At 39.7% G+C, this 144,179-nt stretch overlaps 4 protein-coding genes across 16 annotated transcripts in view; 2 read left to right on the top strand and 2 right to left on the bottom strand.

Annotated features, from left to right (window-relative positions):
- ADGRV1 (adhesion G protein-coupled receptor V1) overlaps positions 1–29,986 on the bottom strand; it is a 542,962-nt gene extending 512,976 nt beyond the window's left edge. For 3 of the 5 annotated variants that reach the window (XR_015168196.1, XR_015168195.1, XM_086413045.1), the window contains exons 1-2: positions 29,777–29,986; positions 1–31 (exon numbers count right to left, since the gene is read on the bottom strand). The exon at positions 1–31 is cut by the window's left edge and continues 154 nt beyond it. Coding sequence is in view for 2 of the 5 variants with exons in the window: in XM_086413045.1 (XP_086269171.1) it covers positions 1–31; positions 29,777–29,798 (53 nt within the window). In the remaining 3 variants the exon portion in view is untranslated. The remainder of the gene's footprint in view (positions 32–29,776) is intronic. The other 2 variants (XR_015168194.1, XM_086413040.1) reach the window with 2 other exon arrangements.
- Positions 29,987–59,201: 29,215 nt separating this feature from the next.
- On the top strand, positions 59,202–73,094 carry LYSMD3 (LysM domain containing 3). Its single transcript, XM_086413028.1, has 3 exons — positions 59,202–59,375; positions 64,546–64,808; positions 69,167–73,094. Exons 2-3 carry the CDS (start codon positions 64,554–64,556, stop codon positions 69,830–69,832), a joined length of 921 nt encoding a protein of 306 aa, XP_086269154.1. The 5' UTR covers positions 59,202–59,375; positions 64,546–64,553; the 3' UTR covers positions 69,833–73,094.
- A 759-nt stretch (positions 73,095–73,853) lies between these two features.
- POLR3G (RNA polymerase III subunit G) lies at positions 73,854–120,561 on the bottom strand. Of its 8 annotated transcripts, none has more exons than XM_086413031.1 (9): positions 119,368–119,649; positions 109,589–109,820; positions 106,377–106,498; positions 103,949–104,078; positions 97,372–97,428; positions 94,193–94,243; positions 85,806–85,888; positions 79,923–80,069; positions 73,854–76,241 (listed from the first exon to the last, which is right to left on the bottom strand). In XM_086413031.1, the coding sequence occupies exons 2-9, from the start codon at positions 109,647–109,649 to the stop codon at positions 76,155–76,157; spliced, it is 738 nt and encodes a 245-aa protein (XP_086269157.1). In that variant the 5' UTR covers positions 109,650–109,820; positions 119,368–119,649; the 3' UTR covers positions 73,854–76,154. The 8 variants fall into 8 exon arrangements, with proteins under 8 accessions (XP_086269157.1, XP_086269158.1, XP_086269163.1 ...); XM_086413032.1 differs by having other exon boundaries at positions 85,806–85,885; XM_086413037.1 differs by lacking the exons at positions 109,589–109,820; positions 119,368–119,649 and adding an exon at positions 120,166–120,561 and having other exon boundaries at positions 85,806–85,885.
- MBLAC2 (metallo-beta-lactamase domain containing 2) lies at positions 120,176–143,821 on the top strand. 2 transcript variants are annotated; one of them, XM_086413029.1, is made up of 2 exons: positions 120,176–120,629; positions 140,480–143,821. In XM_086413029.1, exons 1-2 carry the CDS (start codon positions 120,176–120,178, stop codon positions 140,863–140,865), a joined length of 840 nt encoding a protein of 279 aa, XP_086269155.1. In that variant the 3' UTR covers positions 140,866–143,821. The 2 variants fall into 2 exon arrangements, with proteins under 2 accessions (XP_086269155.1, XP_086269156.1); XM_086413030.1 differs by lacking the exon at positions 140,480–143,821 and adding an exon at positions 126,450–127,540.
- The last annotated feature ends 358 nt before the right edge of the window (positions 143,822–144,179 follow it).

Raw genomic sequence — 144,179 nt, 5'->3', positions numbered from 1 at the left:
AGATTTACTAATAAAGATGCAGAGGGCATCCCTATAGAGAAAAAAAAGAAAAAGATTTTGTTTACAAAATATATCCAATATATTTTCATTAGGGTGCATTGTCTACAGATATAAACACAGAGTGAAGAGCTACTAAGCAATAAGACATAAAGATGTATCAAATATTAAGCTACCCAATTCAAATGTGTGGCCACAGAAATAAGTCAAAAATGACAATACTCTTCTGTGGTACTGTCTACTATTCATAAGTACTTTTTTTTTCTTTAACTTGCATATTAACATAATAGTAATAACTTGCCTTACACTTATTTATCGAATTTAGTTTATTAAATGTCCCTCCAATTTATTCTAAGAAAAACCTAAGCAGCAACATGTGAACTGAATTAAAGCCCATCTTCCCCCAAATCAAACTGTAAAAGACAAGCAAAAACTAAAATTATCAAAAGGACTGATAATCTTAATGTGACATTCTCTATTTGACAATTATACAAGTATCAATATGAGCAAAACTCTTGGAACGGTCACACAAGGCAGTGAGTGAGAGCCAAAGTTTATTTCTTGGTCATATCTACTTTTCCCATAGTTTTGTCTTGAGAATGCTTTTTAAAATTTTTCAGTTATTGCAAGGAAATGCTAATCCTTTGAAAGAACACCTAAGTTTCTAATGGGACTTAAATTTCTCCCATTGTACTAGCTAAAATACTAGTATCACTTCTTAGAAAATGCCCATGCTTCTTTAAAACTAAGCAAGTTTGGCAAAGCATTTACTTTCTTTCCCATAACCTTTATTGTTTTCTTCTTCGTACAATGTGTGTGTTTATGAGACGCCAATATTGTTCCTACTTTCAGCTCTGTGTGATTCAAGTGTTTTCAAAAGCACAACAGCACAGGGGCCTCTTGAAAGAGCTGATGTTTTGTGATGCAGATGTATCTCTAAAAATGTAAGCAATTTATCTCACGGATCATTAAGATTCCAAAGGATTATGTGAGCAGCCACCCGAACATAACAAGTTCATGGCTTTTAAAAAAGTTGCATTACGTACTCTATGAACCAAAATGCTTCCTATTAATCTTTACCTTGGTCAAGAAGTAATAAAATTTTCATGTAGCTGCCTTTGCCACATGGCTACACAAGGCTTCATATTTAGGAACCACCAGATACACATGTTCTTAATGTACTTTAGGGTTAAAAGGCAAACTACTCAGTGGAATATATGCAAACAAGGCAGTCTGGGATTGTCTCACATGTGTGAGGCTGCAAAATCTGTAGACAGGGATGCAGAGTTCAGATAAGAGTCCAGGAAAGAGATGTAGACCTTAGGGGAAGCACACTGATTGAAACCGCCCACCCTGGCCAGGCCCTTTAATAACCATTCACATGAGTTGTTTTATGACAGGAGATCCTGGTAAGGAATACGCAACTAATAAGCTACCACCAACCGGAAGAATTTGGGAAAGGTCAAAAGGAGACACCGTGTGTCCGTCCATTTTCCAGAATCCCTCTCGCTAGCATTCATCTTGGCTGGGCGATGCGTGTGCCACCAGGAAAGACTCTGAATTAGAATGATGGGCCAAAGACAACCCGGAAACCAATCCCATCACCATAAAACCCGAGACTGCGAGCCACACGGCAGAGCAGTTCTCCTGGGTTCCCTTACCCTGCTGCTCTCCACCCGGGTGCCCTTTCCCAATAAAATCTCTTGCTTTGTCAGCACATGTGTCTCCTCGGACAATTAATTTCCAAGTGTTAGACAAGAGCCCAGTTTCGGGCCCTGGAAGGGATCCCCCTTCCTCCAACAGACCAACGGGCACAGATATTCCGGACATTTTTAACACCTGTGCCTTCTCTCTTAGAAAGCCTGCCATGGGGCTAAGGGACTTGGGAGAAGAAATAAGATAGTAGATAGTTCTTTCTCATCAACTGCAATCTCTTCCCTGACTTCTAAGCCAGGAGTGTGCACTGGGAAAGCCTAGGTGAGGCGGGAAACTGGGCGTGCTGGGCTAAACCAGAGACAAATGAAGATCTTTTGTGGAATTCTAAAGCCAGAATAATTTTACATCTCACTTATGACAAACAGGGGGAAAGAAAGAAACTAGGGACAAGAAAGAGAATGCTGAGTGAAGGGGGTATGGAGGTAGCAACCCAGGCCCTGGATGTGGAAGAAAAAGACAACTTTGGTCTGTTGTGATTTTGAAAGAAAACGCAATTGCTTGAACCTGAGATGTGACAGAACCTTAAGCTGAAATAAGACGACACCTGCAGTTCTAAGTGAGAAAGAGTGAGACTGAGTCATAGCGTGAAAAGGATGAATAACTTGTGATCTGTCATGCGCAACAATCAATGCCTACCTGGGAAGTGTGAGGGATGTGTCTTAGAGGAGACAAAATAAACCACATTTGTAGCTTTAAGTTAATTACTAAATTTTTCAATGCAATCCACTTGAACTTACTGCAGACTTTCCATATTTTTTTTAACATTATTAAACAGAGTTTTTAAGATTTTTTTTTATGTGGACCATTTTTAAAGTCTTTATTGAATTTGTTACAACATGACTTCTGTTTTATGCTTTGGTTTTTTTTTTTTTTTTTTTTTTGGCTGCGAGGCACGTGGGATCTGAGCTCCACAACCAGGGATTGAACCTGCACTCCCTTCACTGGAAGACAAAGTCTTAACCACTAGACCATGAGGGAAGCCTGTGGTAAGATTCCATATATCCTGAAGAAAAAGTTTAAGACCTATAGAAAGTAATCACAACAGCAAATGCTTAGTGTTGTTCTAGGTACTTTACACACAGTAACACATTTAAATCTTTACAACATCTCTGTGAAGGCGTCAGTATTATTAACCCCATTTCATAGCTCAGGGAACTAAGGCACAGATATTAGTTAACACACGCAGTATCCCTTGGCTAAGTAAGTGGCTGGCAAGATTTGAACCCAGTTCACCTCCAGACCCCCTACCCATAACCACATGAGACTGTCTACTACCTGTTATTCCTACAAACCACACATCTCTGTCTTCAATAATATGGAGGTCATTTATGCTATACATTTCCAAGCATGCTACTATTTTAAACTTACACACAATAATCAAAACCACCATCAGTTCAATTCAGTCACTCAGTCATGTCCAACTGCAACCCCATGGACTGCAGCACGCCAGGCTTCCCTGTCCAACACCAACTCCCGGAGTTTGCTCAAACTCATGTCCATCGAGTCGGTGATGCCATCCAACCATCTCATCCTCTGTCATCCCCTTCTCCTCCTGCCTTCAATCTTCCCCAGCATCAGGGTCTTTTCTGATGAGTCGGCTCTTCGAATCAGGTGGCCAAAATATTGGAGCTTCAGCTTCAGCATCAGTCCTTCCAATGAATATTCAGGACTGATTTTCATAAAACTGTATAATTATGAGTCTCCTAAAAGTTTGCACCTTATTATTCTGATAAACAGTACATTTGTTTAACTGAAACTATGATTCTCTTGACTATTTGAAATATTTAACAACATCTTTTAATGCCAGGGCCAATGAGCTCAAATGATGCATTCTTTCAATCTCCCACGCAATTAGATGCTGTGGTTAAGTCACTAAATTCATTTTGGATTGGCGCACATCAGTGAGTTTTGAGATTATGCAAAATGAACAAACAAAGCATGATTGGAAATGCCTCAAATTCTGTGACATCACTGATAACTGAATCACTTTTGCTTTCATCTTTTCAACTTGTAAGAAAAGTTTTTGAAGCAAAGCTGGCATTCAATGGAAGTTAAGATGATGCAGAAAAAGCTTTGAAAGTGAAGTTCCCATCAGAAGACAGGCATAATTACACAAGTGCTGAATAGCTTCTTTTTAGGGTAACTAGGTACATTTTCCTCTATCATACTAAAAGTCCTGTCTTTGGAATTCCCTTTATTAAACTCAGAAGATTAGGCATTAGCAACTGACACTACACAAAAGTCTTACATCTATTTCAGGTCACTTTTTCTCTTATTAGGTTTAAAGAATATTTTACACAACCCACCAGACCACCTATTTTAAACGTCACTATAAAATGAATTTCAAACATACATTTAAAGATCACTATGTGCTTATTTCATATTCTGTCACAATCGTGAAAGAGTAATTTTAGTTTTACTGACTCATTCCTCTAAATTGTAATGTCATGATATTCCAAAATTCAAATCCTCTCATTTCCAACTATCATCTACATTACCCTCATGACTCCCACTCCTCAGTAGCATGATTCAAAAAAAAAAATTTTTTTTTCCTGTCAGTAGGGGATCTCTTATCTCTTAAACTCTTATTGTGTTTAAACAATACTCATATTTAGGTTACTTTCTTATGTCTATCCCAAATTATACTATGAAGTTTGGACAGAGTCCAGATAATATGCAGATATAAAATCTCATGTTCTTGGATTTTAGTAATTATATTCAGCTTATCCATGTGGCTTCCCTGATAGCTCAGTTGGTAAAGAGTCCACCTGCAATTCGGGAGACCTGGGTTCGATCCCTGGGTTGGGAAGATCCCCTGGTGAAGGGAAAGGCTACCCATGCCAGTATTCTGGCCTGGAGAATTCCCTGGACTGTATAGTCCATGAGGTTGCAAAGAGTCAGACATGACTGAGCGATTTTCACTTTTCATTCAGCCTATCCAACAAGTCACCTAATTCTACCAAAAATCCTTCAAAATTAAAATCAGGAATATATTAGAACGGCTCTAACAATGCAAACTGGTTGCTTTCAGAAGAACAGGTTACAGTTGCACCTAACACCTGCACACTGAGCACCTACTATGCGTTGTGTAACACCTGTGCTAATCACTAAGGACACAAAGACGCTGAAGAGAAGGGCCCTGCTCCTGATTCTACTCACAGGGGTGGCCACAGACTTAGACCAGGCCAGTGAAAGTCAACAAGACAATTCTGATGAAATAATGCCGTTTGCAGCAACATGGACGGACCTAGAGATTATCACACTACATGGAGTAAGTCAGACAAAGACAAATATGATATCGCTTATATGTGGAAGTTTTAAACAATGATACAATGCACTTGGTAACAAATCAGAAACAGACTCACAGACTTAGAAAACAACCTTACGATTATCCAAGAGAAAAGATGGGGGATTAACATATACACACTACTACATATACAATAGATAACCAATATGGACCTATTTCATAGCATAGTGAACTCTGCTTTATATCCTGTAATAACTTAAATGAGAAAAGAACTTGAAAAACAATAGATACATGTATAACTGAATCACTATGCTGTATTTCTGAAACAAACACAGCATTGTAAATCAACTATAGTTCCAATATAAAATTTTAAAAAACAATTTTTTTAAGACACAATTCTGAGACTTTTGCTTAAGCATAAAGATGCAGATTCCCTCTACTGTTGGATTCAGGATCATGTTGATTGGGACCAGCTTTCTCTGAAGTCTGAAAGTAAAGCAACACAGCCAAACACAGATCTAAGAGGTGGAGAAGTGCCAAGTCTTGATACTCAAGTTCAAGTTCCTGAAGCCAGTTTTACCCTTGCCTTTTCAGTGGCTGCTGCTGCTGCTAAGTCGTTTCAGTCATGTCCAACTCTGTGGGACCCCACAGACGGCAGCCCGTCAGGCTCCTCCGTCCCTGGGATTCTCCAGGCAAGAACACTGGAGTGGGTTGCCATTTCCTCCTCCAATGCATGAAAGTGAAAAGTGAAAGTGAAGCTGCTCAGTCATGTCCAACTCTTAGCAACCCCATGGACTGCAGCCTACCAGGCTCCTCCATCCATGGGATTTTCCAGGCAAGAGTGCTGGACTGGGGTGCCATTGCCTTCTCCGTTTCAGTGGCTAAGGCAATAAAATACATTTTCTACTACAGCCAGTTTGGTTTAGATACTCCGTCACTTTCAGCATAAACATTCATCCATTAAATTCAAACCTAAGACACCATAAACTCATGTTTGGATATACCAAGTGGAAGATCCCTCCTCGTCCACTCTCATACTCAACAGCCATAGAATTCATAAACATCTGTGAAAGGACACCACACCAGCAGTCTTTCCTGTTTTCATGTAATTGTTGCTGTTGTTTAGTTGGTAAGTCGTGTCCAAGTCTTGGTGACCCCATGGACTGAAGCCCACCAGGCTCCTCTGTCCAGGGGATTCCCTAAGCAAGAATACTGGAGTGGGTTTCCATTTCCTTCTCCAGGGGATTTTCCTGACCCAGGGATTGAACTCGTGTCTTCTGTACTGGCAGGCAAATTCTCCCAGGCTGAACCATCAGGCAGGCCCCCATGCAATTATTACCACCATCTATAATATTTCCCCCTCCACTCTGAAATGGACAATTACGAGTGAGGAAATTTACAACAGACAAACGAAAAATGTCTTCATAACAGAACAAAGCAAGATAGGCATACACCAAACTGATTCAATGTACTGAAAAAGATAATGCACTTCTAACTGTCCTAAGGAATCCCAAGATCATGATTCCTCAAATTCAGTTCAGTCACTCAGTCATGTCGGACTATTTGTGACCCCATGAACCACAGTATGCCAGGCCTCCCTGTCCATTACCAACTCCTGGAGTCCACCCAAACCCATGTCCATCAAGTCGGTGATGCCATCCAACCATCTCATCCTCTGTTGTCCCCTTCTCCTCCTGCCCTCAATCTTTCCCAGCATCAGGGTCTTTTCAAATGAGTCAGCTCTTCACATCAGGTGGCCAAAGTATTGGATTTTCAGCTTCAACATCAGTCCTTCCAATGAACACCCAGGACTGATGTCCTTTAGGATGGACTGGTTGGATCTCCTTGCAGTCCAAGGGACTCTCAAGAGTCTTCTCCAACACCACAGTTCAAAAGCATCAAGTCTTTGGTGCTCAGCTTTCTTTATAGTCCAACTCTCCCATCCATACATGACTACTAGACGGACCTTTGTTGACAAAGTAATCTCTCTGCTTTTTAATATGCTGTCTAGGTTGGTCATAACTTTCCTTCATTAGTCAGGCATTAATTCCTTTCTCTTCCTTTTATCCTGGATGTCTAGCTCTTTCTTCCCTTCTGAAAATCTGGTATTTGCTAATTTCATTCTTCATTTGCATTGTGCTGTGCTCAGTCACTTAAGTTATGCCCGACTCTCTGCAACCCCATGGACTGTAGCCCATGAGGATCCTCTGTCTACAGGGTATTCCAGGCAAGATTACCAAGTAGGTTGCCATTTCCTCCTCCAGGGGATCCTCCTGAACCTGGGATTGAACCGGCACTCTCTGCTTTTCCTGCACTGGCAGGCAGATTCTTTATCACTGAGCTGTCCAGGAAGCCTTTTCACTCACATTACTTAGCACATAAACAAACTAAGTTTCATTTATAAAACAATACCTGCCAACACGATATGCTCTAATAATCATGGAATTCTGAATTCTGTTATCTAGGATATTACCTTGCTCTCATCTTGCCTCTTATTAATGGGTACCATAGAAAAGGTACCAAGTATACTATATTCTAAATAAATGGGAATGGTCTACTTTAAGTTTCAATAAGTCTGTGGAAACAAATCAGAAAAAAAATACATAAACAAAAATCAGGACCCAACAGATAACAATGTAAAGAAAAACAGGAGAATTCAACTGATTTGCCGATTTTGAAGCAATCAACTCTCATACATAACCTTTCATCAATCTGAATGTTAACTTGGTCTCTTTAAGTTTCACAATAAAAACTGGACAATCTCTGTGAGTGACAGGATGAGGGAAAAAGATTACTAGTGCAGAACTGAAGGGTTACATTGATTTTTCAGCTTCAGCTGTTGTCTTGTCCACGCCATAGCAAGCATCCTTCCCACAGTGGGACCCCCCAGGTAATTCATACTGAAAATATGATCCTAATGGAGCAAGGTTTTCAAGTTTAGAATTACTTGAATTCTATTACATTTACTAAAGGGCATTCTCAAACTATAGAATTACTCCTGTGGAACAACAGAGGTTTCATCATTCACATCATCAATTATTCAGCCTCTAAGAATTCTTAATCTGTGTTATTGGTATTTGGCAACTACTACAAAAAATTGGCTGTTTCCTTCTTCCATACTAAAACAGAATTTAAATGTGCATCTTTCAAAATCAAACAATCTAATGTTATAAATTGAGGAAAGGCTAAATACTTTTAAATGATAAAAGGAATAGTCCCATAGTTTTTCAGACTATAAATGTTTCTTATCTTTATACATACATATAACTTACAACTTTAAGGAAAATGATTTTATTCACCTGTAAATGACATATATGTGATACCATATTAAAAAGGAACAAAAAAGTAAGCAATAAAACATTTACCTCACACCAACCCCCACCAGCCATATGCTTCTTCTACACATAGTCCATTATGGTTATCGACCTTATCTGTCTCTCATGAGAGAATCTGTACATATATTAATATGTATGTCTACAGGAGAAAATTTTCTGTTTTCTTCTACATAGAGACTACAGGAATCAACACATTTTTTTCAAGACATAAATAGGTAAAGACTAGGCTTTGAGGTAGACATCCATCGTGGGAAAATATTTACTGTCTCAACAACACACTGTCAGCTTTATAGATCTCACCTGTAAAATGATGGTTCCCACTGCCTTTTACTGTATCTACCAATTCAGCCTCTAGGGAAGGGTAGACACAACTATGGAAACTTGAAATTTACTAGATCTCACATTATCAAACCTACATTCCTGAAGATCTACCTTAAGCATGACCTCTATACCTGGAACACAAGAGTCATCATGAGATCCCCTTTTACTTCATCCTGGGATTGTTTTTTATTGTTCCCCATTTGATCTCCTGTTTACTGATTCCCACATTTTCCTTTTATGGTTTACTTGGTTTATCCCTTTTTTTGATGGAGAACATCCTCCAGTAACTTCCCCAAAAAGTGTATGTGAATATAAATGTTTTAGGTCTTGCATATCAGAAATTACTCTAATATTAATTTTCCATTTAACTAATATTTTCATTGGGTATAGAATTTTTGGTAAAAATAGTTTTCTTTATTTTGAAAGCTTTGTTCCACTGTTTTCAGACTTCCAATGTTGCTGTTAAGAAATTCAAAATCATTTTGATTCCAAAGTATTATATATGTTCGCTTATTTGTGTTAACCCCACACCCCACCCCCCTGACGCCCCAGAATGTTCTCTCCGTCCAAAGCATAAAATTGCACAAGATTTTTCTTGGAATGTGATTATTTTTGTCTATTTGGCTAAACATTCAGTCAGTCCTTTTCACTCATATATTCATCTTTAGAGTATCAGAAATTTTTCTTATATTATTTCACAATGATTTCTTCACCTTCCATTTTCACTGTTCTTGCATCCTGAAACTCTTTAACACTGGTTTTCTCAGACTAGCCCTCTAATTTTCTAATTTTTATCTCTAATTTCTAACCTTTGATTTTTCCCCTATTTCAGAGAATTTAATTCACAATAAAATTTCAGTTCTTCTAATTTTTTTTGTTTATCCCATTGTGTTTTCAATTTCTAGGAAATAGTTGTAGCCTGTTCTTTTCCCCTTAATCCATTAAACCATCTTTTACTTCTCAGAAAATACTTATTTTTTAAATTTTCTGTTCTCTTTATGGGGACTTCCCCAGTGGCTCAGCGGTAAAAGAATCCGCCGGCAATGCAGGAGACATGAGTTCGATCCTGTGTCAGGAAGATCCCCTGGAAGAGGAAATGACAACCTACTCCAGTATCCTCACCTGGAGAATTTCATGGTGAGAGGAGCCTGGCAGGCTACAGTCCATGAAGTCACAGAAGAGTTGGACATGATTAAGTGTCTAAATACCAACAACAACAATATTCTCTTTATAGCCTTTGTTACCTCCAAGTTGCTTTGTTATTTATTCTGGAATCTATCTTCTATGTAATGTTTCTTCATTTTCCATGAGCTCATGTACTCTCATTTTTGTAAGTCACCAAATAAGTGTATCATAAAAACTGATCAAGCTGCTCATATCTGGCTTACAAATGCCCACCGAGGAAAAAGGATGAACAGTATATAGAGCTATGTGGAGTGCTACAAGATTATGGATTTCATCTGTTGTCTTTCAACTCCACTTTGGCAAAACACAAAAGGAAAGATTCACTACACTAAAGCCTCTGAGGCAAATTCAAAAGCAGTGAATTAAGTCAAGGTATGTTCCTGCAGCCACCAAATCTGAAAGGTCTTCTGTCAAGAGATAAGACACACTTGTCTTTTCGCTCCTTTGAAATACAAGGCTCCTGTATCTAAAGGTTTCTTGAACCACCATTAGATGGCACCCCTCCATCTTCCAAAATAATCAATAACAATTTCTCAAATTATGAAAAAAGGTTGTAAGAATTTTTGCCACCCATAACATTGTACAATTTTTAATTCTTCATAGAACTCAAAGGCAAAAGTCAAAAATAATCTTCTTGAAATTAAAGTCTCACTGAAACAGCTCTAATTAGTTCTAGTCTTTCCACTGAGATTCAGTATTAACCTAAAAAAAAGGTGGGGAGAGGTACTTTGTGTGATTTCTTTATATTCTGTACCTACTTAGGGAATACCATCTGTTTTTACTAAGTATCTAGGTGCTTGTATTTTCTAAATGAATTATTTGCCCTCACGGAAGGTAAGGGAGAGAGCTTCATAAACAAACTCAGAGGTTTCAATCCAGAGACATGTGTTTTTTAGTCTAAACTGTATTTACAAAATAACACGAGAATGTGTGCCAAGATCATATGTGAAGATTCTGCATTTTTAAAAAGTGGATTTCTGGACTATTTTGAAAAATCACAGAATTGGTAAATCTGAGTCCACATTTTTACACAATACTGATTGGCTGGATCTGAGTGGCAGCTGTTATTTGGACAGAGAATTTGCTCTCCAGAAACCTGCCCATGTCTCCTCAGTCTTGGGTAAAAGAGGAAAGTAAAATATTTCATATATTTATGCCATTCAAAGAGGGAAAAAGAGGCACAAATGTGCATCTGCATAGATGCACACACACACACATTCACTCATTACACGTCTTACGGACTGCCTCCCTGCAGAGTTGCAGGCATTTGATTTTATAAGACACTGGGAGGCATTTCTGGCATGTGAAGATTCTGTGATAGGTGCTATGAAGCCTCTAGCGGGATGCTGCCAGGACGTCTGGGGGTCAAGCAGGAGGTAAATACTAGAGCTGGAGTCAGACATGGGCTCCACGCTAGTCTCAACCATCTTCCCACCTGTGTGACTTTGAACAAACCAATTCACTTCTCTGGGACTCAAGTTCCCTCAAGCGTTAAAGGAAGGAAAAAAGAACAGCTGCAGCATCAGGGTAGATTCCAGGCTCTAGGCCTTCCATGTCCACGCGGTCAAGAGAAACGGATCGGGCAATCTAGACTGCCTTGTGTACAGACCATCCTCTCATCCACCCACCCGTAAAGCAGCAACATCAGAATAAAAGGAGGCTGTCTGGGGTAGATGGAAGCATTGAGAATTTAGCAAAGGAATCGTGGGATTCCTGATATTCCTGGATGACCTGCAAAACTTGAACCAGAGTATTAACTAATTCCACACCTTGTTAGGGACACAGGAAGCAAGCATCAGGGTCTTTTCCAGTGAGTCAGTTCTTCGCATCAGGTGGCCAAAGTATTGGAGTTTCAGCTTCAGCATCAATCCTTCCAATGAACACTCAGGACGGATTTCCTTTAGGATAGACTGGTTGGATCTCCTTGCAGTCCAAGGGACTCTCAAGAGTCTTCTCCAACACCACAGTTCAAAAGCATCAATTCTTCGGTGTTCAGCTTTCTTTATAGTCCAACTCTCACATCCATTCATGACTGTGGAAAAACCATAGCTTTGACTATATGGATCTTTGTTGGCAAAGTGGTATCTCTGCTTTTTAATATACTGTTTAGGTTTGTCATAGCTTTCTTCCAAGGAGCAAGTGTCTTTTAATTTCATGGCTGTAGTCCCCATCCACAGTGATTTTGGAGCCCAAGAAAATAAAATCTGTCACTGTTTCCACTTTTTCTATTTGCCATGAAGTGATGGCAACAGATGCCACGATCTTAGTTTTGTGAATGCTGAGTTTTAAGCTAGCTTTTTCACTCTCCTCTTTCACCCTTATCAACAGACTCTAGTTCCTCTTTGCTTTCATTTTGTCCGTATTAATTGGGTAAATTAATAACAATAATGCACAATTATTGAGCAGTTACTCTAGGTTAGGCAATGTGCTAAGAATAGCTAGATGGAACTGTCTAGGTAGTTGGCAAAGCTGTGACTGATGGAACATGTCAAAAGTGGTTTGTAAAGTTTTGTGTTGCAGATTTCTCTGGATGGTGCTCCATGGTCTGGCAGACCAGTTGAAGTTGACAGTGATCAAGTTGAGACATTAATGGAAAACGGTCAGCATTATACCATGCAGGAGATAGCCCGATATGCTCAAAATACCTAAATCAAGCATTGGAAATCACTTGCACCAGCTTGGTTATGTTTATTGCTTTGATGTTTGATTTCCACATAAGTTAAGCAAAAAGAATCTTGACTGTATTTCCACATCCATTTCTCTACTGAAACGTAAAAAAATGTTCCATTTTTAAAAACAAGTTGTGATGGGTGATGAAAATGGATACTGTACAGTAATGTGGAATAGAAAAGATCCTGTTCAGTTGCTCAGTCCTGTCTGACTTTTTGTGAACCCATGGACTGAAGCTCTCCAGGCTTTCCTGTCCACTATCTCCCGGAGTTTGCTCAAACTCATGTCCATTGAGTTGATGATGCTATCTAACCATCTCATCTTCTGCCACTCCCTTCTCCTCCTACCCTTAATCTTTCCTAGCATCAGGGTCATTTCCAACGAGTCAGCCCTTTACATCAGAGAGTCAAAGTATGGGAGCTTCAGCTTCAGCATCAGTCCTTCCAATGAATATTCAGGGTTGATTTCTTTTAGGATTGACTGATTTGATCCCCTTGCAGTCCAAGGGTGTCTTCTCCAACACCACAGTTTGAAAGCATCAATTCTTCAGTGCTCATTCTTCTTTCTAGTCCAACTCTCACATCAGTACATGACTTGCACATGATTGCTGGAAAAATCTGCTAATGCAGGAGACGTAAGAGATGTGAGTTCGATTCCTGGGTTGATAAGATCCCCTGGAGGAGGGCACGGCAACCCATTTCAGTATTCTCACCCGGAGAATTCCATGGACAAAGGAGCCTGGTGGGCTACAGTCCATGGGGTCACAAACAGTCAGACATGACTGAGCATGCATATCCAATCTTATTACATAATTATTTAAAAGAATGAAGAATATCATATTATAAAATATTATAGTCTATCTTAAATGAATTTTATGATGCAGTATGTTAATTTAAAATAAAATATTTTACATAAAATATAAATACTAAATATACATACATGTTTATATATACAAGTGAATATCCACCTGGAAAAGTACTGAAAAAACCATGGTCAACTTTAGGCAAAAGAAATTTGAAGTGATTTTGCTGTTTCTTTGTGTTTTTCTATTTTTTTCATAGTTACTGCATTTGAAAATGTTCTACTTTGGTCATTTCTAATCCTATTTTGAAAAGCAAAATACCAAAATATAGAACTCTGAAACTGAAGATCATTTTCTAAATGAGATCTAAATCTAAAGATCATTTAACATCGCCATCCTAACACTTGAATTGTGGCTGTAAATTTCTAGGGCTTCATGTAATCCAAGAACTACAACTTTAGAATTATATGAATGTGTTATCAACACATTATAAAATAGGTAACTTCTAGATATGTTTAGTGCCCAAGTGTTTTTCTAAAACAAAAAAGGCAGAAATATCAATCAAAATAAGAATGTAGACAAATCTCTCATCATCTTTTTGTACCTTTCCTGTTTTCTTCCTTATCCTCCATCCTCCATTTTCTTCTTTCAGCTGTAATATACAACTTCAGAAAAGAATACAGTTCCCCCTACACAGGTCTATTTCACATGCTTCTATGAAATCCTTTCTACGCAAAACTTACCTTACAAGAATATTCACCAGTGAAAAAGACTTTAATAGAATTCATTGTGTGTATCAACTACACTATATTTCATCTCTTGACTTGGCCATAGGAGACCTGATATCATGAATTGCAATACAAGGAATCTTCTTCTGATAATGCAATGACTCCCTCAGACTGTTGCTCCTTTTTTATTTTGCCTTTGATCAATGTGTCCAGGGTACAAATTATCTTGAAGTTATGCCACCCACTCTGCCCTCACCTTCTAGCATGGTAATTGTCCCTTCTTTCAATCATAAAGTTTAACTGGCTTTTAAAAAAAGATGTATCATTTTTCTATCTGTATTTTTTTTCACAATTCATGAAAGACAATACTTTTTGTTACTTCTTTCAACATTAAATTTTAATTTCACCCTATTTTGAATCCAGAGTTTCATTTAAACTTACAAAATTAAATGTGAGAGTTGAGGCTCTGCGAATGTAGACTAGAAGTGAAAGTTTCACAAGAAGTGACTTACCTGAATTTCTCTTGTAGCTTGGACTTAACTTTCCCATTATCAGACCACATCTTTCCCACTCTAAATATCTCCCATTTCTCTAAGTTCAGCCACCTCCTATAACGCTTTTAAATATGCTCTTGTGGTTTAGGATGTGCTGGAAAAATCATAATACAAAATGTGACTGAGGGGCTTTCCTGGTCCAGTGGTTAAGTAAGCCAGAAGGAAAAACACCAATACAGTATAATAACGCATATATATGGAATTTAGAAAGATGATAACAATAACCGTGTGTACGAGACAGCAAAATTGACGCTGATGTATAGAACAGTCTTATGGACTCTGTGGGAGAGGGAGAGGGTGGGAAGATTTGGGAGAATGGCATTGAAACATGTAAAATATCATGTATGAAACGAGATGCCAGTCCAGGTTCAATGCACGATACTGGATGCTTGGGGCTAGTGCACTGGGACGACCCAGAGGGATGGTATGGGGAGGGAGGAGGGAGGAGGGTTCAGGATGGGGAGCACATGTATACCTGTGATGGATTCATTTTGATATTTGGTAAAACTAATACAATTATGTAAAGTTTAAAAATAAAAAAAAAAAAAAGAATCCACACTTCCAGGGATTTTTCTGATGGTCCAGTGGTTAAGACTCCATGCTTTCACTGCAGGAGTCATGGGTTCAATCCCTGGTCAGGGAGCTAAGATCCCACATGCCAAAAAAATAAAAAGAATCCACACTCCCAAAGCAGGGAATGTGGGTTCCATCCCTGGTTGGGAACTATATGCCCACAGCCAAAAAGTAAATTTAAAAAAAAAAAAAGTGACTGAAAGAGCAGGTGGTTGGTCACTTCCTGCTTCTTGAGTCACTTTCTCATGTGGCTTCCTGATGCCACATTCATCTGCTTTCCCTTCTCACTCACTAGGTACCCTTCAGTCTCTTTTGCTGGATCCCTATCTTCTGATGTCTTTGTGATAAAACAGGCATCAGTCTGGGTACAAAATACCTTGAAGTTATACCACCCTGGTCGCAGTCCAGGTACCAAGCCCAGACCTCTTCTGCATCTACACTCACTCTCACTGGGATCTCATTGACCTCACTGTTTTAAACACAGTCTTCCAAATGTACATCTCCAGCCAAACTTCACCTCTAAACTTGGAATTTATTCAGCAGACTATTTGACATCTCTCAGTTCAGTTCAATTCAGTCACTCAGTCGTGTCCGACTCTTTGTGACCCCATGAATTGCAGCACACCAGGCCTCCCTGTCCATCATCAACTCCCGGAGTCTACCCAAACTCATGTGCATTGAGTCGGTGATGCCATCCAGCCATCTCATCCTCTGTCGTCCCCTTCTCCTCCTGCCCCCAATCCCTCCCAGTATCAGGGTCTTTTCCAATGAGTCAACTCTTCGCATGAGGTGGCCAAAGTACTGGAGTTTCAGCCTCAGCATCCATCAGTCCTTTCAATGAACACCCAGGACTGGTCTCCTTTAGGATGGACTGGTTGGATCTCCTTGCAGTCGAAGGGACTCTCAAGAGTTTTCTCCAGCATCACAGTTCAAAAGCATCAATTCTTCGGTGCTCAGCTTTCTTCACAGTCCAACTCTCACATCCATACGTGACCACTGGAAAAACCATAGCCTTGACTAGATGGACCTTTGTTGGCAAAGTAATGTCTCGTGCTTTTTAATATGCTGTCCAAGTTGGTCATAACTTTCCTTCCAATGAGTAAGTGTCTTTTAATTTCATGGCTGCAATCATTATCTGCAGTGATTTTGGAGCCCCCAAAAATAGTCTGCCACTGTTTCCACTGTTTTCCCATCCATTTCCCATGAACTGATGGGACCAGATGCCATGATCTTAGTTTTCTGAATGTTGAATTTTAAGCCAACTTTTTCACTCTCCTCTTTCACTTGACATCTCTAGGTATAGGTAATTTTTTAATCTGATTTTTATTTTCAAAATATATAATGCATTTCCATGAATACAAGCTCAAACCTATAGTTTAACAAGGTATATTCAGAGAATTCTCACTTCTATCCATCTATTCCTTTCTCCCTCCACCCACAGGTAACCACTTTTACTAGCCCTGGAATTATGTTGCCAATGTTTCTTTTGCAGACAGAACTACATATGGACAAACAAACTGAAACAAGTAAGATTAACTGTATATCAAGTGGTGATATAATCACTGACAAAATAATTCTTTCTAGTGGCTTTAGAACATGGTATTTTGACCATCTGACCTAAGTAGAATAAACTCTAAGGACAAACACCCTGCTTCAACGGAAGTTTATACTTCAATCGGTATTCTTACTGTCAGTGGTAATATCAGTATTATTATATTTAAATTAAATTTGTATATTGTAGAATACACATTTCAGGACCACATTTTACACACTGTAGAATATATATATTGAAACTGTATATGTTGTAGGATAGAACAAATAATAAATAACTACATAAGAAAGAAATGAACATTAAAAAGGCTTAAAAGTAATGACAAATCCATAACAGTAAGCATTACTAGTGCCCACATTTTTGTTTCTAAACATCACTCCCCACAAAAAGGAACCAAGGGTCATTAGAGGAATAACTGATTACTTGGGGAGGAAAATATACAAAATGAACCTGAACATCTCATAACAGCAAGGAAGCTACTGAAGATTAATGAGGTCATGTCAATGGGGCACAAGAGGAACATAAGAGGGTTTCCATCGACCAAAGATTAAAATTTTGTCTATCTAAGAGGGTAAAGACTGCAACTGTTTGAAACACACAGAATATATAAACCCTTAAGTTTAAAAGGATACAAAAATCAATCACTCCGTCTGTCTGTCTCATTCAGTTCAGATCAGTTCAGTCGCTCAGTCATGTCCGACTCTTTGTGACCCCATGAATCGCAGCACGCCAGGCCTCCCTGTCCATCACCAACTCCCGGAATTTACATAAACTCATGTCCATCGAGTCGGTGATACCATCCAGCCATCTCATCCTCTGTCGTCCCCTTCTCCTCCTGCCCCCAATCCCTCCCAGCATCAGGGTCTTTTCCAATGAGTCAACTCTTCGCATGAGGTGGCCAAAGTACTGGAGTTTCAGCCTCAGCATCAGTCCTTCCAATGAACACCCAGGACTGATCTCCTTCAGTTCAGTCACTCAGTCGTGTCCGACTCTTTGCGACCCCATGAATCACAGCACGCCAGGCCTCCCTGTCCATAACCAACTCCCGGAGTTCACCCAGACTCATATCCATCGAGTCAGTGATGCCATCCAGCCATCTCATCCTCTGTCGTCCCCTTCTCCTCTTGCCCCCAATCCCTCCCAGCATCAGAGTCTTTTCCAATGAGTCAATTCTTCACATGAGGTGGCCAAAGTACTGGAGTTTCAGCTTTAACATCATTCCTTCCAAAGAAATCCCAGGGCTGATCTCCTTCAGAATGGATTGGTTGGATCTCCTTGCAGTCCAAGGGACTCCCAAGAGTCTTCTCCAACACCACAGTTCAAAACCATCAATTCTCCGGCACTCAGCTTTCTTCACAGTCCAACTCTCACATCCATACATGACCACAGGAAAAACCATAGCCTTGACTAGACGGACCTTTGTTGGCAAAGTAATGTCTCTGCTATTGAATATGCCATCTAGGTTGGACATAACTTTCCTTCCAAGGAGTAAGCGTCTTTTAATTTCGTGGCTGCAGTCACCATCTGCAGTGATTTTGGAGCCCAAAAAAATAAAGTCTGACACTGTTTCCACTGTTTCCCATGAAGTGATGGGACCGGATGACATGATCTTCGTTTTCTGAATGTTGAGCTTCAAGCCAACTTTTTCACTCTCCACTTTCACTTTCATCAAGAGGCTTTTGAGTTCCTCTTCACTTTCTGCCATAAGGGTGGTATCATCTGCATATCTGAGGTTACTGATATTTCTCCTGGCAATCTTGATTCCAGCTTGTGTTTCTTCCAGTCCAGCGTTTCTCATGATGTACTCTGCATATGAGCTAAATAAGCAGGGTGATAATATACAGCCTTGATGTAGTCCTTTTCCTATTTGGAACCAGTCTGTTGTTTCATGTCTCTTGGTCACCACTAAATGCAACCAGGGTATCAACTCCTTACTCTGAAATTAACATTTAAAGGGAAAGAATTAAATATTTATCCTATCTATCCTAGGTAAATTCCTTTTCAGAGTAACCAAATAGCCTAGTTAAGGAAAAAGTTTTCCTTAAAAAAATTCCAGTTAAGGTGGCAAGAGGGACAGAGTTAGAAAACCACCTGTTTGCTACTTCCAAAAAAATAACTAAAGAAATGACCATTCATAGGTGAAACAATTAGATAAAAATTTAAAAAAAAATAGATTAAAGATTCTAATGCAAGACCTGAAACCATAAAACTCCTAGAAGAAAACCAAGGGGGTAAGCTCCCTGACATTGGTTCTGGCAATGATTTTTAATATTTCACATAAAAAGGAAATTCAACAAAAGCAAAACTAAGCAAGTAGGACCACACTAAACTAAAAAGCTTCCACTCAGCAAAAGAAGCCATCAACAAAATGAAAAGGAAACCTGCAGAACGGAGGAAAATATTTGCAAATCATGTATCTAATAAGAAGTTACTATCCAAAAGATATAAAGAACTCATAAACTAAATACCAAAAATATCTGATTAAAATATAGGCAGACGAACTAAATAGACATTTCCCAAAGAAGACATAAAAATGAGCAACAGGTACATGAAAAGACAGTCAACATCATTAACCATCAGGGAAATGAAATCAAAACCACAATAAAATATCACCTCACACTGTTAGAATGGCTGTAATAAAAAAGACAAGAGATGTGTTGATAAGGATGTGGAGAAAAGAAGTTGGGCTCTATTGGAGGGAATGTAAATTGGTGCAGCCACTGTAGAAAACATTATAAAGGTTGCTCAAAGAAACTAAAAATACAACCACCAGAGGATCCAGCAATTCCCATTCAAGGTACATATCTGAAGGAAACAAAATCACTAACTCAAAGACATATCTGTATCACCGTGTTCACTGTAGCATTATTTACAACAGCCAAAACATAGCAACGACCTAAGTGCCCGTCAATGAATGAATGGATTGAATGGATACTGTGATAAACATGTGTACACACACACACACACACACACACACAGGAATAGTATTCAGCCATAAAAAAGGAAATCTTGCCATTTTTACAACATGGATAGACCATGAGGATTTTATGCTAAGTGAAATAAGTCATACAAAGAAAGATAAATATCGTATGATCTTACTTATATGTGGCATTTTAAAAAACAAACTCAGAAACAGATTACATTGGGGCTGCCAGAGGGAGATAGAGGTGAAAATGGGTAAAGGCGTTCAAAAACTATAAACTCCCAGTTATACGTTCTTCCCAGGATGTAATACACAGCATGACGATTACAGCTAACAAGATGGTATTATATATTCAAAAGCTGCTAAGAGAGAAAACCTTAAAAGTTCTCATTACAAGAAAAAATATTTATAGCTATGTGAGGAGAGGGATGTTATCTAAACTACTGTGGTAATCATTTTGCAATATACACATATATCAAATCATTTTGCTGTACACCTTAAAATACTACAGTGCTACATGTCAATCACATCTCAGTAAAACTGGGGGTGGGCTGGTAATGGGAAACTTCTGAATGTAGAGACTGGGCTTTCTGACTGTTGATTTAAATTCAAATCCACTGCTGACGCCTAGTGTCACTAAAGACAGAGAACCACACATGTCCAGATAAATAGCATATAAACTTTACAGCACCACCTATATTGTCCAAAAGACAGAACCTGAATCCAATGGACGTTTGACAGCTAACTCCCAGTTTCAGTTCAGTCGCTCAGTCGTGTCCGACTCTTCGAGACCCCATGAATCGCAGCACGCCAGGCCTCCCTGTCCATCACCAACTCAAAACAGGGGATAAAGAAACTCATTAAGTATTCCAAAAAGAAAGAAACAATCAAATGCAGAACACAGATACACCAGGTGATAAATTACCAAATTTATTCAACACATCAAAGGTATGGGGGGAAAGGGAGATTCAAAACAACTTTGAGATTCTGTCAGAAGGAATAGCTAAGAATTATTTACATCCTAATTAGAAGAATCAAACTCTAAAAAGACATATTTGAGACAATCAAGGAAATTTGAAAATGAACTCACTAGTGAACGAGACTATGGGATTATTGTTAATTTTGTTAGGTAAGATAACAGAATTGTGATTATGTAAGAAAATAACCATATTTTTACAGCTTCCTTCTGTGATATGTTGATACATGAAACACACACAGAAAATCTTGAAAACTGTCAATTCTGAGCAGTAGGTGTAAAGGGGTTCATTTTACTTTTCTATTTATGTACATGTTTGAAAGCTTTCATAATAATACCTATTTACTGGCAAACTCACATTAACAATCAAAGCTCTAATTAATTTAACACTGCTGCTACTGCTAAGTCACTTCAGTCGTGTCCGACTCTGTGTGACCCCATAGAGGGCAGCCACCAGGCTCCCCCATCCCTGGGAGTCTCCAGGCAAGAACACTAGAGTGGGTTGCCATTTCCCTCTCCAATGCATGAAAGTGAAAAGTGAAAGTGAAGTCGCTCAGTCATGTCCGACTCTTAGCGACCCAATGGACTGCAGCCTACCAGGCTCTTCTGTCCATGGGATTTTCCAGGCAAAGTACTGGAGTGGGGTGCCATTGCCTTCTCCTAATTTAACACTAACTTTTCTTTTACCCCAACCAGGGCCTGCCACAAGCTGTCCTCTTAGGCAAGATTCTTTGAAAATGACTTCAGGTAACATCCCTATTGTGAGTGCCATAGCTGGCTCTTGGGGCTCACTTCCCTTTGCACAGCATCACCAGGCACATCCCTCCACCCTGCTGAGTTCTCTTGGTAACATTTTTGCTTCTGTCCTCAACCACAAATCAGACTCTCCAAGCAGAGCTGAAGCCCTTCCCACCACATTCAAGAAGAGCCACAAACTCAGATGGTAAAGAATCTGCCTGCAACGTAGGAGACCCAGGTTTGATCCCTAAATTGGGAAAATCCCCTGGGGAAGGGAATGGCAACCCACTCCAGTATTCTTGCCCAGAGAATCCCATGGACAGAGAAGCCTGGCAGGCTACAGCCCATGGGTTGCAAAGAGTCAGACACAACTGATCGATTAACACACATACACACAGATACACACAAGATGGGATAGTCACAGCACTTCCACGGATTTCCAATATAAATTCTCTCCAGAAAATCCTCTCTCGGACTTAACTCTTTTACTTTATATGAAGAAATTTTAAAATTATCCAATTAGTTTCTGTTATCTTCTTTGAAATTCTGAGTCCTGATAATTTCTCGCAACTCACTTTGACATTTGATATACAACTTCTTTGGTGCCTCAGTTGAAAATTCCTACTTGTGAAAAATGCAGGGTACAACAGAAACGACCACAACACTGTAAATCAACTATACGCTAATAAAATTAATTTTAAATAAATAATTAAAATGTAAAAATGCATGAATATATTGCCATCAGGAGGTCAAATTGGCTCTAACAATGAAGTGGTTATTAAGATTACATGAATAAATTTATGTGAACATATGTTCCAAATCATAAAGTGAATGTCGCTCAGTTGTGTCCAACTCTTTGCGACCCCATAGACTATACAGTCCATGGGATTCTCCAGGCTGGAATACTGGAGGGGGTAGCCTTCCCCAGGGGATCTTCCCAACCCATGGATGGGACCCAGGTCTCCCGTATTGCAGGTGGATTCTTTACCAGCTGAGCCACAAGGGAAGCCCAAATCATGAGGCCCTAAGCAAATACATCGAGTTTTTTCAAAAGAGCTTAAAATATTTTGCCTCATCCAAAATTAGACAAATTCGTTCAAATGTCAATTTATTTCATAAAGTACATCAGACCCTTTCAGAAAATTACTTAAGGTTTCAGATAAATACACAAGTGTACACATACACAACAGAATTAGTGATATCTGACAAACTACACATTAGTGAACTGAACACGTCTTTTACTTAAAGCCCAACTTTCAATCAAATAATCTATGAACTGCCCTCCTTAACAAAATAACATTTTAAAGCTCTGTAGTTTACCTTAGAAGAATAAATAAATTTATCTCATTTTGTCAATTCAACCATATCATTTAGATGAATGCCTACCGAAAGGACAGAAGTCATCAGAAAATTGAATTCAGCGTGCATCATGTAATATACAATCACACCTTTTATTTTAGCATATCCTAGAAAGGTCACGCATTATGCCAGCCATTACCATACTTCCCATCTTAAGAAAACCTACAGCCACTAGTGAAGGAGAAGTCATTGGTCGCAAACTGTCCTTTTATTTTGTTTTATCACAGTTTGGTTGTATTAAATGAATTATAATTGGCAAAGATCTGGGCTTTGTAGGCAGCACTAGTGGTAAAGAACCCACCTGCCAAGGCAGGAGACATAAGAGAAGTGGATTCAATCCCTAAGTCAGGAAGATCCCCTGCAGGAGGGTAGGGCAACCCACTCTAGTATTCTTGCCTGGAGAATCCCCATGGACAGAGGAGCCTAGTGGGCTACAGTTCATAGGAGGAGGGTAGGGCAACCCACTCTAGTATTCTTGCCTGGAGAATCCCCATGGACAGAGGAGCCTAGTGGGCTACAGTTCATAGGAGGAGGGTAGGGCAACCCACTCTAGTATTCTTGCCTGGAGAATCCCCATGGACAGAGGAGCCTAGTGGGCTACAGTTCATAGGAGGAGGGTAGGGCAACCCACTCTAGTATTCTTGCCTGGAGAATCCCCATGGACAGAGGAGCCTAGTGGGCTACAGTTCATAGGAGGAGGGTAGGGCAACCCACTCTAGTATTCTTGCCTGGAGAATCCCCATGGACAGAGGAGCCTAGTGGGCTACAGTTCATAGGAGGAGGGTAGGGCAACCCACTCTAGTATTCTTGCCTGGAGAATCCCCATGGACAGAGGAGCCTAGTGGGCTACAGTTCATAGGGTTGCAAAGAGTTAGAAACAACTGAAACGACTTAGCACACACACAATTGGCAGAGATCTATGCAAGTAGAGTTCTAAGTGATAAAACTTCAGGTCACACCTCAATCATCTGCCTTATATGGCGACACTGAGCTTAACAGGATGTATAGAAGGGATAAAGTTCTTCTAATGCATCCTGGCTATTTTATTCACCTCTCTATTGACCCAGCAATTCCACTCCTTACCAGGAGAACTGAAAGCATTTATTCACACAAAAACTTGTACACAAACTTGTCCATAATATAATAGTTAAAAATTAGAAACAATCTCAATATCCATCAATTGATGAATGGATAAACAAAAAGCAGTATATTCACAGAATGGAATTATTCAGCCATAAAAAAGAACAAAGTACTTTACGTGTACAAACACACTACCACGTGACGAACCTTGTAAATATCAGGTAAGTGACAGAAGGCAGACACAAAAGGCCATGTACTGGATGACTCCATGTATATAACATGTCTAAAAGAGGCACATCTATAGGGACAGAAAGTAGACTGGTTGCCAAAGACTTGAGAGTGGGGAGAGAACAGGAAGTGATGGTGAATGGAAACAGGATTTCTTTTGAGGTGATGAAAATGTTCTGGAATGATAATGGTTAACAACGGCACAAATTTGTAAATATATTAAGTGACACTGAATTGTCTACTTTGAAAGGTGAATTTTTTTTTTTTTGGTAAGTGAATTATATCTCAATTAAAAAAAAATTCATACCACCATACATTCAGTCATCTTTTTCTCTTCTGTCAACAAGTTGATCTAATGTGTATCTGGAACAAGACAGCCCGATCATTCTTACCTGTGCACCTTTGATCCAAGACATTCCCCAGGCCTTTCTCTCTACCCCTCAGCACTCCCTCTCCTTTACCACTCTTCAAAGTGCAGATCAAGGGCCCCTGTTTCCAGGACACTTTCCATCCTGAGTTAACTAGTCTGCCAGAGGACAGGTAAACCTTTGATTCATTCCTAGTCATCAACACTGGTGAATGCAGTTGAACAATATACAAACCACTCTATTTATAGCTGCAGATAGGGCTTTTTCTTTATATCACAGACTGGAAATATAAGATCATGCAGTCCTTTCCTATATGTTCTCAATTATAATGATCACTTACAAGGCTTGTATCTAATACATGCCTTCTTTCAGTTAAACATTCTTTGAAAAATGAGTAATGTATTAATTTACTTCCAAATAATTACATAAGTATAACTTTGCAAAAACAGGATTGTATTAAAAGATGAGCTAAATTGAATTACTGTCCCATGACATGGATTAAAGGATAATATTATTCCAATTATCCTAACAAAAGGATTATCATAATATACAGTGGCTTTTTCAGAGGGATATCAGTATATGCATGAAATATACTAATAGCACCCCAATAATCAGAATTCATGACTAAAGAAGCTTACAAAATCTTATTTCCAACTAGCATACAAATACAAGCCCTTGAATTGTTTATACAATATGCCTCAGAGCACTTGTTTATTTGTTGTAACACTTAAGAAAAAAAATATTTTCTCTTTAAACATACTCTTCTTTCTTGCAGAAAGGGGCAAAGTCAATATAAATAATTAAGAATTGCTTCTTCTTTGTTAATTTTGAGTCACCTTCCTCAATTAATTCCAACATATTAATATATACCCTTTGTTTACTGCACATACTGCATGCAGAAATAAACTATTAAGAGCACCACACAATGCCTTTTTGAAGTTGCATCTGATTTGAAGCTATTCAGCATCTTTCAACCTGTGCCCCACTTCAATAATGACTATTTAATAATTACAATCATCCCCTTATTAGCTTGGCATTTCATTTTCCATGCCCTATGGCACCCTACAGTTGAAGGCAAGGAAAACTCTCTGTTGATTAGTTATTTAAGACCAGCAACAATAACTATGCTGGAGAGAAGGCTACTTGGGAGAGGATTACATAAGAACTGGACTCAACAGCTTCAGACAGAGAGCAGCAAATTATAAACCCAAGTACTTCGTTGCATGTAAGCAAATTGGCTAGCTGAAATGCTAATTGCCTTTCAGCAAAACTAAAGACAGACAGGGGACCTTGTGCTTCAGAGAATGAAATGCATTTTTACTCCACTTCTGCACTATTGTCTTGCTGAAATCTATTCATAAAGGTAGCTCTTTCCCTAACCTTTAAATTGTGGGAATTTTATTTAGCCCCTACCACCACCACTAATGTGCTGATGTGCCAAGACTGGAACAGATGGTTGGACTTAAGCCATGTTAAGCCCTTAATAAAGTAAAGCATGAAAGAATGCTACTCCCAAATACATAGTACAAATCAAGAAAACATGCCCAGGGAAAAGGAATTTAAATGACACATAAATTTATGAAATGCAAATAATCAAATAATCTTTAAAACTAACATTTACAATGTAAAGACATTCAAATGCATAGAGAGAGAGCTGGCATTGTCTCTCTCAAATAGAACCTCCCGCCTTCCTTTATAACTAATAATTTTGCATTAGTTCAAAACTCATGGATGGACCACTATCCCAACAGTCAGTTTGACTTCTTTAGATGAAAGGCAGTCCATTCTGAGTTTTCAGAATCCTGAATAAATGAATGAGAAATTGCCCTCTCAGCATCCTGCCCCTACTCGGAGGGATAGGCAGACTTATGCCTGACTGCACCAGAAAGGGCCCCGTGACCACCTGCCCAACAGCTGTGGGAGGGACTTGGTGTGGAACATTTTAAAGTGTATAGTGTGTCACAGTGGAGTCAGAAAACACAGCCTTTGTATTACCACAGCCTCCTGTGTCCCAGTTCCACCCTCCTCTCCTCTGCCACACCTCTTATCAGGACCACAGAGCTCTGTTGCTCTGGCTTCCTGTGTGGCCGGACATCCTGACATATCAGAGAATCCTCCATACATTCAAAGATGCCTTCTGTCCCCCAAGTCCTGCCCGCTGAAGGGAAAAAAACAGACGTGCATTATGTGGCAAAATCAACTCTCTGTACTACTTCATTCTGCATGAGAGGGCAAGAGTCCAGTTTATTAGCAACATGCTTATCTTCATTTTTCAGCAAACATCTTTGTTTATAGAACAGTTGAGTGAGAGAATACTAAGACTAAATAGAGCTTTAAACCATCAACGGTTTAAATAAATAATTCAGCTCTCACTCTGATTAGGCAGGAGTTAATAGAAGGAAGACATCTCTCCAACTGGATAGGATAGTCACCAAAACCTTTGGACAGTGGAGTTCCTGGTGATTTTTTTTTTTCCCTGTACCGTTTGAATTTTCTACATGAATTTGTATTAACAACTGGAAAAAAGTTATCTGCAAGTTAGAGAGATGTGTACACTCAACTGTGTGTAATACTTAGCTGTGTGATTTTTTTCCCCCCCACGAAATCAGGGAAATGCTCATCCATCTCCATGGTAACATACTATTTACATTTGATAGTAAAATTAAATAATCATCACCCAAGCAGCTTAATATGCTTTCTGAGCATGTATCAATTGTCTAGTTGCTCTGTACACGAAGCCAAAGTGGTGATGGCACAGTGATTTCACTGTGCAAACCCTGGATCTAGTGCATCCAAACCAGATCCAAACTCTGGACCCTTGTCACAGGTAAACAGGTGACAAAGCCAGTTACTCAATGTATCACTTTGCCAAATCCTACAGATATTAGAGAAATACAAAAGATAGTCACTGTCCTCAAAGGTTCTGTGGCCTAACTGGGGTCACCTTGCAATTTTCAATAACAGTAGGTCAGCAATATTAAAAAGGGCATGAGGCAGCATTTGGTTGAGAGGCAATAAACTAAACACTTATCCGTTAACATGCTTCTCACTTATTTGTTTCTGGGAATATACAGATCTACAGTCATAAATGGGAAAACAGAATATGTGACTTTAAGTGAGTCTCTTAACTTAGAAAGTTCCAGTTTTCCCAAATATAAAATAAAAGGGATTAGTCTAGTTTGGCTGCAAGCCTCCTCCCAGTGCTTGAGGATTTCAATGCCATGTTCACAGTCTATGAATCTCTGAGCAATAAAGGATCACACACCTAATCTGAGTTAAAATGTGTTTTCTTTGTGGAGCTTTCCAGAGCATAGATCTTTCTGCTTCAGTTTCTTCATCTGCAAATCAAATAATATTTGCCAAGTAAACACAAAGTCCATATAGTGGACTTTCGAAAAATGTGGCATACTATTATCACTCATCATGGGAATATGTACAAAAGAGTTTAGTCACAGCTGATTCTTCTGTGAACACTTTTTCTTTGCGCGTGCCAAGGCCAATGATACCTCTAACTAGAAAGATATCTGAACTTTTTGTAACTTTTGTGTAACCCTGCTAAGTCACTTCAGTCGTGTCCAACTCTGTGCAACCCCATAGACGGCAGCCCACCAGGCTCCGCTGTCCCTGGGATTCTCTAGGCAAGAACACTGGAGTGGGTTGCCATTTCCTTCTCCAAAGGAGGAAGTGTAACCCTAGCCTCCCTAATATCATTTCTATCCATGATTATCACAAAAGTATTTGTGTTCCAAATATACCTTATGTTCTCATTTTCTGACAATGAATATAATTAGCACTCAATATTTGATAAGTATATATACAACACAAACTATAACTGTTATTAAAATATAATAAAGGTGTAGCTAATTCATCATTTCTATATTTGATGATATTAAAACTCCATGTGTTTCGTAATTTACCTTCACCTCCATTACGGACTTACATTCTAGTCTACAGTTATTTACATTACCTAGCCTATAATTATTGGCATTATCGTTAAACTGGGTAATACTATTTAATTTACATCTTGTTGTGAGTGTTAAATAATCTACATAAAGGGCTTCTCAGAATTCATTAGATAGCAAGCATTCAATACTGGGCAACTGCTATCGTCACTCGTCATGGAAACAGGAACATGGACCAATTTGGGTCATACTTATTTCTAGTGTATACATTTTGGTTACTCCTTTTTTAAAAGTTATAATCTTGAGATATTTCATTTCTAGCTGAATTAAGTATTTTCAAGCACCTAGTCCAATCCCTTTACTTTATAAATGAAGAAACTAAGGCACAGAAGGGTAAACGAATGTCCAAAGTCACTGTATTAATGGCAGTGCCAGGACGTTGTATCTAAACACAAATATTTAAAATGTTTTACTGCAACACAGTTCAAGGTGTATTTGGCATTTCCCTACAGACTAGGAAATAACCCCAAAAAAAACAGATTGCTGGAGTTCATTTGTATCCTTACTAGATACAGAACATCTTTTTTTCCTTTTATATTTTTTACGGTTCTATCTGGCTCTTTTGATAAATGACACATTGAGGAGGAAAAAGAACTTTAGTAATATAAGGTAATAACTTCAGCAAGTATTTACATTTAATGTTGAATGTATTAAAGCACATTTTTGAGCTTTATTGTCAATAATTATGCATCCTTAAGATCTGATATCAGTAATCTCTAAAACAGTGTACAGCTAACATATAAACACATTACACACATTTTTAAAGGCTGTGGATTCTGTGAAACGTGAAAAGATGGTTTAAAAGAAGAGTTACGCAGAATAAGTAAACACGGCACCTTCACACCAGCTTTTCCGCTTGATAAAAACTGCCATAATTTCTTAAGTTTTGGTTTCAAGGAAAAAAAATCAATTTTGAAATAACTTAAAACATTAAAAATGGGTAAGTTTTTAATACACATTATTCTACAGTTCCAGGCGAATTCCTACTTTCCTGAAATCAATTCCCTGAAAGTTCTTCGACTGTAGCGGTTTTGGAACCTAAAGACTCTTTCCATTTATCTCAACCTTCCCGTTATTATTATCTAATGCGCGCCTTAGACAGATCTAGAGATCACTTGTTTTTCAAGCAGACTGTTTAAAACTCAAGCCAGAATTCAAGTTTCAAACAGGCAGAAAGAGAAGAAAACTTTTATTTCCCTCCGCTCGCTCGCTTCCCACCTTCCGTGAGATGAGGCGGCTTCGGCAGGGGCGGGTGGGGGAACGCCACGCCAGCTGCCCCGCCGGGACTGCAGGCGGTGTGGCCGCGGGCGGCACGCCTGGATAAGCCGCAGCGCATGGCTCGCTCGCCGCCCACACCACCAGCAACAGGTGCGGGCGACCCACCGCGCACGGCCGGGATGCTGCGGCGCTCCCGCGGGCCACCCCGAGGCTCGCAGGACCACCCCGCAGAGCCACCGCCTACCTGGCCCCGGGGACACCGACATCCGCGCGCGCCCTGAGGTCCCCGCCGAGCCTCCCTTCGCCCGATCCTCGCTCCGCCTCCCGCTCGCGTCCGCACACTTCGCCCGGTGCTGCCAAGTCTCTCTCCCGCGGTCGCATCAGGAAGGTGGCTCCATCCTCCCCCGCTCACCCTCCCCTCGGCCTCCTCCAGCTGCTCCAATCGGACACGCGGCTCCCCGGGCTGCGCTCACCTGACCAGCGGAGCGGGGGTGGCCGCCCAAGACGAAGCGCCCTCGTCTGCGCAGCGGGCCGCCAGGTCCGGCCCTCCGGCGACCGGAACACCCTGCCGTGGCCGTCCCTAATGGACTCTTCCAGCAGCTAGGCGCCCTAGCTGACCTGCCGGCGCGCAGCAACGCGCACATCCTGCAGCTGCAGCGCATCTCAGACCTCGGGAGCGAACCGTGTTTTATGGTAGTCCGCTTGGACTCAGCTTGCTAGTTTGTCCCCTTGGGCACAAGAATCACGCACACCTAGGCAGCGGGGCACTTTGCCCTGCGTACAAAACTGTGCGCAATTGCTGGTTTTCTTTCCGCAGAGAAAACTCATGTACTGAGTCTTATTTCGTTCCTAAAAGGGCATGGCTTTTAACGTTGAAGCGCTCCATGAGATGTTAACCTCTTAAGAATTTGCGTGTGAATTGGAGAAATGTTAGAAATGAGGAATCTACTCCCACATAACCCTTCTAAGCACAAACTGAGGTCAACATCTGAGTAAGTTATCTGCCTCCTTGTTTATAAAATAGGATTATTAATTCTTACCTAAGAAGGCTGTGGGAAGGATTAAATGAATGAGTTTGTGTGAGGTGCAACTCTTTACACCTGGCACTTGGTAAACCCTCAACAAATGTTGGCAATTATTCGTTCAGCCTGCAAGGTCAAACCATCTCATCAGCAACGTGCAACTCACCATCTGCATCAGAGATTTATAAAGCACATGAAGGATTATTAGAATTATAGAAATTTGAAACCAAGAGGGAGATTGAAATTAGCAATCACCTGTCTAATACCACCTCACCCCAGATTTTAGGATCGAAAAAAATTAAAATACTAGCTGATTGAGTGGCTTAGTTAAAGGCATAATTAGGACTAGATCCCTGGTGGCTCAGAGGTTAAAGCATCTGCCCGCAATGCGGGAGATCTGGGTTTGATCCCTGGGTCAGGGAAGATCCCCTGGAGAAGGAAATGGCAACCCACTCCAGTATTCTTGCCTGTAGAATCCCATGGACAGAGGAGCCTGATAGGCTACAGTCCATGAGGTCGTAAAGAGTTGGGCACGACTGAGCGACTTCACTTTTCTAGGGTTCCTATTTCCAAATATGTGGCATGTAGGTACCCTTCCTAGCAAATGAGATGACTGCAGTTGTGTGGTAGTTTGAACATTCTTTGGCATTGCCTTTCTTTGGGATTGGAATGAAAACTGGCCTTTCCCAGTCCTGTGGCCACTGCTGAGTTTTCCAAATTTGCTGGCATATTGAGTGCAGCACCTTAACAGCATCATCTTTTAGGATTTGAAATAGCTCAACTGGAATTCCATCACCTCCACTAGCTTTGTTTGTAGTGATGCTTCCTAAGGCCCATTTGACTTTGCATTCCAGAATGTCTGGCTCTAGGTGAGGGATCAAAGCATTCTTATTATCTGGGTCATGAAGATCTTTTTTGTATAGTTATTCTGTGTATTCTTGCCTCCTCTTCTCAATATCCTCTGCTTCTGTTAGGTCCATATCATTTCTGTCCTTTATTGTGCCCATCTTTGCATGAAATGTTCCCTTGGTATCTCTAATTTTCTTGAAGATATCCCTAGTCTTTCCCATTCTATTGTTTTCCTCTGTTTCTTTGCATTGATCACTGAGGAAGGCTTTCTTCTCTCTCTGTCCTACTCTTTGGAACTCTGCATTCAAATGGGTATGTCTTTCCTTGTCTCCTTTGCCTTTAGCTTCTCTTCTTTTTACAGCTATTTGTAAGGCCTCCTCAGAAAACCATTTTGCCTTTTTACATTTCTTTTTCTTGGGGATGGTCTTGATCACTGCCTCCTGTACAATGTAATGAACCTCTGTCTATAGTTCTTCAGGCACTGGGTCTATCAGATCTAATCCCTTGAACCTATTTGCCGCTTCCACTGTATAATCATAGGGGATTTGATTTAGGTCATACCTGAATGGTCTAGTGGTTTTTCCTACTTTCTTCAATTTAAGTCTGAATTTGGCAATAAGGAATTCATGGTCTGAGCCACAGTCAGCTCCTGGTCTTGTTTTTGCTGACTGTATAGAGTTTCTCCATCTTTGGCTACAAAGAATATAATCAGTCTGATTTCAGTATTGACCATCTGGTGATGTCCATGTGTCGAGTCTTCTCTTGTGTTGTTGGAAGAGGATGTTTGCTATAACCAGTGGGTTCTCTTGGTAAAACTCTTGTTACCTTTGCCCTGCCTCATTTTGTACTCCAAGGCCAAATTTACCTATTATTCCAGGTATTAGGAGCTAGCAAAGTAATACTCAAAATTCTCCAAGCCAGACTTCAACAGTACATGAACTGTGAACTTCCAGATGTTCAAGCTGGATTCAAGAAAGGCAGATAAACCAGAGATTAAATTGCCAACATTCGTTGGATCATCAAAAAAGCAAGAGAATTCCAGAAAAACATCTACTTCTGCCTCATTGACTACGCTAAAGCCTTTGACTGCATGGATCACACAAACTGTGGAAAAATCTTAAAGAGATGGGAATACCAGACCACCTGCCTTCCTTCTGAGAAATCTGTATGTAGGTCAAGAAGCAAGTTAGAACCAGACATGTAACAATAGACTGGTTCCAAATTGGGAAAGGAGTACATCAAGGCTGCATATTGTCACCCTGCTTATTTAACTTACATGCAGAGTACATCATGTGAAATGCTGGGCTGGATGAAGCACAAGCTGGAATCAAGATTTCCGGGAGAAATATCAATAACCTCAGAAATGCAGATGACACCATACTTATGGCAGAACACGAAGAAGAATTGAAGAACCTCTTGATGAAAGTGAAAGTGGAGAGTGAAAAAGTTGGATTAAATCTCAACATTCAAAAACTAAGATCATGGCATCCAATCCCATCACTTCATTGCAAATAGATGGGGAAACAATGGAAACAGTGAGACTTTTTGGAGGGGGCTCCAAAATCTCTGCAGATGGTGACTGCAGCCATGAAATTAAAAGACGCTTGCTCCTTGAAAGAAAAGCTATGACCAATCCAAACAGTGTATTAAAAAGCAGAGACATTACTTTGCCCACAAAGGTCTGTCAAGTCAAAGCTATGGTTTTTCCAGTAGTCATGTATGGATGTGAGAGTTGAACTATAAAGAAAGCTGAGCACCAAAGAACTGATGCTTTTGAACTGTGGTGTTGGAAAAGACTCTTGAGAGTCCCTTGGACTGCAAGGAGATCCTAAAGGAAATCAGTCCTGGGTATTCATTGGAAGGACTGATACTGAAGCTGAAACTCCAATACTTTGGCCACCTGATGCAAGAGCTGATTCTTTGAAAAAGACCCTGAAAAAGATTGAAGGCAGGAGGAGAAGGGGACGACAGGGGATGAGATGGTTGGATGGCATTACCAACTCGATGGACAGGAGTTTGAGCAAGCTCTGGGAGTTAGTGATGGACAGGGAAGCCAAGAGTCAGACACGACTGCGCGACTGAACTGATCTGAACTGAGGTACTCTTCTTAAGGAAGGGAAAAGGAATAGGAATAACTAGAATACTTCTTTGAGCTCCAAACTGCTATCCTGGAGTACTAATTTAGCATTATTATGAACTGTTGTGAAGTTTATCATCTCAAAGCTGCAACAGTCAACAAATGGCATCAAAGCCAAAAGTTATTCAGGCAAGTGTTCTGCTAGAGAGACCATGTGGGAATGCAAATGAGGCACTTCAGAAGTGAAGAACAGGTGGTAAAAAGAGCGACCTAAGTGATCAAGGGGATTGAAGAGTTTCCCCGTGAGGCTCAACTACAAAGGTGGAGCTGGGTCTAGAAGCTGTAAGTTCATGAGGCATTATTAACAGAGTAAACACAGACTTGCTTACTATATCCTGCAATAGAAAACAAACTTGAAGACAAATCAGAGTGAAAATAATGTATCAGTTGTACTGATAATGTGAAACAGAAAACAATATTAGAAAAATATTTTCTTACATTAACTATTGTAAACATGCGTCTACTCTATTAATACACCCCATGGATTTACGGCTCCTAAATTATTTCAGACCTCTTGTAGCTTCTTGATTATTTAAAATATCTTACTGAAATATATATTCAACCCACAGTTTCATTGTGTTGTTAGGATGGTTAAAGGCTTTGCGTGCGTGCTAAGTCTCTTCAGTCCGACTGTGCAGCCTTATGGACTGTAGCCAGCCAGGCTCCTCTGTCCATGGAGATTCTCGAGGCAAGAATACTGGAGTGGGTTGCTGTGCCCTCCTCCAGGGGATCTTTCCCACTCAGAGATTGAACCCATGTCTCTTATATTTCCTGCATTGGCAGGTAGGTTCTTTACCACTAGCACCACCCGGGAAGCCTGCTTAAAGGCTTTATTTGCAACTATATATTACTTGACCAAGACCGAACGAAGTCAGTGTTTATCAGTGAACTATTCTGTATTAATCATTGTTTCACCGGGTTCCATTCCACACAACTGGACTTAGCATGCATTTTCACTCTGTGGGTGACATTGCCCTAGGCCTTGGGATGGGTCAAAATGAAAACTTACACCCACTCTCCTCAAAGCTTCCCCAGGGAGCTAAGTAATTAATTAACAATTATTACTAAGTGTTTAGGAAGCAGAAAATGCAGGAAGGCACTGTGGGAAAAACAGTGATCTCTAAATCACAACGCTGAGTTTGTGAGATTGTGAGTCACAATCACTCAGGTTGCATTCTCGCTAGGGTGAGAGTTTAATGAACCACAAAGCAGAATATGCCAAGCAGAAAAATGAGCATCTCAGAGAGTACTGGAAATGCTTCAACAGCAAGAGAATATATGGAAAACTGAAAGCTTCTCCCAAGAGCTGAAAAATAAACCACAGCAAACTGTATGGCTGATATTTTTAGTAGAGTCCCATGCATGTGCAGGCGTGCTAAGTTGCTACAGTCATGTCCAACTCTGTGTGACCCTTTGGGCTGTAACCCACCAGGCTCCTCTGTCCATCGGATTCTCCAGGCAAGAATACTGGAGTGGATTGCCGTGCCCTCCTCCAGAGGATCTTAATGACCCAGGGATTGAACCTCCATCTGCTGCTTCTCCTGCATTGGCAGGCAGGTTCTTTACCACTAGTACCATCTGGAAAGCCTCCGCAAAGTCACATGCTGCTGCTGCATGTGGAGTGGGTTGCCATTGCCTTCTCCGGCAAAGTCACATAGATGTTATCAAATGCTGAAAGTTCTCAGTGAACGTCTGTCCCATTGCACTTAAATCCAAACTCCTCTCCTGGACTGAAAGAGCCACACCTGGTTCTGTCCAGCCTCACTTGGTCCCATTCTCCCTCTGTCACTATATTCCTATCACACTGACCTTCGTATGGCTGGCTCCTTCTATCATATCCTCCATTTCAGGGGTAGCTCAGCGGTCAACTGTCCTTTCTTTGGAGGTGTCTGCCCTGATTACTTCTGTGTGCACTATTACCTACTAGTTTGGTTTATTTTCTTCCTATTATTTATCCCTAATAAAGATCTTATTTGCTTATTTAGGTATTTTTGTCTACCTGTAAAAATGAAAGCTCCAAGAGGGGTAGGTTCCATGTCGCTCTCAGTCACTGCTCTATACCAAGCAGCTGGGATAGGCTTTGGAATATAGTAGAAAGTTAGTATGTATGGAAGGGAGGGTGGGAAGGAGGAAAGGCCTATATAATAAGATTGTGTGAAGAACCTGGTGGCAGTCCCATCAAAAAGATTCCCAGAGCCTATTTCCTTGTACTTCATGATCCAGCCTTAGAAAACATGCCTTGATCCCATATTAAAATACAAATATGCTGGAATCAGAGATATTTTTCTACTTCCATCCTTTACAGCTTAGAGAGTGGGTCTTCAAGTCAAGCTTTGACAAGGAAAACAGAAAGGAAGAGGATTACTGAACATCTGGAGGTGGGAGGTGGAGGGGCCACTGAAAGAGAAGGGCGTTGAAAGGGAAGTTGAAAGATCTGAAGGCAAGTTGGCCTCACTCCCAATTCCGCCCAAATGCAGCGCTGTTGGAATGTTAAGTCTGCTGCACTATTGGAATCTTCATGAAATCGAGTAAATCATTAAATGTCACACATTAAAGCATAAGTCATTTTCTTAAGCCTGTAAGAAAAGTATTGATGTCTTACAATTTTTCTTCCTTCTCCAGTGTAGTCCTGCATACTAATAAACCTTGTAAATCTTCTCCAAAGATCTTGACAAAGGTGTTTCTCATACTTGACATTCTGAGTTTGGATATCTAAGCTTAGGTATGCATAAGGGAATTTCATGAAAGGAACAAAACCAAGCTTAGGCAGTATCTACTTATCCTTCCTTCCAAAAAAAAAAAAAAAACAGAAATAGGAGTACCCAAATCGGCCTGCCAGAGATTTCTTTCCTTTGGGCACAAACAGGAAAAAATTGAGACTTGTCAGAAGCTTGCTCCACACCCAGACCCTTCTGCCTCTAGGTTCACACCCACCTCAGTAACGAGCCAATCAACTTTCCTTCCTCACGCCCCAATATGTCATAAAGTTGTCAATAAATTGGAGTGTTTGTTTATCATCTTAGCATTTCATAATGGAAAAACAGACAGTTTAAACCCAAGCTCACAAAGGGCCTGGCATGATGTAGTAGCTCATTAAGCATTTGTTGGTGAGTGATGTAACTGGACAAATGCGTGAGAAGGAGGCCCCACTGTCGAATCCAGAATTTCATTTTGTGAGCCAAAGGAAACCATTCTCTGCCAAAATTGGCTCAGAGAATTCATTTAATTACTGAGAATGCTTTAAGCTTGAGATTCTGCGCCCAGGTCAGAAAAAGACAAATACTCTTGGGCTTTGGGGCCATAAATAGCCTCAGAACATCTGAGCAAGTCCCTGAACTTTATCAGTCAGAGCTATGCCTTGGTGTTAATCGTGCCTCGAACACTGCTCAAAACTGGTTTTGACTGAACTAATCTCTTCTTTGCGTGCATTCTCAGTCGTTCAGTCGTATCTGACTCTTTACGACCACATGGACTGTAGCCCACTGGGTTCCTCTGTCCATGGGATTTCCCAGGCAAGGATACTGGAGTGGGTTGTCATTTTCTACTCCAGAGGATCTTCCCAACCCAGGGATTGAACCTGCATCTCTTGCATCTCCTGCATCTGTAGGTGGATTCTTTACCACTATGCCGCTTGGAAAGCCCCAGTCTCTTGTTTCAGTTCAGTTCAGTTCAGTCTCTTGTTTACTAATTAAAAACCATCTGTCACTGAGCTGCCAGACTTGGCTTTTCTTCTTCTGCAGATAGCACTATAATCCTGTTAGCTAAAATTCATCTTCTAAATCAGTACCTGATTAACCAGAAGCATCGCTGGACCCTCAGGATAAAAACATGGACAAAATGCCATCTCTGCCCTCCTCTAGTCCACACTGAACTGAAGAAAGAAGACACAAATCATGATAATCAAAAGTACAGTGTGACCATCAGAGAGATACAAAGATAGTTCAGAGAAGGGAGAGACGAGGTTACTGGCCTGCATCAAGATGACTTTCTTCTTGGCTCTGACAGACCTGTCACATCCACCTCCCCATGGTTCCCTGGGCTTGGCATTGTTGGATGAAACAGCCGGCTGCTCCCACTGACCTCTGGACCTGACTTACCCATGCTGTGACTGAGTCATGTTCAACTGGAAGCATATATAAAATCAGTTTTAAACTTCTTGGCCAGGAGTCAGAAAACCTTTTCTATAAAGGGCCAGACAGCAAATATTTTAGACTTGCAGTCTCTGTCCAAACTATTCAACTCTGCCATTGTAGTGTGAAAGCAATCAAAGACAATATGTAAACAGAAGTACATGGCTGTGTTCCAATAAAACTTATTTACAGAAGCAGGCAGAAATAGCCAAAGGGCCATAGTTTGTGGCTCCCTGCTCTATGCAGAAACAAAAGTTACTTTTGTCATCAGGTTTTCTTTTACACTGGTATCCTAAATTGATTAATTCACTCAACAAACATTATTGTTGTTGTCATTCAGTTGCTAAGTCATTCCTGACTCTGCAACACCATGGACTGCAGCACGCCAGGCTTCCCTGTCCTTCACTGTCTACCTGAGTTGGCTCAGACTCATGTCCATTGTGTCAGTGATGCCATCCAACCATCTCATCCTCTACTGCCCCCTTCTCCTCGTGCCCTCATCTTTCCCAGCATCAGGGTCTTTACCACTGAGTCAACTTTTCCCATCAGGTGGCCCAAGTACTGGAGTTTTAGCTTCAGCAACAATCCTTCTAATGAATATTCAGGGTCGATTTCCTTTAGGATTGACTGGTTTGATCTCCTTGCTGTCCAAGGGACTTTCAAGAGTCTTCTCCAACACCACAGACATTTACTGAGTGCCAATTATATATGTTTCAGAAATGTAAAAATGAATAAGGATATGGTCTCAGTCTTTAAGAAGATTTCAGTACCAGAATTTGCTGTCCTATTCTACAAAGTCCCTCTATATATTCCATTTTATGTATATTCTAGTCCTGATTCTTTGAAAGAAATCTGTGCTGTCCCCTGTCCTAGGTCCTCATTTTTATAATATACTGTTTCTTTTTTCTCTGCCTAGTTTCTAATTAATGTTTTCATCTGACCCTCACGACAATTATACGTACAGATTCTGACTAGCCTCTTGCTTAGTCTGATGTAAACTTATGCCCGCTAACAAACCTGCCCTGAGTTCAACATTCTCACTCTTTAAAAAAGAGAAGAAACTTTTTAAAAAGCAGCTAACAACTTATCAACATATGCATGAACTGCATCTTCTTGTCTGCCTACTGTGTACCTTGTACAGTATTAAAATTCACTGTACTGAATGGGCCATTTTCTATTCCTGCAGAACTGGTGATTTGGTTCAAACCAGGACCAAAGAGACAAGAAACTGACTTGTAAAGATAGCTGCCAACCACTGAGACCAGATCATGCCTCCAGGGCTTTTTCAGAGGTGGAAAGACAAATAGGGGACAATCACCTACCTCCAGCTTCACCTCAGGGGGAAGAAGAATCAGCTCCAACTAGTTAACCTGTGGTGGCGGTTCTGGCTTTTATCTCTCCTTCAGAATTTTGGTAAATATCGGAGATTGGAGATCACAGTAGAGCAGGAGGACTGGTAATTCATTCCACTATTGTCCACTCAGGTCAGTAGATGTGTTGATCTGCCCTGACACTACCGCTGAGAGAAAAGAGAACTGGAAAAGAAAGATGGCAGGACAGAAAGAGAGCGGGCAAGGGAGCAGCCTCGCTGTCACCTTTGTACAAAAATGTGTAGATCTCTCATTGATTGTGATACCATGGAGGGTGCACCTTGGTAAAATCTTGTCAATACCTGACCCAAGAGAATAGGCCATGAGGAAGGAAGATTCCAGGAACAAGACGCTGTGTACTTCCGGGAAGTAGCTGAAGGAGGCCATTAAGGAAGAACCCACTTCACGGAAACGTGTAATGGGAAGGCCTCGCAGAACCCACCAGAATGTACCCTTGTGCCTCTGAGAACATCAGCGGGCCAGTCACACAGAGGACAGTGAGTCTGTACCATCCAGGGAAGCAGCCACAGCCCTTCCAGAGGGCACTATGCCGATAAGCGGGTAGACGAAAGGACGTTTGTCCTTCCTGTCTCCCTCTCAGCTTTCAGCATCTAAAGAGTTAGACCTTGAAAAGAAAGAGTTAGAAAAGACAGGTATTCTAGAACCAGGATCACCAGACACACATGCACACACACACACACACACACACACACACACACACACCCCACTACAAACTTTAACAACCAATCATGTGTCCTGCCCCTGGAGCCACTGGTCTAGAACCAGAATCATCAGACACACACATACACACACACACACCCCGCCACTACATACTTCAACAACTGATCATGTCTCCCTTCCATTTCAAGCCCCTGGAGCCATTGGTCCAGGCTGCAGTGAGGAGAAAAAACTTTGAATTCAGCTTGAGATTGGCATGTATTGAGGGCTTCCCTGATAGCTCAGTTGGTTTGGGCTTCCCTGGTGGCTCAGCTGGTAAAGAATCCGCCTGCAATTCGGGAGACATGGGTTCGATCCCTGGGTTGGGAAGATCCCCTGAAGAAGGGAAAGGCTACCCACTCCAGTATTCTGACCCAGAGAATTCCATGGACTGTATAGTCCATGGGGTGCAAATAGTTGGACACGACTGAGCGACTTTCACTTCACTTGGCATATATTGAACTTATAGGATCTTCCAAGAGATTTGCTACCCAGTAAGAAAGAATAATTTGACATAGGATACATAGAGAAGAGGGCTTCCAGGTAGGTCAGTGGTGAAGAATCCACCTGCCAATGCAGGAGATAAAAGAGATGTGGGTTCGATCCCTGGATTGGAAAGATCCCCCTGGAATAGGAAATCACAACCCACTCCAGTATTCTAACCTGGAGAATTCCATGGACAGAGGAGCCTGGTGGGCTACAGTCCATGGGGTCACAAAGAGTTGGACATGACTGAGCAATTGAGCACACATACAGAAGAGACTATGGATAACAACACTGATTCATATTTATGTTTGAAGTTCACATTTGAATTCCATCATTTTCAAAAGCATATACTGTAGATTTCAGTTCCCCTAACTGGCAAAAGTCTCCGCAATCAAACCATAAGTGTGCAAAACATTCTTAGAAAACAGTTAAGCACAATAAAATGTTAAAACATCTGAACACTATAGTAAACAAACCAGTTTAAATTTGTTTAGCTCACTATTTGATGTATTTATTTAATCATGGAAACATTTTTTTTCTGTGTGATTCCTCTTCATAGCCTTCAAAATACATTGAAAATTCTACTCAAAAAAAGTATCGAAGTCTGGCTATAGGTCTAAAATCAAAGTCACATGAATGCCAGTTGGGCAGTTAATGGAAAGAGACCTATTTTGGGGGGTGGAGGTTGTACTCCTTGCTGTCTGTATAATTCCTCCAGGATTGCAGGAGTTGTGCAAGTCTCAGCAATATCCTTTGCCTGGAAATCTGTGTGAGGGGTGCGTGCCCCCAGTAGTTGTTCACACCAACGATGATCACATGAGAAAACCTGTACTTTATGAGTAGGTTGAAAAACTGAAAGAGGTCTTGGAAAATTGAGAGAAGTCCTTCTGGGGAGTATAAGACTCATATCAGAAAATAAAGTTGGATGCCTGGAAGAAGTGGATGGTGATCAATGCCATAGCCCCTGAGAGGCATTTTTCATGTCTTTTCTACCCTGACTTTCATAGTCAAGCTTCTATAGGCTGTAAAAAATTAATAAACAGAACCTTCAATTAAAATGGGCTCAGGAAACCAGAAGAGAGAGCTCTTACACCCTGTGGCACCTGTTGTTGCTCAGTCACTCAGTCCTGTCCGACTCTTTGTGACCCCATGGACTGCAGTACACCAGACTCCTCTGTCCTTCCCTATCTCCCAGAGTTCGCTCAGACTCATGTCCATTGAACCAGTGATACCATCCAACCATCTCATCCTCTGCCACCTGCTTCTCCTCCCACCTTCCATCTTTCCCAGCATCAGGGGCTTTTCCAGTGAGTCAGTTCTTGGCATCAGGTGGCCAAAGTATTGGAGCTTCAGCTTCAAAATCAGTCCTTCTAATGAATATTCAGGGTTGATTGTCTTTAGGATTGACTGGTTTGATCTCCTTGCTGGCCAGGGGATTCTCAAGAGTCTTCTCCAGCTCCACAATTCGAAAGCATCAATTCTTTGGGGCTCAGCCCTCCTTATAGTCCAACTCTCACATTCGTACATGGCTACTGGGAAAACCATAGTTTTGACTATAGGGACATTTGTCGGCAAAGCAATATCTCTGCTTTTTAATACGCTGTCTAGGTTTGTCATTGATTTCCTTCCAAGGAGCAAGCGTCTTTTAATTTCATGGCTGTAGTCACCATCTGCAGTGATTTTGGAACCCAAGAAAATAAAATCTGCCACTGTTTCCACTTTTCCCCTTCTATTTGCCATGAAGTGATGGGACCAGATGCCATGATCTTAATTTTCTAACAGGAAGAAGAAAGACTCCTCTTCTTTCCTGAGAAGGACTCAGCCAAAGAATAGCCTTTGTTTACTGTAGTCCTTCCAAATTCCTTTTCCTCTATATGAAAGTGCTCTCTTTTCCTTGCTGTGGGGGACTTGCATGTGGCTCACCATGGTTGCCAGCCCTGAATTGCAATTTTCTGCTCATCCCGAATAAACAATCTTTGCTGGAAAAAGTATCTGCCAGCTTATTTGTTTCAGGTCTACAAAATAAAACAAAAATGGTACCAAAGTGACATGAAAGTTGACATATGTACAGTTGTATGAGGGAAGTGCCCAGACAGAAAGTGTTCACACACAGCTTCAGCTGGAGGTGACTTCACATCTTCCCAGGAAAAGATTTGGGCATGAGGAAAGATTTAGTCTCGAGCCCTGGTTGATTCTAGTTGGACAAGTTGGGGCTGCTGAAAGTTACTGCTCAGCAGTCAACTCAGAAGAGCCAACTGGAGGAGGCTAAAGAATTAGCAGGAGCCATAGTCCCCATATTTTCCTGTCTTACCAAAGCCTTTGGTTACCCTGACTCACACCTGTTTACCAATTGTCTTTGCAGCTGTCTAGAGGTGACTAATTTGTCATGATTTATCACAATTGTTTTGAAAACTCTAATGTGCCATGTCAGAAACTTCTCTGTAAATGATTTGGTTCCTACAGAGATGAAGTATACAAAGAGTACATCCATGTATGCACAGCTGTGTCTGACTCTTTGCAACCCCATGAGAGTTGAGTCTGTAGCCGCTAGACTCCTCTGTCCATGGAATTTCCCAGGCACGAAAACTGGAGTGGGTTGCCATTTCCTACTCCAGATCTTCTCAACCCAGGGACCGAACCCACTTCTCCTGTGTCCCCTGCATTGGCAGACAGATTCTTTACCACTGAGCCACCTAGGAAACCCATACAAAGGGTAGTTACTTTTTAATTTAAGAATGAGATATTTGACAAGGTAGCAATCAATCCAGACCATTACAGATAACAGAAGCTAGGTGGCATGTTAGAATTTTAAATCAGAAATGTGATGCAGAAATAAATAAATAACAACATTAAAACTTATCTCTTGCTTTTTTCATGTGAAATTAACATTTCACTTTTTCTATACTTGGCTATATCTCCCTTTTCTAAGTTTCTCATAATCTCAGTACTTAATTTTTCTAAAATTAATGAGCAAAACATAAAGGATGAATTAACTGTGATTTTTATGTTCTACTACAAATTCTTTAAATCTTTACCTTCTTAAGTTAAAAATATTCTTCTTCAAAAAGTCCATTTACAGAACCTGATAGTTGAGATGTTGTAAGATCAGTACACAGTTTCTATCTCTAAAGGCATAGAAGGACAAAAATAAAACTGTTTCTCCTAGTTAGGTTCAGATGATGCCAAGAGATAATACAGTATAACTAGAATAAACAAACATAAATTTTATTAATCTTTGACACTTTTACTTTCCTTATCTGCAAAATGGAAGTTTTTACAATACCTACTGCACAGACTTGTACGTGGATTGAAAGAGATAGTGAAGTCTGGTATACAGTAAGATTTCAATAACTGACAGAAAAACAGGGACATAAAATAAAAACAATGATTTCCTACTTTGGCTGTGTTTTAGATACAGTTGAGAAAATTTCTCTTGTGAGTTAAACAATCTAATATTGAAAGCACTACAATGGTAATTATACATTCACAATTTTATAGTTATGTATTTAAAAGCATTTTCCCATTAAATTTTTAAAATAATTTCTTTTCATTGCTATGATGCGATAGCATCTCTTTTTAATATATCTGGGCATATTTTACACCAGTAAAAAAAATATATATATAATTGTTAAATAGCTCCATCAAATGAATATTAAGATCAAGTGTACATATCACCTTCTAACAAATAGTCTCATCTCCTTATAAATCTAAATATACACTGTAGTAGTATTTGGCTACGTATATTGTATTTTATTTTTATTATGACCATATACAATATCTATTACATTATTTAGCAAAGGATGAATTAGGTACAACTTTATGTCCTGTAGAAAATATTTTAAAACTGTATCTTGCCAAGTTAAAAATATTTCTTCCTCAAGCAACGTTTACAAAACATTTACAGGAAATGCTCTGAGACTATTTTTAGATTAATAATAGTTTCCAATTTTTAATAAGAAACATGTCTTAGGCCTTTCCCAATGGCTCAGCAGGTAAGGAATCCACCGGCAATGCAGAAGCGTGTCTCAGAACAGTTTTTCTCATATTTTGAAAGGAATTTCCCCGTGAATCAGATGTGAATGTGTATGGAATTTTTAATCCTTTAAGAACAGCTAATGAAATCTTGTTTCTTGGTTGCCTCTGGTTTAGGCACGCTGTGTGTGGTACTTCCCGTGGTTTTGTCATTTTGCTTTAATGGCAAGGGAAGAAACCAGCAAAGTTCAGGAACCACCCTGCATGTCAAAATGTCACCATGGCAGCATTTGTCCACTTGTCAGAGTCATTCTGAAGTGACTCAGCCCTTCATTTTGTTGAATCAATATTGAAGCTTTTGAGATTTATTACTTGAGGTTTGGGAGCAGACGAAGCAAACACACCCTTCATTCCGATCATCAAATTCTAGGTGGGCCAAGATTATGACTTCTGTTGACACTTTATGAGGATAGACTATCAGGTTTCCACTCTTTGCATAATTACCTTGTAATAAGCTTGCATTTGCATGACTGATAAAACAGTGACAAAGAATTTAAAGTTTCTAAAAACATTGTGTGAGCTGTGGTAAGCTTATCAAATGCTGATTTCAAATAGCTAATTTCCTGGCAGTTATGGGGGTGGAGGGCAGGAAGGAGAGATTTTCTTGTGATAGAAAAAAATCTTTAAATCTGTGATGTAAGATTCCTTAAATTCCATTTTTATATGTATCCCATCTAGAAGCATAATTAATAAGAACGAGGGTAAGCGTTTTATGTACTAAGTCTTTCTGTTTAATAATGTCCACTTTCCTTCGACAAATATAAAATTATTAAACTTATCTTTTCTATTTTCAAATACTGAGATTTCTTCAAAGACTTTTTTATAATCACATAAGCTTCTAGTTGGTGATGGACAGGGAGGCCTGGCACGCCGTGATTCATGAGATCGCAAAGAGTTGGACACGACTGAGCGACTGAACTGAACTGAAGCTTCTAGTGGTTAGGGTCACAAAATGAGTCTGAGTTCTCCCTCTAAACACTCCCTGTGTGTATTTTCAGTTATCCCTGTGCCGAATTCAGTGCAGAGCTCATCAGTACTGTCCAATGATGAAAGCATAAGACATTTTTTTAAGTGTGACTCTGCCTGGGGAAACCCTGAAGTGTCTCTGAAGCTTCGATACACATAGAGCAGGTCTTCAGTATTCCTCCTTTACATCTCTTTCCAGGGCTGAGCAGTCTCCCACGTAGCATCTTCTGATGTAGGCCAGTCCTACAAGGATACACACAGGATGCTGTGATGCAATTATCCTAACAGGATGACCCAACACCAGATAATGTGATGAAGTCATCTGTGTTGGGTCATAGAATCTGCTTTCCCAGGACCCCCAAGTTCTACTGAAGACTTCTCCAAACTGAAGTAATGTTTATTTTGCCAATGACTGCAAGGAAACAAAGCCACGGCAAACAAAGCTCCCGCTGTCTATTTCCCACATGGGTGGGAAAATCAAGCCCAGTGGGCAGAGAGGTTTGACCCATGGTATGTTTGGGGAACACGCAGGGCTTTGCAAAGTATACATATGTGTCAGCGATTGCCTACTTAAAACAGACATCATTGCCAGCAGGTTTAGACTTAAGTTTGAAGTGCTTTATCTTCCAGATATCCAGTTAGCTTTCTCAAACAATTTCATAGGAACTGAATTCCATACAGCCATACGAATTTCAACTCATACTGAAATATGTATGAATACTCTGCAACTTCTGGCTAAGGTGATTTAAAAGTTTTTAAAGTGAACCATAGAGATATCTAATATCATGAATGTTATTAATAGCATTGAACTGCATACTTAAAAATTATTAAACTGGCATATTTTATATTTATTTTACCACTATTCTTCAACCATAATAATGTTATATATCAAAACCATTGAACTGTACATTTGAAATGAATGAATTGTATGGTACATGAATTATATGTCAAGAAAATGGTTTAAAGAAAGGAAAAAAAACAAGAGTATTCCGCAGAGAGCTTCATTGCTTTGTCTGTAGCTCGTATTGTAAGTCAGGCCATATCAGAAATCTTACACTGGAATTGTCTCACTTTTCAGAAAATCTAACTTGTTTCAAGTTTTTCTCTTTGTAGGGTTCTGAACAAGATAAAAGGTTTTTAAGATTGTGCTTGAAAGAGTACTATGCAGACAAATATAGCCTTAGCATTGCATTAGAATAATCCCACATGGAATACTCCCAAACAAAATGGAATTCTCTAATACGCCTTAGTTTTTCTTTTCTTTTTCCTTTTCTTTTTTCTTCTAAAAGCAAAGAAGTGAACTGTGAATACTTCCTACAAGAAATGCTGAGCTGGTTAATTTTTGATAATTATAAAATCACGGGTGGTCACTAGTTCAAAGAAAGTCTCCCCCCCCGAAAAAAAAAAAAACCCAATTAAGAGCAGAGATTTTAACTGTGTCCCTTTATCCACTGCCAAAATGCAGTATCAATAGAACAGAATGTGAAAGCTGCAGCTTTGATATGAAAGGTACTGAAAGTATTCATCTTTTGGTAGTTGTTCTGCCACCATATGGAATAGAATAAAAGAAGAAAGAATTATGCAGCATAAACTTGAATTATGCAATTGGAGAAAAGGAAACACAAATCATAACCAAATGTGTCTAAGCATACTTTTTTATTATACAAATCTCCTTTGATATCACCAGGCACCCAACACAGTCTACTGGCATGGTAAAGTAACTGAAAACAATAGAAAAGAAAAAATTTAGATTAACATACATTATCATGCATTGACAGCAGAGAAATACTATCAGAAATGCCTTTAAAACACCAATATTAGGCTGAACCACATGAAACTGATATTTTCTTACATTAAAATGGTCAAATAATGGCAAAATTGTTGACTAATAGCCATTTTATATAACTTGAATACACAATTTTCCTCCTCATTAAAATGGCAGCCCATTGTGTTATCGATCATCATTCAATAGAATACAAAACAGTTATTCAATTTTATGCAGTTTATTTAATTTTAGACTATTTAACATTTTTAGTCCCTTTCCCTAAACACATGAATAGATTAATATTCCTTTTCCTCCCCTTGATTAATAAATATTTTATAAGTTGGATATACTTACAGTTACTTAACATTTTCCACCTTTCTACTGGGGCTACCCTCAGGCAGTCATGAGGCACTTTAATGGAGGCTTTTCTCTATTTGATATGATGGTTAGGAGGAGAAAACACTTTTCCAGATCGACTGTGCTCCCATGCTGCTGCTGCTGCTGCTGCTAAGTCGCTTCAGTCGTGTCCGGCTCTGTGCGACCCCACAGACAGCAGCCTACCAGGCTCCTCTGTCCCTGGGATTCTCCAGGCAAGAGTACTGGAGTGGGTTGCCATTTCCTTCTCCAATGCATGAAAATGAAAAGTGAAAGTGAAGTCGCTCAGTCGTGTCCGACTCCTAGCGACCCATGGACTGTAGCCCACCAGGCTCCTCCGTCCATGGGATTTTCCAGGCAAGAGTACTGGAGTGGGTTGCCATTGCCTTCTCCATGTGCTCCTATAATCCTCTACAAAATGGTGATGCAAACAGTGTGCCAGGCTTCCTCCATTTGCTACTTTGAGAGGCCCGGAAGCAGATAGTGTGGGCACACTGAGGGACTGGAGGAGCTGAGAGGGAGGTGTAGGGCTGCTGAAGGGAGACAGAGTGAAACTTAATCCTAATGGAAAGCTCAGTCATGTCCGACTCTTTGTGGTGTAGTCCATTTCTCCAGGCCAGAATACTGGAGTGGGTAGCCTTTGCCTTCTCCAGGGGATTTTCCCAACCTAGGGATCGAACCCAGGTCTCCCGAATTGCAGGCGGATTCTTTACGATGAGCCACAAGGGAAGCCCAATCCTAATGGAAAGTGAAAGTGAAGTTGCTCAGTCGTGTCCCACTCTTTGCGACCCCATGGACTGCAGCCCACCAGGCCCCTCCGTCCATGGGATTCTCCAGGCAAGAATACTGGAGTGGGTTGCCATTTCCTTCTCCAGGGGATCTTCCCGACCCAGGGATCGAACCCAGGTCTCCCACATTGCAGGCAGACGCTTTAACCTCTGAGCCACCAGGGAAGCCCCCCAGTCCTAATGGAACCAGAGAGGAAAAGCCAATCTCACTGTGGATGACCATCCTACCTCACTCAGAAATACCATGTCTCCTCAAGGTCTCAAGAGAAAGCCTAGTGCTGGAAAGTGGAAGGTAAAGCCAAAGAGGGGGAGCTGGCTCATGTTAGAAACAATGTGGAAGGGAGAGAAGAAAGGAAGCGAGAAAGGGGGCAGAATGGGACTGAGTCGAAAGAGACAAAGAACTCTGCCACTGAGTGCTGCCTGAAAGACCCAGCTGAAAGATTTAGCACCAGGGGAGGGAGGGGGGAGTGGACAGGCACTGTCCATATTCCAGGTCTCACTTCGTGTCCATATTCCAGGAACAGCAGAATGGGGTTCCCAACAAATGCCTGGCCCACGCTCAGACAGCTGCGTTTGGCTCCCACTGTAGGGGCAATATTTGGGTGGTGGTACTATTGAAAAATACCACGTTGTCTGTGATAATATCTTCCATTTGACAACTGGAAGAGTTCTGTTTGCAGTTCACACTGCTTGCAACTCACAAAACTGTGCTCAGCCCACAATTCTGGACGTTGCCCAGGAGAAGAATAACCATTAAACAACTCTTCCTAAATTAAAGTTGAAGATCAGAGGCAGTCTGGCAGTGATGGAGGAGGAAATTGTTTCCCAGAGTTTAATGTAAGACTAACCCGAGGGGAAACACTGGAAAGGAATACTTCCACACGGAAGGAGCCAGTTTACTAAATGAAGTCACTTATGCTCTTGCTCACCCATGACTCATTAAAGCTGCACTGCATTCTTTTCTGCTCCAGGATGAAATCTTGGGTGGATCCCATATTTCACACTCATTTCAACTGCTAACAAATGGTTTTATGCTCAGATAGCATAAGCAAAGTTTACTTCCCTTCCATTTACACTTTGAGAGTCAGTCTGTGCTTGCTTGAGTCTGAGCCAGACTTTAAAGCCTACAGTGGAGTAGGAAGGCATGGGCATTCTTTTTCTCGATTCCTCCCAACTTTTAAACTTATCCACTCTACTGTGCTCTTTTATGGCTTGTTCTGGGTTGAAAAACCTGGGAAAGAGGTGTGTGTGTGGGTGTGTGTGTGTGCGCGTGCGCACGTGTGCGTGTTAGTTGCACTGTCACGTCCGACTCCTTGCAACCCATGGACTGTAGCCTGCCAGGCTCTTCTGTCCATGGAATTCTCCAGGCAAGAACATGGAATGGATAGCCATTCCCTTCTCCAGGGTATCTCCCCGACCCAAGGAAGTGGTTAATTTTGCAGAATCTAGGACAACTGAGTTCAGAACTCTGCTCTACTATTTACTAGTTAGCTGACCTTAGACAAGACACAATCTCTCAGCGTCCTTACACACAAAGTATTGGAATCCATATGAAAGAAAAGAAATACCTACAAACATAAATTGTTTTAAAAATTAAATGTATTAAGTACTGAAAAAAGTGCCAGGTCACCAATAATGAGACAAAGCTACATTGTGTGTCTTTTGATATGATGCCCTGAGAAGTATCCAACATCACCCATGTGCAATTCTTGCCCCTCAACATTTAACCTGAATTTAATCATGAGAAAGTAATCAAACAAATTCAAATCAAGGTACAGGCTACAAAACAAATGCAGACTGGATATCTCAATTCCTCTATTTCTTTGCATTGTTCAATTAAGAAAATGGAATTATCTTCTAAATTTTCTTTTCAGATTGTTCATTGCAGTGTATAGAAACACTAGTGAATTTTATGCATTGATCTTGCATCCCACAATTTTACTAAAGATGTCTATTGGCACTGACAGGTAGATTCTTATATTTGCTCTGCATTCAGTCTGTTGCTATATATTGTTTTGGCTTAAGTATATGAAGAAAATCCAGCCTCTCAAAGATACTTAGTTAAGATAGGAAAAAAGAGTTCTAACAAGCTTTTTTAGATAATTATAGATATTTGTCTTTGATACTATATCAAGTCTTAATAAGTGATAGTTTCTTAAAGGTTAGTTGCAATGTGGCATGTGAAATCATATCAATAAGCATTTTTTATGTAGTCACATTAAAACCCCTTGGCCTTACACTTTAAAGGGATCTTTTATCAACACATCATTTTGTAACATTGTATATTTGGAAAATATTGGGTTTACTGAGTTATGAACATTTTCTAAGTGTTGATACTATTCATTATGTGATATTTGAAAAATCATCTTATTAATATCATCACCAATTTATCATCACAAAATTCTATCAGTTTGGGGAAGTTGCCAAAGCTATAGAGGCAATAAAAGTTTTCTAAAATAAAATTTTTGGTTGATATAAAACTTGAATTTTATCAATGGTAGCAATACTCTCTTCTTTGAAGTTACTGTCTTACTCAGCTCATTTTCAAGAAAATGTACACGAATATCCGAGTCTTGTTGACCATAGTTTTTCTATCAGTCATTCTTCCTATTAAATTTGTGTTTGATGATAAAAATGACTCCAACTCAAACAAGGGCATAAGAGCTTTCCCTCCAAGCAACCACTGTACTTTGATATATATAGCAGAATATATATCTAATATATATATATATAGTGTATATATTTGTACAGCTTTACCATTTCATCACTGCAGATGGTGACTGCAGCCATGAAATTAAAAGACGCTTACTCCTTGGAAGGAAAGTTATGTCCAACCTAGATAGCGTATTCAAAACCAGAGACATTACTTTGCCAACAAAGGTCCGTCTAGTCAAGGCTATGGTTTTTCCTGTGGTCATGTATGGAAGTGAGAGTTGGACTGTGAAGAAGGCTGAGCGCCGAAGAATTGATGCTTTTGAACTGTGGTATTGGAGAAGACTCTTGAGAGTCCCTTGGACTGCAAGGAGATCCAGCCAGTCCATTCTGAAGGAGATCAGCCCTGGGATTTCTTTGGAAGGAATGATGCTAAAGCTGAAACTGCAGGACTTTGGCCACCTCATGCTAAGAGTTGACTCATTGGAAAAGACTCTGATGCTGGGAGGGATTGGGGGCAGGAGGAGAAGGGGACGACAGAGGATGAGATGGCTGGATGGCATCACTGACTCGATGGACGTGAGTCTGAGTGAACTCTGGGAGTTGGTGATGGACAGGGAGGCCTGGCGTGCTGCGACTCATGGGGTCGCAAAGAGCCGGACACGACTGAGCGACTGAACTGAACTGAACTGAACCATTTCATCAGAAAGAATAATAACAACACTAAGAACTCAAGGGTTGAAATATAATAATTAAGGAACATTTTCAAAGTAAAGGTTTATTTAGAAAAAAAAAAATGAGTATGTGGAATTCCCTAGTGGTCCAGTGGTTAGTATTTTGCCCTTTTATTGCTGCATGCCTGGCCAGGTTCGATCCCTAGTTGGGGAACTAAGATCCTCCAAACTGCACAGTGAAGCCAAATAAATGAATGAAGAAATAAAATTTAAAAATGAGCATGTATCAGTGAGCATTATAATGTATTGTGCTGTGCTTAGTCACTCAGTTGTCTCCAACTCTTTGCAACCCCATGGACTGCAGCCTGCCAGGCTCCTCTGTCCATGGGATTCTCCAGGCAAGAATACCTGAGTAGGTTGCCATGTCCTCCTCCAGGGGGTCTTCCCAACCCAGGGATTGAACTCAGGTCTCCCACATTGCAGGCAGATTCTTTACCACCTGAGCCACCAGGGAAGCCCCATGTATTATCATAACTACTAATATATTATTATTAATAGTTTGATGCCACTGTCTTGATTCACTCACATGAGTATAAATGATAACACAGTGAGCCAGATAAATAACGTCTTAGTATTACTGCAAAAATAGTTTTGATCTTGAGGATTCCATGAAGGAGTCTTGGGGATTGGCAAGACTACACTTAGACAAGTTTGGCAGAACACTTTGACAAAAGCTGGTAGAGCTGTTGAAATGTCAGTTTTGCATAGACTGCCTTAACTTCACAAATATTAAAAGAAGTAGATGTTGCCATTCTTATCATAATTTCCTTGTTGAAGTTTTCCAGTCTACTATCGATGTCTTTGGGTGCTCTCATTACACACACCCAACCAACAGTAGTTGTCTCCACTTCTAAATATTATGAAATTTGAATTTTAATGAGTAAAGAATAGATATTTAGAGAAAGGTGAACATGGCTCATGGAAGGCAGGACAAGACAGGAAGAAAAAAGATTCATTATAAACACTTTCATGTATTCACATCACATTCAGCTCCAAACTATCCCTTCCAGTTGCTAAAACCAATTAAGATAGAAGAGCTAACACATCTATTTTACCAGACTAGATTATGAAATGCTTTTAATGGCCTTACCCTATGAGCAACCATAATATTTTTATACAAAGAATCATTCTTTCTCAAGCTAATGCCTGATTTTGCATCAGCATGAATTATAAAGTCTATATAAATTGTCTTTCACATAGCCAAGAGTAACACTCAAGGAATTTTCTTCTGAAGACCAGTGTAGTAAAGCAATAAGATTTAGAAATCTTTATACACCAATTATTCATTTATACTATGTTATGCCTCAGATAACCAAGTCTGTAGTATAATCTTCAGGTCAAAGTAATGAAAGGGAAGTTAATCAATTTTCTGTTAATACAAATTGATTCTCCTATAAAATAACGGATTAGATTTAGAATATTCAGAAGGAATATAAGTTCTTTGTAAAATAATAGATTAAAAAAAGATGAGTGTCAGGGTATTTTTTCTTAACAGACTGCTTACCAGTCAACATATACCATTGCCAAACACGCAATTCTGTGGAAAGGAAAGTTCTACTACTCTCATTAAATGCCCCAGTGAGTAAATCCAAGTGTGAAACACTCTTTGAAGTCAGCAGGCATTCTTTGCTTCAAACAATTCTGAAGGGATTTAGAAGCCAGATAGGATTAAAGCTTGGGGAAAAAAAAAGAAAAAAAAATCAGCTCAACCTTAACTGTAAATAAAAGAAAACATGGTGAGAAGGGAGAAGGCAAACTTTACTTAGATCCTTCAATTGCCACAGTGGTAAATCTGGTTTATTTAGTATTAACAGGGGAAATGAAGGTATACAAGAAGGAACTGGTGAAAAGTGTCTTAAAAACCAATATGATGTAACCTCAGGAATTTGCATGATTTGAAAAAATGACTTTAAGCCAAGTATTTCTAATCCAAATCAATATGATATTTTATGTCCTCTCTGACTAAAGCCAACCTCTTTCCTGCCCCCATTATGGCCATAGCCTCCTCAGTGATCTACCTGCTTGTATCCTGACTCTACTATCCACTTACAATGTATTTAATTTAACGTCCTCCTCTGCACCAAATCCTCCCATGGTTTCCCACCTTGCTGGGAGTAGAAGCCCAAGTCCTAGGAATGGCCTACACAGTTCTGTCCTATTTGGCCCCCTCTAACCTCATGTCCTGCTGCTCTCAGACCTGGTGCAATCCACTCCAGCCATCCGACTGGGCTCTTGGCTCTTCCTTCTGCCTGGCAAGTTCTCCTCCCAGCTGCCAATGTGGCTCTCAACCAGACTCTCCTCAGGCTGGTGCCTATCTACCTTTTCAATCAGTCCCTTTCCTGGGACTTCCCTGGTGGTTCATGGCTAAAACTCCATGCTCCCAATGCAGAAGGCCCGGGGTTCAATCCCTGGTCAGGGAACGAGATCCCATGTGCCGCAGCTAAGACCTGTCACAGCCAAATAAATAAATAAATACATGCGAAACAAAAGTCAGGCCTTTCCTTACCCGCTCAATCCCCAGAGCAAACTCCCCTCACCAACCCAAAACACTGTCTATGTCTGTAAAACTGAATCACTTTGCTGTACAGCAAAGATTGGCACAACATTGTAAACCAACTATACTTCAATAAAAACAACAAACAACAACAAACCACTGCAAGCTTCTTCTCTACTCAATTTTTCTCCATGAAATTATTGCTATCTTACATACTAATGTTCCATTTATTTCTTTCTCTTCTACCACAAGAATATAAGCTCCAAGAGAACAAGGATTTGGGCTTGATTGTTTACTATAGATCCCTGGTCCTTAAAACAGAGCCTGAAACACAGTAGGTGCTTAATTAATATTTATCAAATGAATAGATGTAATTTGTCTATATTTTGCAGACGAGTACTACCTTCCCTTTAGGTATATGCACCTCGCTGTTCTGATTCTTTATCTGGGAATGGAATTTCTATCTTGTTTTTTGAAATACTGTTGGTTAAGCTGAGGACTGCCATGGGAGTGGTCTCTAACTATCTGGAAAGACCTAGGCTAGAACAGGGAAACACTTTCGTGTCTTTGTTTTGGAGATCTTTCCATGTACCTCTTCATTTTCTCTTCATGCTTCCCTACCTCCTGATCTTCCTAACTCCATGAGTACACTACTGAATACTTAGAAATCTAACTGGATGTCTACTCTCTGGACTTTATTTTGACTTGCTCTCCAATTTTGTATGCTCTTATCCAGTTCCATTGATGGGGTCATCTGTTGTGTTTTCCTTTGGTGAAAGTGGACTTAATTAAGTCTATTGACCATGGTAGGTCTTTGGAAGAGTAGGCAAGACAGCAAGCAGGATACATATTCTAGGGCATTCATCTGCCCCCTTTATTTATGTAGCCAGAGTAATTGTAGAGAACACAGGAAACAAGGAATTTCAAATCACAGTCTACTTAATTGTAAACATGTGACTATTCCTTTCTTTGTGTAATAACTTCCTAGCTAGAGAATTTAGGAATAGTATTTTGAGTCTAGTTTTCGTCTAATAATATCTGTAGATAGAGACATTTGAAGTCATTCAAATCATATTCAATAGTTAATACCCCCGAATTATATTTACTTGCATTTATAACCACTTATATTTGCATGTACAAATACATTAAAATTGCATTTGCAAGCAACTCTGAATTCCTGAAGTACACTTGACTCTTCTTTTATACACATTATGGCAGAGCATTACAATAAGTGAAAGTGTTAGTCACTCAGTCATGTCTTACTCTTTGTGACCCTATGGACTATAGCTCGACAGGCTCCTCTGTCCTTGGAATTCTCCAGGCAATTCTCCAGGAGTAGGTAGCCATTCCATTCTACCGGGGATCTTCTCAACCCAGGGATCAAACCTGGGTCTCCTGCATTCTTTACTGTCTGAGCCACCAGGGAGGCCCTTGATTATGATAATCATTCTGCTTTAGAAGTAGAGGAGGAACAGCAACTAGGGAGTTCATCTGGCTTACCGCTAGTGGAATGTATCTAAATCACGCAGTCTGTTTGTTTTTTTAAAGACTTCTGGAGAAGAGACACAATAATTTTTTTCTACATATAGATTGTTTGAAGATCAGAGATGAGGGGAGTTTTTTTAGGTCTCATCTCATAATCCAGTTTTAAAGTCCTTGAAGTATTTCCTTGGTGTACTAGTCTTTGCTTCTAGAAAGTAGGATGAGAAGGAACAGCTGATAAAAGGATAGAAGGAGCAGAGAGTCAAAAAGCAAGGGTGAAAGAAATCTGGCAAAGGGAAATAAGGAAGAAATATAAAAGCACTTAAATGTTCCATTACTCTTTTGTCTTTTGATTCCAAGGGACTTGATCTGGTTCTTTTTTTTATAGATACTCACTGCTGCTGCTGCTGCTGCTAAGTCGCTTCAGTCGTGTCCGACTCTGTGTGACCCCATAGATGGTAGCCCACCAGGCTCCCCTGTCCCTGGGATTCTCCAGGCAAGAACACTGGAGTGGGTTGCCATTTCCTTCTCCAATGTATGAAAGTGAAAAGTGAAAGGGAAGTCGCTCAGTCGTGTCCAACTCTTAGCCACCCCATGGACTGCAGCCTATCAGGCTCCTCCACGCATGGGATTTTCCAGGCAAGAGTACTGGAGTTGGGTGCCATCGCCTTCTCTGATAGATACTCACTACTTGGATACAAAGCACAAAGAGACTCAGGAATGATTAAGCGGTGCATGGTTGACTACTGGTTAACTGTGGATAAAACAACTCCAGTTATTCAACAATAAAAAGCAGGCTTCCCTGGTGGGTCAGTGGTAAAGAATCCACCTGCCAATGCAAGAAGATCCCACATGCCACAGAGCAATTAAGCCCTTGTGCCACAACTATTAGGCCTATGCTCTAGAGCCCAGGAAACACAACTACTGAAGCCTGCATACCCTAAGGCCCGTGCTCAGCAAGAAGAGAAGGCACCACAATGAGAAGCCCACACTGCATCTAGACAGTAGCCTCCACTCGCTGCAACCAGAGAGAATCCCACATAGCAACAAAGACCCAGCAAGCACAGCCAATTAAAAAAAAAAAGTCTTCAGCCTTAATATTTTTCAATAATAATAAAGGCACATGGTAATAAAAATTCAGTCTATGTAGAGAGGTCTAAGAAGAAAGGGCAAAGGTTTGCACCACATCTAGTCCTTTCAAAAATTTCTTTAGTTTCTAGAAAGAAAAATTAAACACATTTTCCTGTACAGATATATGAATGTGTGTGTGTGAGAGTAAGGAGGGTGAGGGGTGTGCATTTAAAATTTTATTCCAAAGCAATGACATCACACATTCTATGTGGCATCTTACTTTTTTTCTCTTTAAAATACGTTCTGGAGTACTTTCTTTCCATGTGCCTAGTTATGGAAGCCCCATGAATAAGGAAAATTTGGCTTTTTAAGCATTGTATCCCCAATGCCTAGAACAAAGGTTGCATGCATAGTTCTTCTCCAGAAAAAACATATTAGGTAATTAAATTAATAAATCAGAAAATACGAAAAACAACTTCATTGCTTTGAGCAAAGGCATAATATTGCATTATTTAAAAGTACTAGAAGTTTTCAGTCTGTTATTGATGAACATTTAACATATTTTCAGATTTTTGACTATTACTGTAATAAACATTCCTGAACATACCCATTACATCTTATACATGTTTATCTGTAAGTGAATCCAAGGTAATTACTTTGCAATGTAATAATTCAGTCAATTACATTTTTAACTTTCATATTTCCAAGTAACAGTCTTAACTGCTTGCATCAATTTACACTCTTATTAAAATACAGTTTTTATTCTGGGACATACTACAAAACCTAAATGTTTAATGAAAGAAATACACATTCCTAGAAACTACATTTTTTTTTTGTCTACAGCCTTTGAATGAAAACTGTCAGAGATCTAAAAAACTGAAAATCCCTTTAGCCTTGCTCAGTACTAGGGACATCCCTTTTCTCAGACAAAGTATTTGTTCCTACTGGCCAGTTTTTTGGAACTTGGCCAAACTTCATGGCTAACTGCCTCCTTTGTATATTTTTATAATAAAATATATTTCTATTATTATCTTTTTGTACAAAGTTCAGTAACTGCACCTTTGTTAAATATAAATAATGGTTCAAGAGCATGCACATATCATTGAGAAAGTATTTATACAAAGGAAATAGGTAGCAGTCCTGTAGAAGCGCTTGAAATTCTATCTCTTGGACTTTCACATGGATTCCACTGCCTATTGACATTAAAATAAGAAAAGAAACCTATATGCAGAAAGAAGGTTGTATTCACATTAACATTCATGAAGGCTGAGCTGCTTGAGTCCTACACATCCAGTCGGGAAAATATCCTTTGTCTACTGATGAGAAAATGTCTCAGTGATAAATGGTTACAGACAGGGGTGTCAGAAGGGCAACAGCACACAGAACAGCTCCGACAAACTTAAAAAACATTTTTTTTTTTAGTCTTCTACTCCAGTTCTTTTTCTTGCATTGTGGAGCACAGTGCCTATCTTCAGAAATAAAAGAAAAAAGATTGCAATGCAGAATTCCTAACCTTTACTGAGGCACTTCCCAGAAAACAGAAAACATAATCTTTGAAAATAATCTAAAACAAAGCCTCGAAGACTTCATGATGCATAAATATTCAGACATTCCTCAAAGAAGTACACTGCACCCTGCCTGTTTGGGTCTAAAATTTATATTGTCATAAGAACAGCCTGATCGTCAAAGTGTAAAGTCTAACGTCAACACTGGGAGACATTACGCACATCATTAAAAACGCTTTACACTTATTCACATAAATGCAAACACGTATCACACTCATTCAGTAAATTTCTGAGAAGCACCATGTATGATGGCATGAGTTTGTCATTTAACAAACTAAAATCTTATTGACTCCAAAACAAACGTGGTAGGCTTTCAGTTAATTTTCAAAACAAACTAAATTGCAATTTGTAAACAGCCTTGTCTCATTGAGAAAAGGAAGCCTGAAATCCCGGGGCTCGAGGGCAAACTGTTTGCCGGGGCTTAACTCTAGGTGGCTCACTTTCCTCATCTAAGAATATAAAGGCTGAAACAATTGTCCTCTGCCGCCCAAGGGTTTTTTCCCTCCAGTATTTTGTCTTTTCTGCAGGAGTCGAGAGGATTCAGTACGAAGAAGCATGGAATAATTTAAAACATGGATGTCAATGCTTAGGGGCGTCCTTCCCCACACCACACAAACCTTCAGAGGCAAAGAGGAAATGCACAGCAGCCCCGGACAAACCCTCACAAACCATCAGTACCGCCCCCCTCAGTGTTTTCCAGCCGGTCTTTGCCAACGCGGTACGAATGAAACAGACGACTACACGAGGTCCGCCCAAATAGCTGGATTAGCCTGCGGACTTGGCCCCGGAGCGTTTATGTACTGGGGAAAATGAAGGGGCGGGGCCGAAGGGGAGGAGTCAGGGGCGGGGCTGGAACCTGCACCCGACTCCCGGGCTACAGCGGAATCCCTGCGCCTGCGCGCCGGCGTCGGCCTGTGGTTAGGGAGTCCCGGGTTCTTGGGCTCGCCCTCGCGCCCCCGCCCTCCTCCTCCTCCCGGTCTCTTCCCACCTCCGCCCACTTGACGCGATGACGCACGGCAGGTTTGCGGACGTGGCGGCGGCGCACGGCACGAAAGGCGGAGACGTTGGCGGCGGCGGCGGCGACGGTGGAGGAGGACAGGGGCAGTCAGAGACTGAGGCTCGGCCATGAACTGGCCCGGGACCGCGGCGGCGGCGGCGGCGGACCTGGTGGCCGTCTCCTCGTTAAGTCCCCCCTGCTAACGGGACAGGTAAAGATGGCGGCCAGAGGTGGGTGAGGGGGTGGGAGGTGGCCGAGTCCGGCCGGCGGCGTTGGGGCCCGGACTGCCCCTTCGCTGGAGGCGGCGCGGACCCAGCGGCCGCAGATGTGGCGGGCGGGCTGTCGGGGGTTCGGACCCCGGCCCCGCTTGGAAGAGACTCCGAGGCAGCGGAGACCTTCGAGACCAGCTCCACCAAAGCCCCTTGTTACACTCTCGGGGAAACTGAGGCTCGGAGGAAAGGCTCCTCCCTGCCCGAATCCCTGAGCATCGCGTTTCCCGACTAGACACGCTACCTTTCTCCCACAACCTCGTGTTTGTGTTGAATATTCGTTGACAGCAGCTGGTCCACATCGTCCCAAGTGCGATGACAACATAGGGATCTGAGGTTTGATCATCGCTAGGTGTAACAGAAAAAAAACTAGACGTGTGGAAAGGAGGAGGAGGGAAGTTAAGTTTCTAGAAACTCGATTGGCCCTGAGAAAACACTCTCTCTGATACTGTCCCAGTGCTGAAGTAGCTTGAGACCTGTGGCCCTTTTAATTGCTACTTGCTTAGGAAACGTCAAAGTGAAAACACCCAACAGCATTTATAGAGCACGTAGGCATTGGGGAAATAATTTTCAGTTACCGAATGAGCTGATGAGTACTTTAACATGGGGTCCATTGGGTGTCTTGTAATCTACGTAGCATGCAGGCTTGTTTTAGTTTTCTGAAGGAGGCACTTGTGCTTTCTGTCCTGCCCTAAGAGAATTGTAACAGGTGGCGCGAATTGAGCCAGATGACTTCACTACTGTGTACTTTGTAATCTTTTATATAGTTGGCTCAGATAATTATATGCCAGGGCCAGAGTCTAGCTTTTCATGTCAGTTAGGGACACAACCAACTCTTGATTATTCAGAAACGAACGATCCAGTTTGTGATATTCTACTGCCTGCGTTACTTCAGTACAAGGAGAGTGAAAAGATCGTGAGACCGATACTGTTTCGCAGTGTATCATGGAGTCGCTGCTGCTAAGTCGCTTCAGTCGTGTCCGACTCTCTGCGACCCTATGGACTGTAGCCCGCCAGGCTCCTCTGTGCCTGGGATTCTCCAGGCAAGAATACCAGAGTGGGTTGCCATGCCCTCTTCCCGGGGATCTTCCCGACCAGTGGATCAAACCTGCGTCTCTTAGGTCTTCCGCATTGGCAGAGAGGTTCTTTACCACTGGCGCCACCTGTGTAGCACATACTATGGAGAGACGTTGATAATAGTATCTAAAATGGCTGTTGTGCCTTGCTCAGTGAATTTCAGCGGTACTAAGCCACTTGGGGATTCTAAGAACAAATTATCAGGAGAAAAAGTCTAAAGTTGGCAGCATAACTGAGTTATAGTATCAGTTCAGTTCAGTCGCTCAGTCGTGTCCGACTCTTTGCGACCCTATGAATCGCAGCACGCCAAGCCTCCCTGTCCATCACCAACTCCCGGAGTTCACTCAGACTCACGTCCGTGGAGTCGGTGATGCCATCCAGCCATCTCATCCTCTGTCGTCCCCTTTTCCTCCTGCCACCAATCCCTATAACCAAGTGTAAATTGCTGTATATTAAGTGGTTCATAACTTGTAAAACTTTTTGAGAATATGAAAACAATGAATATTATCCCCAGAAAAGTGTGCATATGTATACAGTTTTGCCTAGGAATCCACAGTATTCAGATATTTCCTAGATTAAAGACAGTATTGAAAGACTGTTAAAAAAGTGGAAATAAAACTATTATCTGTTTTAGGTGAAGGTGAGATACTCTTTCAACTTCTTTGAGAACAAAATAAAAATAAAGCATCCTTAATTTATTATGATATTAAAACAAGTTTCATCTTTAACCTTGTTAGAGTTGTCACTTGTTAGAATTCCTTGAAGGAATAGATGTGATTTTAAAACTGCTTTTGAGATGTAAAATGTGGGTAGGTTTCTGTAGTTTGGTGGCTGCTGAGTCAGTTTATGGTAGTAAATAATGTAGCTGTACACGTGAAATAATCGACTTAATATGTAGCTATTAGTTACTTATTGAGTAGAAACTTGAATTTTTAAAGCATTACCATATTGCCATAAGAGCAGGGACAGAAACTGGTTTTCTGGGGTTGGATTCAATGATACGAAATAGTTATCAAAATTTTCTAAGTATGTCCCAACATAGTAGATGATTTATTGTATATATTACAAATTCAGACTTTTGGAGTTGGTCTTTTCTGATTTTTTTCTTTTCCACCTGGTGCTTGTCCATAGTATTCACAACTGCCTTTGGGGAATCATTTAGTCTTGGCTTTCATTGCACAGCATTTTCATGATTTCCTCCTCCTCTGTTTACTTATTTTCCCTCTTTGCAGGCTGATCTTCCTTCATCTAGATACTAAATGTAGCAGTTCTCTAAGGGTCCGCATTGGACCCACTTTTCTTATTCTGCACCCTCTCTCTCCAGGTAATCTTATCTATACAGCTTCAGTTTCCACCTATGTGCAGGCGAGTCATGAATTATGTCACTCAGACCTTTCTGAATTTGACCGCATAGTCCACTTGACTGTTTGACATTCTTTTTGGTTATCCTAAAGCAATTTATAATCAAAGTCACCCACCCTCACCCCATGCTCTTCCAGTGTTCCAGATCTTAGTGAATGGCACCAGCGTTTACTCAGGGACACAAATCAGAAATCTTGGTGTGGCCTTTAACTAATTTCTTTTCTTCGTATCTGAGCCACATTGTTAAGCCCTAAGTATTTTACCTTCCAAATTCCTTTTACTACTTCTCTACTCTCTTTCACAATTATTAAAAATAATCTATCCTTCCTTATGTGAATAATTAATATGAAGCTAAAACCGTGAGTGTGGAATTGGTTTATGTTCTTGTTTTTAACACTGATAGACTTTGGTGGGGGAGGGTCTGGTTGCCACCTGGGATCCCACTCTAACATAGGTGAGAAGGGATTTAGAAACCTTTGGGCAGTGTCTATATTCTGGGGCCCCAGGGTAGGAAGGGGGTAATTGCTGGGTGGCCTGGAGGTGGGGAGGCAGAGCCCTTGCCACCTGCATGCCCACATCCACCCTGAACATGATGGTGGGGTGAGATGCTCTGGGAGGGATGAGGAAGTCCCCAGGCTAGGGCCAAGTTGGCAACAGGGGTCGTGGCAGGTAGCCACAGCTTCAGCAGCACTAGGTACCATAGTTACACGGCATCTTGTTGCTGGCATCGTCAGTGGTGACTTGTAGTCATACATGAGCTCCTCACCACGCAGGAAGCAATACAGGGTAGGTAAAGATGATGATGTGCCCCTAGCCCTCCACGTGGATGACTCGAGAAAGCAGTTGGGTTCACAGGAGTGGTTGATGACGCAGACACCATTGCCATACATCGTGGCACGCCTGTGTCAAAGTCATCCATTCAGAACATGTAGCACCAAATGCCCCTCCCATTGGAGAATTTCTCCCACCTACTCTTTTTTAATGAAAATAGGTCAGCTTGATGAAGGTGAGTTGTGAGTGAGTACACTTAAGTGAGCTCTCATCTCAGTCTTAAATTGTCTTTTCTGTAGTATAAGTGAATCAGATCAGATCAGATCAGATCAGTCGCTCAGTCGTATCCGACTCTTTGCGATCCCATGAATCGCAGCACGCCAGGCCTCCCTGTCCATCACAAACTCCCAGAGTTCACTCAGACTCACGTCCATCGAGTCAGTGATGCCATCCAGCCATCTCATCCTCTGTCGTCCCCTTCTCCTCTTGCCCCCAAGCCCCCCCAGCATCAGAGTCTTTTCCAATGAGTCAGTTCTTCGCATGAGGTGGCCCAAGTACTGGAGTTTCAGCTTTAGCATCATTCCTTCCAAAGAAATCAGAATGGACTGGTTGGATCTCCTTGCAGTCCAAGGGACTCTCAAGAGTCTTCTCCAGTACCACAGTTCAAAAGCATCAATTCTTCGGCGCTCAGCCTTCTTCACAGTCCAACTCTCACATCCATACATGACCACAGGAAAAACCATAGCCTTGACTAGACAGACCTTTGTTGGCAAAGTAATGTCTCTGCTTTTGAATATGCTATCTAGGTTGGTCATAACTTTCCTTCCAAGGAGTAAGGGTCTTTTAGTTTCATGGTTGCAGTCACCATCTGCAGTGATTTTGGAGCCCAGAAAAATAAAGTCTGCCACTGTTTCCCCATCTATTTCCCATGAAGTGATGGGACCGGATGCCATGATCTTCGTTTTCTGAATGTTGAGCTTTAAGCCAACTTTTTCACTCTCCACTTTCACTTTCATTAAGAGGCTTTTTAGTTTCTCTTCACTTTCTGCCATAAAGGTGGTGTCATCTGCATATCTGAGGTTATTGATATTTCTCCTGGCAGTCTTGATTCCAGCTTGTGTTTCTTCCAGTCCAGCGTTTCTCATGATGTACTCTGCATATAAGTTAAATAAACGGGGTCTGTTCACAGTCTCTATGAACTATAAGTTTAGTTTCATGGGAGCTTTGGTAAGCTAAAAGTTTGATGAAAAGCTGCCAGGGAAGAAAAATCTCGGGAGGGAAGAAAAATCTTGGGCGGGGGGGGGAAGAAAAATCCCTGGTTGAGAGCAAAATCATGACCTGTATAGATGGCACATATTGTACTAAGTATAAATACTGAAATTAGCCTGATCCAGGGAAGTGGGAGGGGAGTCCAAAAGATAGTTCAGTCTCATGGAATTTAAAACTCAGGACAACTCAGAAAGTTTGGGGTTTATAAAAGTGTGTATATATGTAAAAACTATATTTTGATTCCATCAGATCTATAAATTATATATATGATCACACGTTTTTAAGATATGTGATCTTAAAATTATTTCTTATATTTTCTTCACATACTCAGCATGGGGAAACTTAATTTTTTGACCTAAAAAAATACAGCAATTTGCCCTTATTAAAATGTAAGCATCACTGTTTTGTGACATACAATCTGAAAGAATGGATTACCTCTTCCATCCCATTGTCTCCATTGCCAGATATGCTCATTGTTCTTCAACAGCTACAAAACTTGAACCTAAGTTTTTAAATAACTCAAACCATTCTTTAAAAAACAAAATATAGAGTGTCTTGAATATAAGATTCATGTAAATCAGTCAAATGGGTCAGCTACATTCCACAGTTTTCTCTGCCTTCTTTCCCCACCAGATTTGGACATGGCTGGGAGGCATCAGAATCGTAGTTTTCCTCTTCCAGGAATTCATTCAAGTGCTCAAGTACATGCATTTGGAAATTGTGCAGACAGTGATATGTTGGAGGAAGATGCTGAAGTGTATGAGCTTCGATCCCGAGGAAAAGAAAAAATCCGAAGAAGTACATCAAAAGATAGACTAGATGACATTATAGTGTTAACAAAAGATATACAGGAAGGAGACACTTTAAATGCAATAGCCCTTCAGTACTGTTGTACGGTAAGTTTTAATCTGACTTTGCATAATGCAGCCCCAAATACACCATTTGTTCATAGTACAAGTTGGAGTAAAGTCTGTACCCTTTTATCTTCGTTCCTCCACCCCCTACTTTTTTTCCTCTTTCCACAGAAATCTCTTATCCTGTTGGTGGATGTTAACTTCTTAAATTTTAAGTGAACACTTGAATTCTGTTTATTTCTAAGTCATGATTCTGTTTTCAGATTGAAAACACTGAAATGTATTTATTTTTCTCCTTATTCAAGTTGTAAGAGAATGTAGAAATATATGAGAAAAATATTTTTCCTGTCCCAATTTCCTAAGATAACACACACTGGTGTATCTCTTTCCATACCTTCTCTCAGGGGAGATGTATATGTATGTGGTGATGTTTTTAAAATTGGTTTATATTATCCATGTTACTGTGTAAGTTGCCTCTTTTTCATTTCTTAGTATATCATGGACATCCCTCATAGCCATATAGGTCTGACTATGGTATATAGCTTACGATGTTCCATAGTATGGATATACCACAGTTATTAAATTGTTCTCTTATTCATGGGTAGTCAGGATTTCCTCCATGTTTTGCATTGGGCAGTGAATGTCGTCACTAACTAATACCTTTGTTTCTGTGAAATAGATTCTCTTAAGAGGGATTTATAGAGGAAAGGTATACTTTTTATTTTACTAGGTATTAAATTCTGTTTAAATTCATTTTATATCTGTGTCATGTCCATCTTGCATCCATAACATGGAATCTGTTTTCATGTAAACATGTTTAAATCCTTTGTTATCAAAGTTTTTATTCTTAGGCTCCCAAAAGAATTTTGAAATGTACTATGTAACATCTCACACATTTTAAAGTGAACATCTTAAATACATCATGACTTAAAATTGTTTCAAAGAATTTAATTTCCAGAATGTTGTCAATATTGATATTTAAAAATAAGACTATTAGAATATTCTTTAAATGTATGCATGGAATTCTAAATACCACCAGGATTTGCTACCTAAAATCATTCATTTAAAATATATGAGCTGTCTTTTTAGTAGCATGAAATTTTATATATTCCTTTTTCTCCTTGATTAATATTTTCATTCTCCCCCTCAAAATCTTTCATAGTGTAAAATATATTTATGCTTGAGAACCTTTATTGATTACCTGTCACACATATATTGATAAATTTATATATATATTTATATATATATAAATTTATGATAAATTTATATAAATTATGGTAAATTTATATATATATTTAAATTTAATTTTATAAAGTTTCCTACGACCATGAGGTTCTATGTGTTATTTTTTATGAATAAGTACTGCAGTTATTCACGATTGATCAAAACAAATATTACACATTTTAATTTAAACATTTAATAAAATATTTTATTGAAATGCATTTCTTGATGGAGTAAGAAAAGCTGGGTTTGGGGTTTTTTGTGATTTGTTCATGTATGGGAACATTTATTGTTAAATCAGAAAATGATTTGATTTCATTCTTTAATGCAGATAAAATTGTTAATATGTATTCTGTAGAGAAATAAGACCATGGAGAAATCAACCTTAGAAGGTTGTTAATGGAAAGTAATCAAGACTTTTAAGATTGGGACAAGGCTAAAAATATCAACATGGAGATCCAAGAGAAGAATATGGTCTAGTCGTTTTATTAGAGAAAGACAGCAGTTTTCTAGAGCCTAGAAAGTTTTCTTAGAAAAAGAGAAATCTGAAATGCCATCTGAATGATTTAAAAATAGGTCATATTTTTAATCAGGGAGGTTTTGAAAAGAACAAAGTATTTCAGACATGACAGTGAAGTAGAAAAGATAGCAAGGAGGTATAAACAGACAACAGAGGAAGTTTATTAGGTGTGTCAGAAATGAGTGACACAGACTAGGATACTGTGCTTTAAGATAACTGAGGAAAAGTGTGCTATATAGTAAGAACATCATTTTAAGGTTTTAAAGAGTGCTGCAAAATGGGGGTAGGGTGGGGCAGGGAGAACCTGCTGGTGAATTAGAGGGAATCCAAGAAAGAGGTTATTGGAATATCCAATGAGTATAAGTGCGTGGGCTAAAATACTTACAGCAAGGATAGAGAAGAAGCTGAGAGAAAATGTATTAGGGGCAATCACAAGATGTGTCTGCTGTTTCCTTAATTAAATGTAGAGTGATGAAAGGCAATTAGCTTAACAGAGAAGATGGCATTGTCCATAGTAATGGGAAAATTGATAAAGCGGAGTTAGGAGTTAAACAGTGCTCTGTTTGACAGAGCTCAACTAATAGGGGAAAAAAACGATTAATCTTACAAAAAGGATTTATCATTTAAAAATTATGGAAGTTAGTGCCATATTCTGCTTATAAATATTCAACCTTAGGAATTATTAAAATATGCCTGTTATAAAACAGTGATAAGAGGAATAAAAAGTTCAGGGTTGGAATCTTAAATGTAACCAAGGAAGTTAGCATAACAGAGAAAACATTATAGGGGTGTTTAGAGAGGTAGAGGCTAAATCTTGGAAGCAAGGTACAGAAAGATTGCTGAGTAGGTATTAGTTGGAATGTACAATACCAAACAAAAGAGCATTTAAAGAGAATAGGGTCAGGCTTTCATGTTGTCAGTGAATCCTCATTTGTTTTAAAAAAGATTCCTAAGGTAGTAAAATGACGAAGCACCCTTTAACATTACACTGTCATCTCCTCTCTCTTTTCCTTCCACACATACACGTCAAAGGAATTCACTTTTTCTCATTCTGCATCACACTGGATCAGTAATATGCAATTAATCCAGGTCACTACTGCCTCTTAAAAACCCTCTTTGACAACCTGGATTCTGCAGGTTTCTGATTTTCCTACTGTTAAAGTTTAATATGAGCTAACACTTGCATAATATATGTGTTTCACTATAGATGTTCTTTGGACATTTTAATACATTAATCTTCACAGTAACCGTATGTGGTAGGTAGTATTATTACGGTCATTTTACATATGTGAAACTGATTTGCAGAGAGGTTAAACAACCTGCCCCAAATCATAACAGCTAGAAAGTGTCAAGGTCATGCTTCAAATCCAAGTGACCTGTGCTTTTAACCACTATCATATAGTGCTTTCCTGGCTACTGTTTCTCAGTCTGTTTTGTGGCTTTCTCTTACTCAGCACGCACCTCAAATGTTGGCATTCCTCAGGGATCTTGGCATTCCTCAGGGATCTTTGCTGTGTTGCCTTCTTCTAGCAAATCTATCTACTCTTGTGACTTCAATTATCATTTCTGCTGGTAATCCACAAATCTCTCTCTTTCGCTGGATCATTCTTCTGAATTTCAGACATTGATCTCTTAACTGCCTTTTGGACATCCTCCACTTTCATATCTCAGGCACCTCAAAGTCAACACGTGTGAAATCTGTGTTCATTCTCTCTTCCGTATCTTAATGAGGGACATGATTATCCATTGTTGGCCATGTCAGAAATCTAAGTTTTATCCTAGATTTACTTTAACTTCTCTGACATCAATCAGGTGATAAATGATCAGGGCTTAGTTTACAGCTTTGATGAACTAATAATTTAAAAGTAGTTGGAGAGCCTGGCATAGTAATTGGTAGCCTGAGAAATACTCCCTTACTCTTGCCATTGTTGGCAGGTGGATAGGATATATAGACAGGTTGAGGACTATATAAAATATACAAGGAAAGCCTATAAAAATGACTGATCTTGGGAGGAGCTGAATAATGCATTTACAGCAAGAAGTTTGGGGGGAAATGGCTTCAGAAAACAAGTGAAGGAGATAAATTATCACTTTATTAATTCCAACATGTATTTTTAAATATAAAATATTTTAACATCTTTAAAATTAGAATGGTGGCATCTTCAATATTTGGTGGAGTTTTTTACCTTTATGATGCATAGAATAATGGGACATCCTAAGAGTGGATGGCATCTTAGTTTTGATAAAACATGGTACTTTTATTGGGTTAAGTTGACATTTGCCTATACTCTAACTGCCACATAAGAAGAACTTAAGTCTGTAATCCTTCCTTCACAAATTGTTTACAAGCAGCAGAGTGTGATATTTGTACAGGATGTGCAAAGAGAAATATCAAAAGATCCTAGAATCTATTTAACTAGAATTAGTGTTAACAATATATGGGTTGATGTTAGAATATAATTGGTGATTTCTTAAGACTGGTAGATCAAGAGTGGTGTAGAACTGTTATCCACAAATAAAATCTCTCTGGATGTGATAACTCAGTACTTCCAATACTAAGCTCATTTTTTCCCCTCTAAAAGTAACTGGGATGAATGAATTGTTACTACTTTTATTTTGATTCAGAATTTAGTTGAATGTTGTTTTTTTTTTCTTACAGGTAGCAGATATCAAGAGGGTTAACAATCTCATCAGTGACCAAGACTTTTTTGCCCTTAGGTCTATCAAAATTCCAGTAAAAAAGTTTAGTTCATTGACTGAAACACTTTATCCTCCAAAAGGAAGACAGGCTTCACGTCCTTCAACTGTTCAATACCTTCCAGAACAACAGGAAGTTTTGTCAGCTAATGACTCTCTTTCTTCCACCGAGTCAGCTGGTAGCTTTCTAAAAGAAGTAGACCGAGACATCGAACAAATAGTAAAATGTACAGACACCAAAAGAGAGAACCTTAATGAGGTGGTGTCTGCTTTGACAGCACAACAGGTCCGTTTTGAACCTGACAACAAAAACATTCAACGGAAGGATCCTTACTATGGAGCAGACTGGGGAATAGGGTGGTGGACAGCTGTAGTGATAATGTTGATAGTAGGCATAATAACACCAGTGTTTTATTTGCTGTATTATGAAATTTTAGCTAAGGTGGATGTCAGTCACCATTCAACGGTGGATTCTTCACATTTGCATTCAGGAGTCACACCCCCATCACAGCAGAGAGAAATGGAAAATGGAATTGCTCCAACTAAAGGAATACCCTTTGGTCCACAAGATGATCATAAACTATATAATCAAGATTCTCAGTTACCTGCTGCTCAACACAAAACATAGCAGTTAGTTCAAAATTACAGTTACCAATCACATGTGCATTTGGAACTTGGTCAATCAGTTACAGTCAGTAACCACTTCAAAGGCAGAATTTAGACTGAAGATGCTTTGTTTTTCACCTTTTGTTGTTATTTGGAGCCACTTACAAATGGGTTGAGTATAAAATCCTTACAGTTGCTAGTTGTTGATATTGAAAGCAGTGAATCTGTGTATCTGTTGTATCAATGCTTAAAGCAGAAATGAATTTGAATGTGTGTCTAGGAAGTTCTTGAAAAATGCATCTTTTTCTTAGTCAAGACTGGTTATCTTTAAATTTTATTTTTAAAGTATTTTTGTTTTGAGGTTATTAGTAATACATTTATTAAGCAAATAATGATAGCATCAGATGTCTGCAGCTGATGAAAATTTTAATACTGTGAGCCATCAAGATGTTCAGTTGCAAGAAAGTCTAATTCTAAAATTATTTGATAGCACTTAAAATTCTATTTTGAAGTTTTAAAAAAGCATTTAGTTCATACACTATGAAAGCATAAGTAGAACAGAAATGGGAAAGTTATCTATAATGTCTGTAATAGAGGGTGAGATATATTATTATTAAACCCCCCAAATAATGTGTTACTGTTGGGAAGTTGCCATTTGGTCACTAGAACACTGGATTATGTCAGGACGTAAAAGTTATCTTTATCTCTTAAAGAATGCTGCCACTGCTTCTGTTTTTTAAGTAATTTTATTTGCCTCTGATATTTGAAAGCACTTTGGTTCTTCTTTGATGAAAGTGTTACACATGTACAGGTTACCATTATTTAGCAAATATTTCCTCACATACTGTGATAAGTTGTTGCTGTATTACATGTAATAACATGCCTTAATTACATTTAATGCCTTATATAATTTTTAGAATTAAGCATTGTTTTAGATAGTCCAATAGGATTCATAACATAGGCTGTATAAAATTAGCCTCCACCTTCACTATCAAGCACAAGTTAATGGGATGGAAACATTTGCAGTCTCTCTCTGAGGTCTGTTGCAGAAAAGCAGGGGTAAAGAGACCATTAGCATTAGCAGTAACAGACATATTGCTTTATTGATCCCTTAGCCTCTAGAGTTTTTCAAAGAGAAAATGTTCAACTTAGATCCTTTTTCCCTGAATTAGAGCATCTCTGGGGAACAGAGGCCAGAGGTGTATGGTTTGGTCAGAAAGAAGGGGTTTATAGGGCCACATTTTAAGATCTACTGTGCATCAGACAGACTCTGGCTAAATTGCATTTGCATATTGATTCTATGATTTAATTTTTTAAAGTATGTGTTTTTAAAATGTTATCTAATTCATTAGAAGCAAGATTTGGTAGAGTCTGGCTTGCCTGTTTTGTGTATAATAAAGTATGTACCTTAAGATACATAATAACACCTCATTTTCTGGGCATTATTTCCTAACTTTTAATGTTTAAGCTTTTTGACCAGTTGTTTTGTATTTCAGATTTCAATCTGGATACAAAGTGAGGTGAACTATATATATATATATATATATATATATATATATATATATATATGCTTAATGAGGCTTAATGTACTTTCAGGAGCAATGTGTCAGAGAAAGATAGGACAAAGAAGTCAAACATTAAAGCCCTTCCATATATATATCAGAGGGCCTTAGATGATTACCAGAAAGCATTAATATGGAAGTCTGTAGCAAATTGATTTTTTGAGTGACTCGATTAGTTTGAGATTTAAAAAATTGTTTTAATGTGCCTTGGGCATCTTTCTAATTTATGCTCAGTGTTAACTTGGTCAGTTTACATTGTATTTATTAAGCCTGCTGAAAATCAAGTTTTAGGGAAGAAAATAAAAGATTATTTTAGGATAGAATGGGCTAGATGGCCTTTGAAGAACTTTGTTTACATCAAATTGATGAAATTTCAGATAGTCAAGGATTCCTTTCTGCTTGTGATACTTGGAAATTGACAAAGAGAAGTCTGATTTCCAGAATCATTAACATTTTAAAAAGTAGGTGTTCTGTGTTGGTTAAAAACATTTTCTGTCTTGCAGAGTGTCCTATTCCTTGAAGGAAGTATAACATATCCTCCTGACACAGTTTCCTTTGTCCTTATGTTTGAATTATATATATTATAATTAAAAAATTAAAAATATATTTTTACTTGATTGAATATAGTTTGAATTACATATAATTCTATGTATATGTTATATATAGAGAGAATTCTATATGTTATATATATAGAATTCTAGATTTTAATCCTTGTCAAAAAAAATTTCCTAAGCATTTAATAGATAAAATAATTTTAACTTTTAAAAAGTACTAAGTAGTACTACAAAATTTGTAGTAAATGCAGATTACTTTGTAAAACTTAATAAAACAAGAAAAGTTATCATTTGATATTGTGGCTTTTGTGTTGAAACCCTTATTTGAATTTACTGAGACTTTACATTAGAAGATACATACACACGTATGTATGTAAAAGTAACAACTGTGAATCACTGCATTAGGTTCACTTAAAATGTTGGAGTTGCAAGTGTTTAAGAAAAACCTGCTTATTTTTAAAAGGGGCAGTTCTTTCTTAAAGTTTGGGTACAAATGGTTAAGCTTGTTTCAAACAATGGATGGTATTTAATTTTTGCAATCCTATTCCTAGAAAATTATGGGCTTTGTGTCCTTAAAAGATATATTAAGATCAGTTATAGAGTCATTAGGAATTAGAAGACAGTAAAGTTAACTTCTTCGAAAACTTGTATTTCAAAGCTTGTCTTTTTCTGAGCCCTACTTGTTCAGTGGCCTGAAGAGTTCTTTAAATGAACCACTATTCAATCATTAGTTTTACTAAAATTACCTACTTGGAATATGAAGCATACAATTAATTAGGTTTTCGAAATACCATGAAACAGGATACAGTCAAAGTGTTACAGAGTAAAGGTGGAGTTTTGGGAAGTCTGTATTTAAACGGTACATTATGATGGGAATCATTCTTATTTTGAATTACGTTGCTCAGGAAATCAGTATTTTTCTTCCAAGTATGTGCATATTGCACTGTTGGATCACAGAAATCTGAATGCTTTAATTATTTTATGTATGCAAATTATATAAAACTTTTGTATAATGTATTTTATACAAATGCAGCATGGAATTGTAGAATATTATGTTAGCATGTACATCTGTAAAACTGGGTTTTAAAACTTTCTGCCCCTTATTTTTCATATTTTAAAAGATATACAAAATGTAATAAAGTTTCTATTTTATTATTCAATCAAAAAATGGAAGCTGGTTAATTTAATTGAATAAAGCAAATCTTTTCTCCTCCTCTATTTGATAAAAGAGATACTATGTAAGTTAGACTGAATTGCCAAAGATTTACCAATTCAGATTCTCCCTTATATTGAAACAAAATACACTGGATGACTTATAGTACATAAGTGAAAGGAAATGAAAACAAATTTCAGATGAACGTTATTTGCAGTGAAAAAGGCCTTACGAGGCATGGAGATTACAGATTGGTCATGTAACAATATGCTCTATTTACATCTAAATTTTATTATGAAACAAACTTTTTATCTCAAAATACTAATTGTAAGAAATACTAGTAACAAAAATCAGGTATTTGGAGTTATTTAATGGAGAATCTGTGGTGTAAACCTTGGTTTCTTCATTTTTAAAAGCATCTTAATCTTAAAATTGTATTTATAATTTTTCTTATAAAAAGTTACTAACTTCAGAACCTTTAAGCATACTAAAGAAAAGCCCTGATACTGTACATCTGAAAGTGGGGAAGGAAAGGTTAACAAGGTCCAGTGAGTGTCAGCATTCTCTCAATATCCAAATCTCTTTGTTCTTACAGCTTTTCATCACCTAGAGTTTTATTGTTGATGGTTGTTTGTTCAAGAACATCTGATACTGGCATCCTGCTCAACAAATACACAGTTATCGTACTAGTTTGTAAAATAAGTATTAACAAATTAGTTTTCTCAAACATTTTAGTAGGGTCAAAATAAAACAATATAAAACAAAAGGACACAATTTTTTTTTTTTGCAGGAATTTAATGTGTAAACATACAGAAAAATAAGCATTAGAGCAACAAAACAATTTTGCATCTTATATATAGAAATTTTAAAGACACTTCACCATCAAGTATGAGGCGAATCTCTGCACTAAAGTTTACCTTCTTACAGAATAATTTCACAGTCTTCTTAGATTTTAAGCCAAAAAAATAAGATTGCCACTGTTAAAGCAACCCGCAAATACTTCTTGCCTGTTCTCACAATTAGTCTACTTTAAACTTATAAAAAGATCTTCCCAAGGAGGAAGGCAATGCACTTAATAGACATGGCTGGGCCTCCCCAGCAAATCCTTGCCCATAGTAGGTACTTTACCATCTGCAGGACTAAAATGGTGGCAACAAACTGGAAGCCAGGAAAAAAGATTCCTGTATCTTTGGTGTATTTGCCTGATTCACATGTTATCTTCAGATTCATAAAAAAGGAAGTGTAACAGAACAATAAGATTTGTATAAATTAAATAGTATTTAGCTGTAGTACTAAGGAGTTGAGAGAATAAGAAACATGTAACTTACCAACCCTAAATGACTTGCCCATTATAACTGAAAAGTGAGACTTCTACTCTTAAGTAGATTGCTACTTTAGAGTGTTTCATTCATGTTTTCCATTTATAATCTTTAAAATTTTTCATAAACTCCTTTAAGAAATCACATAGGATCAGCACAATACTGAATAATGGCCCTCACACCCATAGTGAATGATCTGAGAAAATATTACAATTGAAAGTGGTCTTTTTTTCCTGAGAAAGCCATATTACAAAATGGCACAAGACAATACACATTTTTTCCTCTAGAAAATAAGATGGGAAAATCAGATTTCGATACATTTGTGAGGAAAATAAGTCTGTCTCTCAAAACTGTGCAATCACTTTGCCAGTTACAATTTTTTTTAGAGGGTGAGAATCAAATTTAACATGATCATTGCCACAAGGTGAGAGAATGAACACACATGGTAAACTCTGGTTGGAATTTAAGCAGTTTTTATAGAAAACTGTTTACAAGTGAAGAAACTAAGGCACAGAAAACCTAACCAAGCTCAATTTCAAGGCTGAATTTAATAGTAAAGGTAGAAACAGCATCTACGGCTCTGATTCTCAGGTCAGAGAGCAATGCGTGGTATCTTCCCAAGAGGGAAAAAATTATTTTTTTGGAGAATAATGTTAATAAATCATTTAAAAAATACATAATAAGAATGTCCTTGAAAATCTTTGGCATATGTGAGTCATTGGAAGCTGAAGATTTTAGATATCCTCTCTCCTACCCCAATACAAAAAGGGGAGCTAGTTTTTAAATGAATCAAAAAAGATTAATCTCAATTTCAAAGTGACCTGAGTTTTATTCTGCATTGTTAAATCAACTGGACAGTTTGAGTCCTATGAAACATAACAGAGGCCACTACACCTCAAAGATTACACATATATGCATTCTGCAATGAGATTTATACAACTTGAACTTACTCCACATTTTCATCAAGTACAAAATTAAATACCTCAGTCTAATTTTTCATTAACCAGTGACTCAAAGATAACAAACTTGATACAGTGGGATGATTAATTGATCTATAGGATGGTATGAAGTTAGCCCCAAATTCAGGTATTTATTTATCCCAGGTCTTCGTATTGCTTTGAGATTAAATTATGAAATTAGCTCAGATTGGCATTTCTCCCTGTGTGTGTGTTTCCAATCACAAAACTTTTAATCTCATCAAATATGCATTTGTAAGAGCTCAGGTAGGTTTATGTAGTCATAATATAGTAGCACAGAACATGCCATGTAAAAGTAAAAAATAAAATTATTTTCAAGTTTCTTTGTTTCTAAAGTGCTCTATGTGCAGTATTAAACCAACTTTCAGATTATAGAAATCCACTATGATGACTAGTAGCAGTTTTAGAAAAGATCAACAGTTAAATAAGAATAATTTTTTAAAGTATGAATACATAGATTAAAAGATGCAAAAACTCTTTAAAAAAGATGCAGAAACTCTTTAGGCACATTCTAATCCAAAACATAAAAAAAAAATCCACATGAATACATTAGAGATGACAGGTGTTGAGAAGGAAGGTCAGTGTCAGAAATTAACTGGTAAGGTGACTAGTGTGTAAACTCAAAGTGGTTCTGAATATTTTAGCAACAAGTATTTTTCCAACAAAACAGTAACAAAATAAAGTACTTACTCATTCCTTATCAGAAATAAAATAGAAAATAAGTCTGTCCAAATGTTCAGAAGCTGTTTCATAAAAATATTTTTTGAGAAATTCCATAGCTAGTAGGTTGCTTCATCCATGTTGTCGTCACTGTCCACACCAAAATCATCTCCATCTTCAAAGTAGGAATTGATGTAGTCATTTTCCTAAGTGAAATGATACACTCCTCAGTAAACTTCAAAAGTATGAGTAGTAACATTAAAGAATATGATGTGGGCTATCCCTTTAAACATAAGTTTATAAATACCAAAGTTAGGTAACTAGAAACTAGGCCAGGCTTAAAAGAAGCCTCTGTTATTTCAATGCTTAAAACATTGACTTTCACACATCTACCTGTGCTCTTTCTTCCTCGAGACCACCATCCCCTACTAGTCTCAGGCACCAACTAGCTCAGAGAACATATACGGATGCCCATTACATGTTACCAGGATACATCTCATTCATTATACCTTAGAGGAGGGATGATACGTGGTTTAGCTAGTTTAACCACTATACACTTACTCCAAACAAATGTACAAACAATAAATGAAGCCAATTTACACTAACATTCATTTGACTACACCAGAACTAAGGTTTTCAGTTGTAATAGCTGAGCATAAGCAGAGATTTTTGCTTCCTATCAAAATAAATAAAAGACCTCAAGATACTGAATCAAACATAGAAGATGACATATTACATTCTATCTAGGGTGGCTCAGTTTCTTTTAAGAGAGATTAATCCCCTGGGAACATTCCAATTCTTCTGGGTGAGTAAGACTACTATCCATGTATATGACTCAAGATATTTCTGCTTTCTACCAAAAATTCAAAAATCCATTTTGGATATAGATTAAAAGAAATTTAAGGGAGTTATTAACCAACTGCAGTGTGTGGACTGTCACTAGATTCCAATTAGAACAAGCAAAAATTTTTCTCCCATCAAAACAATCTGAACACTGGTTTAATACTTGATGGTATTAAAGAAATATATTTTATTCTATTAGCTATGATAATGTGATAAAGAGCCCTTATTTTTGAGTACATACTGAACTAATGAAGCTGAACTTCCCAATACTTCACCCACCTGATGCAAAGAACTGACTCACCAGAAATGACCCTGATGTTGGGAAAGATTGAAAGTGGACAGAAAAGGGGATGATAGAGGATAAGATGGTTGGATGGCATCACCGACTCGATGCACATAAGTAAGCTCCAGGAGTTGGTGATGGACAGGGAGGCCTGGCATGCTGCAGTCCCTGGGGTCGCAAAGAGTCAGATACGACTGAGCGACTGAGCTGACTGAAATATTTATGGATGAAATGATACAATGCCTGGGATTTGCTTTACAATGATCCAAGGCAGCTGGGGCTTTGAAGGGGGTTGGGGGGCAGGAGCAGACTGGGTGGATGAAAGAGTGGCAGAAAGGCTGGCTATGAATTGATGATTGTTAAAGCTGAATGATGAGTCTGTAGGTGTTTTTATTACTAGTCACTAGTTTTTGAACATGATTGAAATTTGCCATAAAAAATTAACCTCCAAGATATTGTTTTGAGGGTGTTAGCCTGCTGTGGCCCTCTTTGCCTGGCAAAGCACAAGCTATTCTTTTCTACTTCACCCCCTGCCAAATTAATCTCCATATCTCTATTATCTATAGCAGGAATTATCACAGAGTAATTAAGAAATAGAGACTATTCTCAAAAGAAAGTCTCCTGGATATCATTTTTTTTAGGATTTGCATGGTGGGATACTATATATAAATTTATATAAATAATGTAAGAAAGGTAACATATTATTCAGATATGTCTTTCATTACTTTGTCCTCACTAAACACTGTAATTTCCTGTTTCTAGCTCAGACCCTTACTATATCTAGGAAGCTGTCCTGGTTTCTCTGGTGCTAAGAAACCCAACAGTCTGGAAACCCGGCTGAATCCTGGGGGTAGTGTATAGGGGAGGGGTGGCATGGTGCAGGTGAGGCCGCCTTGCTAAGGACACTGGTGTGAAAGTGTAAGCTAGTCAGTTTGTACACACAAGTGGAAATGAGAAAGGAAGAGACACTGCATTTCAAATTGAGCATATGCTACTTGGGCTTAGACATGTGCACGTCCAAGTGGGTTCAGTGACTCACATTTGGTAATTCTGTGAGATTAGTCATCTTGATACATAGACGGGTACAGAGTCAGAACCTGTTGAAACTGATGGCGTAAAGGGTTCTTGCCTTCATTTGGGCCCCTGCTCTTTAACTACAACATTCAAAAGGCTGAAGAAAAAGTCCATATTTTCTCAATTTTACATGTAGGTGTTATATAGATAATTCGCTCCATTTTACTCTTCCAAACAAAATGCTTATCACATCCTCAATATATATATATCAATGAGCTGCTGCCAAGTCACTTCAGTCATGTCCGACTCTGTGCGACCCCATAGATGGCAGACCACCAGGCTCCCCCATCCCTGGGATTCTCCAGGCAAGAACACTGGAGTGGGTTGCCATTTCTTTCTCCAATGAGTTAATTAGCAGTAATTTTTCATTAGTTAACTGCTAGAAAGAGCAAAGAGAGTAACTTTAAATATGGAAAGGCTCTGAGCTTGCTTATACCCAGACTCACCTAGCCTCACCTTTAAAATATGTATCATTTGTTTATTAAAATATAAAGTTGGGTTTTTTAAAAATGAAATACAGTTATATGAACCCATTGGTGGTGTTTAGTACTCTATATAGAATTCTGAAATTACTAGAATTCTAATGTTTGTTGTTTTTGTTAGGACAGATCTTAATTTCAAACACAGCTCAAGTCTAGACTTTATAAACAGAGCATTTCAAAAGCCAAAGAATATTCAAGAAAATTTCAAAAAAGAGTAACATGCTCTTAAAATATTAACAAATAATGAGAAGTTTCTATTAATTGGAATGTCTTAGTGATGATTCAGACATAGATCAATGGAACAGAGGCCAGAAATACATCTAAGCAGATGAAGGAATCTAAGAGCTGATAAAGGAGAATTTCAAATCAATGCAGAAAGAAAATTATTTAGTACATGAGGCAGGCAATTGGCTAGCCATTTGGAAGCAGATAAAAATGAATCAGTACGCTTCCTGCACACCAATATAAAACCAAAATTTAAGGCAATTGTAGCATATAATTAAGATTTCTTAGGTGGAGAAGTTCAGGTAAAAGAAAGATTCATCATTGTGGTGTGTGAAGCCAAAATGGAGTGAAGACAGTGGTCACTGGAATGTATCAACACATTCTTACGTGAGGCATCTACAAAGCCTTCTTACGTGAGGCATCTACAAAGCCCCAAAGAGGCCGTGACCAACACAATCACCGTGCTTGATTGACTCCAGCTTACTTTGAAATGCACCTTGTTTCTGAAAGTTGGAAATCCCAAATCTAAAATACGGAGTTCTGACTCAGTCATACTTGAGGTTGAATTATGAATGTTCTCTGATAGCATCCACATGCACTTTGGGATTTAAAACCTGATGGTATTTCTGGATACCCCCTCAACATATGACTAAACCCGTAATTTATACCTCATTGCTGACTTAAAGTGATAAGTAGATAAATCTGAAACTAAACTGAACCATTTCCCTAACTTACGGACTTCCACGGTCAAAGCTGTCTAACAAGTAACTCTTACCTCCTACATTCCATTTGGTATCACTATAATTTCAATGCTATAATTCTCCTAGTGCCAAAGACTTGATGCCATGGATAATAATATACCCCTGGTTCCCATCAACTTGGTTTTTGTTTAACATTTTAATTACATACCACATATCTGATTCCTTGTTAGATCATCCTAAGTTCAGGACCTTTGCTACTCTCCCAGAATGGCCCATTACCTCTTCTTGCTCTTCTTCATCATATTCCTCTTGTTCTGCAGCATCGTCTTCCTCATCATCATCGCCTTCTTTACTTTTCTCTTTGCTTCCTTCTTTCTCTTCATTTTCCTCATCTGATTTTTCACCATCACCTTTCTTTTCCAATTCCTAGTATAAATGAACTTCATTAATTTAAATGGAAACCACCAGACTCTGACGTTCCTGCTCAACCTCAAGAGAACAGTTACCTACCACCTAATTCTAACCCTCCCTTCCCAACACCTCCAGCTCCTCACCTAGGACACTGAGGAGTACCTCCTCAAGAAAGGAGGTACTCACTGGCTCGTCATTACATTGGTACCTTCTTTGATTTTGTTATTTCATAACTCGGTCTTGGGGGAATTCACTGGTGGTCCAGTGGCTAAGACAGGGGGGCTGGGTTCAATCCCTGGTCAGAGAACTAGATCCCATGTGCCACAACTAAGAAAGACTCTATGCAGCCAAATAAATTAAAATATATAAAAAAAGAACACACAAAAAAAACTTGGTCTTGGGAAATGGTTCGATTTCAGCTCTACAGCATAGTGCTTTATTTTTATGATTACTATCCTGCTACTGCTGCTAAGTCACTTCAGTTGTGTCCGACTCTGTGCAACCCCATAGATGGCAGCCCACCAGGCTTCCCCGTCCCTGGGATTCTCCAGGCAAGAACACTGGAGTGGGTTGCCATTTCCTTCTCCAATGCATGAAAGTGAAAAGTGAAAGTGAAAAGTGAAAGTGAAGTTGCTTAGTTGTGTCTGACTCTAGCGACCCGATGGACTGCAGCCTACCAGGCTCCTCCATCCATGGGATTTTCTAGGCAAAAGTACTGGAGTGGAGTGCCATTGCCTTCTCCGGATTACTATCCTACTTCCTTCTAAAATATTTTGATTCAGCTTATGAAGAACTTTCAGAATGTTATTTTTTCTTCTCCTTCATGAAAGGAGAAAAGAGAATGTAATGGTAACATTTCAAAGTGTCTATGTTTTAGCTGCTAACTGAAACTGTTTAAAATAATATCAAGTCATCTTGGGGTGAATTACCCTATTTGCAGATTATCCATGTTTTTTAACATTTCATTATTTTTTAAAATTTATTTTTAATTGGAGGATAATTGCTTTACAATGTTGTGTTGGTTTCTGCTGTAAAACCTGATATCTGTTTTTATCTCTGTTCTCTCTCATTATTTACTTCCCATATCCAAGGATTTTTGTTTCGTAATGTATCTGGCAGGTTGAAAAAAAGAGAGATTAAAACTCAAATCTGAGTCACTATTAGTACTTATTAACACTCCTAAGAATGGAGGCAAAGAAGAGATACAGAGTTAGAAAATCTTTGATTATGTGATGGCTCCACTTACCTTGTTAAAATCACTACGCCACCTTCAGTTAGATGCCGATTTAAGATAATATCTTTATATTTCTATTATGACTACCAACATTTATTTTCCACTTGATAAAAGTGACCTGTTTTCATTACTGTTATTATCAACCCACTAATCTGTCCTATGTTTAATTTGCACAAGTGACAGAATTTCACAAGTTTTGTAAGAGGTGGGGAACAGCAATAGTTTTATACATTAATACTCATAATTGAGGCATAAGATCAGTTTAGCTAAAACATTATTATTCTTAATCAGTAATTAGAACACTAATTCATAAATCTGTAAATACTGCATCTTATTGTAAGATATTTGCTCTGTAGATTACATACAGAGAGAAAACATACTTTGTATTTGGCATAACTACAACTTTATTCCATTTGGCTCTTAAATGTTTTTTAAAATCCACTCAAATATGAATTTAAGGAAAGCAAAGGCAATGGGGGCAGGAGGAGAAGGGGACGACAGAGGATGAGATGGCTGGATGGCATCACCAACTCGATGGACGTGAGTCTGAGTGAACTCCGGGAGTTGGTGATGGACAGGGAGGCCTGGCGTGCTGTGATTCATGGGGTCACATAGAGTTGGACACGACTGAACGACTGAACTGAACTGAACTGAACTGAAAGGCAATGAAAGACTACATCAGATAGTCTCAATTTTTAAAAAAATTCAAACTCCACCTTTCTTGTCACCCTACCCCACTTAGCTAGAACAAATAAAATGACGGTAATAGATATAAGATGATTTATCTTCATCCTGGGGCTACTGACCCATGTTACCTTTTATGAGTTATTACTACAATATAATGTGTGCAATTTTTACCAACTGGAAGTCCCTTTGGAAAATTGCAAGCAAACAAAATAGTACTTACAGATATTTTGAAATGTCTATAAATACACACCTATATATAAAATGATGCTATGTTAATGTTAATTAAGATATAATATTTTTATTTTCTGTTTTAATTAAACCCTAGTAAAAAGGCCTACATCCCATAAGACTGTAGTTTAAAGTGAATTGTAGTGCTATTTTTAACTCTGTGCAAAGTATACGCTATATATGAAAAATCATGCTGTTAGCTCTTATTTCATAATTAGCAATAGAATTATTTAAACCAGTTATGTAAAAATATTTTTTAAATATAGAATTCATTCAATCTCTGTAGGGAGTGGGAGGTCTTGATTTCCAATACTGCCATCTCAATTATCTCCAAATAAATAACCTCAACTTTATTTCTATCACGTAGACCTAAACCAAACAAATAAAATACCTAAATCAGTTAACAAATATCAGATTTATAAAATTTAGAAAAATGGCCTCCTACACACTGTCTCATAACGTCATTCCCTTTGTGTTAGGCTATTAGTCTTCATCTGTCTACTTAGTAGTCTCCATTTTCTCTTCTGTGCTGCTGCTGCTGCTAAGTCACTTCAGTCGTGTCCAACTCTGTGCAACCCCATAGACGGCAGCCCACCAGGCTCCCCCGTCCCTGGGATTCTCCAGGCAAGAACACTGGAGTGGGTTGCCATTTCCTTCTCCAATGCATGAAAGTGAAAAGTGGAAGTGAAGTCGCGCAGTCGTGTATGACTCTTCGTGACCCCATGGACTGCAGCCTTCCAGGCTCCTCCGTCCATGGGATTTTCCAAGCAAGAGTACTGGAGTCGGGTGCCATTGCCTTCTGTGAGATGTAACTATTTACCCTTACTACTTTATGGATTTAAGAACAACGGGAATAACAATGTAAAACACACAATGTGAAAACATTTTGGAAACAGTTAACTTATGGACAGGAAACAGTCCTTTTTGTTTAAATACTGTAGACCACCCAACAGAGACATCCACCTATAAGCATGTCATACAGAAATAAGCTCAAATATTAGTTTACTGCTGTCTGACTATTCCCACCATAAGATGTGACTGTGGATGCCATTCCCTCTCCACAGAAGTTTTATTAAAGAAAACCTGCAACGACTTTTGCTGAAGAAATGAATAATTGAGTCATCTGGAAGCTAACTGTTCTATTAAAGTTGCTAACTTATTGGGATTTCTAGATTTAAAACTCCAGTTTTAACAATGTGTGTGATGAAAAAAGGTGTTTAAATGTAGGGCATAAGGAGATACTATTTGTTCTGATGAAAAACCACATCCAGAGGTCCAGACTAAATGTCCTTATAGCACACGTCATCTGAGCAACTTCTTTGCAGGAAGTTGCAAGAACAGTCAGAGTCTGTGCTCAATCAACACAAGGTGGCTAGTTCTGCAGCCCTGCATCCCAGTTAAACCTGACACTTGGCGCTATTCCTTCAACAATCCTCCTGGCTTGATTTTCAGACAAGTGATCTTCAGCGCCTGTACTGGTCAAAAGTAAAATTTAACCAGGATCTCCAAGATCTCCTCAGGAGGAGCCTGAGGAAGAGATCAGGGCAGCAGAGTAGTCCGGCAGACAGGCTGTGGCACCATGGCCGAGAGAGGTGGTCCCGGGCAGCAGGGAACCCTTCAGACACTGACCAGAGACCACCACCTGCTGTGTTGCAGCCAACTAAGTCCTAATCCTAAACACTAAAGTAGTTCAGTTCACATCTTACCTTCTTCCTTAGACACTGAGGTTTTTAAATCAGAGATTATTCCTAAGTGCCTTCCATCAGCTGTGCTCATCCTACTCCTTGCAGGGAGTAGAAAGTTAAAGCAATGCTCACTGATTATCTTTAAAGGGTGAATGAAAGATTTTTCCATACAGGAGAAATGAGAAAAAAAAAAAAAAGATGAGTTTCTGTTACCATGTAGCTATGCTAACTTGGTCAGGCAAGTTTTAAAGCCTTGACTTCCTCATCGGTAAATAAGGAATAATAATACCTATTCTCTTTGATGTTATGAAGTCCTAAGGACATAACGGCTATAAATAGCTCATCAAAGAGCCCACTATCTAAAAAGTTCTCAAAAAGCAATAGCTGCTATCATAATTATACCATCATCATCATCACTATCACCATCAATGTAAGATAATTCATTGACAGTGGGAATAAGGGAATAAACTGGTATAACCTCTATGGAGAATGATCTGCCATTATTTATGCATATTATCTATATTTTCTATATTATACAGTACATATAACAATTAACCCAGCAAATCTACTTCTAGAAATCTACCTTACACAGTGAAATCACATACTTAACATGGATTCACTGTTCCACTGTTTATATATATATATATATTTTTTTTTTTTTTAATTAAAAAAAATTTTTTTTGGCCATGCCATATGGCATGTGGGATTTTCGTTTCCCAACCAGGGATCAAATGCATGCGCCTTCTGCAGTGAAAGCTCAGAGTCTTAACCACTGGACTGCCAGGGAAGGCCTAGCATTACTTCCAATAGTGAAACACTAAATGAAACACGTGTGTGCGCCAAGTCGCTTCAGTCCTGTACGACTCTTTGCGACTCTATGGACCGGAGCCCACCAGGCTCCTCTGTCCAGGGGATTCTCCAGGCAAGAATACTGGGGTGGGTTGCCATTCCCTTCTCCAGCGGATCTTTCTCACCCAAGGATTGAACCTGCATCTCTTTACGTCTCCTGCGTTAGCAGGCAGGTTCTTTATCACTAGAGCCACCTGGGAAGCCCTCTGGTATTTCACAGAGCTTCCTATCCTCTGTGAAATACTTTTTAACGAACAATCACAGCCAGGACAGCCATGTATGTAATGTCCATCAACAGGTTACTAGTTAAATTTATTATGGTTCATTCTTATAGTGTAGCCAAAAAAAAAAAGAAAGAAAGAAAAGAATGATGGAACTCTTTTGTAGACTGATACAGAAACCAACATATTTTAAGTAATAAGATAAAAAGGCAAAGAGTGCAATATGTTACTTTTTGTTATTAAAAAGAAAAAATAGTATTTTCTATGTATAAAATGTTTCTGGAAGGATATATAAGAAACTGGTAACACTGGTTGTCTCTAATAGGGGACTTGGATGGATGGCTACGGGTAGGGATCGGAGGGCATATTTTCAATTTATTAATTTTTAGAATTTTACATCTTTTTATTTTTCAAATTTTTTTAAAAGGCAATAAAAATAAGTGCCATAAGAAAGGATTTTCCCTCAATAGAATCTTTTAGACATAAGACAGAATAAAAGCATTAAAAATACACATACACCAGTAAGAGAAAAAAATGAGGTTTTTAGAGATATACATTTATGTTTCCTTCCCATGCATAATTCAAGAGGAAAAGAGGAATAGAGTGGAAAAGAGGCAGATGATAGAAGGTGAGGCAAGCTGACAGGTGGGGAGTAGAGAGGATAGGATGGAGCCCCCATAGCTCCCAGCCAACACTGTTCAAACATTGCTAGCCACCCTGGATGCTGGGCTCGACTCTGCCAAATTCACAAGTCATTTAAAAGAGACAGAAGGTGGAAAGGCTGCAGAAGACAAAAAGAGGTATGATATTTTCTCAGTCTGTTCCTATAGTGACAAGAAAACCTTACCTCAATTTTTTTCAATACATCCGCAGGATTTGTGAGTGAAGGGCCTTTGCCTGTATCCTTTGCCTTTTTGGATTTGGGGCCTGCTGAAGTAAAACCACTGGTAACACATTTTTGTATAACAGCAATTGTGTATTAAATGTCTTTGCCTTTTAATATGCCATCTAGCAGGGTGGTATGCCACACCGGCCACATAATTTGCAGGCTGAATTAACTTAAAGAATGAACAAAATAAATCAGCACACATTAGCAATTTTCTATGATAAGGAGCAAACGATAATCACTTAATAGGATATTTTCTAAGACTGCAACTGTTACCGAAATCGCAACCCCGTGTGCCTGATGCACATTGAAGCCCATCAATACTAAACATCAGAGTTTGGAACAGAGAAAGGTTTATCACAGATTTGTACAAGGAGATGGGTGGCTCGTGCCCTAGGAACCCCAGTTACTGAAAGCTTTCAGCAAGTCCCTTTAAAAGCAAAAGGTGAGGGATGGGGTGTGGTTAGTAGCTGCAGACTGCTCAGTCGGGTCATGATCAGGTAATGATGTTCCTGAAAATCTCGACCAGATGAATGTTATTCTCTGTCCTGACAAGAAAGGGCAAAGTCCCAGGGCACAACGTTCACCCTCCAAGGTCCCAGTCCTGGCTAAGAGGAGGCAAATCTCAGTTGGTGGCTCCTTCAGGGCCAGGTTCCCACATCCTGCCCAGCTGTCATCCCTGAGGAAGTTAGGCGCCCAACTCAACTGGCCCTCAGTCTCCTCAGGCGCCCCAAAGGCGGGGACCAGGTCTTACGGACTGTGACCCAGACAGACGGCCTCTGCTATTAGGTTGCAGAGACAGGTATGGGGGAAAGGCTCACCGAAGGCCCGAGCCACGACTAGTGGAGGGCTTTAGTCAGGGCTCTGGAGCCCAGCAGGACACAGTCCCCAGTCTGTTCCCTGGGCCCTCCTGCTCACCCACTGGTCCAAGACTGGGTAAGCTGAAGGGTCTCCAGCAGAAAGCCTAAATCTGCCTCTGACCTCACTGTCCACATGATGACCACCACACCACCAATCCTTGACTGAATCACTTCCCCAGTGGTCCCTCACTGACAGCTGGCTGCTTGGGGACAGGGCCACTGAGGCAACGAGCAATAGCTGAGCAAGACCTGTTGCTTGGTAACAGGGTGCAGAGTAATGACACACAGCAACAGGTACCTGCTAAAGGCTATGCTCATCTTGGTCTGTTATACAACCAGATATTTTACTAAAAATTTGAACTGGCAATTTATGATATCAAGGCCAAAACTGCAACAATGGTAGAAGCAGAATATATTTAGAAGAGGTGGCAAAAATACACAGAAGACTACACAAAAAAGATCTTTATGGCCCGGATAACCATGATGGTGTGATCACTCAGCTAGAGCCAGACATCCTAGAGTGTGAAGTCAAGTGGGCCTTAGGAAGCATCACTATGAATAAAGCTAGTGGCTGCTGCTGCTGCTGCTAAGTTGCTTTAGTCTTGTCCGACTCTGTGCGACCCCATAAACAGAAGCCCACCAGGCTCCCCCGTCCCTGGGATTCTCCAGGCATGAACACTGGACTGGGTTGCCATTTCCTGCTCCAATGCATGAAAAGTGAAAGTGAAGTCGCTCAGTTGTGTCTGACTCTTAGTGACCCCATGGACTGCAGCCTACCAGGTGTAGTGGAGGTGATGGAATTTCACTTGAGCTATTTCAAATCCTAAAAGATGATGCTGTAAAAGTGCTGCACTCAATATGCTAGCAAATTTGGAAAACTCAGCAGTGGCCACAGAACTGGAAAAAGTCAGTTTTCATTCCAATCCCAAAGAAGGGCAATGCCAAAGAATGTTCAAACTACAGCATAATTGCACTCATTCCACATGCTAGCAAGATAATGCTCAAAGTTCTTCAAGGTAGGTTTCAACAGTACATGAACCTAGAACTTCCAGATGTACAAGTTGGATTTACAAAAGGCAGAAGAACCAGAGATCAAATTTCCAACATCCATTGGATCACAGAAAAACCAAGAGAATTCCAGAAAAACATGTGCTTCTGCCTCATTGTCTACACTAAAGCCTTTGACTATGTGGATCACAACAAACCATGGAAAATTCTGAAAGAGATGGGAATACCAGACCACCTGACCTGCCTCTTGAGAAATCTGCATGCAGGCCAAGAAGCAACAGTTAGAACCAGACTTGAAACAAAGGACTGTTTCAAAATTGGGAAAGGAGCACATCAAGGCTGTATATTGTCATCTGACTTATTTAACTTATATGCAGAGTTAAAGTGAAAATCGCTTAGGCGTGTCTGACCCTTTGTGACCCATGGACTGTAGTCCATGAAATTCTCCAGGCCAGAATACTGGAGTGGGTAGCCTTTCCCTTCTCCAGGGGATCTTCCCAACCCAGGGATCGAGCCCAGGTCTCCCGCATTGCAGGAGGATTCTTTACCAGCTGAGACACAAGGGAAGCCCTTACATCATGAGAAATGCCAGGCTGGATGAAGCACAAGTTGGAATCAGGACTGTGGGGAGAAATATCAATAAGCTCAGATATGCAGATGACACCACCCTTATGGCGGAAAGTGAAGAAAAACTAGAGCCTCTTGATGAAAGTGAAAGAGGAGAGTGAAAAAGCTGGCTTAAAACTCAACATTCAAAAAAAAAAGATCATGGCATCCGGTCCCATCACTTCATGGCAAACAGACGGTGAAACAATAGAAAGAGTGACAGACTTCATTTTCTTGGGCTCCAAAATCACTGTGGAAAGTGACTGCAGCCACGAAATTAAAAGACACTTGCTCCTTTGAAGAGAAGTTATGACAAACCTAGACAGCGCATTGAAAAAAGAGACATTACTTTGCTGACAAAGGTCCATATAGTCAAAAGGTATGGTTTTTTCCAGCAGTCATGTATGGATGTGAGAGGTGGACCATAAAAAAGGCTGAGCCATCGAAGAATTGATGCTTTTGAACTGTAGTGTTGGCAAAGACTCTTGAGAGTCCCTTGGACTACAAGGAGATCAAACCAGTCAATCCTAAAGGAAACAAACCTTGAATGTTCATTGGAAGTACTGATGCTGAAGCTGAAACTCCAGTACTTTGGCCACCTGATGCAAAGAGCCGACTCACTGAAAAAGACCCTGATGCTGGGAAAGACTGAAGGCAAGAGGAGAAGGGTGATACAGAGGATGAGATAGTTGGATGGCATCACCAATTCAATGGATATGGGTGAGCAAACTCAGGGAGATGGTGAAGGACAGGCAAGCCTGGTGTGCTGCAGTCCATGGAGTCGCAAAGAGTTAGACATGACTGAGAGACTGAAAAACAACAAAATCAAGTACACTTCAATTAAAAAACAAACAAGTGCAGAATAAACACACATTTGCCAGTGGTTGAAGAGATAAGAAAGAGGTTATATTGAGGGCAACATAGTATTATCTTTGAAATGAAAAATAAAATACTTAAACGGAACATACCAATCACATGAATCTGAAAACTCAAAGCAATAATAAATAATATGTTTTAATGGCTTTGTGTGTGTTAGTCACTCAGTCGTGTCCAACTCTTTGTGACCCCATGGACTGTAGCCGGCCAGGCTCCTCTGTCCATGGAATTCTCCAGGTAAGACCACTGGAGTGGGCTGCCATTTCCTTCTCCATGGGATCATCCTGACCTAGGGATAGAACCCAGGTCACCTGCATTTACTGTCTGAGCTACTAGGAAAGCCCTTGAATGGCTTTGGGATACATAATTTTTAAGCTATATCAAAAAAATTCCATTTTGAGGGTACTGTGAAACTGCAGGGTATAGAGAATTGTTTCACACATAGATCTTGCTAGTCAGTTACCAAAACTGACATGTTATAAAAATTATGATGTTATGTTACAAAATTGATAATGTTACAAAATTGTCCCATTGTGATCACAAAGTATTACCATCCTTTTCCCAAAATCAAGCTACATACTTAGAAATTACTTGGTAACAGGAAAATATGGCTCAGAAAGATGTAATTTTGTTAAAGATTTAACCTACAGAACAAGAGATTTTTAGACTGTGGACATGACCCATAACTAATGGAATTTACAATTTATTGTGTTATACCAAATTGCTCCTTGGGGAGTCTCTAAGTTTGAGACTCCTGAACATATATATTAGTGAGGTTTTGCTCAAACAAAAGTTATTTTAAAAAAATAGCTAGATTTAATGACGGGTAACTTTCTCTGTTTCCCTTGATGGCAAAGACTGTTTGATCTTAATTGTAGCATGTAAAATATCATATCATATATGAACAAGCTCTCAACATATATTACTGATTTCAGAAATCACTAGCTAGGAATGTAAATTACATCAAGAAGTCTTTTTGTCTAAGGAACTTTTGTCAATTATTTAAATTTCATAAAACATAAATCTGCTAAATGGATATTATAGAACATGGTCGGGTAAATAAACTTATAAAAATGATTAATCTCTTAGCCAAGAAAGTCATAGCTGCATATTCAAGTCCATTCAGCAATTTTTGCTACATCCCATTCTGGTTTTATGTAATGCCCAATTCTTTTATTTATAATTGGAAAAGAAGTATAAAATTACTAAAATCTGTTAAGACTGTTTCAACCTCAAAACATTTACATTTTTTTTTTATCTTTGGCCAAATACATGCATATATTTGAATTTTTTTATTTCTTTCAACACAACACCTGCCAATAGCTGGATCTTCAAGAAACAGACCTTTTCTGTCTTTGGCTCTTTAGGTATTATTTACTTTCTTGTAAATCAGGGGAGACCATTTTTAACAAAAGAGAGTATAGAAGCTTACCAAGAACAAAACACAAAAATTGTATAATATGCAACAAAAATATGAGAGCAGAATGGAAAAGGAAAGTTTTGCTGTTGTTTTGTTTTTCAACAAATGAAAAGCCTGACGCGCTGGAAGCTTTTACTAATCTTTAATGTGTCCATGGGCTTCTAAGGATGAGCAGTTGTGGGATGTATTTGAACATGAATTCCTCCAAATCAGATATATTCTTTTCAGCCCTTTAAAGTCTGCTAAAAATTCGTGATCCTCTAGGTCATGACTAGTATCATTCATGCTGCTGTGTGGGCTTAGTCGTGTCTGACTCTTTGCTCCCATGGCTGTAGCCTGCCAGGCTCCTCTCTCCGTGGAATTTTCCAGGCAAGAATACTAGAGAGGGTTGCCATTTCCTTCTCCAGGGGACCTTCCCAACCCAGGGATCGAACCCATGTCTCCTGCGTCACCTGCTACTGCTTTTCAACATTGTACTAGAAATCCTAGCTAATACACTAAAATAGGAAAAGGATATAAAAGGTATGAAGATTGCCATGCTATGCTATGCTAAGTCACTTCAGTCGTGTCCGACTCTGTGTGACCCCATAGACGGCAGCCACCAGGCTCCCCTGTCCCTGAGATTCTCCAGGCAAGAACACTGGAGTGGGTTGCCATTTCCTTCTCCAACGCATGAAAGTAAAAAGTGAAAGTGAAGTTGCTCAGTCGTGTCCGACTCCTAGCGACCCCATGGACTGCAGGCCACCAGGCTCCTCCATCCATGGGACTCTCCAGGCAAGAGTACTGGAGTGGGGTGCCATTGGGAAGGAAGAAATAAAACTTTCTTTGTTCATAGACAATATGTAGAAAATCTGAAAGAATGGGCTAAAAAACTGGGAACTAATAAGAAATTACAGCAGGATTACAGCATACAAAGTTAATACACAAAATTCAATAGATTTCCTATATATGAACAATGAACTAGTGGAATTTGAAATGAAAAACATAGTGTTATTTATATTAGTACTTCCCAAAATGAAATACTTAGGTATAAATCTAACAAAATATATATATACATGACCTATATGAGGAAGACTATAAAACTTTGAATAATGATATCAGAGAACTAAACAAATGGAGACATAGTGCATATTCATTGGTAAGAAGAGCTAATGTCTTCAAGATGTCTTTTATTCCCAATTCCATCTATAAGTTCAATGAAACCTCAAAATTCTAGTAAATTATTCTACAGATATCAGCAAACTGACTCTACTATATATATGGAAGGTAAAAGACTGAGAACATCCAACACAATACTGAAGAAAAATAACAAAGTTAGAGGATGGTCCTACCTGATTTTAAAAACATACTATAAAGTTATTGTAATCAAAACTATGGTATAGGTGAAATAAATACATCAATCAATGAAACAGAATAGAGAGCCCAGAAAGAGACCCACATAAATACAGAAAAATGCAACTGGACTTCCATGTGCAAAAAAATAAACTTACACAGACTTTACACCTTTCACAAAAATTAACTCACAATGGACCACAGTCCTAAATGTAAAACATAAAATTATGAAACTCTTAAAAGATAACATAAGAGAAAATTTAGGTGACCTTGAGCTTGCTGATGACTTTTGAGATGCAAAACCAAAGGCAGGATCCACGAAAAGAACGGATAACCCGGACTACATTAAAACTCAAAACTTCTGTGTAAAAGATAGTGTCAAGGGAATAAGAAGACAAGCTATGGAATGGGAGAAAATGTTTGCAAAAGACATATTTGAAAAAGGACTGTGTGAAATAGAAAGAAATATATATGGTCTCAGCATCTGGTTCCAGGCATAGAACTGCTAAAACCCTTAAAACTTCCTAAGTAATAACAGTAATTTTTTGTTGTTGTTCTAACAAGAATCTACATTCCTTGGAATTTACTGGACAATAGGAGTGTCTTTCGGAGTTTCCCTGATGGCTCAGCAGGTACAAGAATCCACCTGCCAATGCAGGAGACATGGGTTTGATCCCTGGGTTGGGAAGATCCCCTGGAGAAGGGCATGGCAACCCATTCCAGTAATCTTGCGGAGAAAATCCCATGGACAGAGGAACCACCCATGGAATCGCAAAGAGTCGGACACAACTGAAGCAACTGAGCACAGGAGTCTCTTTTATTCTAAGGAGGTGACTCTCAGTGGGGTGCTAGGTGGCTTCAGGATGAGGCTGGCTATCAGATACATCAAGCCATGATCAGAATCCTTGGAAAAGGGGAAAGGAGCTGGGGACTGAGTTAATGACTGGTCAGGCCTATGTAATGAAGCCTCCATAAAAATCCCCAAAGTATGCGGTTCCAAGAATTTCTGGATTGGTGAACATATTCGTGAACTGGAAGGTGACACATCCCAACTCCACAAGACATGCATGGGTGACCTTCCAGACTTGACCTTATGCCTCTTTTCACTTGACTGTTCATCTGCGTCTTTATCATAACCTTTATTATAGTCAACTGGTAAATATAAGTAAATATATCACCATGTCCCATGAGCTGTTCAGGTAAATCAAATCCCCCCAGGGAGGGCCATGGGAACCTCCAACTGGTAGCCAACGCAGACAGCAGTTGTGGGAAACCTGGAGACACGCTATACCTGCGACTGACATCTGTAGTGGGGAGCAGTCTCCTGGGACTGAGCCCTTAGTGAGATCAGCGCTAACTCCAATTAGTGTCAGAACTGAATTAAATGATAAGACACGCAGTTGGTGTTGCAGAGAACTGTTTGATATGCAAGAAAAAATAACTCCCTAAATCTAGTGTCAGAAGCGCTGTGAACGCAGTAGTGGTATAAGAGGAAAGGAGAAACACACAGCAGGAATATTTTTCCAACAGATTAGTATCCAAAATACATAAAGAACTCTTAAGACTCAACAAGAAAAACACATTAATAAACCCGGTTTCTCCAGCGTCACTCCCATGACCTCATCACAGCAATCTCGTACTCGTCATTCAATCTGGAGTTCAACTGCGTCTCCTCAACAAACCCTTCCCTGACCTCCCAGTGAAGACAGTGCGCTATGCTGAATGTCTTTACTCCATCTGTAAGCTCTGTGAGGGTGAGGTTTACTCCTCCTTTGCTCACTGGCTTATCCCTCTTAGCACAGGGTCTGGCAACAGTAGATGCTCAACAGCTTTTTATTTGGTGGAATTATGAAAGAACAACACAACAAAAATTTTCACTTCGGCATTTTATGTACACCATAAAGTTCTATCCTACCAGTTCCCAAATGTTACCAGTTCCAAATGTTGTAGTTAAAAACTTAAAATAAAGCCAGTATAATCATCTAAAAAATTTCAAATATACAAATGAGAATATCTACATAATTGAAAAGTCTTTCCCTAGCACATCAAAATTTCTAATTAAGGGAAAAACAAACAAAACAAAAAATCGACAGCAAAAAGCACTAACAAAATAATCAAAATATTAAAAATACTTTTGGAAAAAGCGTTTAGAACATTGAGTGTAACTTTATATTGACAATTTCATATAGATAGAAGTTAAGCAATAACCTTTTCTTATCTGGATTATTATTAATTAGTTAATGTACCTTTTATGCATTTTTTCCTTGGCATCAACTCTCTAGGGAGTCTTCTCCAATCTGTGTGTACAAAAGGAGAAATAAAAAGGGCTGTTTCCTCTGGGAATTACTGGCACTAGGTATAACTATTTAAAGAACATGAGAGTGGCTCATGCAATGGAAATAAAATTTAATATCTGTATAGATTTAGCTGGGGATTAAACTATAATAGTGATATATTTTCTCCTATAAAGAAAAAAATTCATTAAAATACCTTTGAAATACTTATAAAATTTCTATAATATTCTTTTAAGTTACATAGTATTTATATAGTTAACTCCAAGTACAGGAATTTTCATAATGAAAAAATGTAGAAAAATATTTATGGGCGTGACAAGTTATTCATGATATACTGTTAAATTTAAAAAGTTTCTAAAACAATACATATATAATTCCATTTAAAGAATAAACCTAACATGTAAATGCTTGAACAGATGTATATTTGTGCAGAGAAAGTTTTAGGTTGGAAACAAAATATTACAGGAATTTCTTGTGTTGGGATTATAGTTATTTTCCTTAAATGTAATTTATTATTCAATTACTCTGTATTTTGTACATGTTCTGTAGTTGATATGTATTTCTTACATAATGAAAAATTTTTTTCAAAGTTAAAATATGTGACCATAATCCTAATATATACAAAACTAAACAATTTAATAATTATAGGAAAACTTTAAAATTAAAAACAGAAATAGCTATGGAAAAGTAAATTCCTTCCATTGAATGATTTTGCCTGCATTAGCTAAACAATTCCTCTAATTTGTCACTTGTTTTTCTTTTTTAAGCTTAAGAGACAATCAGAAAACTGAAGCAACATGAAAACAGATTTAAAAAATGCTGCTTACTAATAAAAAACTCAGTACTGTTTGTAGAAAATACTTATATCTCAAGCTATTTTTCCTGAACTAATAAATTTTGCTTTAAATATTAGGTTGGTATAAAAGTAATTGCAGGTTCAGACTGTGAATTTTAAATCATTATAACTAGGCTTAAACACATCTTTACTAATCAAAATAGGAACCATTACAATCAACACATTTTTGCCAATGAGAAATAAGTTTGTTTATTCCTATAGCGTAAAAATCAGTGCTTCAGAATTTGAGCAACTCTCAGAAATCATTTTCTGCCTCCAGCTGCTTATGAAAGCATTTTCCCTGCAAAAACTTGTCAAGATGCTTGAAGATGTGGCAGCCAGTTAGTGAGAGGTCAGGTGAATATGGTAGATGATGCAAAATTCTGTAGCCCAATTCATTCAACTTTTGAAGCACTGGTTGCGCGACATGCGGTTGGGCACTGTTGTGCAGAAGAACTGGACCCTTTCTGTTGACCAATGCTGGCTGTGGGCATTGCAGTTTTCAGTGCATCTCGTTGATTTGCTGAGCATACTTCTCAGATCCAATGGTTTCGCCGGGATTCAGAAAGCTGGAGTGGGTCTGACAGTGGGCATCAGACCACCAAACAGTGACCATGACCTTTTTTGGTGCAAGTTTGGTTTTGGGAAGTACTTTGGAGCTTCTTCTCGGTCTACCCACTGCACTGGTCATTGCTAGTTGACATTTAAATCCACACTTCATTGCACGTCATTATCCAATCGAGAAATGGTTCACTGTTGTACAGAGTAAGAAGACACATCAAAATGACAGTTTTTTTGATTTTCGGTCAGCTCATGAGGCACCCGCTTATCAAGCCTTTCACCTTTCCAATTTGCTTCAAATGCTGAACGACCATAGAAAGGTTGATGTCGAGTTCTTTGGCAACTTCTTGTGTAGGTGTAAGAGGATCACTTTCGATGATGGCTCTCAGCTGGTCACTACACTCCTCATCCTCAAGGCTCTCGTCTCCTTTGCAAAATTTTTTGAACCATCACTGCCCTGTATGTTCATTAGCAGTTCCTGGGCCAAAGGTGTTGTTGATGTTGAGAGTTGTCTCCATTGCTTTATGACTCCTTTTGAACTCAAATAAAAAAATCACCAATACAATATTGTAAAGTTAAAATAAAATTAAAAAAATAATAATAAAAATTTTTTAAAAATCACTTGAATTTGCTTTTTGTCTAACATCATTTCCCTAATCTAAACAGCAAGTAATTTGTCTTTAGCCAAAAAAAGACACATAAAGCAAGAAATGAGCATTAAAATGAAGTATAATATAACCACATTTATTTAAGAATGTATTCCAGTATCAAACAACAAAGTTCAACAATACAAAAACCACAATTACTTTTACACCAACCTAATATGTTTGTTTTCATAAATGATCCATAGGTGATCACGACAAAGTACTTAAAGAGAATAATTTAGAGACAAATATTTATGTAGTAGAAGAAATGAGAGACCTAAGAGGAGTGTTTCCAGAGGGACACAACATTATCAACAATTAGCATTGAAAAGAGACGCTGCAACTCAGGAATGCAACCAATGCTGTAAATGTGACTTAGGCTTCTGCATACAGGCAGTTTCTGTAACACACCAAGGACAGAGATGTCAAAGGGAAGTGTGCTGAAGTGAGGAAACCTGGGTTTTACTACAATATTCCAAGTTGCCTTGACAGGTCACTGCGTTTCTATAGCAACTGTTAATTTTCTACAAAATGAAGTAGATGAGATCTCTGCAACCCCTTACACCTTGCCTCTACCAAGGCAATTTTGTGAATGTTGAAAAAAAAAAAAAACTCTCTTAGGTATGGTTCTGTTGAAAAGGCACATTAACAGCCAAAAAGAGTCTATGCCTGCTGGAAAGAAAGGAAGATACACAAGCTCGGCTGAAAATATTCTTAAAACTAGGCTTGTTTCCTCCTCAAAAGCTACAAAATCACTCAGGAACACAGAAGTGAGTTACTATTAGTATTAAAGATGAAAACTTTGATTGTATCAAATGAAAATGGAAAATCCAATGAGTTTGGCCAGCCCTATTTTATTAAAAGAAAAAAAAAGTATCCTAAGAACTTCTACAATATCACTTCAAATATTCCTTGTTACAATATAAAAATCTTTTCATCTTAGTTTTCAAAAGATATATGTTGCTAATTAATTACAGGAAGAGAGCCAGGCTCTATTTTCCTATAGTGAAAATAGAAAATTAGTCCTAAAAAGACATGGTAGAGAGATAGCCTTTGAAGATTAATTTTAACATTGTCAGTTTTATGGTTACCTGGTATCCACTCTTCTTTGTACACCTTCATATATCTTTTACTATATCTTTCAATATCTAGAAAAAAAAGATAGAAAAAAAAGAATTTCAAAATAATTGAAAACACCAGGTAACATCTTTTATTTCCAGTACAGGGAGTTTAATGTGTTCCTAGACATATACTGAACAGAGTAATACACATCTAGGGAAGTGGCAAGAAGCACCTGAGAATAAATGGCTGGGGGTGAGCAGAGACCGAAACCCTAATTAAAGTTCTCAGTAGCAGATAATCTGATTCATCTCTGAGAATTTTCACAAAAGCCCAAAGGCAAGTCAGGAAGCCACTTACACAAAAAGTCGGGGGGGAGGGTACAGGTGGGGAGGTCTGTGTATCTTCTCTTTTCTTCTTGTGACACTGGCCTCTAGCTCCCAATCTTTAAATCTCGTGTAACTGGGAGGTATTAAGTACCTAAGTGAGGATGGAGGGCTGTTTGCTTACCTCTAATAAAGTAAGCAAATACTTAATACACACATTCAGTCAGTCTTCTCAGGGAGACACTTTTCACAACCCATTGGGAAAGACAGTGGGGAAAAGGATAGGAGGAGGCGAGGTTGGAGATCAAACCAGTCCATCCTAAAGGAAATCAACCCTGAATATTCACTGGAAGGACTGATGCTGAACCTGAAGCTCCAGTACTTTGACCACCTGATGCAAAGAGCCAACTCACTGGAAAAGACCCTGATGCTGGGAAAGATTGAGGGCAGGAGGAGACAGAGGATGAGATGGTTGGATGGCATCACAATGAGCTACCACTTTATACCCAGTCAGATGGCAAGAACCAATAATAAGTGTTAACAAGGCTGTGGAGAAATGGGAACCCTTATACATTGTAGGTAATATAAAATGGTGCAACCACTTTGGAAAATAGTTGGCAGTTCCTCAAAATGTAAAATAAAAATTTACCATCTGACCCTAGATATACAACAAAAGTGACATGGTACACAAAAACACACACATGAATGTTTACAGCAGCATTATTCATGAAACCCCACTGCAGAAGTGACCCAAATGTCCCTCAACTGAGGAATGAACAAAATGAGGTATATACATATAATGGAATATTACTCAGCCACAAAAAGGAATGAAACACTGATACATGCTCTACTATGTATGAACCCCGAGACCATTATGCTAAGTGAAGGAAACCAGTCACAGAAGAATACACATTAAGATTCCATTTATATGAAATGCCTAAAACAGACAAAGCCGATTACAGGGTGCCAAGGGCTGAGGCAGGGAGGGGACAATAGGGATTGATACGAAAGGGTATGGGAGTCTCTTTTCAGGATGACGAACCAATTCTATAAATTAGATAATACTGTTGGCGGCACAATTTTGTGAGTACACTCAAAGGGACTGAACTGTATGCTGTAAAAAGTAAATTTTATATATCTGGATTTTTATCTCAATAAGGCTTCCCTGGTGGATCAGATGGTAAAGAATCTGCCTGCAATGTGGGAAACCCGGGTTCAGTGCCCGGGTCGGGAAGATCTCCTGAAGAGGGGGATGACAACCCACTCCAGGATATTCTTGCTTGGAGAATCCCATGGACAGAGGAGCCTGGCGGTTATGGGCTACAGTCCATGGGAGTCACAAAGAGTCAGACACGACTGAGTGATTAACACTTATTTTCACTATCTCAATAAAGCTGTTATTTAAAAAGAAAGAAAAGTAATTATTGGGAATTTTAATAAGCGTTAAGTAAACTCAAACTCATACTCCACCATTTTCTTGGTTTTGAAGGTATATTTACCCAAAATGGGCAACATCCTTTGAACACAGCTAAGTGTGCATCAACTGTGCATTGTGAGTTTGTCATGTGCAAACATTAAATGCAAGTATTTCATAATCCTGATTCTGGATTTCAAATACATCTTTAAAAAATTCTAACATATTACTTCTGGCTTTTCTCACACCTGCCCCACCCAAGTGATTCTAGATTATGAGTACATTTCTATTAACATGATCTAGCTTATCATTATGTCCAATTCTTGTATTTGCACCATCAAAAAGTAATGCTTTAAAAAACTTTTATGGCTCACACTTCTGTTGAAGAGAGGACGGCCCAGCCATTTTCATTTTCATTATTAAATATATCATTACCAATTAATATGATCAATCCAATAAACTGTTTCACTTCTACATAATCTATTTCCTTTCAGTCATCTTTGTCTTTGCCTTTGCTTTCAACAGCTGTCTAGTTACAAATATTTGGTACATAAAACCCAACAAAAAAGAAAAAAATATGGTCACATGTCATTTTAGCAAATGGAATTTTTCATGTTCCTACCACAAAATATTATGTGATGAGGTCCATTTCAAAGATTAACTGTATGAGAACACTATATTTTCCTTTTCATTCTTTGACAGACACTGTTTACTTATTGATTCATAAGTCTGAGAAAATTCATTTAGGATACTGTCATCTGAAGACTCAGTGTGAGACTCTGCTTATACCATCAATTCCACCAGCAATATTAGCATCAGGGGCTCCTTTCTATCTCTTTGCATTCCTCTTCTGATTTGTCTAGTAACTGAAACATCTTCCTCTGCCAATTTTCTTCTCTGCAGTTACAGGTAGAAAATGAAAATTTCTGAATTCTAAATTGTATTCTACGAAAGCTAAACAAAACCAAAATAACTATACAGACAGGAGTATCTCCAGAATTATTCTATATCTTCTTAAAAATTAGTAGTATACTTTGGCCAACACAATAAGAAAATTAAAGGATGATTTAACAGTGATGATTTATTTCAGTATTGCATGATGCTTCTATGCAATTTCATCATTCTTCCATTTTGTATATTTTAGTCTTTTCTAGCATGCTGCTGTTGCTAAGTCACTTCAGTCGTATCCAACTCTTGTGCGACCCCATAGATGGCAGCCCACCAGGCTCCTCTGTCCCTGGAATTCTCCAGGCAAGAATACTGGAGCGGGTTGCCATTTCCTTCTCCATTTTCTAGCATAGTAGAGGCTAATTGATGAAAAATGATGAAATAATGTCTATCATGATGAAACAGAAAAATGTTTCAAGATGCAAGAAAAGTAAGATCACTGAAATTCTAAAATGTACTTTAGATTTAGGAAAGGGTCCAATGGGCCAATACAGGTAATGCTAGGACAAAATAACTTTTCTTCTCTTTTAAAGCAAGTTCTCTCTGTTTCTTGGAAGAGCTCTATGAAAATATAAATTATGAATATCGATCATTACATATAGTAAGAAATGCTCCAAAAACGAAACTAAAAAATTAAAATGAGGTCTCGTGGACCATGACCATATAGTGAGAGTTAATAAACCAAACAAACTCCATTCATTCAAAAGAGACCTCGTGGTCATAATGGAGGTAGAGGCAGGATTTCCATTAAGTTTTTGAAGTTCTGAAAATGGCTTACAGAACCATCACCACTGTCACTCCTGTTTCTAGCTCAGAGGACCCCAGTGCTTCAGGAACCTCAGCTGGGAACCACTGGACCAGATGTTCTCTATGTAACTCTGGAGCTAAAACTCATCAAAATAATAATATTCACTAATTTTTTTCTCTTTATTATAAAAATAATACATTTCACTGTAGAGAAAATACCAATCACTTCTATTAATTCTACCTCAGAACACTATAAACAAACCTGGAATACCTAACAACATGAAAAATGTTTATTCTGGACCCTTGGTTCTTTGTGAAAAATCTCAATGCCCTGAGCCACCAGGGCAAGAGGTTATCAGCAAGAGATTTCCTGCTCTGTCTGTCCAAGTCTCTAGAGATTTAGTTTTTTACACTGTTAGTCCATAAGTCTCTCTGTCCTAAAGCACATAGGCAGTCAGTGCTGGGGAAAGGGTAGTGAGGATACGGTGATGGAATACTCCCTAGAATATGGCTTCCCGTGACAGCTGTGTACTTCCATTCAGTCTGGTCAATTCTTTCCCACTCATGGTGTGTATACATACACCCTATTTGTGCGTGTACATATACATATATAATGTGTATCTACAGTATATATTATACTAATCTGTATTTACATATATATGTATATGTTGTTGTTTAGTCACTAAGTCATGTCCAACTGTTTTGCACCCCCATGGACTCTAGTCCACCAGGCTCCTCTGTCCATGAGATTTGCCAAGCAAATATACTGGAAAGGCTGCCATTTCCTTCTCCAGGAGATCTTCCCAAGCCAGGGATGGAACCCAGGTCTTCTGCATTGGCAGGCAGATTCTTTACCATTGAGCCACCAGGGAAGACCATATAGTATATACTGTATCAACCACAGTGGTTTTTTTGTGTAAAAACATTACATCAGGGAAGAGAGGTAAACATGTATATATTCAAAGAGAACATACTTGGATCAATTTGGAAAATTCTATGCAAGAGTTTTCTTCTGAAAACAGTAGCAAATGATTCCTTATACTTTTAAAACTTCATTAAGCAGTTATAAAAGGTAAAGACCCTTTTGACCCAGGTATAAGACAGCTACTCCCAGAAATCAGGGACAAAATTATGTTCCTGGTCTAAATGACTCAAATAAATGTCTTCACAGTATGATGTACTTTTAAATTAGATATGTACTTTACTAACAGTTACATTTGGTTAAGTATGTATGTTCCATAGTCTAGAGACTAATTTTTAAAAGGGTCAAGTATACCCTACACTATCATTTTTTTCAATAAAAGTGGATATTTATTAGTTTACTTAATCTTACTTAGTTAAATCTTTAAAATGAGCTTTAATTTCATTTTTAAACTCAAACAGATAAAAGCATGTGATATAATCATGAAAGTAAAAAAAATTCAGTACTTCTGAGGTAAAATGTCAAATCATTTATTATATAACTGCAAGCAGCTTTCTTTTGAAAAATTAAATAAACCCGTCTAAAATGCCTCTTAAAATTATAGGCACACGTGGTATTACTATATAAGACTTCCTTTTTGATTCTTATCCAATTCTAAGTCTTTTAGAAAGAGGAAAAGGGTATGCATTTTTAATACTAATGGAATGAGATGACACTATAGGAATTTCTCATGTTTTAATGATGTTGTTTTGAGAACTCAAGGATGATATCGATCTCTCTAATTTCAACATTCAAGGGCAGAAACTGAAAATCAATATAGTTCTACTGTGCTAAATAACTACTCAGGAATGTATTCTCTTCCTATGAAACCACTTCTCACTTTCAGTCTGAGATTGCCAAGCTTTCTCCAACTACAATTTCTCCTCTCTGTCCTTGGCATAATGAATGAATACATCTTTTACATTTTATATTTGATGCAAATGGTGAGCCAAAATATAGTCAAGGCTTTCAAAATTTTTAACCAAAATACTAAATAATCAGAGACCTGCTTAAAGATTTATGCATAAGGATAAAAATCACAGCATTATACATATGAGCAAAAAAACTAAAAACAATCTTAAATCTAACAGCAGGGAACTAAAAGTGGCAAACCAAAAGTGGGAAAAAAAAAACACACGTTACAATGAATAACGTTATAGCCACACAATGGAATGCCACGCAGTCATCAAAAATCGTATTTTCTAAGAATATAAAATAGGTAACTAGTAAGAATCTACTGTATAGCATAGGGAGCTTTACTCAGGACTCTGTAATGACCTGTACGGGGACATAATCTAAGAAAGAGTGGATATACGTATAACTGATTCACTTTGCTGTACGGCAGAACCGAACACAAGACTGTACACCAACTATACTCCAATAAAGATTAATTAAAAAAAAAAGAATATGTGACAATGCTAATAATATGCTATTGAGTAAAAAAGGAAGATACAAAGTAACATGAATCCAATCTTGTAAAAGGATATACACATAGAAGAAAAATTTGGAATATACAATATCAGTAGTAGGGAGAAGGCAATGGCACCCCACTCCAGTACTCTTGCCTGGAAAATCCCATGGATGGAGGAGCCTGGTAGGCTGCAGTCCATGGAGTCGCTAAGAGTCAGACAGGACTGAGCAACTTCTCTTTGACTTTTCACTTGCATACATTGGAGAAGGAAATGGCAACCCACTCCAGTGTTCTTGCCTGGAGAATCCCAGGGACGGGGCAGCCTAGTGGGCTGCCGTCTATGGGGTCACACAGAGTCGGACACGACTGAAGCGACTTAGCAGCAGTAGTTCTCCAGACATAAGGAATAAAGGTGATTTTTTCTTTTTTTTTTTGCCATACTGCACAGCATGTGGGATCTTACTTCCCTGACCAGGGGTCAAACCCACGCCTCCTGCGTTGGGAGCTCTGAGCTTTAACCACTGGACCACCATGGGAGTCCCAGGGTGATTTTCACTTTCTTAATATTTCTGTTTTCATAAATTTCACTGAACATATAACACTTTTATTTTGAAAGGTAATCTTAAAAATATCAAAAAGTTAAAAATATATTTTCTGTTAAATCAACACACATATGCTTTTTCAGGGTGGTTGATAATTTCCCACTGAATCAAATCAATCAGCATTAAAGATCATGTACTTCATGGTGAAACACTGTTTTATCTGTAGACAGTGAACCACACAATCAGAGTCTAGTACGCACCTTGTTTTTCTTCAGGTGTTTCTACAAAATAAGGCATTCTTTTCACAGTTTCTCTCAACTCTTGTTTCAAGGCGAGCACATAATCTTCACTCTCTCCTGTTTTTAGTGGCACTGGTTTATAGTCTGTATCCTGTTTACATTAAGAGGCAATTTTTAAAAAATAAATAAAATATTTTAATATTCCTTTTGTCTACGTTCTGAAAACATGTCAGTTTTATTGAAAAACCATATTTTATAGGCATTAAGTTTTACCATCAACTTAAAATATTTTGAGCTTTTATTATCTATTAAACATTTTCACCCATCTCTTATTTTTCTCTTACTTTATAAGTAGAAAAGATAATGTTCCTACCTGCCTAATTTTTCTACTGACCACACCAACAGTCATTTGCTATATAGTCTGATGACTGTGATTCTGTATTTTAAAAATTAAAGCACCCAGATCAAAGCAGTCTGGGTCTCCTATTATGGTGGTTTCCTATTAGCCATGGTGGTATTAGTAGGAGAGTAGCATTAAAAAAAAAAAAAAAAGTAGTAGCAGCTACTGTTTAACAAGTGGTTACTACAACCCGGATGTACTCAATATTCAGAATCCATGAATTCATCTAAAGTATCAATAATTCCCCTTTTATAGTGAGGAAGCTGAGAAGTGAATAATCTGTAAGTCCATATAACACAAAAGTGGCAAAGCAGAAATTTGAACCTATATCTTCAATTATTAAGAACTACAAGTACACACACATATGTATTATGTACGCATATATATTTATAATACAACAGGAGACACCGTGACAAACTAGTCAAACCTTTTGCCTGTGTGGAATTTACATTCTAGGGGAGAAAAGTAAGTAAACAAATGAGATAATACACAATTTTAGACAGTGATAAGTGATAGAAGGACTGAAGCCCAGAAGAGGAAAGAGTGACGGACAGAGCCCACGGAGACTGCAAATGGCTGGTCCACCCAGTAAGCACACACTTCTTGGGAGAGTCACCTTTGAGCAGAGATCGGGATAAGAATATGAAGCCATCCATACAAAGAAATGGGGAGACCGATGGCTCCAGCCAGGGAAACTAATAGGGGAAAATGCCTAAGGGAAAAAGGAGACCACCACGGCTAAGGAATGAGGACAGTGGTGGGAAAAGGATCAGAGAAACATCAGAAAGCCAGATCAGACAGAGCCTTTTAGCCAGTAATAAATTTTATTCCCTGCAGAAAACAATAGTATGTACTAATATTCCCAAGCTTTAGAAGTAATCTCACACATGAAGAAGAGCTTGTTTTAAAAGGAAATCAATATAAAGTGACATTCTGTCTATACCTGCGATATTTACCTTTGTTTTTAGGCTGCACTGAATATCAGAAAAGAAAAATATCAAGAGTAAAAAGTAGACTCTCCCCATGTGAGGCATCTAGATCCCAAGAACATCTGTTCAGGGTCTTGTACTTAGAGAAATCTTTCAACAAAGGATGTTTCCTTTTGAAAGACGGAAAAGATTCCTGGAAGGAGTATCTGGTTATTTATGACATTTTCGTATTTTGTATCACAGCACATGTGCATCTGGAAATGTAAGCTTAAGTTTTAAACTAAAGTCAAGCATTTGATTAAAAATCACACCAATTAAGTTTGCAGCATAATTAAATTTAAAAGCAATACTAAACGTAGTCGAAATGCTTCTATTTTGAAAAACAGTGACAAAATTAAAATTTACTTTAATAAAATAAGGAACTAAGCAAAAAAAAAAAAAACCTCAGTGGGGGAAAAAAGGCCCAGTGGTATACTAGGGAGCAAAATTAAATTCTATAGACGAAAGATGAGAATAAAGTCATTAAGTGGAGGTCTGGCAAAATAGGAAGTGAGGACCACTATAAAATCTAACTTTACTTTAAAAAATATTATTTTAATATTGGACTATATCAATAACAGCATTGTAAGACACAAAAATTGAAAAAAAAATTATAGGTCAGAAAATATTGACTATATTCAGGGAAAAAATATATATATAGCTTTTTGCATTTTAAGAAAGCAGTCTGAAAATTAGAAATGTTTCAGAAAAGAACAGTGGAAATATTTAAATTAAAGGTAAGTGACCATCTCTTTTACTTTCTTACAGTTTAGGATATCACGTGAATGTGAAGTCGCTCAGTCGTGTCTGACTCTTTGCGACCCCATGGACGGTAGCCTACCAGGCTCCGCGGTCCATGGGATTTTCCAGGCAAGAATATTGGAGTGGGCTGCCATTTCCTTCTCCAGGGGATCTTCCCAACCCAGAGATCAAACCTGGGTCTCCTGCATTGCAGACAGACGCATTACCGTCTGAGCCACTAGGGAAGCCCAACAATATATATTCAAGTCTTATACAGTATTTAAATTCTCTCTGAAACATGAAAAATATCCTGTGAGAATTTCGCTGTTAATGTACTTACAGGAAACAGTGGGGGTGGTTTCAATACGACATCAGGTAACTTTTCACCTCTGCTAAATCCAACTGCTTCAATGTTAAAGGTATAAGCAGCACGTCCTCTTCCTTTATTCCCAGCCATTGGAACTAGTTATATCAGAAAAAGCAGACAAATTAAGACACTATTAATGTTTAGGTTTCATGGTATTGCAAGAAAAATGAAACCAACATTTAAAAGCAAAATATACTCCACCCCTTAGGTTGCATGGCTCATTTAGAACACTTCTGGAAAGCAAAACTTGTAAAGAAACAAATATGGGATAAACTGATTCCTAAACATGTCCTACTTAGTCATGCTTGGAAGGTATGGTGATGATGGTCTCAACGACCTCACACAGACTGGCTGGAGGGCTGACCCCGGGGCTTCTTTGCGATGCTGCCCCAACCACTGTGCAGTCAGCTGGTGCAATTCTCTCCACCTCTCTGTGGTTCTGCAACGGGATCTCAGATATGCGTTAAAGATGTGGCCCAGTAGGGGCTGTGCTGATGAACAAGGGACACTTTGTTTTCCAAATCAACTTGAAGACTATCAGCAGTCATACATACTTTAAACGCTTAAATGATTTATTTATCCCAAAATCTGAGTGTCAGAAAGAATCCTTGAGATCTATTCCAAAGTCCTCCTTTTAGAAATGGGAATGGACTCATAAGACTTTGAACAGGTCTGTCCAAGCAGAAAAAATTGTTAAAGATAAACCTGTATACTCTGTAACTTTAGGGATAAAGTTATCATTGTTAGAGAACAATATCATTCTTAAGTCCTATACTTAATTTCTGAGTCTTCTGAAACATAATTACTCTATATAGTTGATGCTTGAACAACATGGGGTTAGGGGCACTGACCACCCCACGCAGTCAAAAATCCATGTATAATTTTACAGTCAACCCTCCGAATCCATGGTTCTCCATTCTGAAATTCAACCAACCTCAGTTTGTGTACTGTTAGTTTTCACTGAAAAAAATCCACATATTAAGAGGATCCATTCAATTCAAGTTTGTGTTGTTCAATCAACCGTAGTGTGAAAACAGGATTCCTACACTAGGGCCCTTTCACTACAACTCACTGGACTGTAGTGAAGATCATAATGCACATTCTTTAAATATTTCCCCCAATGGTGATACCGAGGATCATTCAACTCCATTAAGTCCAAGAAAGCAAGACTAGGTCCTCCATACCACTTTAACAGTTACCTTCCTTTTCTCCCTAACCATTTATGTGTTGAGGAAATCAGGTCACTATCGTCTACAATGCTTCTCCAACTTCAACCCTAAGGAATGTGCAGATTATTCAGAAATCTTGCCAAAAAGGCAGAATCTGAACCAGCTGGCCAAGGATGAGGCCTGAAGATCAGCATTTCTAACAAGCTCTCTGAAGATAGCAGTGTTACTGGTTTGCAGACCACATTTTGAGAGTAGGAGGGGTGGACAATTTCCCATACTGTGGATTTCAGTGATGTGGCTGCTGCTGCTGCTGCTGCTGCTGCTAAGTTGCTTCAGTCGTGTCCAACTCTGTGCCACCCCATAGACAGCAGCCCACCAGACTCGCCCGTCCCTGGGATTCTCCAGGCAAGAACACTGGAGTGGGGTGCCATTGCCGTCTCCAACACATTCCTCTACTCCCTGTATTTTCTATAAACAGATGGACTAGAGGCTTACTCAAATTTGGGTTTGATTTTTTACAAAAATACTCAAAACAGATGCTGTTTTTCCTACTGATCACATGATGCATATGAAGTCTCTTTCAGTGATGTTCTCTGGTCATTGGTGTCACGTGCTGTTAGTCTGTTTTGTCCAGTATAAAGTTGAAAAAAAAAAGTCCAAACATAAGTGGACCCATGTAATTCAAATTTGTGTTGTTCGGAGTCAACTGTAACATGAAATCAGTTTTCACTTAATGATTTTTAAAACTGCAGGTATTGATGATCGTATCCTAGATTTACAAGTTCACTATGGATTATAATGTGGTGATAAACAAATTTTATAATTTGTTTCTTAACTTGAATCCCACCAGTTATCAATTCCCCTCATCTACTATTTAGTTACTATGAAATACAATTCATATAGAAAAGATATTGATTTTAATAACCAAGCTCATGCCAGTTGTCCACACTGAGAGAGTGAAAATATACAAATGGCCTTGTTTCAATTGCTGAGTCCCTAAAACATATGCTGAACCTATAGAAAGCAGGTCTCCCAAGTATGAAAATTGCTGAGCACTGGAAAGATTAATGCTGAATCTGAAGCTCCAATACTTTGGCCACCGGATGCAAAGTGCCAACTCGTTGGAAAAGACCCTGATGCTGGGAAAGATTGAAGGCGGGAGGAGAAGGGATCTCATCTTCTGTCTGGGAAGACAGAAGATGGATGGTTGGATGGCATCACCCACTCAGGGGACAAGAGTTTGAGCAAACTCCAGGAGATGGTGAAGGACAGGGAAGCCTGGCAAGCTGCAGTCCATGGTGCTGCAGAGTTGGACACGACTGAGCAACTGAACAAAAAGAGCTCACACCTTCACACTGAGGAAAACCCACTTAAAAGGAGAGTATACCAGCCGTCGTTACTTGATGGAGTATCTCCTGAGAACTATTGAATTCTGCTGACTCTAAAGTTTCATATTTATTAAGAAACCTTTGGGTGTATAAACTTGATTATCATTAGTGAATGCACTGCCCTTGGCAGAAAAATCAATCCTAACTCTTGAGACACCCTTAATAATTACATGGCATTCTGGCCTAGAAATCCATTTCTTTCTATTTTGGAAATTCATTCGCTTCTCCTGCAGAACTGGGAGGCAATGGCTGGACTCTGGTAACAGTCTCTTGGCAAAACAGACTCACAAGTTGTGGCCTAAGCTTCACTGTTTGAATCCCTTGAAATCCTTTAAGTTGATTAAGCCATTTCCGTGGTCCTTTTTCATCCTGCTAAGCTTCTTGAATGAAGAGGTTTTTTTTTTAACCAGCTTTCCCCATTTTCTCATTATCCAAATCATCCTCTAATTTATGTGGGCCAATTTCATCCAATTAATATTGAGCATTCCAGGCATTCAGAGAGCACTGAACAAAACAAAGTCTCTGCCTTCAGGGCTTATATTTTGGTGGATGAACAACCATAAGTATGTAACATAATATTATGTGCTCCTGTAGTGGGTTGAATTATGTCTTCCCCCAAACCCCTTACCTGTGAATATGACCTTCCTTGTTTGTAAATAAAGTCTTTGGAGATGTAATAAAATTAACATGAGGTCATAGGAGATTGGGCTTCCCCGATAGCTCAGTTGGTAAAGAATCCTCCTGCAATGCAGGAGACCCCGGTTCGATTCCTGAGTTGGGAAGATCCACTGGAGAAGGGATGAGCTACCCACTCCAGTATTCTTGGACTTCCCTTGTGGCTCAGCTGGTAGAAAATCTACCTGCAATGGAGGAGATCTGAGTTCGATCCCTGTGTTGGGAAGATCCCCTGGAGAAGGGAAAGGCTACCCGCTCCAGTTTTCTGGCCTGGAGAATTCCATGGACTGTACAGTCCATGGGGTTGCAGAGACAACCTCGGACACAACTGAGGAACTTTCACTTCTCTTTCATACAAGAGAAGGGTGAGTCCTCTCCTAGTGACTAGTGTCCTTATAACGGGGGTGCTTGGGCAGACACAGGCACACAGGGGAAACACTACGTGAAGATGGGAGCACAGACTGGAGTGCCATAGCAGCAACCCAGAAATACCAAGGAGTGCCAGGAACCACCAGAAGCTGGAAGAGCGGTGCTGAACATTCTCCCTCAGAGCCTCCAGAGGGAACAAACTCCGCTAATACCTTGATCTCAGATTTCTGGCTCTAAAAATGAGAGAATAAATTTCTGTTGTTTTTAAGTCACATAGTTTGTGGCAGCTGTAGGAATTAATATAGCTCTGAAGAAAAATAAATCATGGTAAGGGGGTAAAGAATAATGAAGAGGTGTAGTACTGACTTTTTCACACAAATGCAGTCTTTCTGTGGACAATAAGCTAGAGTGGCATGCTGTAGAGGGACTAAGAGTTTTAAGATGGAGGAATGAGGTGAAGATGGCTATGCTGCTGCTGCTGCTGCTAAGTCGCTTCAGTGTCTGACTCTGTGCAACCCCACAGACGGCAGCCCATCAGGCTCCCCTGTCCCTGGGATTCTCCAGGAAAGAACACTGGAGTGGGTTGCCATTTCCTTCTCCAATGCATGAAAGTGAAAAGTGAAAGGGAAGTCGCTCAGTCTTGTCTGACTCTTAGTGAGCCCATGGACTGCAGCCTACCAGGCTCCTCCGTCCATGGGATTTTCCAGGCAAGAGTACAGGAGTGGGCTGCCATTGCCTTCTCTAGAAGATGGCTATGCACCGAAGGCAAAACAAAGGCAGGAGAGGAAGCCATAAGATGCAGTGTCTGAGGAGCAAGAAGCTCATGCAGGTGAGAAGCAAGGAGAGGCTGATTAAGACCAGATCTTGTGGAGCCCTGTGTGAGCTATGGTAAAAGGTTTGGCTTTTGTCTTATTGTGATGTGAATGATACTCAGGCAGATGCTGAAATGCAAAGGTCCCTAACGGTCCTCAGTGGCAAAATCCACTGGACTATTCCTCTTGTTCATGCTTTTGGACTTCAAAAGCATGCTGTTGTTGTTCAGTCGTTCAATTGTGTCCAACTCTGTGTGACCCCATGCACTGCAGCATGCCAGGCTTCCCTGTCCTTCACTATCTCCTGGAGTTTGCTCAAACTCATGTCCATTGGGTCAGTGATGCCATCCAACCATCTCATCCTCTGTCATCCCCTTCTCCTTCTTCCTTCAATCTTTCCCAGCATTAGGGTCTTTTCCAATGAGTCAGCTCTTCACATCAGGTGGCCAAAGTATTGAAGCTTTGTTAGCATTAGCCCTTCCAATGAATATTCAGGGTTGATTTCCTTTAGGACTGACTGGTTTGATCTCCTTGGCGTCCAAGGGACTCTCAAGAGTCTTTTCTCCAGCACTACAGTTTGAAAGCATCAATTCTTTGGTGCTCAGCCTTCTTTATGGTCCTACTCTCACATCTGCACATGACTAATGGAAAAACTATAGCTTTAACTATACGAACTTTTGTTGGCAAAATGATGCGAATGTGCTGCCTATATTGTCATAGTTTTCCTTCCAAGGAGCAAGCGTCTTTTAATTTCATGGCTGCAGTCACCGTCCACAGTGATTTCGGAATCCAAGAAAATAAAATCTGCCACTGTTTCCATTGTTTCCCCATCTGTTTGCCAAGAAGTGATAGGACTGGTATATCCAAGGCATACCACTCATTATTGCCTCCATCCTTACTGCTGCTGCTGCTGCTACTGCTAAGTCGCTTCAGTTGTGTCCGACTCTGTGTGACCCCATAAACAGCAGCCCACTAGGCTCCTCTGTCCCTGGGATTCTCCAGGTAAGAATACTGGAGTGGGTTGCCATTTCCTTCTCCAATGTATGAAAGTGAAAAGTGAAAGTGAAGTCGCTCAGTCGTGTCCAACTCTGTGCGACCCCATAAATGGCAGCCCACTAGGCTCCTCCATCCATGGGATTTTCCAGGCAAGAGTACTGGAGTGGGTTGCCATTGCCTTCTCAGATGAAACTGTCTATTCTCCAGGCTTTAGTCTGATTGCTGGTTCTTCTAACTCGTGACCAGTTTTTGTCTACTTCTGTTCTTAAAACTTACTAAATATGGATTTCCTTAAGGGTCAATCTATAGGTTCTGCTCCTTATCTTTGGAAAAAGCACCCCCTGTCAGGGTTTGATAACGTCCTCCAATTACCTCTACCACTAACCTTTGTTCTGAGTTTCATCCCATTTTCTTACTACCAAAAGAATATTTGGACGTACCTTAAACTCAGGGCTTCCCTGGCAGCTCAATGGTAAAGAATCTACCTGCCAATGCAGGAGACGGGGGTTTGATCTCTGGGTTGGGAAGATTCCTCTAGAGAAAGAAATGGCAATCCACTCCGGGATTCTTGCTTGGGAAATCCCAAAGACAGAAGAGCCTGGCAGGCTATCGTCCAAAGGGTTGGAAAACAACTGGACACAACTTAGAGACTAAACAACAACAATCTTTGCTTAAAATACTGAGATCATCTCTCTATAGTAACTAGCTCACTTTCATATAGAATGTCCCTATTTCTATCCACAGTATGCTATTTCCCCAGTCACCAATATTTGAAGATTTGGAGTGACTTAGGATTGATTTATCATTCTGTTTCACCCCTCTATCAGAATCAATCATCTAACTGTTTTCAAAATGTCCCTTCCTTTCCATTTTCACTACCATAATTCAGTTCGGCTCCTTTCCACCTCACTTTTGACGGCTGCCAGATTTTGTAGTATCCCCTGTTCTTCCTGTTTATTTTATTCTCTCACACTATTCATTCTAAAGCAGAGTTCTGATTAAACGCTTCTCTTCTCTTCCCTCTTGGCTAGATAATTAAGTCCAAACTCACTATTCCAAGTATTGAGAGCCCTTTTATGCTGCTTGCACTGATCCTCCCAACTCACTGGCCTGTAATCATTTCTTGACTAGCACTCTCTCCACTGGAAACCACTTCCTCCTTGTCTGGCTGCATCCCTTTCACGTTAAGATCCAGTTTAACTTGCTCAACATCACAACTGTCAGTTCATCCCAACTTGCTTTTGGAAACTTTCTTCTGTTAAAATACATGGATTTTTAAAAACTGAGGTGATATATTTTGCCATTTTCTTCAATTCTGGAAGAAATACAGACAATGCCTCTTCTGGGAAAAGCATCTTTTCCAAAGGAGATTCACTTCTATTTTTTTGTTTCTTCAAAAGTATTAACACTAGAAATCTTATATTCCCCACTGTTTAGCAGAATACTCTTTATGTAGCAACAGTTTCATAATCAATGTTGTTTCCTTATTTATTGACTTATGGTTGATTTGGAATGGGATGCAAAAGTAGGAAGTCAAGAGATAATTGGAGTAACACGCAAATTTGGCCTTGGAGTACAAAATGAAATGGGGCAAAGGCTAACAGAGTTTTTTCAAGAGAAGGCACTGGTCATAGCAAACACCCTCTTCCAACAACTCAAGAGAATACTCTACACATAGACATCACCAGATGGTCAACACTGAAATCAGATTGATTATATTCTTTGCAGCCAAAGATGGAGAAACTCTATACAGTCAGCAAAAACAAGACCAGGAACTGAGTGTGGCTCATATCATGAATTCCTTATTGCAAAATTCAGCCTTCAACTGAAGAAAGTAGGGAAAACCACTAGACCATTCAGGTATGACCTAAATCAAATCCTAAATCAAATCCCTTATGATTATACAGTGGAAGTGACAAACAGATTCAAATAGATCTGCTAGAGTGCCTGAAGAACTATGGGCAGAGGTTTGAAGAACTACGGACAGAGGTTTGAAGAACTATGGACAAAGGTTTGGGACAATGTACAGGAAGCAGTGATCAAGACCATCCCCAAGAAAAAGAAACGCAAAAAGGCAAAATGGTTGTCTGAGGAGGCCTTACAAATAGCTGAGAAAAGACGAGGAGTCAAAGGCAAGGAGAAAAGGAAAGATAGACACATTTGAATGAAGAGTTCCAAAGGATAGCAAGGAGAGATAAGAAAGCCTTCCTCAGTGATCAATGTAAAGAACAGAGGAAAATAATAGAATGGGAAAGACTAGAGATCTCATCAAGAAAATTAGAGATATCAAGGGAACATTTCATGCAAAGATGGGCTCAATAAAGGACAGAAATGGTAGGGACCCAACAGAAGCAGAAGAGATTAAGAAAAGGTGGCAAGAATACACAGAAGAACTATACAATCTTCAGGACCCAGATTACCATGATGGTGTGATCACTCACCTAGAGCCAGACATCCTGGAATGTGAAGTCAAGTGGGCCTTAGGAAGTATCACTATGAACAAAGCTAGTGGAAGTGATGGAATTCCAGTGGAGCTATTCCAAATCCTGAAAGATAATGCTGTCAAAGTGCTGCACTCAATATGCAACAAATTTGGAAAACTAGCAGTGGCCACAGGACTGGAAGAGGTCAGTTTTCATTCCAATCCCAAATAAAGGCAATGCCAAAGAATGCTCAAACTACCACACAATTGCACTCATCTCACACGCTAGTAAAGTAATGCTCAAAAGTCTCCAAGCTATGCTTTAACAGTACATAAACCAGAACTTCCAGATGTTCAAGCTGGATTTAGAAAAGCCAGAGGAACCAGAGATCAAATTGCCAACATCTGCTGGATCATCGAAAAAGCAAGAGAGTTCCAGAAAAACATCTATTTCTGCTTTATTGACTACGCCAAAGCCTTTGACTGTGTGGATCACAACAAACTGTGGAAAATTCTTCAAGACATGGGAATACCAGACCACATGACCTGCCTCTTGAGAAATCTTATGCAAGTCAGGAAGCAACAGTTAGAACTGGACATGGAACAACAGACTGGTTCCAAATAGGAAACGCAGTACATCAAGTCTATATATTGTCACCCTGCTTATTTAACTTATGTTCAGAGTACATCATGAGAAATGCTGGGCTGGATGAAGCACAAGCTGGAATCAAGATTGCCAGGAAAAATATCAATAACCTCAGATATGCAGATGACACCACCCTTATGGCAGAAAGTGAAGAGGAACTAAAAAGCCTCTTCATGAAAGTGAAAGTGGAGAGTGAAAAAGTTGGCTTAAAGCTCAACATTCAGAAAACGAAGATCATGGCATCTGGTCCCATCACTTCATGGGAAATAGATGGAGAAACAGAGGAAACAGTGGCAGACTTTATTTTTTGGGGCTCCAAAATCACTGCACGTGGTGACTGCAGCCATGAAATTAAAAGATGCTTGCTCCTTGGAAGAAAAGCTATTACAAACCTAGACAGCATATTAAAAAGCAGAGACATTACTTTGCCAACAAAGGTCCGTCTAGTCAAGGCTATGGTGTTTGCAGAAGTTATGTATGGATGTGAGAGTTGGAGTATGAATAAAGCTGAGCACCAAAGAATTGATGCTTTTGAACTGTGGTGTTGAAGAAGACTCTTGAGAGTCCTTTGGATTGCAAGGATCAAACCAGCCAATCCTAAAGGAAATCAGTCCTGAATATTCATTGGAAGGACTGATGCTGAAACTGAAACTCCAGTACTTTGGCCACCTGATGCGAAGAAATGATTCATTGGAAAAGACTTCGATGCTGGGAAAGATTGAAGGCATGGAAGGGGATGACAGAGGATGAGATGGACATGAGTTTTAGCAAACTCTGGGAGTTGGTAAAGGACAGGGAAGCCTGGTGTGCTGCAGTCCATGGGGTTACAAAGAGTCAGTCAGACACAACTAAGCCACTGATCTGAACTCACGGTGATTTGATGAACAAATTTACCCACAGAAATACAAATTATTCAGCCAACTATTAAGAATTTTTGTTTTTGTTTGTTATCTTCTAGAACTAAGTTTGGGACCTGGTTGTACACTGGAATCATCAGGAGAGTTAAAAAAAAAAAAACAACAGCATAAAGGGAAAAAAAATAAAGAAACTCTCCAACATCACCCCAGAACAAGGAAATCAGAATCTGCAGAGGTAGGATTTAGGCAGTAGGACTTTTTAAATCACCCCAGGAGACTCCAGTGTGTAACCTAAATTACGAACCATGGCTCCAGACTGAACTTCCCATTATGTAGGAAAGTGAGGCACTGAAAGATCAATGGAGCGCCTAAAGACAGAGCGAATTCCTAACAAAGTCAGGACTGAGTTAAATGTTCAGGTTACCTTTCCATTGTCCTTATATTTATATCATGCTGCCTGTAGCACACTTTGAGATTAGCTGAAGACCTTTCAATCCCGGCAAAATCTTTAATCTTTACAATGAACTGAAATAGTAATGGCAAAATAAACTGGATTGAAAGATGTAAAATCTGATGTACTACCCTTCCTTTTTGGGATGCCTCCTGAAAATTCGTATTCAACATTGTTCTGAGAGAGTTTCATGGGTGCAGTTCAAGCACCCAGGAGCTGACCTGCGAAAGCCTATTCTAATTAATAACAAACAACCCTGAGGCAGAGATTGAGCTCATCTCAGAAACACCTTCTCACTCTAATGTTTTATGAGTTATAATTGTGGCTTAACTGTGCTGTCCTCCACGTCTCACACAGTTAAGTTTCTTGCACATATTCCCTAGGTGAATAATACACAGATAGAAGCAGACATGGAAGCTAGGAGAGGCACTGAAAGCCAGGTCAGTGTCTTTCCTGATGAATGACACTTCAATTGCCCTAATTAGAAACTAATAGTCATGCTGACCTTGTCTCCATCTCCCTTGATCCCCTCATCTAACCACAGAAGACAATCAGCTCTGTGTCCCTTCTTACAAGTTTGCCTTTCTTTACTTCTGCCTTAGTTCAGGGCTTCAACATCTCTTGCTTGGATCTCTAATACAGAACAAGTAAACTTCTCATGGCCGCCTGTGCATGCTCAATCGCTTAGTTGTGTCTGACTCTTCACAACCTCATGGACTGTAGCCCTCCAGGCTCCTCTGTCCATGGAATTTCCCAGGCAAGAATACTGGAGTGGGTTACCATTTCCTCCTCCAGGGGATATTCCTGGCCCAGGGATTGAAGCCACGTCTCTCTGCATTGGCAGGCAGATTTTTTACCACTTATCCACCTGGGAAGCCCCTCTAATGGCTAGACTCATCCTTTCAATCCATTCTCCAGTCATCACTCTTGAACACAAACCTTAATGTATCACTCTTCTTAACTAACAGAACTTTGGGGTCTAACTTTCCGCCTCTTGCATCCTGCACTACCCTCTCACCCCAACTCTAACCAGTCCCAACTCTGCTATTCCCGCTGTCACATTGCGTTCCTTCTGCCTGGAATGCCACGTCCACCTGCCCAAGCCCCATCATCACTGAAAAGTCTATGCAAATACTACTTCTCTTCTACCATTTCTTCCACCCTAAGTGGAGGCAGTCCTATCTCTTTCCTGTTTCCCAAGTGCTACACTGCTTTGGAGGCTTCCCAGGTGGCGCTAGTGGCCAAGAACCTGCCTGCCAATGAGGGAGACATAAGAGATGAGGGTTCAATCCCTGGGCCGGGAAGATCCCCTAGAGGAGGGCATGGCAACCCACTCCAGTATTCTTGCCTGGAGAATCCCATGGACAGAGGAGCCTGTGTCCATAGGATCTATGGTCCATAGGGTCGAAGAGTTTGTCATGGCTGAAGGGACATAGCACACACACTGCCTTTATTGCCCTTTAAAAAATCATATCGTAATTGTCAGTTCTTGTCTATCTCCTCAGTAATTTCTTCAATTATCCACTCTTCAAGTATTTATTAAGTACCCTCTGTGTCAGATCATCTTCTATATAATTGGAATATAATAGTGAACCAAACAAAATCCCTGCTTTCATAGTGCTCACAGTCTATTATGGGAAATGGAAAAAAAAAATGTACTTTATAGAAAGTGTCAGATAGTGATCAGTGCTATGAAAAAAAAAAAAGCAGGAAACATGGGTGCTATTACAGAAAAGACTAGATAAAGAAGTTCTCTTGTATCTTGTAATATTTGAACACAAACCTGACACAGTGAAGGAAAAAGTCATGCTGAGAACTAGGAAAGGATATATAGAGGAAAGTGTACAAGCAGAAGGATCCGTAAGTGTGAAGGCCTCTTTGAAGACTCATTGACCTTTTCCCGTCCTATTACTAACCAGAGCCTGGCAAAAGTCCAATAAAAATTGGGAGAATTATTGCTGAGCTCATAGCCTGGTAAGGATATCACTGCAATTCACCTCCCTTTGACTAGAGGAAAAATAAAATGACAGAGAGGTCTGTATGTCCCTGCTGAGATCATGCTAACAGTGGTCTTTTAAGGCCAGCTCAAATTGCTACTAAGTTCCTTCCATGCATATTCTCATTGAACCTAGTTTTTACTTACTCTGGGGACATATCTCATTTGCTTTATATTGCCAACATTTGTGTGCAAATATTATCTTCCTTCAAATTCCTTGAGAACCCAGATTGTGATCTTTAAAAAAAAAAAAAAATTCTGTACTTTTACACATCACTTAGCTTGCAGAACTGAATGTCTGGATAAATTCTAACCAGGTTAGGCAAATATTCAGAAAGGCTACATCCTCATCCAAGACTTAACTGTAGGGGAGGAGAATACACCTCTCCCTCTATGAAGGCTTATTAGTAGCGGCCACAGTAAGTGTTTTCATAATTATCTTTCATAATGCTGTCTCATGAGTCTTCATAATTTCTCCTGGCTGAGAAGGGAGGTTAGTCAAGTTCTCAAGGGAATTTTTGAAGCCTAATTGGGTGTTTCAACAGCGAGAAGATTCGGGATGGGGACAGGAGGAACCTGGTGTTATTAGTGGGGGTGATCTCTGCGGCTGGTCGGGCCACACCCATGTCATTATCCACTTTTCCCGTCTCCTCAAGGTGCGGCTGCTTCCCCCTCTCTTTAGTTTAGTCTTTCTCTACCAACTTTTTTTGCTCTCTTCCAAGAGCGGACAAACTCACCAAAAACAAGGGAAGGCAGGGGAACGAATATATAATTCTTTTAGAAGAGAAGAAAAACCTTATCAACAACATCCCTCCCTGCATGGGATATAGGATAAAGTGCTAACAGTTAAGAAAACATACTGAATATCCTGCCCTTAGCTGCAAGTCTGCAGCAATGACTCGCGTTTGAGCCCATCACAGCGTCAGTAAGAGCATCAATTCCCTTTTAACTCACCGCAGTCCTAAGTGTAGACTAGGTAAAGTGTGGAAACTACGATTTTTTAAGAGTGTGATGGGATTAGGAGAAGGAACCAAAAGCTTAATCTTCCAACGCCCCTCAACCCAGAGGCGCTTTAATTAATCTCCACGGCTGACTTCCTCCCACCTTCTCCACGTGCCCCTTTAACTACCCCCCCACACACAACCCCAACTCCTCCCAAGCCCTCGATTGCCTCCTCAGTTACCTGCTCGCTAAGTCTCGAGGCTCGGGGAAAGCGTGCAGCTGAAGTGCCGGCCGGCAACCAAGGGGTGCAGACCGAAGGTTCCTGCGCTCCAGGGCCGGCCGGTTCCACCTCTGGAGAAGGCGCGCTCCTCCCTCCACGCGGCCTCCCAGCGGCGTTCGGATCCCAACCAGTTATCCCCGCCCACTCCCGGGCGAGGCCCCGCCCTCCGGGCCCAGAGCTTTTTTAGCCCTCGGCAGGCGCCGTAGTCCTCCAGCCCCGCCCCCCGCCCGAGCCTTGGCCCGACTCTTTCCGCGCCGGCTGGAAATGCGCGTAGTGGCGCGCGGCGGGTGGGCGGCCTGGTTTCCTCGCACTCCCACCCCCCGCCTCGCTCTAAGGGCTCTGCGGTCCGACCCCCCTGAGGTTAGGAAGCGTGTCACTTTCTGGATCTCCCGACGACTGCATTGGCCCGTGCGTTAACGTTCCTGTTGCTGCGTCCAGTTACGGCTGCAATTGTTCCGGCGCCCCGGCGCGGGGACAGCGGCGTCTGCTCTCCGCGGACCCGGCGTGAGGGTGCGGGCGGACGCGCCAGGCAGCGCCTCTCCCCGAGTCCTTCCTCCTCGCCTAGTTCTCCACACACACACACACCCACCGCAGCCGCATCCCCCGCCCGCCCCCTCCCGGCTCTGCGCCTCGTCCCCGGCTGCGGGCAGACGGCTCTACACCGCCGCAGCGCCCGAGTCCAGACCGCCCGCGGGAAGGCACACATACACACACGCGCGCGCGCGCCCACAAACCCCCTCTCGGCTTGGGCCGCCATACCCCGCGCAGCATGTCGGCGCTCGAGTGGTACGCCCACAAGTCCCTGGGCGACGGCATTTTCTGGATTCAGGAACGCTTCTACGAGTCGGGCAACCGCGCCAACATCTGGCTGGTGCGGGGCTCCGAGCAGGACGTGGTGATCGACACCGGCCTGGGGCTGCGTAGCCTCCCTGAGTACCTGTACTCCTCCGGCCTCCTGCGGGACCGCGCGGCCAGAGACGACGCGGCGTGCCGGCCGCTGCTGGCCGTGGCTACCCACGTGCACTTCGACCACTCGGGCGGCCTCTACCAGTTCGACCGGGTGGCGGTGCACCACGCCGAGGCCGAGGCGCTGGCCCGCGGGGACAACTTCGAGACCGTGACCTGGCTGTCCGACAGCGAGGTGGTGCGGGCGCCGAGCCCGGGCTGGAGGGCCAGGCAGTTCCGAGTGCAGGCGGTGCAGCCCACCCTCGTCCTGCAGGACGGTAATGCTCACCCCCCGCCCCCTTCTCGGGCGCTTGCTGTCTCATTTAAGGGAAGGGATTGGGGGAGAGACGGTTCCGAGGGATGCTTGATGCAGAATTGCTTGGCTGTGAGGTTGAGGGAATGAGGTGGGGAGGTTGGTTTGTTTTGTCATATCGCAGAAACACTTGCTTCAGTTTCTCCCTCCCCCTCTCCCTGGGGGCCAAAAAGCCCACTCACTCCACCATCGAGTCGCTGGAAGGCCATTGCAACCTTTCCTGCAGGAGACCAGCTCTGACGCCGCGTACTCGACTGAAAGCCAGCCCCACCCCCTAGTCAGTTTTCTCTGGAAGGTCTACGGTGTGCAGTAACACCACTAGAGACTGGTCACTAGGATTCCCATTCTTTCCCCCTCAGACATGTCCGTCATTTGCAAGCACTTTTCTAGCGAAAAGACTTCTAAGGAATGACACTTGGTGGAGAGAGTGCGTGTCGTTGGCTCTGTGCTTTTTGAGAACAGCTCACTCCATTGGCTCAGTACGGACGGTGCCCACCTGTAGGCTTAGAAGGCCATTGCAGAACAGCGATTCTAATCTGCTCACGCATCTTTAGCTTCCAGATAGGTTTCTGCTCCTGATGCTGCCTCACAAGAGAAAAAGCTTGATAGTGAACGTACGAAGTAGAATGTGCCTGAGTCTTAACGTTATGACAGCTCTCTGTTCTGGCTGAAAGCCAGGCCTGAGAAAGATTAATAAGGAAGCTGTTCCCATAATGGTGAAGTATGTGGACTAATGCATAGATAACCTTGGGCCTCTTTGGCTCTGCGAAAAACAGAATGGGATTCAGAAAGAAATTAATAGAATAAAATAGTGTAGGGTTCCAACCCTTCCAACCCCACACAGGCACTTAAATGATTGAGCCAAACCATTGAGTCAGTTGGTCACAGCAGTGATATTTGTGTATTAGTTTCTTTGTTCTTTTTATTTTTTCTTTTCAAGGTATTTTTAAATTTAATTTAATTTTATTTTTTAACTTTACAATATTGTATTGGTTTTGCCATATATCAAAATGAATCCGCCACAGGTATACACGTGTTCCCCATCCTGAACCCTCCTCTCTCCTCCCTCCTATCTGGGTCGTCCATCCCTCTGGGTGGTACCATCCCTCTGGGTGCACCAGCCCCAAGCATCCAGTATCGTGCATCGAACCTGGACTGGCGACTCGTTTCATATATGATATAGAATGCTACTGTTGATACCATTTTATCCTCCAACATGTTTAAAGTGAGGCTACTTAAATGGCTTCAATTAAATGGCTTGCCTAGGGGCCACAGAGCAAGCTTTAGACAAAAGCTAGGATTCCAACCCAGGCACAGTAGATCAAAGCGTGTAGATCACACGTTAATCCTACCCCCAAAATAAATTTTTATGGTAATTCTGAATAGGATATGAAACCCCCTTTCCTTTCTATCTTGAAACTATTTTATTTGCCAGTTTAATTTATTGAACTGTTCTGAAGCAAAAAAAAAAAATCCAGTTGCTGCAGTACAGTAAGGCTCACTTTGTGACCAACCAATATGACAAATAATGAAGTACTTTCCGAAAATGAGTTTATCTTAACAGATGAGATCTTGATCACTTGACATATAAAAAATAGCAATATTCTGTACCTTACCACTTTAAAAAGTCTGTTCATTAAAATTTTAAATCTGAAGATTAAAAAAAAGTGGTTTAGATGGAAGCCTTACATTACCTGACATTTTGAGGTGAAAGAAAACTAAATTTAAATTTACATTAAATGTGCTTTTAATTACTATATTTCTTTGAAATTAATACTTTAGAAGTAGGATTTCCATACAATTTATGGATATTAAGACTAAATTAACTCAGACCCCCCCCCCAAAAAAAGAGAAGTTTTGCATCAGTATTTAAAGTATGTTTAAGTTGTTTAAAAGAATAAATGACCTTTGATTTATTTACTTTGGCTCCTGTGTCAGGAAATCAATGATGAAACAATGATAAGAAATATTTTATAGATGAAAAGTCCACACAGGCTTGAATATTATGCCTGAAATCACATAGCCTGTTAGGGAAAGAGCCTGGACTAGAAATCAGATTTCTTAAATCCCAGTCAGTGCTAGAATTATAGGCTTTTGGAGTTGCAGGGGACATGCAACCTACCTGTGTGGTGCTTTAAGCCTTTGAAAGTGTGAAAAGAAAGCTTAATATTTACTAAACACTTGGAAGGTGATACTACTGTGTTAAATTAAAAGTTGTTTTTCATTAGGAGCTGGATGTCTCACCCTCTCAAGTAGAATCCAATATCCTCTTCTCTCAGGAATATTAATTTCCTGTCTCTTCTGAATGGTGTGGCCTGCTAATTTAATATTATCATAATCCAGATGCCTGGAAAGAGATATAAAATATTTATATAAAAAATCATATACAAAAAAAATTCATATACAGTTACGCACACATGTGAACAGCACATACCTAACAGCATAGTCTTCATTGTTTCAGTTAGAAAATGAGGAGGCTGGATTCACTAGCTTACTACATACGTTTCATTTAGTGTATTGGTGATCACCCATCATGGAGAAGCATGAGTCTGTGCACTGTATCACTAACCCAAAAGCTGACTTGCATATGCGGGATGAGGAGGACAAGGTGAGGTCATCATCCACTGCATCATTTTTGATGAAAAAACCTACTCACCCTACTAATAGTGAAACCATATCTTCGTATAAGAAGACAGCAATAAACCCTAGATAGACACAGCACGTTCTTCATGAATGGGCACACATCATTCTGTCTGTTTTTCACAAGAGGCAGGCATTTTGACTCCTGTTATACGTGTTTAAATGATTTTCCCAGAGTCATCAAGACAGTACAAGAGTAGTTTTAGGTAAACTTAGATCGTTTGGGGAGATTAAAAACAAAGATTACAGCGAGGCAGCAGGTTGAACGAACACATTTAATTTGACTCCCTCTCAAAATCTCACTAAGACTGCAGCAAATGGACCGTGGTTTGTCTGTTTTATGTATAAATCCACATTGACTGAGGTTCTGTTTTGCATTGTTGTTGTTGTTTAGTTGCAAAGTCGTGTCCAACTCTTTGCAACCCCATGGACCATAGCCCGCCAGGCTCCTCTGTCCGTGGGATTTCCCAGGCAGGAATACTGGAGCGGGTTGCCATTTCCTTCTCCAGGGGATCTTGCCAATCCTGTAGTGACTGACTTAGCAGTTTTATCCTATGCCAGCAATAGAAAATTGAGAGCCAGTCCACTTTGTTCTACAGGAGATTAATAGGCTCAAGAATTAGCAGTAGCCAGTACCTTAGCAGGGGCAAAAGGAAGAAAACTAAAATAAGTAGAATTGATGGAAAGTCACTTAAGAAGCTGTTAAAACTCTGGAATTCTTCTCCCTAAGTGAATGCACCTCTCTCCAGAGTTAGTTGGTTCTCTGGGGAGAATGAAGCCAAAGGGTTTCTTGATTGAGGGATGCCAAGTACTAATGAGCTCAAGGCTTCAGATGGAAAAGAGGAGGGATAAGTGTATGGGAATGTATATAAAAATACAGAAAAATAATAGATAGATAATATATATGTTCTTTACTAGTTTCCCAAAAGAATAAGAGCCAGGCCTTTAGCCGCCATGCCTCCAGGTAGGAAATTGGAAGAATCTTATCTGGAAATCTGCCCAGCCCTGGGGTAAAGATTAAGATGCTGATTCGTAGGTAATTCTTGGCTTGGACTTTCTACAGTGAAGTCTGCATCACCAGGTGTCATGCATGTGCTTCAAACAGCTTTTTCACTATCCTCCAACTCTTAAACAGGTAATCAAGCATTATGAAAAAAAATCTGAGAAAATCATCTCACATGAAGTAAAATACTAAAAGAACATAAAGTGACTTGAGAAGAGCAGACAATCATTAATATCATCAGGGGATAACAGAAACTATTGCATTCAAGATACCTGAGAGACAATAGGATGCCATAAAAATAAGCAACAGGCAGAACCATATTTACACTCCTAAAAGAACCATTGGAATTTAAAATGTCAGAAATTATTTAGTGCAAGGTCTGGAAGATGAAGTTGAAAACTTAGAAAAGCAGCAGATAGGCAAAATGAAAAACTAGGAGAAAACTAGTAAAGAATGAGTGTGAAAAATCTGACATTAGAATAATAAGAGCACAGATAGAGCAAATAGAGAAAGTAGAGAAAAAGAATAGTAGAGAAAATATCCCATGATTAAGGGATATACATTTCCAGATTGAAAGAGCCCATAGATGAAAACATATTCAACCCATGGCCCGTTATTATAAAATTTCAGAATGCTGGGATCAAAGAGTCTACAGACTTCCAAATTTAAACAAAAAAGGTCATCTATACCAATCATAATGGCTTTAGAGCTAGAAAAGAAGAGCTGGGACTTATTTGAATAAAACCAATTTCCAACTTAGAATTCTGACATCCATTCCAGTATCAGTCAAGCTTTCAAAAAATTATTTCCCACATGCTGTTACTTAGGAAGCCACTAAGATACAAAGGATGACACTGACAACTATAGAACCTCAAGCATAGAGGATTCCAGATCTAAGCAGTTGAATCATTATTCTTTCGAGGGGTGGGTGGATGAGAAATGTATACATGTGTCATGATGGTGGTAGAGAGGAGTAAAAAGAGCTACTAAAAATCCTTATGTTTCATAGTGGAAGTCAGTGGATAACATCTAAAATTAAAAGCCAAGAAATGATAATACATGAATGAAATCAGTAGAGTATGAGCTATAAACATTATTTACAGATGATTATACCCAGTAGTCATCTGTAAATAATACTTTGGCTCCAATACTTTGACCACCTGATGTGAAGAGCCGATTCATGGCAAAAGACCCTGATCCTGGGAAAGATTGAAGGCAGGAGGAGAAGCGGACGACAGAGGACGAGATGGTTGGATGCATCACTGACTGAATGGACATGAATTTGAGCAAACTCTGGGAGAAAGTGAAGGACAGAAAAGCCTGGCGTGCTGTAGTTCATGGAGTCGAAAAGAGTTGGATACGACTGAGAGGTTGAACAACAAACAACATATCTAGTAGAGGCAACTACCAGAAGAAGTTGCTAAAATTGTTAACAGTGGTTGCCTATTGGGAGCAGAATTAGAGATAGAGCCAGAATGGGGCAAAGAATGTTTTCTGGCATTTTAAGCCCTCCTGAAATGTTTTATTTGAAATATGTAATTTAGTTCTTTAATTAAAAGTGAAATGAAAATTAAAAATGGGGAATGCCAAGATGGGAAAGGATATTTGAGAAGCCAAGAAAAGTCTAGTGTAGTTGGAATGTGGTGACAACTGGGTTAGGGTGCAGGCTTGAAAGGATAGATAGTATGTGATATATATATATTTTTTTTACATAAATTTATATATGATATTTATATATTTCATAGACAATTGTGGTTCTTGTAAGAGAGGTCTTGATGAAATTATATGTGTTAGCATTATAAGCATAGGGGAGGTATTTATAAAGCCATATGGTAATGGCAGACCTAATATTAATAATATTCCATCACTGTGGCCTTATCAATTGTTTACAATTGGTGTCCATTTTGATACGTGGGTGCTTATGTCTTATCTACTGCTAAGTATTTTGAATATCACCTGGCCTTGAATATCAAAAATCCATAAGACTCTATCCCTCCATTGGTAATTCTCTACAACTTCATTTTTAGCATCAAACTTCCCTCATTCTTCTTCATTCTGTACATTTCTTAAACTGTCTGCAACAGTTCTATTATTAAATCAACTTACCTATAATATCCTTTACCTTACTTATCAATCATACAGGAAATGGCAGTGGTTTTTGATCCCCAGAAGCACCTTAAATCTGAAACAATTATCCTGTGAAGGAGTCTGGCTCCTTATGACTGGAATGTGGGGAAATTTGAGAGTACCTAATTAAGTTGGAATCAAGATTGCTGGGAGAAATATCAATAACCTCAGATATGCAGATGACACCACCCTTGTGGCAGAAAGTGAAGAGGAACTAAAAAGCCTCTTGATGAAAGTGAAAGTGGAGAGTGAAAAAGTTGGCTTAAAGCTCAACATTCAGAAAACGAAGATCATGGCATCCGGTCCCATCACTTCATGGGAAATAGATGGGGAAACAGTAGAAACAGTGTCAGACTTTATTTTTCTGGGCTCCAAAATCACTACAGATGGTGACTGCAGCCATGAAATTAAAAGACGCTGACTCCTTGGAAGGAAAGTTATGACCAACCTAGATAGCATATTCAAAAGCAGAGACATTACTTTGCCAACAAAGGTCCATCTAGTCAAGGCTATGGTTTTTCCTGTGGTCATGTATGGATGTGAGAGTTGGACTATGAAGAAGGCTGAGCACCGAAGAATTGATGCTTTTGAAGTGTGGTGTTGGAGAAGACTCTTGAGAGTCCCTTGGACTGCAAGGAGATGCAACCAGTCCATTCTGAAGGAGATCAGCCCTGGGATTTCTTTGGAAGGAATGATGCTAAAGCTGAAACTCCAGTACTTTGACCACCTCATGTGAAGAGTTGACTCATTGGAAAAGACTCTGATGCTGGGAGGGATTTGGGGCAGGAGGAGAAGGGGACGACAGAGGATGAGATGGCTGGATGGCATCACTGACTCGATGGACATGAGTCTGAGTGAACTCCGGGAGTTGGTGATGGACAGGGAGGCCTGGCATGCTGGGATTCATGGGGTCGAAAAGAGTCGGACACGACTGAGTGACTGAACTGAACTGAACTGAACTGAATTCCATCTTACTGTATTAATAATTACTGGGATTCGAGACAAGACCAGAGCAACCTCTGTTCCCACCCAGGCCCCACTGACCTGTTTTTGCCATTATAGTTTTCTTTTTCTGAAAACTTAATACAAAACATAATCACATGCAATCTTTTGTGTCTTCTTTCCTTTGGCATGCTGTTTTTGGAGATTCATCCATGTTGTTTTATCTATGAATAATTCCCTTCTGTTGCTGAGAAACTACTCATTTATCAATAGAACACATTTTACATATTCACCTGTTGAAGGAGATTTGAACTTTCTAGTTTGGAATTGTTATGAATAATGCAGCATGAAAGTTTACATGTAAGTTTTTATGTTGATGCATGCTTTTATTTCGTAGGTAGATAGCTAGAAATGAATTTCTGGGTTGTGTGGTAAATGTGGCATACAGCATACGCACACGTGGTAAACGTGTGTTAAATGTTTAAGAAGGTGCCAAGCTGTTTTCCAAAGTGCTTTGCCATTTTACATTCCCAAGTGCAGTGTATAAGTTGCAGTTTCTCCACATCACTGTCAGCACTCGATTTTGTCAGTCCTTTTGATTTTAGGCATTCTAGTGAGTACGTAGTGGTATTTCATTGAGGTTTTAATTTGCATTTGGGCTTCCTTGGTGGCTCAGAGGTTAAAGCATCTGCCTCCAATGTGGGAGACCCGGGTTTGATCCCTGGGTCGCGAAGATGCCCTGGAAAAGGAAATGGTAACCCAGTCCAGTATTCTTGCCTGGAAAATCCCATGGGTGGAGAAGCCTGGTAGGCTACAGTCCATGGGGTCGCAAAGAGTTGGACACAACTGAGCAACTTCACTTTCACTTTCACTTCAATGACTGATTATGTTGAACATCTTTTCAGGCACTTATTTGCTATTCAGATATCTTCTTTGTCAAAAGATCTTATCAGAATCTTTTCTCTTTTTTAAAAATTGAAATTTTGTCTTCTCCTAGTTGAGCTGTAAGTGTTCTTTATATATTCTTAATTCAAGTCCTTTATCAGATATACATTTTGCAAGTGTTTACTCCCAGTGTATGTCATGTCTTTTCATTTTCTTAATAGTATCCTCTTTTTTTTAAGTAAGCAAATTTTTTTGTCTTTGTTTTTTTGGTTGCACTAGGCCTTCATTGCTGTGCACGAGCTTTCTCTACTTGCGATGAGCAAGGGCTGCTCTCTGTTGTGGTGCGCGGGCTTCCTATTGTGCTGCCTTGTTGTGGAGGACTAGCCTGCATAGGTGAGCAGGCTTCAGCAGTTGCAGTCTGTGGCTCCAGGCCACATGGACTTCCACAGTTTTGGCACACAGGCTCAGTAGTTGCGGCTAGCAGGCCCTGAAGTAGTTTTGGTGCACAGGCTTAGTTGCTGTGCAAACTGTGACATCTTCCCAGACCAGGAATTGAATTACTCAGATGGTCGACAATCCGCCTGCAATACAGGAGACCCAGATTCAATCCCTGGGTTGAGAAGATCCCCTGTAGAAGGGAAAGGCTACCTACTCCAGTATTCTTGCCTGGAGAATCCCATGGACAGAGGAGGCCGGCAGGCTATAGTCCATGGGATCACAAAGAGCTGGACAGGACTGAGCTACTAACACTTCTCTTCCCTGCCTTGGCAGGCAGATTCTTGTCCATTGCACAACCAGGGAAGTCCTTAATGTTTTGGGCAAGAAAGTTTTTAACTTGGATGAAGTCCAATTAATCGTTTTTCCTTATGTTTTATGCTTTTTGTGTTATTCTAAGAGCTCTATGACAAGCCCAAAATCACAAAGATTTTCTTTTTTTTGGAAGCTCTCACATTTAGGGTTATGATCCATTTTGAGTTAATTTTTGTTACTGTTGTGGAAGGTTCAGTTCAGTTGCTCAGTCATGTCCAACTCTGCAACACCATGGACTGCAGCACGCCAGGCTTCCCTGTCCATCACCAACTCCCAGAGCTTACTGAAACTTATGTCCATAGAGTCGGTGATGCCATCCAACCATCTCATTCTCTGTCAGCCCCTTCTCCGGCCTTCAGTCTTTCCTAGCATCAGGGTCTTTTCCAGTGAGTCAGTTCTTTGCATCAGGTGGCCAAATTATTGGAGTTTCAGCTTCAACATCAGTCCTTCCAATGAATATTCAGAACTGATTTTCTTTAGGATTGACTGGTTGGATCTCCTTGCAGTCCAAGGGACTCTCAAGAGACTGCTCCAACACCACAAGATGATCAAGACCATCCCCAAGAAAAATAAATGCATAAAGGCAAAATGGTCATCTGAGAAGTCCTTACGAATAGCTGAGAAAAGAAGTGAAGTGAAAGGCAAAGGAGAAAAGGAAAGATAGACCCATTTGAATGCAGAGTTCCAAAGAATGGCAAGGAGAGATAAGAAAGCCTTCCTCAGTGATCAATGCACAGAACAGAGGAAAGTAATACAATGGGAAAGACTAGAGACCTCAGTAAGAAAACTAGAGATATCAAGGGAACATTTCATGCAAAGATTGTGAAAGGTTATGAGGTGCTTTATTGTTTATTTGCATATAGATTTCCAAAGTAGTCCAGGCCAATTAGTTGAAGAGACTGTCCTTTTACTCAGTGGATTATCTTTGTTGATAACCTTTGTCAAAAATCCACTGACCATACATGTGAATGTTTTCTTCTGGACTCTAGTCTCTTTCATCGATTATGTCTGTCGTATAGCCAGCACAACACTCTCCTGATTATTTAAACTTCATTCTAATTCTTGAAATTGGATTGTTTAAGTCTTCCAGCTTTGGCTGTTCCAGGTCATTTGCATTTCATATAAACTTTAGAGCCAGATTTTGTTTTTATAAAAAAACATGTCAAGGTTTTGATTGAGATTCTTGAATCTATACATCTACCATTGTGTCACTAGCCACATGTAGCTCAGTTCAATTCAGTCGCTCAGTCAGGTCCAACTCTTTGCGACCCCATGGACTGCAGCATGCCAGTCTTCCCTGTCCATCACCAACTTCTGGAGCTTACGTAAACTCATGTTCATTGAGTCAGTGATGACATCCAACCATCTTATTTTCTGTCATCCCCTTCGCCTCCCTTCAGTCTTTTTCAGCATCAGGGTCTTTTCCAATGAGTCCGTTCTTGGCACCAGGTGACCAAAGTATTGGAGTATCACCTTCACATCAGTCCTTCCAATGAACACCCAGGACTGATCTCCTTTAGGATGGACTGGTTGGATCTTCTTGCAGTCCAAGGAACTCTCAAGAATCTTCTCCAACACCACATTCAAAAGCATCAATTCTTCGGCACTCAGCTTTCTTTAGTCCAACTGTCATGTCCATACATGACCACTGGAAAAACCATAGCTTTGACTAGACAGACCTTTTTTGGCAAAGTAATGTCTCTGCTTTTTAATGTGCTGTCTAGGTTGGTCATAGCTTTTCTTCCAAGGAGCAAGCATCTTTTAATTTCATGGCTGCAATCACCATCTGCAGTGATTTTGGAGCACCCCTCCCCCAACACACACACACACAAATAAAGTAAGCCACTGTTTCCACTGTTCCCCATCTATTTGCTATGAAGTGATGGGACCAGATGCCATGATCTTCATTTTCTGAATGTCGAGCTTTAAGCCAACTTTTTCACTCTCCTCTTTCACTTTCAAGAGATTCTTTAGTTCTTCTTCGCTTTCTGCCATGAGGGTGGTGTCATCTGCATGTCTGAGGTTATTGATATTTCTTTCTGAAATCTTGATTCCAGCTTGTGCTTCATCCAACCCAGCATTCTGCATGATGTGCTCTGCATATAAGTTAAATAAGCAGGGTGACAATATACAGCCTTGACGTACTCCTTTCCCAACTTGGAACCAGTTTGTTGTTGCACGTCCGGTTCTAACTGTTGCTTCTTGACCTGCATACAGCTTTCCCTGGAGGTAGGTCAGGTGGTCTGGTATTCCCATCTCTTTCAGAATTTTCCACAATTTGTTGTGATCCACACAGTCAAAGGCTTTGGCATAGTCAGTAAAGCAGGAGTAGACGTTTTTCTGGAACTCTGTTGCTTTTTCAATGATCCAACGAGTGTTGGCAATTTGATCTCTGGTTCCTCTGCCTTTTCTAAATCCAGCTTGAACATCAGGAAGTTCTTGATTCACATATTGTTGAAGCCTGACTTGGAGAATTTTGAGCATTATTTTGCTAGCATGTGAGATGAGTGCAATTGTGCAGTAGTTTGAGCATTCTTTGGCATTGCCTTTCTTTGGGATTGGAATGAAAACTAATCTTTTCCAGTCCTGTGCACGCTGCTGAGTTTTCCAAATTTGCTGGCATTTTGAGCGCAGCAGTTTCACTGCATCATCTTTTAGGATTTGAAGTAGCTCAGCTAGAATTCCATCACCTCCACTGTTTGTTTGTAGTGATGCTTCCTCTGGCCCACTTGACTTTGCATTCCAGGATGTCTGGCTCCATGTGAGTGATCACATTATCATGGTTATCTGGGTCATGAAGATCTTCTTTGTATAGTTCTTCTCTGAATGTAGCTATTAATACATGTAGCTATCTAATGCAAATTTAAATTAGTTAAGATTGATTAAAATGAAAGTTTTAGCTTCTTAGTTACACTAGCTTTATTTCTCATGGCATTAGCCACATATAGCTAGTGGCTACCATATTGCGGAGGGCCTAGAGGAGCTATCCCACATTGAAGGTCAGGAAGGGTGGCGGTGAGGAAATACCCCTCGTCCAAGGTAAGGAGCAATGGCTGCGCTTTGCTGGAGCCAGCCATGAAGAGATACCCCACGCCCAAGGTAAGAGAAACCCAAGTAAGATGGTAGGTGTTGCAAGAGGGCATCAGAGGGCAAACACACTGAAGCCATACTCACAGAAAACTAGTCAATCTAATCATACTAGGACCACAGCCTTGTCTAACTCAATGAAACTAAGCCATGCCCATGGGGAAACCCAAGATGGGCGAGTCATGGTGGAGAGATCTGAGAGAATGTGGCCCACTGGAGAAGGGAATGGCAAACCACTTCAGTATCTTGCCTTGAGAACCCCATGAACAGTATGAAAAGGCAAAATGATAGGATACTGAAAGAGGAACTCCGCAGGTCAGTACGTGCCCAATATGCTACTGGAGATCAGTGGAGAAATAACTCCAAAAAGAATGAAGGGATAAAGCCAAAACAAAAAGAATACCCAGCTGTGGATGTGACTGGTGATGGAAGCAAGGTCTGATGCTGTAAAGAGCAGTATTGCATAGGAACCTGGAATGTCAGGTCCATGAATGAAGGCAAATTGGAAGTGATCAAACAAGAGATGGCAAGAGTGAATGTCGACATTCTAGGAATCAGCGAACTGAAATGGACTGGAATGGGTGAATTTAACTCAGATGACCATTATATCTACTACTGCGGGCAGGAATCCCTCAGAAGAAATGGAGTAGCCATCATGGTCAACAAAAGAGTCCGAAATGCAGTACTTGGATACAATCCCAAAAATAATGGAATGATCTCTCTTCGTTTCCAAGGCAAACCATTCAATATCACATTAATCCAAGTCTATACCCCAACCAAAAACACTGAAGAAGCTGAAGTTGAACGGTTCTATGAAGACCTACAAGACCTTTTAGAACTAACACCCAAAAAAGATGTCCTTTTCACTATAGGGGCCTGGAATGCAAAAGTAGGAAGTCAAGAAACACCTGGAGTAACAGACAAACTTGGCCTTGGCATACGGAATGAAGCAGGGCAAAGACTAATAGAGTTTTGCCAAGAAAATGCACTGGTCATAACAAACACCCTCTTCCAACAACACAAGAGAAGACTCTATACATGGACATCACCAGATGGTCAACACCGAAATCAGACTGATTATATTCTTTGCAGCCAAAGATGGAGAAGCTCTATACAGTCAGCAAAAACAAGACCAGGAGCTGACTGTGGCTCAGATCATGAACTCCTTATTGCCAAATTCAGACTTAAGTGGAAGAAAGTAGGGAAAACCACTAGACCATTCAGGTATGACCTAAATCAAATCCCTTATGATTATACAGTGGAAGTGAGAAATAGATTTAAGGGCCTAGATCTGATAGAGTGCCTGATGAACTATGGAATGAGGTTCGTCACATTGTACAGGAGACAGGGATGAAGACCATCCCCATAGAAAAGAAACGCAAAAAAGCAAAATGGCTGTCTGGGAGGCCTTACAAATAGCTGTGAAAAGAAGAGAAGTGAAAAGCAAAGGAGAAAAGGAAAGATATAAGCATCTGAATTCAGAGTTCCAAAGAATAGCAAGAAGAGATAAGAAAGCCTTCTTCAGCGATCAATGCAAAGAAATAGAGGAAAACAACAGAATGGGAAAGACTAGGGATCTCTTCAAGAAAATCAGAGATACCAAGGGAACATTTCATGCAAAGATGGGCTCAATAAAGGACAGAAATTGTATGGACCTAACAGAAGCAGAAGATATTAAGAAGAGATGGCAAGAATACACAGAAGAACTGTACAAAAAAGATCTTCACGACCCAGATAATCACGATGGTGTGATCACTGACCTAGAGCCAGACATCCTGGAATGTAAGTCAAGTGGGCCTTAGAAAGCATCACTACGAACAAAGCTAGTGGAGGCGATGGAATTCCAATTGAGCTCTTTCAAATCCTGAAGATGATGCTGTGAAAGTGGTACACTCAATATGCCAGCAAATTTGGAAACCTCAGCAGTGGCCACAGGACTGGAAAAGGTCAGTTTTAATTCCAGTCCTAAAGAAAGGCAATGCCAAAAAATGCTCAAACTACCACACAATTGCACTCATCTCACACGCTAGTAAAGTAATGCTCAAAATTCTCCAAGCCAGGCTTCAGCAATATATCAACCGTGAACTTCATGATGTTCAAGCTGGTTTTAGAAAAGGCAGAGGAACCAGAGATCAAATTACCAACATCCTCTGGATCATGGAAAGAGTGAGAGAGTTCCAGAAAAGCATCTATTTCTGCTTTATTGACTATGCCAAAGCCTTTGATTGTGTGAATCACAAGAAACTGTGGGAAATTCTGAAAGAGATGGGAATACCAGACCACCTGACCTGCCTCTTGAGAAATTTGTATGCAGGTCAGGAAGCAACAGTTAGAACTGGACATGGAACAACAGACTGGTTCCAAATGGGAAAAGGAGGACGTCAAGGCTGTATATTGTCACCCTGTTTATTTAACTTCTATGCAGAGTACATCATGAGAAACGCTGTACTGGAAGAAACACAAGCTGGAATCAAGATTGCCGGGAGAAATATCAATACCCTCAGATATGCAGATGACATCACCCTTATGGCAGAAAGTGAAGAGTAACTAAAAAGCCTCTTGATGAAAGTGAAAGTGGAGAGTGAAAAAGTGGGCTTAAAGCTCAACATTCAGAAAACGAAGATCATGGCATCCGGTCCCATCACTTCATGGGAAATAGATGGGGAAACAGTAGAAACAGTGTCAGACTTTATTTTTGTGGGCTCCAAAATCACTGCAGATGGTGACTGCAGCCATGAAATTAAAAGACGCTGACTCCTTGGAAGGAAAGTTATGACCAACCTAGATAGCATATTCAAAAGCAGAGACATTACTTTGCCAACAAAGGTCAGTCTAGTCAAGGCTGTGGTTTTTCCTGTGGTCATGTATGGATGTGAGAGTTGGACTGTGAAGAAGGCTGAGCGCTGAAGAATTGATGCTTTTGAAGTGTGGTGTTGGAGAAGACTCTTGAGAGTCCCTTGGACCACAAGGAGATGCAACCAGTCCATTCTGAAGGAGATCAGCTCTGGGATTTCTTTGGAAGGAATGATGCTAAAGCTGAAACTCCAGTACTTTGGCCACCTCATGTGAAGAGTTGACTCATTGGAAAAGACTCTGATGCTGGGAGGGATTGGGGGCAGGAGGAGAAGGGGACGACAGAGGATGAGATGGCTCTATGGCATCACTGACTCGATGGACATGAGTCTGAGTGAACTCCGGGAGTTGGTGATGGACAGGGAGGCCTGGCGTGCTGCAGTTCATGGGGTCGCAAAGAGTCAGACACGACTGAGCGACTGATCTGATCTGACCATATTGCCTAGTGTTGATAGAGAACATTTGTATTATCTGATAAATTACATATTACAGAGTGCAGCTGTAGGAAAAACTGAATTTAATTACCATCTTAACAGTTTCAAGTCTTCCAGTCAATGGATATGGCATATTTCTCCTTTTGCTCACATTCTCTTTAATTTCTCTTTAAAGTGTTACTGTAGTTTTCAGTGTGCAGACATAACAAAGCATCTCTTTCATGTGAAAGGAATGTGTACTTTGCTCTTTTGGCATGAATTATTTTATATATGTCGGCTAGATCAAGTTGGCTGGTGGTTTTGTTCAAGTCTTCTGCATCCGTAGTGTTTCTATCTGCTTATATTATGAATTATTCAAACTACTCAAATATCTAAGCATAGTTGTTCAACTGTTTATTCTTATTTTAATTCTGTTTTTATTTTATGAATTTTTAAGGTACATATACATTTAGACTTTTTTTCATTAGGTATTGACCTAATTTTGTCCTCATAAAATGTACCTCTTTTCTCTAGTAATCAAATCAGATCAGTTGCTCAGTCGTGTCCGACTCTTTTCGACCCCATGAATCCCAGCATGCCAGGCCTCCCTGTCCATCACCAACTCCCGGAGTTCACTCAGACTCACGTCCATCGAGTCAGTGATGCCATCCAGCCATCTCATCCTCTGTCGTCCCCTTCTCCTCCTGCCCCCAATTCCTCCCAGCATCAGAGTCTTTTCCAATGAGAACTCTTCACATGAGGTGGCCAAAGTACTGGAGTTTCAGCTTTAGCATGATTCCTTCCAAAGAAATCCCAGGGCTGATCTCCTTCAGAATGGACTGGTTGCATCTCCTTGCAGTCCAAGAGACTCTCAAGAGTCTTCTCCAACACCACAGTTCAAAAGCATCAATTCTTCGGCGCTCAGCCTTCTTCACAGTCCAACTCTCACATCCATACATGACCACAGGAAAAACCGCAGCCTTGACTAGACGAACCTTTGTTGGCAAAGTAATGTCTCTGCTTTTGAATATGCTATCTAGGTTGGTCATAACTTTCCTTCCAAGGAGTCAGCGTCTTTTAATTTCATGGCTGCAGTCACCATCTGCAGTGATTTTGGAGCCCACAAAAATAAAGTCTGACACTGTTTCTACTGTTTCCCCATCTATTTCACATGAAGTGATGGGACCAGATGCCATGATCTTCATTTTCTGAATGTTGAGCTTTAAGCCCACTTTTTCACTCTCCACTTTTACTTTCATCAAGAGGCTTTTTAGTTCCTCTTCACTTTCTGCCATAAGGGTGGTGTCATCTGCATATCTGAGGGTATTGATATTTCTCCCGGCAATCTTGATTCCAGCTTGTGCTTCTTCCAGTCTAGCGTTTCTCATGATGTACTCTGCATAGAAGTTAAATAAACAGGGTGACAATATACAGCCTTGACGTCCTCCTTTTCCCATTTGGAACCAGTCTGTTGTTCCATGTCCAGTTCTAACTGTTGCTTCCTGACCTGCGTACAAATTTCTCAAGAGGCAGGTCAGGTGGTCTGGTATTCCCATCTCTTTCAGAATTTCCCACAGTTTCTTGTGATCCACACAGTCAAAGGCTTTGGCATAGTCAATAAAGCAGAAATAGATGCTTTTCTGGAACTCTCTTGCTCCAATATTCTTTATATAAAAATCCATTTTGTCTGACAATATAACTACTCTAGTTCTTGTCATTCATATTTATTAGGTATGACTTATCATCCTATTTTTCGCTTTGATTTTATAGTTCCTCTCTTGTAGACTGAGTACATATCTTGCTTTTTAAATCAGTCTGACAATCTTTGCTTTTGATTAGGGTGTTTATCCCTTTCATATTTAATATGACTGACACAGTTGTATTTAGCTCTGCCATTTTGTCATTTGTTTTGTATGTCTCATTTCCTGTTTATGCCTTTATTTTTCTTCTGTTGTCTCTTATATTTAGTGATTCCTGATTCAGTTCAGTTCAGTTCAGTTCAGTTGCTCAGTCGTGTCCGACTCTTTGCGACCCCATGAATCGCAGCACGCTAGGCCTCCTTGTCCATCACCAACTCCCGGAGTTCACTCAAACTCGTCCATCGAGTCGATGATGCCATCCAGCCATCTCATCCTCTATCATCCCCTTTTCCTCCTGCCCCAATCCCTCCCAGCATCAGAGTCTTTTCCAATGAGTCAACTCTTCGAATCGGGTGGCCAAAGTACTGGAGTTTCAGATTTAGCATCATTCCTTTCAAAGAACACCCAGGACTGATCTCCTTTAGAATGGACTGGTTGGATCTCCTTGCAGTCCAAGGGACTCTTTTTTTTTTCAGTGTTACAGCTGTATTTGATTTAGAAGATCTCAGGAGAATCCATCCTTGAAGCGTGAGGGCATGCCAACCCAAAGACTCGAAGAGAAGAGAATGGAGGAGTGTGTGGGAGAGGGAGAGAGAGAGAGAAAGTGCTTTGGCTCCTCTTTATATATGTTTTTTCCTCCACCTGCGCCTGCCCTATGCAAATTGGGCTTAGCCAGGAATGCTGTTTATTCTACCTGAAGTCTTCACTCTGGTCCTCGGACCTTCCTTTGACCTTCCTTTGTTCTCTTTTCGCGGGCTTTTCCCTTCCTTGTCTTTTAGCCACCGCCATTTTGGACTCCTTTACCCTATTCTACATAACATTCCCCCCTCAAGAGATGGGAGGCCCAATTCTTTGGGAATAGAGGCGTCGAGGTCTTTCTGGTTACTTCCTGCTGAACTGGGATGGCGAGGGGTATTGCGCCTCCCCCTCTTGCTAGTTTCAAGCCTCAGAGTCCTTATAGCGGTGTCCATCTAAGAGTGTGTGATATTTTCCGTGGTCGGCTGTAGTTTTTTATCTTTGTTGAACTGGCACTGCATATTGTAGCTTGTTGATCTGGCGGCAGAGGCTTAGACTCTATGGTCTTAAAATTGGAGACTACTGCATACCCAGCTCTTCTTTTTTCATCCAAGACAAAGCTGCTTCCATCAGTGTACCAGATTTCCTCAGGATTGGTCAGAGGATCTTCTGACAATCCTTCTCGGGTTTTTTTTCCAGTGGTCCAAGGTTTCTTAACCGGATGTCTTCTGGAATCTGAGACTGGGCCACGTGAACTTTCTGCTGAGTTCGTTTTTCCCTGTCCCAGTTTCTAGCACGATGGGCCTTCCCCTGCGCTGGTTTTCTTCGCCTTCCGCTTCTAGCGCGGGAGCTTCGCTGAGTTGGGCTCCTGCTGTGCTTGGCCTCTTCCGCACAGAGATTGTTTCAGCCAGGTTAAATCCAAGTCACGGCACCACAGATGTCACACGAGTGTATGTTCCTCAGTTCTTTGTCTCATCACAACAAAGATTTGGAGCAATGGACATTAAAGCCCTCGGCACGTCACAGCTCTCAGGTCTTGGACAAACCGTGTTATAGCTTTTAGACAAATCAGTGTTACAGCTCAGTGTTACAGCTCTATTTTATTTAGAAGATAGCAGGAAAATCCATCTTTGAGGCGTGAGGGTCGATCCAAAGACACGAGGAGAAGAGCGCCCCAGCGCGAGGGAGAGAGAGCCAAGGGACTCTTAAGAGTCTTCTCCAACACCACAGTTCAAAAGCATCAGTTCTTCGGCGTTCAGCTTTCTTCACAGTCCAACTGTCACATCCATACATGACCACTGGAAAAACCATAGCCTTGACTAGACGGACCTTTGTTGGCAAAGTAATGTCCCTGCTTTTGAATATGCTATCTAGGTTGGTCATAACTTTCCTTCCAAGGAGTCAGCGTCTTTTAATTTCATGCCTGCAGTCACCATCTGCAGTGATTTTGGAGCCCCAAAAGATAAAGTCTGACACTGTTTCCACTGTTTCCCCATCTATTTCCCATGAAGTGATGGGACTGGATGCCATGATCTTCGTTTTCTGAATGTTGAGCTTTAAGCCCACTTTTTCACTCTCCACTTTCACTTTCATCAAGAGGCTTTTTAGTTCCTCTTCACTTTCTGCCATAAGGGTGGTGTCATCTGCGTATCTGAGGTTATTGATATTTCTCCCGGCAGTCTTGATTCCAGCTTGTGCTTCTTCCAGCCCAGCGTTTCTCATAATGTACTCTGCATATAAGTTAAAGAAACAGGGTAACAATTTACAGCCTTGACGTATTCCTGATTATTATGCCATTTTAATTTCACTATTAGTTTTAGCTATTTTTCTTTGATTTTTTTCTGTATATGTTTATGTTTTCACTAGAGATAGCAATATGAATCTTTTATTATGATTTACCTAAGTTTGTACTGGTTTAAATCCAGTGAAAGAGCAATTTTGTATTCATATAGCTCAGTTTCGTCCCCACTGTCAAATAACTGGGGGGAGTTTGAGATTTTACCCTATTTGTAGGTTAGTAAGTTAGGTGCGACGATTTAGTGGATTCTGATGGAAGAGTTGAAGTTCCTGGGTCCGAGACTAAGAAGTTTATTACAGCAATAGCAGTAGCCAGAGCATCATCATTTGTACTGATTCCTCAGACCTTAATTTCCACAGAGTGATAAAACAAAGGGTAAAAATACCATACCCTTCACTAGAGCATCATTATTGAATTGTGTCACCAAGATATTAGTATAATGGATGTTTTGAAAATGAATTTTTTTGTCAAATAAATTTGTGAAACTATACAGCCATATTTCACTTGTGTATATCCACAATGTACATTAGCATATTAAATGTACATTAGCATAACTTGCAGAAAAGAAAGCTGCTTAATTTTCACTGAAGGAAGAGTTTTCCAAATTATTTGACCACTGAATCTTTTCTTTTATGTATTGTAACAACCAGCAGAAATTGTGTTCCACTGTTTACTTTGGCAAACACTGGTCTAATAAACAACAGAAATGAAATGTAGGCAACTTATTTTAAATTATCTTTTATTACTAGCCTACTTTTACAATAAAAGTAGAATAAATATCATCTTCCCAACATCTTTGAAACTGTTGTGTTCTGCTGTTCTTGAAGTGATTGAAGTCAAATATCTAACATGTTTATCTGTAAATTCTGTTTTCATTTTTAGGGGATGTGATCAACCTTGGTGACAGACAGCTCACTGTTATGCACATGCCGGGTCATTCTAGGGGCAGTATTTGCTTGCATGACAAAGACCGAAAGATTCTCTTCAGTGGAGACGTCGTGTATGATGGATCACTAATTGATTGGCTCCCATACAGCAGGATAAGTGACTATGTTGGAACCTGTGAACGTCTGATAGAATTAGTCGACAGAGGTCTGGTAGAGAAAGTACTTCCTGGGCACTTCAATACCTTTGGTGCTGAAAGGCTTTTTCGATTGGCTTCTAACTATATTTCAAAAGCTGGGATATGCCATAAAGTCTCTACTTTTGCCATGCGATCTCTTGCAAGTTTAGCCCTACGTGTAACAAATTCTAGGACCTCACCCTAGTATCTACTTCGATTAATTCTATAAATTATTCCAGTTCATTTTGTGTTGTTTAAACAGTAAGCATTTTAAGAAGTGCTTTTATAGTACTGTTATATATTAGAGAAAAAAAAGATTGAGAATGAATAAGCCAAAAAAGGAACTTCTTAGTTTTTCTTTTTTCCAAATAAGAAACCACTTAAATGAGCTTATAATTTGCCAAAGTTGTAATCTGCCATTTTCCTGTATCATTTGCTCTAGAAATGATATAGAGGTATATGGGGAAGCAAGGAGGCATTTTGCAGTAATAGAATTATCTCTGTGTCTCATTTCTCTTATTTCCTAGATGATCTAGAAAAAAAGAGCATAAGAGAGTTTTAAACTCCAGACTTGATATTTTTAGTATATTATTTCAAAATAAAGGTTCTTGGGTTTAAGATTAAAAACTCAAAACATAACAAATAAGCTAACATTTAGAATGACAGCTAAAACAATCCATTGTTATGGTACAGAATTTTTATGCTTCATTTTATTTGTTCTTAATGTAAGTATAGTGTACATTATGTGTTGTGTAATTTTACTTACAAAAAGTACAGTGAATTTTATTTTATGGAAAAGCTTTAAATATTAATTGCAGAGTGCTTCAGTAAAAAAGCTATAATATATTATTTTTTGTTATTATGTAAGTGTAATATTTTGAATTGTAGAAACAAAGTTCAAATGTCTGTAATCTAACTACAAATTGTCAGATTTTTCAAAAGGACACTGTCAGGCAAATTTGAAAATATACACATTAAGAATAATTTTTAAAATATATCCTATTTTAATAGTAACAGCTATTATAAACAAAAATTTCCTTGTTAAATAGCAGCTTCAGTATATGTATCTTATTTTATAGTACCAGACAACATCCTAAAATAAACCATTCTTTTTCTTAACAAAGCATACATATGTACCACAGAAGGCTTTTCAGATTAATTGCAAAATGTGTGTTAGATACTGACTTAGAATGAATTGCCTTTTTTATCCTGATTCACAACACCTATTCCTGTTCAGTATTCTTTGTCTTGAATGAAAAGAAATTTCCATTTATAAAATTATAGGAAAGATTATCCCACTATTTAGTAAGATGTTTTGGTTTGGTGCTTTTAGTAACTTATTAAAAAACCTTTGGAATATTTCATAAAGGTTTTTTTAAACATTTTTTTTCACTGCCTTTTTATTATTGACATATAAAACCAAACTCAGATAGCTTTGGAAATCAGAAATTTTAGTATTAGGAAGGTCCAGCAATTTTGATTTCTGAAAAATTATGAAACTTTTCCTACCCTGCACCCCACTCAGGTTCTTAGTCTTTTATTCATTCAGCACACACATACACATACACACCCCACGTACATACACACAGTCACATACATACATGCATTCATTGTGCTAAACACTGTGGAAGCTTACAAAGTCAGAGACTGTATCCTAGCTGGAAGTAGAAGACAAAACATGAATAGAAGTATATGCAGGTTGAAGTTTATACAAATTACACACGAGTGTCAGGGACATAAATGGAGGAGTGTGAAGTTTGGTTAGGGAAAGTGTCCTGGAGGAGGAGATTTTCAGTCAGCTTTGGAAAGATGATTTATTAGGTGGTGAGGATAGAAAATAAGAATAGGGTTGTTTCTGCATCTTCGGTGCTAAGAATAGGGATGGAAGCGTTGCTGTCCAGAGTAGGCTATTCCCTTGTGACGATTTAGTTTTCAGGAGCCTTAGATCTTCTAAGCACCAGACATTTAGCATGAAAAAGTGATTATGTGTATAAGAATCCTCTTTAAGACAGACAAGGTATATGGCCACATGCCACCAAATGATCCCTTACTTAAAATCAGTAAGGAGGACATGGTTGTTGAAATGAAGAATATTATGGGAATTTCTCTGTGATAGTCATTCAAGGCAGTAGGTCTGTTTTAATAGTGCAACTTCAAGACTACAGATTTGGTTCAGGGCAACTACAGACTATCACTTAATGAGCCTTAAATATAGCCATTATTTTTATATCAATAGCACAAAAGAAAACCAAAAGTCCTTAATCATTGATCATTTTATCATATTTTAGGACTTTTTTTTTTTAAATCAGGGTATAGTAGGCACTGTTTTATTGGGAAATATTTAAACCTGATGAAAGCTTTCCTTATTTCTTAAAGTGCAATTTTTCAAAATACACTGATTTTATTTTTAAATTTCCCATTTTTTTCCTAGATTTTTCAAATTGTACCAGAACATACAACTGTGATATTTTGCTTTTGCTTCAATGTGAGTAAATTAGGGAAAGGAGGTATCATTCATTCAGTGCCCATGCTATGCATTTTAAAATAGGCATCATTTAATTTAATCCTGGCCCCAGTGCCAAGAAGTAATTGACCAGCCTAACAACACAACTTGGGAACAAAGCTGGTAACTGAACACAGGTCTCTCTGCCTCCCAAACTGTGCTCTTTCTCTTATACCTGCACAATAATGTAAAATTGGCAAAGTGTATTTTTACTTTTCAAAATGCCACATGTGCCAAGAATAAATCAAGTCATGTTAAAGCTTAATAGCGTATTTTTAAAAAACTTTAAAAATATGTATTTTCACCCTGACAGTGACCCTTGTTGTAATTTTTGGTTTGGAGAAATAATAGTATGTAAGTATAATTCAAAGTTGTCAAAATATAAGACATTTAGAAATAATTTTTATTATTTATTTTGTTAATAACTTAATTTTTGGAAATTCAGTTTCCTTATTTGGTGTTTCTTTTTAACTGAGAAGTCTAGAGCAAACAAAACCTTGTGTGTTATCCTGATGTAGTTGAATAAATGATTATGTGTAGTTGTTCTTATATGGATAGTAACATGAATGTGACATGCACAAATTGTTCTCTTATAATTTTCAGATAACTGTAACTAAACATTTGTGTGATAACGATTAAAGTGAACATTTTATTTCAATCTATGGTTGGTATTTTTTATAAATGTTAGCAAATTTCAATTTAATGTCTTGCAAGGTTATTTTCTGTATGAAGCATTTTGAAAAACTTGAAATAAAGAAGATGTCAAATCCCTGGGCAAGAATATTAGAACCTAGAAACTGAATAATACCTATTTAACCTTGTTGTTGTTCAGTCACCCAGTCATGTCTGACTCTTTGTGACCCATGGACTGCAGCACCCCAGGCCTCCCTGCCCTTCACTATCTCCAAAAGTTTGCCCAAGTTCATGTTCATTGCATCCATGATGCCATACAGCCATCTTATCCTCTGATGCCTTCTTCTCCTTTTACCCTCAATCTTTCCCAGCTGCCTTGTCAT

Source organism: Bos grunniens, chromosome 7 (assembly GCF_055505025.1).
Source record: "Bos grunniens cultivar Pamir isolate PY7600 chromosome 7, Bosgru_T2T1.0, whole genome shotgun sequence".
Taxonomy (NCBI): domain Eukaryota; kingdom Metazoa; phylum Chordata; class Mammalia; order Artiodactyla; family Bovidae; genus Bos; species Bos grunniens.
This window is presented reverse-complemented; position numbering and strand designations above follow the sequence as displayed.

Excerpts from the sequence above, each read along its gene's own strand:
- LYSMD3 (XM_086413028.1), top strand. The coding sequence starts at position 64,554 with ATGGCTGGGAGGCATCAGAATCGTAGTTTTCCTCTTCCAGGAATTCAT. Across the intron at positions 64,809-69,166 it reads CCCTTCAGTACTGTTGTACG|GTAGCAGATATCAAGAGGGT; the intron begins GTAAGTTTTAAT and ends TTTTTCTTACAG.
- POLR3G (XM_086413031.1), bottom strand. The coding sequence starts at position 109,649 with ATGTTAATTTTATTACATCTCCAAAGACTTTATTTACAAACAAGGAAG. Across the intron at positions 97,429-103,948 it reads AACACCTGAAGAAAAACAAG|ATATTGAAAGATATAGTAAA; the intron begins GTGCGTACTAGA and ends TTTTTTTTCTAG. Across the intron at positions 80,070-85,805 it reads ATGTATTGAAAAAAATTGAG|GAATTGGAAAAGAAAGGTGA; the intron begins GTAAGGTTTTCT and ends CATTTATACTAG.
- MBLAC2 (XM_086413029.1), top strand. The coding sequence starts at position 120,176 with ATGTCGGCGCTCGAGTGGTACGCCCACAAGTCCCTGGGCGACGGCATT. Across the intron at positions 120,630-140,479 it reads CACCCTCGTCCTGCAGGACG|GGGATGTGATCAACCTTGGT; the intron begins GTAATGCTCACC and ends TTTCATTTTTAG.